At 50.4% G+C, this 121,896-nt stretch overlaps 3 protein-coding genes across 4 annotated transcripts; 1 reads left to right on the top strand and 2 right to left on the bottom strand.

The window, feature by feature from the left end:
• Window positions 1-1,858: 1,858 nt before the first annotated feature.
• Window positions 1,859-9,629, top strand: DPM3 (dolichyl-phosphate mannosyltransferase subunit 3, regulatory). Its single transcript, XM_069950953.1, has 2 exons — window positions 1,859-1,998; window positions 9,233-9,629. Exon 2 carries the CDS (start codon window positions 9,241-9,243, stop codon window positions 9,517-9,519), a length of 279 nt encoding a protein of 92 aa, XP_069807054.1. The 5' UTR covers window positions 1,859-1,998; window positions 9,233-9,240; the 3' UTR covers window positions 9,520-9,629.
• Window positions 9,630-10,017: 388 nt separating this feature from the next.
• SLC50A1 (solute carrier family 50 member 1) lies at window positions 10,018-74,379 on the bottom strand. Its single transcript, XM_069950952.1, has 6 exons — window positions 74,211-74,379; window positions 72,507-72,584; window positions 70,320-70,443; window positions 70,077-70,238; window positions 10,560-10,679; window positions 10,018-10,486 (listed from the first exon to the last, which is right to left on the bottom strand). Exons 1-6 carry the CDS (start codon window positions 74,276-74,278, stop codon window positions 10,388-10,390), a joined length of 651 nt encoding a protein of 216 aa, XP_069807053.1. The 5' UTR covers window positions 74,279-74,379; the 3' UTR covers window positions 10,018-10,387.
• Window positions 74,380-88,620: 14,241 nt separating this feature from the next.
• On the bottom strand, window positions 88,621-105,508 carry EFNA1 (ephrin A1). Of its 2 annotated transcripts, none has more exons than XM_069949485.1 (5): window positions 105,407-105,508; window positions 92,004-92,296; window positions 89,933-89,998; window positions 89,753-89,803; window positions 88,621-89,161 (listed from the first exon to the last, which is right to left on the bottom strand). In XM_069949485.1, exons 1-5 carry the CDS (start codon window positions 105,499-105,501, stop codon window positions 89,040-89,042), a joined length of 627 nt encoding a protein of 208 aa, XP_069805586.1. In that variant the 5' UTR covers window positions 105,502-105,508; the 3' UTR covers window positions 88,621-89,039. The 2 variants fall into 2 exon arrangements, with proteins under 2 accessions (XP_069805586.1, XP_069805587.1); XM_069949486.1 differs by having other exon boundaries at window positions 105,368-105,456.
• Window positions 105,509-121,896: the final 16,388 nt, after the last annotated feature.

Genomic DNA, 121,896 nt, shown 5'->3' with positions numbered 1-121,896 from the left:
AGGGAGGGGGGAGGAGCGGGGCACCACTATAACAACAGGAAGGGGGGAGGAGCGGGGCACCACCATAATAACGGAGGGGGGAGGAGCGGGGCACCACCATGACAACAGGGAGGAGCGGGGCACCACCATAATAACAGGGAGGGGGGAGGAGCGGGGCACCACTATAACAACAGGGAGGAGCGGGGCACCACCATAATAACAGGGAGGGGGGAGGAGCGGGGCACCACTATAACAACAGGGAGGGGGGAGGAGCGGGGCACCACTATAACAACAGGGAGGGGGGAGGAGCGGGGCACCACTATAACAACAGGGAGGGGGGAGGAGCGGGGCACCACTATAACAACAGGGAGGGGGGAGGAGCGGGGCACTACCGTAACAACAGGGAGGTGGAGGAGCGGGGCACCACCATAACAACAGGAAGGTGGAGGAGCGGGGCACCACCATAATAACAAAGAGGGGGGAGGAGCGGGGCACCACCATAACAACAGGGAGGGGGAGGAGCGGGGCACCACCATAATAACAGGGAGGGAGAGGAGCGGGGCACCACCATAATAACAAAGAGGGGGGAGGAGCGGGGCACCACCATAATAACAGGGAGGGAGAGGAGCGGGGCACCACCGTAACAACAGGGAGGGGGGAGGAGCGGGGCACCACCATAACAACAGGGAGGGGGAGGAGCGGGGCACCACCATAATAACAAAGAGGGGGGAGGAGCGGGGCACCACCATAATAACAGGGAGGGAGAGGAGCGGGGCACCACCGTAACAACAGGGAGGGGGGAGGAGCGGGGCACCACCATAACAACAGGGAGGGAGAGGAGCGGGGCACCACCGTAACAACAGGGAGGGGGGAGGAGCGGGGGCACCACTATAACAACAGGGAGGGGGGAGGAGCGGGGCACCACCATAATAACAGGGAGGGGGGAGGAGCGGGGCACCACTATAACAACAGGGAGGGGGGAGGAGCGGGGCACCACCATAACAACAGGAAGGTGGAGGAGCGGGGCACCACCATAATAACAAAGAGGGGGGAGGAGCGGGGCACCACCATAATAACAGGGAGGGAGAGGAGCGGGGCACCACCGTAACAACAGGGAGGGGGGAGGAGCGGGGCACCACCATAACAACAGGGAGGGAGAGGAGCGGGGCACCACCGTAACAACAGGGAGGGGGGAGGAGCGGGGCACCACTATAACAACAGGGAGGGGGGAGGAGCGGGGCACCACCATAACAACAGGGAGGGAGAGGAGCGGGGCACCACCGTAACAACAGGGAGGGGGGAGGAGCGGGGCACCACAATAACAACAGGGAGGGGGGAGGAGCGGGGCACCACCATAATAACAGGGAGGGAGAGGAGCGGGGCACCACCGTAACAACAGGGAGGGGGGAGGAGCGGGGCACCACCATAACAACAGGGAGGGAGAGGAGCGGGGCACCACCATAACAACAGGGAGGGGGAGGAGCGGGGCACTACCATAATAATAGGGAGGGGAGGGGGCGGGGTACCACCATGACAACAGGGAGGGAGCGGGGCACCACCATAACAACAGGGAGGGGGGAGGAGCGGGGCACCACTATAACAACAGGGAGGGGGGAGGAGCGGGGCACCACCATAATAACAGGGAGGGAGAGGAGCGGGGCACCACCGTAACAACAGGGAGGGGGGAGGAGCGGGGCACCACCATAACAACAGGGAGGGAGAGGAGCGGGGCACCACCATAACAACAGGGAGGGGGAGGAGCGGGGCACTACCATAATAATAGGGAGGGGAGGGGGCGGGGTACCACCATGACAACAGGGAGGGAGCGGGGCACCACCATAACAACAGGGAGGGGGCGGGGCACCACCATAACAACAGAGCGAGGAAAGGTCACGTGACAGCCTTTATCTCGGGCGGATCAGTAACTACATCTCCCGGCATTCAAGCACATCCGGCATTTACTGACACGTGACCCGTCAAACCGGAAGTGGTAGGGACGACACCGGGCAACTAACTGGTGTGAGTTATCCTTATATACAGATACAAGGGGGGGGTGTATATATATCTATAGAGAGAGATGTGGGGGAGGGGCCGCTCTTATATACAGATACGGGGGGGTATATATATATAGAGATGTGGGGGAGGGGCCGCTCTTATATACAGGTACGGGGGAGTATATATATAGAGATGTGGGGGAGGGGCCGCTCTTATATACAGATACGGGGGTGGTATATATAGAGATGTGGGGGAGGGGCCGCTCTTATATACAGGTACGGGGGGGGGGGGTATATATATAGAGATGTGGGGGAGGGGCCGCTCTTATATACAGGTACGGGGGGGGGGGTATATATATAGAGATGTGGGGGAGGGGCCGCTCTTATATACAGGTACGGGGGGGTATATATATAGAGATGTGGGGGAGGGGCCGCTCTTATATACAGGTACGGGGGGGGGGTATATATATAGAGATGTGGGGGAGGGGCCGCTCTTATATACAGGTACGGGGGAGTATATAGAGATGTGGGGGAGGGGCCGCTCTTATATACAGATACGGGGGGGGGTATATATATAGAGATGTGGGGGAGGGGCCGCTCTTATATACAGATACGGGGGGGGTGTATATATATATATAGAAATGTGGGGGAGGGGCCGCTCTTATATACAGGTACGGGGGGGTATATATATATAGAGATGTGGGGGAGGGGCCGCTCTTATATACAGGTACGGGGGGTATATATATATAGAGATGTGGGGGAGGGGCCGCTCTTATATACAGGTACGGGGGGTATATATATATAGAGATGTGGGGGAGGGGCCGCTCTTATATACAGGTACGGGGGGGTATATATATATATAGAGATGTGGGGGAGGGGCCGCTCTTATATACAGGTACGGGGGGGTATATAGAAATGTGGGGGAGGGGCCGCTCTTATATACAGGTACGGGGGGGGTATATATATATAGAGATGTGGGGGAGGGGCCGCTCTTATATACAGGTACGGGGAGGTATATAGAGATGTGGGGGAGGGGCCGCTCTTATATACAGATACGGGGGGGGTATATATAGAGATGTGGGGGAGGGGCCGCTCTTATATACAGATACGGGGGGGGTATATATAGAGATGTGGGGGAGGGGCCGCTCTTATATACAGGTACGGGGGGGGTATATATAGAGATGTGGGGGAGGGGCCGCTCTTATATACAGGTACGGGGGGGTATATATATATAGAGATGTGGGGGAGGGGCCGCTCTTATATACAGGTACGGGGGGGTATATATAGAGATGTGGGGGAGGAGCCGCTCTTATATACAGATACGGGGGGGGTATATATATATAGAGATGTGGGGGAGGGGCCGCTCTTATATACAGATACGGGGGGGGTATATATAGAGATGTGGGGGAGGGGCCGCTCTTATATACAGGTACGGGGGGGGTATATATATATATAGAGATGTGGGGGAGGGGCCGCTCTTATATACAGGTACGGGGGGGGTATATATATATAGAGATGTGGGGGAGGGGCCGCTCTTATATACAGGTACGGGGGGGGTATATATATATAGAGATGTGGGGGAGGGGCCGCTCTTATATACAGGTACGGGGGGGTATATAGAAATGTGGGGGAGGGGCCGCTCTTATATACAGGTACGGGGGGGTATATAGAAATGTGGGGGAGGGGCCGCTCTTATATACAGATACGGGGGGGGGTATATATAGAGATGTGGGGGAGGGGCCGCTCTTATATACAGGTACGGGGAGGTATATAGAGATGTGGGGGAGGGGCCGCTCTTATATACAGATACGGGGGGGGGGTATATATATAGAGATGTGGGGGAGGGGCCGCTCTTATATACAGATACGGGGGGGTATATATATAGAGATGTGGGGGAGGGGCCGCTCTTATATACAGGTACGGGGGGGTATATATAGAGATGTGGGGGAGGGGCTGCTCTTATATACAGGTACGGGGGGGGTATATATAGAGATGTGGGGGAGGGGCCGCTCTTATATACAGGTACGGGGGGTATATATAGAGATGTGGGGGAGGGGCCGCTCTTATATACAGGTACGGGGGGGTATATAGAAATGTGGGGGAGGGGCCGCTCTTATATACAGGTACGGGGGGGTATATAGAAATGTGGGGGAGGGGCCGCTCTTATATACAGGTACGGGGGGGTATATATATAGAGAGATGTGGGGGAGGGGCCGCTCTTATATACAGGTACGGGGAGGTATATAGAGATGTGGGGGAGGGGCCGCTCTTATATACAGGTACGGGGGGGGTATATATATATATATATATATAGAGATGTGGGGGAGGGGCCGCTCTTATATACAGGTACGGGGGGGGGTATATATATAGAGATGTGGGGGAGGGGCCGCTCTTATATACAGGTACGGGGGGGGTATATATATATATAGAGATGTGGGGGAGGGGCCGCTCTTATATACAGGTACGGGGGGGTATATATAGAGATGTGGGGGAGGGGCCGCTCTTATATACAGGTACGGGGGGGTATATATATATAGAGATGTGGGGGAGGGGCCGCTCTTATATACAGGTACGGGGGGTATATATAGAGATGTGGGGGAGGGGCCGCTCTTATATACAGGTACGGGGGGGTATATAGAAATGTGGGGGAGGGGCCGCTCTTATATACAGATACGGGGGGGGGGATATATATAGAGATGTGGGGGAGGGGCCGCTCTTATATACAGGTACGGGGAGGTATATAGAGATGTGGGGGAGGGGCCGCTCTTATATACAGATACGGGGGGGGGGTATATATATAGAGATGTGGGGGAGGGGCCGCTCTTATATACAGATACGGGGGGGGGGGTATATATATAGAGATGTGGGGGAGGGGCCGCTCTTATATACAGGTACGGGGAGGTATATAGAGATGTGGGGGAGAGGCCGCTCTTATATACAGATACGGGGGGGGGTATATATATAGAGATGTGGGGGAGGGGCCGCTCTTATATACAGATACGGGGGGGGGGTATATATATAGAGATGTGGGGGAGGGGCCGCTCTTATATACAGGTACGGGGGGTATATAGAGATGTGGGGGAGGGGCCGCTCTTATATACAAGTACGGGGGGGGGTGTATATATATAGAGATGTGGGGGAGGGGCCGCTCTTATATACAGGTACAGGGGGGAGGGGCCGCTCCTATATACAGGTACAGGGGGCGGTATATAGAAATGTGGGGGAGGGGCCACTCTTATATACAGGTACAGGGGGGAGGGGCCGCTCCTATATACAGGTACAGGGGGCGGTATATAGAAATGTGGGGGAGGGGCCACTCTGATGTTGCGGTGGTTTTTCCGAGGTGGAGTCTTGCCTCTTATATCGGGGTACGCTCTGATGTTGGGGTGCGCTCTGATGTTGGGGTGAAGTCTTTTGTTATATTGGGGTACGCTCTGATGTTGGGGTGGAGTCTTGTCTCTTATATCGGGGTATGCTGTGATGGGGTGGAGTCTTGTCGTATATCGGGGTACACTCTGATGTTGGGGTGGAGTCTTGTCTCTTATATCGGGGTATGCTCTGATGGGGTGGAGTCTTGTCTTATATCAGGGTACGCTGTGATGTTGGGGTGGAGTCTTGTCTTATATCGGGGTATGCTCTGATGGGGTGGAGTCTCGTCTTATATTGGGGTATGCTCTGATGTTGGGGTGGAATCTCGTCTTGGGGTGTGCTCTGATATCGGGGTGGAGTCTTGTCATATTGGGGTACTCTCTGATGTCTCATATCGGGGTATGCTCTGATATTGGGGTGGAGTCTCGTCTTATATCGGGGTATGCTCTGATGTTGGGATAGTCTTGTCTCTTATATCGGGGTACGCTCTGATGTTGGGGTGGAGTCTTGTCTCTTATATCGGGGTATGCTCTGATGTTGGGGTGGAGTTGTCTCTTATATCGAGGTACGCTCTGATGTTGGGGAAGTCTTGTCTTATATCGGGGTACGCTCTGTTGGGGTGGAGTCCTGTCTTATATCGGGGTACGCTCTGATGTTGAGGTGGAGCCTCGTCTTATATCGGGGTATGCTCTGATGTTTGGGTGGAGTCTTGTCTTATATCGGGGTACGCTCTGATGTTGGGGTGGAGTCTTGTCTTATATCGGGGTACGCTCTGATGTTGGGGTGGAGTCTTGTCTTATATCGGGGTACGCTCTGATGTTGGGGTGGAGTCTTCTCTTATATCGGGGTATGCTCTGATGGGGTGGAGTCTTCTCTTATATCGGGGTATGCTCTGATGGGGTGGAGTCTCGTCTTATATCGGGGTACGCTCTGATGTTGGGGTGGAGTCTTGTCTCTTATATGGAGGTACACTCTGATGTTGGGGTAGAGTCTTGTCTTATATCGGGGTATGCTCTGATGTTGGGGTGGAGTCTCGTCTTATATCGGGGTATGCTCTGATGTTGGGGTGGAGTCTTGTCTTATATCGGGGTATGCTCTGTTGGGGTGGAGTCTTGTCTTATATCGGGTATGCTCTGATGTTGGGGTGGAGTCTTGTCTTATATCGGGGTATGCGCTGATGTTGGGGTAGAGTCTTGTCTTATATTGGGGTTCTCTCTGATGTTGGGGTGAAGTCTTTTGTTATATCGGGGTACGCTCTGATGTTGGGGTGGAGTCTTGTCTTATATTGGGGTACGCTCTGATGTTGGGGTGGAGTCTTGTCTCTTATATCGGGGTATGCTCTGAAGTTGGGGTGGAGTCTTGTCTTATATCAGGGTACGCTCTGATATCGGGGTGGAGTCTTGTCTTATATCTGGGTATGCTCTGATGTTGGGGTGGAGTATTGTCTTATATCGGGGTACGCTCTGATGTTGGGGTGGAGTCTTGTCTTATATCGGGGTATGCTCTGATGTTGGGGTGGAGTCTTGTCTTATATCGGGGTACGCTCTGATGTTTGGTTGGAGTCTTGTCTTATATCGGGGTACGCTCTGATGTTGGGGTGGAGTCTTGTCTTATATCGGGGTATGCTCTGATGTTGGGGTGGAGTCTTGTCTCTTATATCGAGGTACACTCTGATGTTGGGGTAGAGTCTTCTCTTATATAGGGGTATGCTCTGATGGGGTGGAGTCTTGTCTTATATCGGGGTATGCTCTGATGGGGTGGAGTCTTGTCTTATATCGGGGTACGCTCTGATGTTGAGGTGGAGTCTCGTCTTGTATCTGGGTACGCTCTGATGTTGGGGTGGAGTCTTCTCTTATATCGTGGTATGCTCTGATGTTGGGGTGGAGTCTTGTCTTATATCGTGGTACGCTCTGATGTTGGGGTGGAGTCTTGTCTTATATCGGGGTATGCTCTGATGTTGGGGTGGAGTCTTGTCTTATATCGGGGTATGCGCTGATGTTGGGGTAGAGTCTTGTCTTATATTGGGGTTCTCTCTGATGTTGGGGTGAAGTCTTTTGTTATATCGGGGTACGCTCTGATGTTGGGGTGGAGTCTTGTCTTATATTGGGGTACGCTCTGATGTTGGGGTGGAGTCTTGTCTCTTATATCGGGGTATGCTCTGAAGTTGGGGTGGAGTCTTGTCTTATATCAGGGTACGCTCTGATATCGGGGTGGAGTCTTGTCTTATATCTGGGTATGCTCTGATGTTGGGGTGGAGTATTGTCTTATATCGGGGTACGCTCTGATGTTGGGGTGGAGTCTTGTCTTATATCGGGGTATGCTCTGATGTTGGGGTGGAGTCTTGTCTTATATCGGGGTACGCTCTGATGTTTGGTTGGAGTCTTGTCTTATATCGGGGTACGCTCTGATGTTGGGGTGGAGTCTTGTCTTATATCGGGGTATGCTCTGATGTTGGGGTGGAGTCTTGTCTCTTATATCGAGGTACACTCTGATGTTGGGGTAGAGTCTTCTCTTATATAGGGGTATGCTCTGATGGGGTGGAGTCTTGTCTTATATCGGGGTATTCTCTGATGGGGTGGAGTCTTGTCTTATATCGGGGTACGCTCTGATGTTGAGGTGGAGTCTCGTCTTGTATCTGGGTACGCTCTGATGTTGGGGTGGAGTCTTCTCTTATATCGTGGTATGCTCTGATGTTGGGGTGGAGTCTTGTCTTATATCGTGGTATGCTCTGATGTTGGGGTGGAGTCTTGTCTTATATCGTGGTACGCTCTGATGTTGGGGTGGAGTCTTGTCTTATATCGTGGTACGCTCTGATGTTGGGGTGGAGTCTTGTCTTATATCGGGGTACGCTCTGATGTTGGGGTGGAGTCTTGTCTCTTATATCGAGGTACACTCTGATGTTGGGGTGGAGTCTTGTCTCTTATATCGAGGTACACTCTGATGTTGGGGTAGAGTCTTCTCTTATATCGGGGTATGCTCTGATGGGTGGAGTCTTGTCTTATATCGGGGTACGCTCTGATGTTGGGGTGGAGTCTTGTCTTATATCGGGGTACGCTCTGATGTTGGGGTAGAGTCTTCTCTTATATCGGGGTATGCTCTGATGGGGTGGAGTCTTGTCTTATATCGGGGTACGCTCTGATGTTGGGGTAGAGTCTTCTCTTATATCGGGGTATGCTCTGATGGGGTGGAGTCTTGTCTTATATCGGGGTACGCTCTGATGTTGAGGTGGAGTCTCGTCTTGTATCTGGGTACGCTCTGATGTTGGGGTGGAGTCTTCTCTTATATTGGGGTATGCTCTGATGGGGTGGAGTCTTGTCTTATATCGGGGTACGCTCTGATGTTGAGGTGGAGTCTCGTCTTGTATCTGGGTACGCTCTGATGTTGGGGTGGAGTCTTCTCTTCTATCATGGTATGCTCTGATGTTGGGGTGGAGTCTTGTCTTATATCGGGGTACGCTCTGATATCGGGGTGGAGTCTTGTCTTATATCGGGTATGCTCTGATGTTGGGGTGGAGTCTTGTCTTATATCAGGGTACGCTCTGATGTTGGGATGTAGTCTTGTCTTATATAGGGGTATGCGCTGATGTTGGGGTGGAGTATTGTCTTATATCAGGGTACGCTCTGATATCGGGGTGGAGTCTTGTCTTATATCTGGGTACGCTCTGATGTTGGGTTGGAGTGCCTCTTATATGGGGTATGCTCTGTTTGGGTGGAGTCTCGTCTTATGTTGGGGTATGCTCTGCTGTATGGGTGGAGTCTTGTCTCATATCGGGGTACGCTCTGATGTATGGGTGGAGTCTCCTCTTATATTGGGGTACGCGCTGATATTGGGGTGGAGTCTCGTCTTATACCGGAGTGCACTCTAATGTTGCCCCACATTTTTTTTTCTAGGTCTGGAGATGACTAAGCTGGCGGAGTGGATGCTCGGTCTGATCCTCGTGGGCGGAGTCTGGGTGACCCTGACCTTTGATCTTGTGGGCGTAGCTCTGCCCAGGGCATGCTGGGAGGTGGTGTGGCCGTTCCCCGTCTACCTGCTGGTGGCATTTGGCTGTTACTCTCTGGCGACTGTCGGGTACCGCGTGGCCACCTTCAATGACTGCGAGGAGGCTGCACGCCAGCTGCAGGCTCAGATACACGAGGCCAAGGCAGACCTGAAGAGGCGGGGCCTGCGCTTCTAGCGCCCTGACCACACCCCGAGCAACAGGACACTGACTCCAGGAGAGTGGGAGGGGCATGGAGGCGGGGCTTCATTGTGGATGTAAATACAGATTGATGATGTGCACACTCATCCTGATGGTGGTCATTACCAGCGCAGCTACACTTAACTCCGCCCCTGCCAGCTGGCCCCAGCCAATCAGGGCACTCCAGCAGAATAGTGAGTGCAGCTCTGGAGGATAAGGCAGGATGTAACAGCAGAATAGTGAGTGCAGCTCTGGAGGATGAGACATGATGTAACAGCAGAATAGTGAGTGCAGCTCTGGAGGATGAGACATGATGTAACCGCAGAATAGTGAGTGCAGCACTGGAGGATGAGACCATATGTAACAGCAGAATAGTGAGTGCAGCTCTGGAGGATGAGACCATATGTAACAGCAGAATAGTGAGTGCAGCTCTGGAGGATGAGACAGTATGTAACAGCAGAATAGTGAGTGCAGCTCTGGGGGATGAGACATAAGTTTGTGGAAAATATAATTTATTATAAAAGGTAATGATCAGGCACATTGGAATTATTGATAGACCCCGCCCCCTTATATCATGTGACCCCTGACATGTAAACGTATCCCATGAGGCGGGGGTTGTGCAGCATATTGTATGGTCACAGAGCGGCTGACACCAGCGAGAAGGTAGCATCCCTGTGATCAGTCTGTATCCTTGTATCCCACACCTCATTGTAGCCCAATCGTAGACACCGTGTAGGGGGAGGGGCTGTGTCACATGGTGCGGCCGCCTCCTCTGAGTACACCGCGCTGCCACATGGAGAAGAAAGAAAAGTGCAGAAGTGATCAGGCCCCTCCCCTGGCCTGTGGATGGCTCCTCCCACGAAGCTCAGGCCTGCAGGGGGCGGTACAGAGGCTTCTCCTGCTGGTATCTCCAGAACAGCCAGAGGCGCACCATGCTAGTCACAATCCCGGGGAGGTTGGGGACCTGTGGACACACAAGATGTAAGTGGAGATGAGTGTGGCCCCTGAGGGCGGAGGCAGGGCTGGCACACACTCACCGTGATGTAGAGGTCAGCGCGCTGCAGCCCGTACAGCACCCAAGACGTGGACGTCAGGAGTGTGGTGACTGTCAGCGGGAAGGACAGCCGCTGCGTGGACTTAGTCCTGATGATGACAGCCTGGAGAGAGGAGACACCTGCGTCAGCTCCACCAAGAGTGTATACTCACCGCTACGGTGCCGCCTAATCATCCCTACACAGTATATACTGACTGCTACAGCACCACCTAATCATCCCTGCACAGTATATACCGTATACTGACTGCTACATTGCCCCCTATTCATCCCTGCACAGTATATACCGTACACTGACCGCTAGAGTGCCACCTAATCATCCCTGCTCAGTATATGCTGACTGCTACAGTGGCAACTAATCATCCCTGCACAGTAATACTGACTGCTGAAGTGCCATCTAATCATCCCTGCACAGTATATACTGACTGCTACAGTGCCACCTAATCATCCCTGCACAGTATATATTGACCGCTTCAGTGCCAACTAATCATCCCTGCACAGTATATACTGATCGCTATAGTGCCACCTAATCATCCCTGTACAGTATATACTGATCGCTATAGTGCCACCTAATCATCCCTGCACAGTATATACTGGCTGCTACAGTGCCACCTAATCATCCCTGCACAATATATACTGACTGCTACAGTATTACATAATCGTCCCTGCAAATTATATACTGACTGCTACAGTACCACCTAATCATCCCTGCACAGTATATACCGTACACCGACCGCTAGAGTGCCACCTAATCATCCCTGCACAGTATATACTGACCGCTACAGTGCCACCTGATCATCCCTGCACAGTATATATTGACCACTACAGTGCCAACTATTTATCACTGCACAGTATATACTGTATACTGACTGCTACAGTGCCACCTTATCCCTGCACAGTATATATTGACCGCTACAGTGCCGACTAATTATCCCTGCACAGTATATATTGACCGCTACAGTGCCAACTAATCATCCCTGCACAGTATATACTGACCGCTACAGTGCCACCAAATCATCCCTGCACAGTATATACTGACCGCTACAGTGCCACCAAATCATCCCTGCACAGTATATACTGACCGCTATAGTGCCACCTAATCATTCCTGCACAGTGTATACTGGCCGCTACAGTGCTACCTAATCATCACTGCACATTATATATACTGACCGCTACAGTGCTACCTAATCATCTCTGCACATTATATATACTGACCGCTACAGTGCCACCTAATCATCTCTGCACAGTATATATACTGACCACTACAGTGCCACCTAATCATCTCTGCACAGTATATATAATGACCACTACAGTGCCACCTAATCATCTCTGCACAGTATATACTGACCGCTATAGTGCCACCTAATCATTCCTGCACAGTATATACTGACCGCTATAGTGCCACCTAATCATCCCTGCACAGTATATACTGACCGCTACAGTGCCACCTGATCATCCCTGCACAGTATATATTGACCACTACAGTGCCAACTATTTATCCCTGCACAGTATATACTGTATACTGACTGCTACAGTGCCAACTAATCATCCCTGCACAGTATATACTGTATACTGACAGCTACAGTGCCACCTTATCATCCCTGCACAGTATATATTGACCGCTACAGTGCCAACTAATTATCCCTGCACAGTATATATTGACCGCTACAGTGCCAACTAATCATCCCTGCACAGTATATACTGACCGCTACAGTGCCACCAAATCATCCCTGCACAGTATATACTGACCGCTACAGTGCCACCAAATCATCCCTGCACAGTATATACTGACTGCTATAGTGCCACCTAATCATTCCTGCACAGTGTATACTGGCCTCTACAGTGCTACCTAATCATCTCTGCACATTATATATACTGACCGCTACAGTGCCACCTAATCATCTCTGCACAGTATATATACTGACCACTACAGTGCTACCTAATCATCTCTGCACAGTATATATAATGACCACTACAGTGCCACCTAATCATCTCTGCACAGTATATACTGACCGCTATAGTGCCACCTAATCATTCCTGCACAGTATATACTGACCGCTATAGTGCCACCTAATCATCCCTGCACAGTATATACTGACCGCTATAGTGCCACCTAATCATCCCTGCACAGTATATACTGACTGCTACAGTGCCACCTAATCATCCCTGCACAGTATATACTGACCGCTACAGTGACACCTAATCATCCCTGCACAGTATATACTGACTGCTACAGTGCCAACTAATCCCTGCACAGTATATATCGTATACTGACTGCTACAGTGCCACCTAATTATCCCTGCACAGTATAAACCGTATACTGACCTCTACAGTGCCACCTAATCATCCCTGCACAGCAATACTGACAGCTACAGTGCCAACTTATCATCCCTGCACAGTATGTACCATATACTGACCGCTACACTGCCACCTAATCATCCCTGCACTGTATATACTGACCGCTACAGTGGCAACTAATCATCCCTGCACAGTATATACTGACCGCTATAATGCCACCTAATCATCCCTGCACAGTATATACTGACCACTACAGTGCCACTTAATTATCCCTGCACAGTATATAGTAGCCGCTACAGTGCCACCTAATCATCCCTGCACAATATATACTGACTGCTAGTGCTACCTAATCATCCCTGCAAATTATATATACTGACCGCTACAGTGCCACCTAATCATCTCTGCACAGTATATATACTGACCACTACAGTGCTACCTAATCATCTCTGCACAATATATATACTGACCACTACAGTGCTACCTAATCATCCCTGCATAGTATATACTGACCGCTACAGTGACACCTAATCATCCCTGCACAGTAATACTAACCGCTACAGTCCCACCTAATCATCTCTGCACAGTATATATACTGACCACTACAGTGCTACCTAATCATCTCTGCATAGTATATACTAACCGCTACAGTCCCACCTAATCATCTCTGCACAGTATATACCAACCGCTACAGGGTTACCTAATCATCCCTGCACAGTATATACTGACCACTACAGGGTTACCTAATCATCCCTGTACAGTATATATACTGACCACTACAGTGCCAACTAATCATCTCTGCACAGTATATACCGTATACTGACTGCTACAGTGCCAACTAATCCTCCCTGAACAATACATACTTACAGCTACAGTGCTACCTAATCATACCTGCACAGTATATAGCGTATACTGACTGCTACAATTCCACCTAATCCTCCCTGCACAGTATATACTGTTTCCCTTATGTCCTAAGCATCAGCACGAATGGGGAAGATTCTATCTCCCTGCAATGATAGGACAGATGGTAACGAGCAATTAAAGATTTAATTGAACCCCGCCTATAAGAACCTGGTCTAACCTAGGCTCCTTGTGTTTTTTTCTGTCCTCCTGTGGGACAGGTGGTAGGAGAGGGAAGCAGGCTCAGGCCTATGTGTGTCCTGTGGGACAGGTGGTAGGAGGAGAGCAGGCTCGGGCCTACGTGTGTCCTGTGGGACAGGTGGTAGGAGAGGGAAGCAGGCTCGGGCCTATGTGTGTCCAGTGGGACAGGTGGTAGGAGAGGGAAGCAGGCTCGGGCCTATGTGTGTCCTGTAGGACAGGTGGTAGGAGAGGGAAGCAGGCTCGGGCCTATGTGTGTCCTGTGGGACAGGTGGTAGGAGGAGAGCAGGCTCGGGCCTGTGTGTGTCCTGTAGGACAGGTGGTAGGAGGAGAGCAGGCTCGGGCCTGTGTGTGTCCTGTGGGACAGGTGGTAGGAGGAGAGCAGGCTCGGGCCTGTGTGTGTCCTGTGGGACAGGTGGTAGGAGAGGGAAGCAGGCTCGGGCCTATGTGTGTCCAGTGGGACAGGTGGTAGGAGAGGGAAGCAGGCTCGGGCCTATGTGTGTCCTGTGGGACAGGTGGTAGGAGGAGGGCAGGCTCGGGCCTATGTGTGTCCAGTGGGACAGGTAGGAGGAGGAGAGCAGGCTCGGGCCTGTGTGTGTCCTGTGGGACAGGTGGTAGGATAGGAGCAGGCTCGGGCCTGTGTGTGTCCAGTGGGACAGGTGGTAGGATAGGAGCAGGCTCGGGCCTGTGTGTGTCCAGTGGGACAGGTGGTAGGATAGGAGCAGGCTCGGGCCTGTGTGTGTCCTGTAGGACAGGTGGTAGGAGGAGAGCAGGCTCGGGCCTGTGTGTGTCCTGTGGGACAGGTGGTAGGAGGAGAGCAGGCTCGGGCCTGTGTGTGTCCTGTGGGACAGGTGGTAGGAGAGGGAAGCAGGCTCGGGCCTATGTGTGTCCTGTGGGACAGGTGGTAGGAGGAGGGCAGGCTCGGGCCTATGTGTGTCCAGTGGGACAGGTGGGAGGAGGAGGGCAGGCTCGGGCCTGTGTGTGCCCTGTGGGACAGGTGGTAGGAGGAGGGCAGGCTCGGGCCTGTGTGTGCCCTGTGGGACAGGTGGTAGGAGGAGGGCAGGCTCGGGCCTGTGTGTGTCCTGTGGGACAGGTGGTAGGAGGAGAGCAGGCTCGGGCCTGTGTGTGTCCTGTGGGACAGGTGGTAGGAGGAGGGCAGGCTCGGGCCTGTGTGTGTCCAGTGGGACAGGTAGGAGGAGGAGAGCAGGCTCGGGCCTGTGTGTGTCCTGTGGGACAGGTGGTGGGATAGGAGCAGGCTCGGGCCTGTGTGTGTCCAGTGGGACAGGTGGTGGGATAGGAGCAGGCTCGGGCCTGTGTGTGTCCTGTAGGACAGGTGGTAGGAGAGGGAAGCAGGCTCGGGCCTGTGTGTGCCCTGTGGGACAGGTGGTAGGAGGAGGGCAGGCTCGGGCCTGTGTGTGCCCTGTGGGACAGGTGGTAGGAGGAGGGCAGGCTCGGGCCTGTGTGTCCTGTGGGACAGGTGGTAGGAGGAGGGCAGGCTCGGGCCTGTGTGTGTCCTGTGGGACAGGTGGTAGGAGAGGGAAGCAGGCTCGGGCCTATGTGTGTCCTGTGGGACAGGTGGTAGGATAGGAGCAGACTCGGGCCTATGTTTGTGTCTGGCTTTCCTTTCCAATGATTATTCCTTTCCACATGGTTGTGTGGAGAGGGGGAGTTTATAAATGTTGTTTTTCCTGCTCTGCTGTATCAGAGAGGAGATTATTACTTTTTTAGAAGAGCGTGAGGGAAGCCATGAGGCGGCCGCGTGAGGGAAGCCATGAGGCGGCCGCGTGAGGGAAGCCATGAGGCGGCCGCGTGAGGGAAGCCATGAGGCGGCCGCGTGAGGGAAGCCATGAGGCGGCCGCGTGAGGGAAGCCATGAGGCGGCCGCGTGAGGGAAGCCATGAGGCGGCCGCGTGAGGGAAGCCATGAGGCGGCCGCGTGAGGGAAGCCATGAGGCGGCCGCGTGAGGGAAGCCATGAGGCGGCCGCGTGAGGGAAGCCATGAGGCGGCCGCGTGAGGGAAGCCATGAGGCGGCCGCGTGAGGGAAGCCATGAGGCGGCCGCGTGAGGGAAGCCATGAGGCGGCCGCGTGAGGGAAGCCATGAGGCGGCCGCGTGAGGGAAGCCATGAGGCGGCCGCGTGAGGGAAGCCATGAGGCGGCCGCGTGAGGGAAGCCATGAGGCGGCCGCGTGAGGGAAGCCATGAGGCGGCCGCGTGAGGGAAGCCATGAGGCGGCCGCGTGAGGGAAGCCATGAGGCGGCCGCGTGAGGGAAGCCATGAGGCGGCCGCGTGAGGGAAGCCATGAGGCGGCCGCGTGAGGGAAGCCATGAGGCGGCCGCGTGAGGGAAGCCATGAGGCGGCCGCGTGAGGGAAGCCATGAGGCGGCCGCGTGAGGGAAGCCATGAGGCGGCCGCGTGAGGGAAGCCATGAGGCGGCCGCGTGAGGGAAGCCATGAGGCGGCCGCGTGAGGGAAGCCATGAGGCGGCCGCGTGAGGGAAGCCATGAGGCGGCCGCGTGAGGGAAGCCATGAGGCGGCCGCGTGAGGGAAGCCATGAGGCGGCCGCGTGAGGGAAGCCATGAGGCGGCCGCGTGAGGGAAGCCATGAGGCGGCCGCGTGAGGGAAGCCATGAGGCGGCCGCGTGAGGGAAGCCATGAGGCGGCCGCGTGAGGGAAGCCATGAGGCGGCGCTGCAGTAAGTATCATGGTGCTGCCAGATCTGTGTCCTCACCTGGGCGGCTGCTGCTGATGATGGTTCTTGATACTTCAGCAAGGTAAGATATGCTGTTTTTTCTTTTTGAGCTGGAGGCCTGGCCGGTGTGTCAGGAGGATTATCTAGTCTTATTGGAGATATATACACTCACCGGCCACTTTATTAGGTACACCATGCTGGTAACGGGTGGTCTTCTGCTGCTGTAGCCCATCTGCCTCAGAGTTGGCCGTACTGTGTGTTCAGAGATGCTCTTCGGCCTACCTTGGCTGTAACGGTTGGCTATTTGAGTCACTGTTGCCTTTCTATCAGCTGGAACCAGTCTGCCCATTCTCCTCTGGCCTCTGGCATCAACAAGGCATTTCCGCCCACAGAACGGCCACTCACTGGATGGTTTTTCTTTTTCGGAAAATCCCAGTAGATCAGCAGTTTCTGAAATACTCAGACCAGCCCTTCTGGCACCAACAACCATGCCACGTTCAAAGGCCTCACATCACCTTTCTTCCCCATACTGATGCTCGGTTTGAACTGCAGGAGATTGTCTTGACCATGTCTACATGCCTAAATGCACTGAGTTGCCGCCATGTGATTGGCTGATTAGAAATGAAGTGGTAACGTGCAGTTGGACAGGTGTACCTAATAAAGTGGCCGGTGAGTGTATGTTGTATGAGGCTTTTACGCTTCAAGTGTTTTGTTTCAATATCTTTCACTTTTTCACATTTGTTGTGCTGTTAGTCCTGTTAGACTGATTCACTATATGAGTGACCTATGTAACTATAATGTGTACATGAACACAGCTTTAGAGCTGCTAGTTGTGTATTAGTACACCTGCTGTCTCATTATGTTCTCCAGTACTGCTACAATGAAGCTATGAAACTGTGTGTGTGTGTGTGAACACAGCCCTAGCGCTGCTAGTTGTGCACACCTGTTGCCTCATTACTTTCTATAGTACTGCCATCAGATGATGCAGTAAAGCTATAAAACTGTGTGTGTGTGTGTGTGCACACAACCCTAAAGCTGCTAGTTGTGCATTGTGAACACCTGCTGCCTGATTACTTTCTATAGTACTGCTACCAGATGATGCAGTGAAGCTATGAAACTGTGTGTGTGTGTGTGTGTGTGTGAACACAGCCCTAGCGCTGCTAGTTGTGCACACCTGCTGCCTGATTACTTTCTATAGTACTGCTACCAGATGATGCAGTGAAGCTATGAAACTGTGTGTGTGAACACAGCCTTAGAATTGTAGTTGTGTACTGTGTATACCTGCTGTCTGATTACTTTTCTAGTATTGCTATCAGATGATACAATGAAGCTATAAAACTGTTTGTGAACACAGCCTTAGAGTTATTGTGTAGTAGTAGTAGTAGTAGATACACCTCCTGTCTTATAACTTTCACTAATACTGCCATCAGATGATGCAGTAGACATATAAGACTACTGTGTGTGAGAGCACAAGCTTAGAGCTGCTGGATGTGTACTGGATACACCTGCTGTCTGATTACTTTCCCTAATACCGCCATCAGATGATGCAGTGATTCTATGAAGCCTTTGTGCGCTGCTCCAGTGCTGAGATTTAAGAATGCAGTAAAGCTACTGTGTGTGAATACGGCCTTAGGTTTATAGACGTGTACTGTGTACATCTGTGTACTGTCTGGTTAATTTAGTACTGCTATCAGATGATGCAGTGACCTATGAAACTACATGCTTAGAGCTGCTGTATGTGTACTGTGCACACCTGCTGTCTAGTTACTCTCTGTAATACTGTGCACACCTGCTGTCTAGTTACTCTCTGTAATACTGTGCACACCTGTTGTCTAGTTACTCTCTGTAATACTGTGTATACCTGCTATCTAATTACTCTCTGTAATACGGCTATCAGATGATGCAGTGACCTATGAAACTACATGCTTAGAGCTGCTGTATGTGTACTGTGCACACCTGTTGTCTAGTTACTCTCTGTAATACTGTGCACACCTGTTGTCTAGTTACTCTCTGTAATACTGTGCACACCTGTTGTCTAGTTACTCTCTGTAATACTGTGCACACCTGCTGTCTAGATACTCTCTGTAATACTGTGCACACCTGCTGTCTAGTTACTCTCTGTAATACTGTGCACACCTGCTGTCTAGTTACTCTCTGTAATACTGTGTATACCTGCTGTCTAGTTACTCTCTGTAATACTGTGCACACCTGCTGTCTAGTTACTCTCTGTAATACTGTGCACACCTGTTGTCTAGTTACTCTCTGTAATACTGTGCACACCTGCTGTCTAGTTACTCTCTGTAATACTGTGTATACCTGCTGTCTAGTTACTCTCTGTAATACTGTGCACACCTGCTGTCTAGTTACTCTCTGTAATACTGTGCACACCTGTTGTCTAGTTACTCTCTAATACTGTGCACACCTGCTGTCTAGTTACTCTCTGTAATACTGTGCACACCTGTTGTCTAGTTACTCTCTGTAATACTGTGCACACCTGTTGTCTAGTTACTCTCTGTAATACTGTGTATACCTGCTAATTACTCTCTGTAATACGGCTATCAGATGATGCAGTGACCCTATGAAACTACATGCTTAGAGCTGCTGTATGTGTACTGTGCACACCTGTTGTCTAGTTACTCTCTGTAATACTGTGCACACCTGTTGTCTAGTTACTCTCTGTAATACTGTGCACACCTGCTGTCTAGTTACTCTCTGTAATACTGTGCACACCTGCTGTCTAGTTACTCTCTGTAATACTGTGCACACCTGCTGTCTAGTTACTCTCTGTAATACTGTGTATACCTGCTGTCTAGTTACTCTCTGTAATACTGTGCACACCTGCTGTCTAGTTACTCTCTGTAATACTGTGCACACCTGTTGTCTAGTTACTCTCTGTAATACTGTGCACACCTGCTGTCTAGTTACTCTCTGTAATACTGTGCACACCTGTTGTCTAGTTACTCTCTAATACTGTGCACACCTGCTGTCTAGTTACTCTCTGTAATACTGTGCACACCTGTTGTCTAGTTACTCTCTGTAATACTGTGTATACCTGCTAATTACTCTCTGTAATACGGCTATCAGATGATGCAGTGACCCTATGAAACTACATGCTTAGAGCTGCTGTATGTGTACTGTGCACACCTGCTGTCTAGTTACTCTCTGTAATACTGTGCACACCTGTTGTCTAGTTACTCTCTGTAATACTGTGCACACCTGCTGTCTAGTTACTCTCTGTAATACTGTGTATACCTGCTGTCTAGTTACTCTCTGTAATACTGTGCACACCTGCTGTCTAGTTACTCTCTGTAATACTGTGCACACCTGCTGTCTAGTTACTCTCTGTAATACTGTGCACACCTGCTGTCTAGTTACTCTCTGTAATATTGTGCACACCTGCTGTCTAGTTACTCTCTGTAATACTGTGGACACCTGTTGTCTAGTTACTCTCTGTAATACTGTGCACACCTGCTGTCTAGTTACTCTCTGTAATACTGTGCATACCTGCTGTCTAGTTACTCTCTGTAATACTGTGCACACCTGCTGTCTAGTTACTCTCTGTAATACTGTGCACACCTGCTGTCTAGTTACTCTCTGTAATACTGTGCACACCTGCTGTCTAGTTACTCTCTGTAATATTGTGCACACCTGCTGTCTAGTTACTCTCTGTAATACTGTGGACACCTGCTATCTAATTACTCTCTGTAATACTGTGCACACCTGCTGTCTAGTTACTCTCTGTAATACTGTGCACACCTGCTGTCTAGTTACTCTCTGTAATACTGTGCACACCTGCTGTCTAGTTACTCTCTGTAATACTGTGCACACCTGCTGTCTAGTTACTCTCTGTAATACTGTGCACACCTGCTGTCTAGTTACTCTCTGTAATACTGTGCACACCTGCTGTCTAGTTACTCTGTAATATTGTGCACACCTGCTGTCTAGTTACTCTCTGTAATATTGTGCACACCTGTTGTCTAGTTACTCTCTGTAATACTGTGTATACCTGCTATCTAATTACTCTCTGTAATACGGCTATCAGATGATGCAGTGACCTATGAAACTACATGCTTAGAGCTGCTGTATGTGTACTGTGCACACCTGCTGTCTAGTTACTCTCTGTAATACTGTGCACACCTGCTATCTAATTACTCTCTGTAATACTGTGCACACCCACTGTCTAGTTACTCTCTGTAATACTGTGCACACCTGTTGTCTAGTTACTCTCTGTAATACTGTGCACACCTGCTATCTAGTTACTCTCTGTAATACTGTGCACACCTGCTGTCTAGTTACTCTCTGTAATACTGTGGACACCTGCTATCTAATTACTCTCTGTAATACTGTGCACACCTGTTGTCTAGTTACTCTCTGTAATACTGTGCACACCTGCTATCTAGTTACTCTCTGTAATACTGTGCACACCTGCTGTCTAGTTACTCTCTGTAATACTGTGGACACCTGCTATCTAATTACTCTCTGTAATACTGCTATCAGATGATGCAGTGACCCTATGGAGTCTGTGTGCCACTTCAGTACTGCTACTGAAGGACGCAGTAAAGCTATGAAGCTGCTATGTGTGAACACTGCCTTAGAATTGCTGGCACTCTGCACTAGTCTGTTAGTCAGCCGGTCGGTCTGGCACAATTTCCATCCTTGGATGTAGCAGGATTCTGCTGACAGAACTTCTGGAGGGGAGAAAGCTTTGGTAAAACTCAAGTCACTTGGCGTTACAGATCCTGCAAGATTCCACTTTCACGCGGCAGGGAAGTCATGTGTGGACTGCAACTTGTTCTCAGAAGAGAGAAGGACTGCTTAATATTTTACATCTGAATGATCATCTACAGGCTGAACTGGATGGAGTCAGAGGTCATGGCTCCTTCAGATGAATAAAGATCTTGTTCAAAGTTTTTTCATATGGTGCGTTTACACAGACAGATTTATCTGACAGATCTTTGAAGCCAAAGCCAGGAACAGACTATAAACAGGGATCAGGTCATAAAGGAAAGACTGGGATCTATCCTCTTTTCAAATCCATTCCTGGTTTTGGCTTCAAAAATCTGTCAGATAAATCTCTCTGTGTAAACGCACCATTAGTAAAAAAAAAAAAAGTGTCTATTACTACAGCTGAGCGGTCTAGCGGGCTGCCCGATCCCCGCAGTTTGGAGACTGGTCCTTCACTGACAGGGGGCAGATGTTCACTCCAATATAAAGATAGTTGGATCTGTATTGGACATATGATCAGGTCCATTATCTGCCCCAGTCTAATAAGAAGAGAAGGAAGAATCCTGCACAAGAAGGACCAGACGTCTCGGAGGCCTCGGGGATAAGGACAAGAACTTGTGACTACCTCTTTTCTGACTATTTATTTCCATAATGAGAGAGGTCTGTACCAGTGTTATATGATAGGAAAGGAGAAGGATGTTATCTGACCGTGTATACCTGCATATACCTGTATACAGCCTCCGCTGAGGAAGCTGCTGTATGTGGATCTATAATCTGTAGGTCCCCCCTAGAAGAAGGATGTTATCTGACCGTGTATACACCTGTATATACCTGTATACAGCCTCCTCTGAGGAAGCTGCTGTATGTGGATCTATAATCTGTAGGTCCCTCCTAGAAGGATGTTATCTGACCGTGTATACCTGTATATACCTGTATACAGCCTCCTCTCATTTATAGGGGCACTAGCAGCATTACTACTGGGGGCAGAGGCATTTATAGGGGCACTAGCAGCATTACTACTATAGGCAGAGATATTTATAGGGGCACTAGCAGCATTACTACTGGGGGCAGAGACATTTATAGGGGCACTAGCAGCATTACTACTGGGGGCAGAGACATTTATAGGGGCACTAGCAGCATTACTACTGGGGGCAGAGACATTTATAGGGGCACTAGCAGCATTACTACTATAGGCAGAGACATTTATAGGGGCACTAGCAGCATTACTACTGGGGGCAGAGACATTTATAGGGGCACTAGCAGCATTACTACTGGGGGCAGAGACATTTATAGGGGCACTAGCAGCATTACTACTGGAGGCAGAGACATTTATAGGGGCACTAGCAGCATTACTACTGGGGGCAGAGACATTTATAGGGGCACTAGCAGCATTACTACTGGGGGCAGAGACATTTATAGGGGCACTAGCAGCATTACTACTGGGGGCAGAGACATTTATAGGGGCACTAGCAGCATTACTACTGGGGGCAGAGACATTTATAGGGACACTAGCAGCATTACTACTATAGGCAGAGACATTTATAGGGGCACTAGCAGCATTACTACTATAGGCAGAGACATTTATAGGGGCACTAGCAGCATTACTACTATAGGCAGAGACATTTATAGAGGCACTAGCAGCATTACTACTGGGGGCAGAGACATTTATAGGGGCACTAGCAGCATTACTACTGGGGGCAGAGACATTTATAGGGGCACTAGCAGCATTACTACTGGGGGCAGAGACATTTATAGGGACACTAGCAGCATTACTACTATAGGCAGAGACATTTATAGGGGCACTAGCAGCATTACTACTATAGGCAGAGACATTTATAGGGGCACTAGCAGCATTACTACTATAGGCAGAGACATTTATAGGGGCACTAGCAGCATTACTACTGGGGGCAGAGACATTTATAGGGGCACTAGCAGCATTACTACTGGAGGCAGAGACATTTATAGGGGCACTAGCAGCATTACTACTATAGGCAGAGACATTTATAGGGGCACTAGCAGCATTACTACTGGGGGCAGAGACATTTATAGGGGCACTAGCAGCATTACTACTGGGGGCACAGACATTTATAGGGGCACTAGCAGCATTACTACTATAGGCAGAGACATTTATAGGAACACTAGCAGCATTACTACTGGAGGCAGAGACATTTATAGGGGCACTAGCAGCATTACTACTGGGGGCAGAGACATTTATAGGGGCACTAGCAGCATTACTACTGGAGGCAGAGACATTTATAGGGGCACTAGCAGCATTACTACTGGGGGCAGAGACATTTATAGGGGCACTAGCAGCATTACTACTGGGGGCAGAGACATTTATAGGAACACTAGCAGCATTACTACTATAGGCAGAGACATTTATAGGGGCACTAGCAGCATTACTACTGGGGGCAGAGACATTTATAGGGGCACTAGCAGCATTACTACTATAGGCAGAGACATTTATAGGGGCACTAGCAGCATTACTACTATAGGCAGAGGCATTTATAGGGGCACTAGCAGCATTACTACTATAGGCAGAGACATTTATAGGGGCACTAGCAGCATTACTACTGGGGGCAGAGACATTTATAGGGGCACTAGCAGCATTACTACTGGGGGCAGAGACATTTATAGGGGCACTAGCAGCATTACTACTGGGGGCAGAGGCATTTATAGGGGCACTAGCAGCATTACTACTATAGGCAGAGACATTTATAGGGGCACTAGCAGCATTACTACTATAGGCACAGACATTTATAGGGGCACTAGCAGCATTACTACTGGGGGCAGAGACATTTATAGGGGCACTAGCAGCATTACTACTGGGGGCAGAGGCATTTATAGGGGCACTAGCAGCATTACTACTATAGGCACAGACATTTATAGGGGCACTAGCAGCATTACTACTGGGGGCAGAGACATTTATAGGGGCACTAGCAGCATTACTACTGGGGGCAGAGACATTTATAGGGGCACTAGCAGCATTACTACTATAGGCAGAGACATTTATAGGGGCACTAGCAGCATTACTACTATAGGCAGAGACATTTATAGGGGCACTAGCAGCATTACTACTGGGGGCAGAGACATTTATAGGGGCACTAGCAGCATTACTACTGGGGGCAGAGACATTTATAGGGGCACTAGCAGCATTACTACTGGGGGCACAGACATTTATAGGGGCACTAGCAGCATTACTACTGGGGGCAGAGACATTTATAGGGGCACTAGCAGCATTACTACTGGGGGCAGAGACATTTATAGGGGCACTAGCAGCATTACTACTATAGGCAGAGACATTTATAGGGGCACTAGCAGCATTACTACTGGGGGCAGAGGCATTTATAGGGGCACTAGCAGCATTACTACTGGGGGCAGAGACATTTATAGGGGCACTAGCAGCATTACTACTGGGGGCAGAGACATTTATAGGGGCACTAGCAGCATTACTACTATAGGCAGAGACATTTATAGGGGCACTAGCAGCATTACTACTATAGGCAGAGACATTTATAGGGGCACTAGCAGCATTACTACTATAGGCAGAGACATTTATAGGGGCACTAGCAGCATTACTACTGGGGGCAGGGGCATTTATAGGGGCACTAGCAGCATTACTACTGGGGGCAGAGACATTTATAGGGGCACTAGCAGCATTACTACTGGGGCAGGGGCATTTATAGGGGCACTAGCAGCATTACTACTGGAGGCAGAGACATTTATAGGGGCACTAGCAGCATTACTACTATAGGCAGAGACATTTATAGGGGCACTAGCAGCATTACTACTGGGGGCAGAGACATTTATAGGGGCACTAGCAGCATTACTACTGGGGGCAGAGACATTTATAGGGGCACTAGCAGCATTACTACTGGGGGCAGGGGCATTTATAGGGGCACTAGCAGCATTACTACTGGGGGCAGAGACATTTATAGGGGCACTAGCAGCATTAATACTGGAGGCAGAGACATTTATAGGGGCACTAGCAGCATTACTACTGGAGGCAGAGACATTTATAGGGGCACTAGCAGCATTACTACTGGGGGCAGAGACATTTATAGGGGCACTAGCAGCATTACTACTGGGGGCAGAGACATTTATAGGGGCACTAGCAGCATTACTACTGGAGGCAGAGACATTTATAGGGGCACTACCAGCATTACTACTGGGGGCAGAGACATTTATAGGGGCACTAGCAGCATTACTACTATAGGCAGAGACATTTATAGGGGCACTAGCAGCATTACTACTATAGGCAGAGACATTTATAGGGGCACTAGCAGCATTACTACTGGGGGCAGAGACATTTATAGGGGCACTAGCAGCATTACTACTATAGGCAGAGACATTTATAGGGGCACTAGCAGCATTACTACTGGAGGCAGAGACATTTATAGGGGCCCTAGCAGCATTACTACTATAGGCAGAGACATTTATAGGGGCACTAGCAGCATTACTACTATAGGCAGAGACATTTATAGGGCACTAGCAGCATTACTACTGGGGGCAGAGACATTTATAGGGGCACTAGCAGCATTACTACTGGAGGCAGAGACATTTATAGGGGCCCTAGCAGCATTACTACTGGAGGCAGAGACATTTATAGGGGCCCTAGCAGCATTACTACTATAGGCAGAGACATTTATAGGGGCACTAGCAGCATTACTACTGGAGGCAGAGACATTTATAGGGGCCCTAGCAGCATTACTACTATAGGCAGAGACATTTATAGGGGCACTAGCAGCATTACTACTGGAGGCAGAGACATTTATAGGGGCCCTAGCAGCATTACTACTATAGGCAGAGACATTTATAGGGGCACTAGCAGCATTACTACTGGGGGCAGAGACATTTATAGGGGCACTAGCAGCATTACTACTATAGGCAGAGACATTTATAGGGGCACTAGCAGCATTACTACTGGGGGCAGAGACATTTATAGGGGCACTAGCAGCATTACTACTATAGGCAGAGACATTTATAGGGGCACTAGCAGCATTACTACTGGGGGGCAGAGACATTTATAGGGGCACTAGCAGCATTACTACTATAGGCAGAGACATTTATAGGGGCACTAGCAGCATTACTACTGGGGGCAGAGACATTTATAGGGGCACTAGCAGCATTACTACTGGGGGCAGAGACATTTATAGGGGCACTAGCAGCATTACTACTATAGGCAGAGACATTTATAGGGGCACTAGCAGCATTACTACTATAGGCAGAGACATTTATAGGGGCACTAGCAGCATTACTACTGGGGGCAGAGACATTTATAGGGGCACTAGCAGCATTACTACTATAGGCAGAGACATTTATAGGGGCACTAGCAGCATTACTACTATAGGCAGAGACATTTATAGGGGCACTAGCAGCATTACTACTATAGGCAGAGACATTTATAGGGGCACTAGCAGCATTACTACTATAGGCAGAGACATTTATAGGGGCACTAGCAGCATTACTACTGGAGGCAGAGACATTTATAGGGGCACTAGCAGCATTACTACTGGGGGCAGAGACATTTATAGGGGCACTAGCAGCATTACTACTGGGGGCAGAGGCATTTATAGGGGCACTAGCAGCATTACTACTGGGGGCAGAGACATTTATAGGGGCACTAGCAGCATTACTACTGGGGGCAGAGACATTTATAGGGGCACTAGCAGCATTACTACTGGGGGCAGAGGCATTTATAGGGGCACTAGCAGCATTACTACTGGGGGCAGAGACATTTATAGGGGCACTAGCAGCATTACTACTGGGGGCAGAGACATTTATAGGGGCACTAGCAGCATTACTACTGGGGCAGAGACATTTATAGGGGCACTAGCAGCATTACTACTGGGGGCAGAGACATTTATAGGGGCACTAGCAGCATTACTACTATAGGCAGAGACATTTATAGGGGCACTAGCAGCATTACTACTATAGGCAGAGACATTTATAGGGGCACTAGCAGCATTACTACTGGGGGCAGAGACATTTATAGGGGCACTAGCAGCATTACTACTGGGGGCAGAGACATTTATAGGGGCACTAGCAGCATTACTACTGGAGGCAGAGACATTTATAGGGGCACTAGCAGCATTACTACTATAGGCAGAGACATTTATAGGGGCACTAGCAGCATTACTACTGGAGGCACAGACATTTATAGGGGCACTAGCAGCATTACTACTGGGGGCAGAGACATTTATAGGGGCACTAGCAGCATTACTACTGGGGGCAGAGACATTTATAGGGGCACTAGCAGCATTACTACTTGGGGCAGAGACATTTATAGGGGCACTAGCAGCATTACTACTGGGGGCAGAGACATTTATAGGGGCACTAGCAGCATTACTACTGGGGGCAGAGACATTTATAGGGGCACTAGCAGCATTACTACTATAGGCAGAGACATTTATAGGGGCACTAGCAGCATTACTACTATAGGCAGAGACATTTATAGGGGCACTAGCAGCATTACTACTGGGGGCAGAGACATTTATAGGGGCACTAGCAGCATTACTACTGGGGGCAGGGGCATTTATAGGGGCACTAGCAGCATTACTACTGGAGGCAGAGACATTTATAGGGGCACTAGCAGCATTACTACTATAGGCAGAGACATTTATAGGGGCACTAGCAGCATTACTACTATAGGCAGAGACATTTATAGGGGCACTAGCAGCATTACTACTGGGGGCAGGGGCATTTATAGGGGCACTAGCAGCATTACTACTGCAGGCAGAGACATTTATAGGGGCACTAGCAGCATTACTACTATAGGCAGAGACATTTATAGGGCACTAGCAGCATTACTACTGGGGGCAGAGACATTTATAGGGGCACTAGCAGCATTACTACTATAGGCAGAGACATTTATAGGGGCACTAGCAGCATTACTACTATAGGCAGAGACATTTTATAGGGGCACTAGCAGCATTACTACTGGGGGCAGAGACATTTATAGGGGCACTAGCAGCATTACTACTGGGGCAGAGACATTTATAGGGGCACTAGCAGCATTACTACTGGGGGCAGAGACATTTATAGGGGCACTAGCAGCATTACTACTGGGGGCAGAGACATTTATAGGGGCACTAGCAGCATTACTACTGGGGGCAGAGACATTTATAGGGGCACTAGCAGCATTACTACTATAGGCAGAGACATTTTATAGGGGCACTAGCAGCATTACTACTGGGGGCAGAGACATTTATAGGGGCACTAGCAGCATTACTACTATAGGCAGAGACATTTATAGGGGCACTAGCAGCATTACTACTATAGGCAGAGACATTTATAGGGGCACTAGCAGCATTACTACTGGGGGCAGAGACATTTATAGGGGCACTAGCAGCATTACTACTGGGGGCAGAGGCATTTATAGGGGCACTAGCAGCATTACTACTGGGGGCAGAGACATTTATAGGGGCACTAGCAGCATTACTACTGGGGGCAGAGACATTTATAGGGGCACTAGCAGCATTACTACTATAGGCAGAGACATTTATAGGGGCACTAGCAGCATTACTACTGGGGGCAGAGACATTTATAGGGGCACTAGCAGCATTACTACTATAGGCAGAGACATTTATAGGGGCACTAGCAGCATTACTACTGGGGGCAGAGACATTTATAGGGGCACTAGCAGCATTACTACTATAGGCAGAGACATTTATAGGGGCACTAGCAGCATTACTACTGGGGGCAGAGGCATTTATAGGGGCACTAGCAGCATTACTACTGGGGGCAGAGACATTTATAGGGGCACTAGCAGCATTACTACTGGGGGCAGAGACATTTATAGGGGCACTAGCAGCATTACTACTGGGGGCAGAGACATTTATAGGGGCACTAGCAGCATTACTACTGGGGGCAGAGACATTTATAGGGGCACTAGCAGCATTACTACTATAGGCAGAGACATTTATAGGGGCACTAGCAGCATTACTACTGGGGGCAGAGACATTTATAGGGGCACTAGCAGCATTACTACTGTGGGCAGAGACATTTATAGGGGCACTAGCAGCATTACTACTGGGGGCAGAGACATTTATAGGGGCACTAGCAGCATTACTACTGGGGGCAGAGACATTTATAGGGGCACTAGCAGCATTACTACTATAGGCAGAGACATTTATAGGGGCACTAGCAGCATTACTACTATAGGCAGAGACATTATAGGGGCACTAGCAGCATTACTACTGGGGGCAGAGACATTTATAGGGGCACTAGCAGCATTACTACTGGGGGCAGAGACATTTATAGGGGCACTAGCAGCATTACTACTGGGGGCAGAGACATTTATAGGGGCACTAGCAGCATTACTACTATAGGCAGAGACATTTATAGGGGCACTAGCAGCATTACTACTGGGGGCAGAGACATTTATAGGGGCACTAGCAGCATTACTACTATAGGCAGAGACATTTATAGGGGCACTAGCAGCATTACTACTATAGGCAGAGACATTTATAGGGGCACTAGCAGCATTACTACTGGGGGCAGAGACATTTATAGGGGCACTAGCAGCATTACTACTGGGGGCAGAGGCATTTATAGGGGCACTAGCAGCATTACTACTGGGGGCAGAGACATTTATAGGGGCACTAGCAGCATTACTACTGGGGCAGAGACATTTATAGGGGCACTAGCAGCATTACTACTGGGGGCAGAGACATTTATAGGGGCACTAGCAGCATTACTACTATAGGCAGAGACATTTATAGGGGCACTAGCAGCATTACTACTATAGGCAGAGACATTTATAGGGGCACTAGCAGCATTACTACTGGGGGCAGAGACATTTATAGGGGCACTAGCAGCATTACTACTGGGGGCAGAGACATTTATAGGGCACTAGCAGCATTACTACTGGGGGCAGAGACATTTATAGGGGCACTAGCAGCATTACTACTATAGGCAGAGACATTTATAGGGGCACTAGCAGCATTACTACTGGGGGCAGAGACATTTATAGGGGCACTAGCAGCATTACTACTATAGGCAGAGACATTTATAGGGGCACTAGCAGCATTACTACTGGGGGCAGAGGCATTTATAGGGGCACTAGCAGCATTACTACTGGGGGCAGAGACATTTATAGGGGCACTAGCAGCATTACTACTGGGGGCAGAGACATTTATAGGGCACTAGCAGCATTACTACTGGGGGCAGAGACATTTATAGCGGCACTAGCAGCATTACTACTGGGGGCAGAGGCATTTATAGGGGCACTAGCAGCATTACTACTGGGGGCAGAGACATTTATAGGGGCACTAGCAGCATTACTACTATAGGCAGAGACATTTATAGGGGCACTAGCAGCATTACTACTGGGGGCAGAGACATTTATAGGGGCACTAGCAGCATTACTACTGGGGGCAGAGACATTTATAGGGGCACTAGCAGCATTACTACTATAGGCAGAGACATTTATAGGGGCACTAGCAGCATTACTACTGGGGGCAGAGACATTTATAGGGGCACTAGCAGCATTACTACTATAGGCAGAGACATTTATAGTGGCACTAGCAGCATTACTACTATAGGCAGAGATATTTATAGGGGCACTAGCAGCATTACTACTGGGGGCAGAGACATTTATAGGGGCACTAGCAGCATTACTACAGGGGGCAGAGACATTTATAGGGGCACTAGCAGCATTACTACTATAGGCAGAGATATTTATAGGGGCACTAGCAGCATTACTACTGGGGGCAGAGACATTTATAGGGGCACTAGCAGCATTACTACTGGGGGCAGAGACATTTATAGGGCACTAGCAGCATTACTACTGGGGGCAGAGACATTTATAGGGGCACTAGCAGCATTACTACTGGAGGCAGAGACATTTATAGGGCACTAGCAGCATTACTACTGGGGGCAGAGACATTTATAGGGGCACTAGCAGCATTACTACTATAGGCAGAGACATTTATAGGGGCACTAGCAGCATTACTACTGGGGCAGAGACATTTATAGGGGCACTAGCAGCATTACTACTATAGGCAGAGACATTTATAGGGGCACTAGCAGCATTACTACTGGGGGCAGAGACATTTATAGGGGCACTAGCAGCATTACTACTATAGGCAGAGACATTTATAGGGGCACTAGCAGCATTACTACTATAGGCAGAGACATTTATAGGGGCACTAGCAGCATTACTACTGGGGGGAGAGACATTTATAGGGGCACTAGCAGCATTACTACTATAGGCAGAGACATTTATAGGGGCACTAGCAGCATTACTACTATAGGCAGAGACATTTATAGGGGCACTAGCAGCATTACTACTGGGGGCAGAGACATTTATAGGGGCACTAGCAGCATTACTACTGGGGGCAGAGACATTTATAGGGGCACTAGCAGCATTACTACTGGGGGCAGAGACATTTATAGGGGCACTAGCAGCATTACTACTGGGGGCAGAGACATTTATAGGGGCACTAGCAGCATTACTACTGGGGGCAGAGACATTTATAGGGGCACTAGCAGCATTACTACTGGGGGCAGAGACATTTATAGGGGCACTAGCAGCATTACTACTGGGGGCACAGACATTTATAGGGGCACTAGCAGCATTACTACTGGGGGCAGAGACATTTATAGGGGCACTAGCAGCATTACTACTGGGGGCAGAGACATTTATAGGGGCACTAGCAGCATTACTACTGGGGGCAGAGACATTTATAGGGGCACTAGCAGCATTACTACTGGGGGCAGAGACATTTATAGGGGCACTAGCAGCATTACTACTGGGGGCAGAGACATTTATAGGGGCACTAGCAGCATTACTACTATAGGCAGAGACATTTATAGGGGCACTAGCAGCATTACTACTATAGGCAGAGACATTTATAGGGGCACTAGCAGCATTACTACTGGGGGCAGAGACATTTATAGGGGCACTAGCAGCATTACTACTGGGGGCAGAGACATTTATAGGGGCACTAGCAGCATTACTACTGGGGGCAGAGACATGTATAGGGGCACTAGCAGCATTACTACTGGGGGCAGAGACATTTATAGGGGCACTAGCAGCATTACTACTGGGGGCAGAGACATTTATAGGGGCACTAGCAGCATTACTACTGGGGGCAGAGACATTTATAGGGGCACTAGCAGCATTACTACTGGGGGCAGAGACATTTATAGGGGCACTAGCAGCATTACTACTGGGGGCAGAGACATTTATAGGGGCACTAGCAGCATTACTACTGGGGGCAGAGACATTTATAGGGGCACTAGCAGCATTACTACTATAGGCAGAGACATTTATAGGGGCACTAGCAGCATTACTACTGGGGGCAGGGGCATTTATAGGGGCACTAGCAGCATTACTACTGGAGGCAGAGACATTTATAGGGGCACTAGCAGCATTACTACTATAGGCAGAGACATTTATAGGGGCACTAGCAGCATTACTACTATAGGCAGAGACATTTATAGGGGCACTAGCAGCATTACTACTGGAGGCAGAGACATTTATAGGGGCACTAGCAGCATTACTACTATAGGCAGAGACATTTATAGGGCACTAGCAGCATTACTACTGGGGGCAGAGACATTTATAGGGGCACTAGCAGCATTACTACTATAGGCAGAGACATTTATAGGGCACTAGCAGCATTACTACTGGGGGCAGAGACATTTATAGGGGCACTAGCAGCATTACTACTATAGGCAGAGACATTTATAGGGGCACTAGCAGCATTACTACTGGGGGCAGAGACATTTATAGGGGCACTAGCAGCATTACTACTATAGGCAGAGACATTTATAGGGGCACTAGCAGCATTACTACTGGGGGCAGGGGCATTTATAGGGGCACTAGCAGCATTACTACTATAGGCAGAGACATTTATAGGGGCACTAGCAGCATTACTACTTGGGGCAGAGACATTTATAGGGGCACTAGCAGCATTACTACTGGGGCAGAGACATTTATAGGGGCACTAGCAGCATTACTACTGGGGGCCAGAGACATTTATAGGGGCACTAGCAGCATTACTACTGGGGGCAGAGACATTTATAGGGCACTAGCAGCATTACTACTGGGGGCAGAGACATTTATAGGGCACTAGCAGCATTACTACTGGGGGCAGAGACATTTATAGGGGCACTAGCAGCATTACTACTGGAGGCAGAGACATTTATAGGGGCACTAGCAGCATTACTACTGTGGGCAGAGACATTTATAGGGGCACTAGCAGCATTACTACTGGGGGCAGAGACATTTATAGGGGCACTAGCAGCATTACTACTGGGGGCAGAGACATATATAGGGGCACTAGCAGCATTACTACTGGAGGCAGAGACATTTATAGGGGCACTAGCAGCATTACTACTGGGGGCAGAGACATTTATAGGGGCACTAGCAGCATTACTACTGGGGGCAGAGACATTTATAGGGCACTAGCAGCATTACTACTGGGGGCAGAGACATTTATAGGGGCACTAGCAGCATTACTACTATGGGCAGAGACATTTATAGGGGCACTAGCAGCATTACTACTGGGGGCAGAGACATTTATAGGGGCACTAGCAGCATTACTACTGGGGGCAGAGAGCATTTATAGGGGCACTAGCAGCATTACTACTAGGGGGCAGAGACATTTATAGGGGCACTAGCAGCATTACTACTGGGGCAGAGACATTTATAGGGGCACTAGCAGCATTACTACTGGGGCAGAGACATTTATAGGGGCACTAGCAGCATTACTACTGGGGGCAGAGACATGTATAGGGGCACTAGCAGCATTACTACTGGGGGGCAGAGACATGTATAGGGGCACTAGCAGCATTACTACTGGGGGCAGAGACATGTATAGGGGCAACTAGCAGCATTACTACTGGGGGCAGAGACATTTATAGGGGCACTAGCAGCATTACTACTATAGGGCAGAGACATTTATAGGGAACACTAGCAGCATTACTACTGGGGGCAGAGACATTTATAGGGGCACTAGCAGCATTACTACTGGGGCAGAGACATTTATAGGGGCACTAGCAGCATTACTACTATAGGGGCAGAGACATTTATAGGGGACACTAGCGGCATTACTACTGGGGGCAGAGACATATATAGGGGCACTAGCAGCATTACTACTATAGGCAGAGACATTTATAGGGGCACTAGCAGCATTACTACTGGAGGCAGAGACATTTATAGGGGCACTAGCAGCATTACTACTGGAGGCAGAGACATTTATAGGGGCACTAGCAGCATTACTACTGGGGGCAGAGACATTTATAGGGGCACTAGCAGCATTACTACTGGGGGCAGAGACATTTATAGGGGCACTAGCAGCATTACTACTGGGGGCAGAGACATTTATAGGGGCACTAGCAGCATTACTACTGGGGGCAGAGACATTTATAGGGGCACTAGCAGCATTACTACTGGGGCAGAGACATTTATAGGGGCACTAGCAGCATTACTACTGGGGGCAGAGACATTTATAGGGGCACTAGCAGCATTACTACTGCGGGCAGAGACATTTATAGGGGCACTAGCAGCATTACTACTAGGGGCAGAGACATTTATAGGGGCACTAGCAGCATTACTACTGGGGGCAGAGACATTTATAGGGCACTAGCAGCATTACTACTATAGGGCAGAGACATTTATAGGGGCACTAGCAGCATTACTACTATAGGCAGAGACATTTATAGGGGCACTAGCAGCATTACTACTGGGGGCAGAGACATTTATAGGGGCACTAGCAGCATTACTACCTGGGGCAGAGACATTTATAGGGGCACTAGCAGCATTACTACTGGGGGCAGAGACATTTATAGGGGCACTAGCAGCATTACTACTGGGGCAGAGACATTTATAGGGGCACTAGCAGCATTACTACTGGGGGCAGAGACATTTATAGGGGCACTAGCAGCATTACTACTGAGGCAGAGACATTTATAGGGCACTAGCAGCATTACTACTGGGGGCAGAGACATTTATAGGGCACTAGCAAGCATTACTACTATGGCAGAGAACATTTATAGGGGCACTAGCAGCATTACTACTGGGGGCAGAGACATTTATAGGGGCACTAGCAGCATTACTACTATAGGCAGAGACATTTATAGGGCACTAGCAGCATTACTACTGGGGGCAGAGACATTTATAGGGGCACTAGCAGCATTACTACTATAGGCAGAGACATTTATAGGGCACTAGCAGCATTACTACTGGGGGCAGAGACATTTATAGGGGCACTAGCAGCATTAATACTATAGGCAGAGACATTTATAGGGGCACTAGCAGCATTACTACTATAGGCAGAGACATTTATAGGGGCACTAGCAGCATTACTACTGGGGCAGAGACATTTATAGGGGCACCTAGCAGCATTACTACTGGAGGCAGAGACATTTATAGGGGCACTAGCAGCATTACTACTAGGGGCAGAGACATTTATAGGGGCACTAGCAGCATTACTACTGGGGGCAGAGACATTTATAGGGGCACTAGCAGCATTACTACTAGGGACAGAGACATTTATAGGGGCACTAGCAGCATTACTACTATAGGCAGGGACATTTATAGGGGCACTAGCAGCATTACTACTGGGGGCAGAGACATTTATAGGGGCACTAGCAGCATTACTACTAGGGACAGAGACATTTATAGGGGCACTAGCAGCATTACTACATGGGGCAGAGACATTTATAGGGGCACTAGCAGCATTACTACTGGGGGCAGAGACATTTATAGGGGCACTAGCAGCATTACTACTGGAGGCAGAGACATTTATAGGGGCACTAGCAGCATTACTACTGGGGGCAGAGACATTTATAGGGGCACTAGCAGCATTACTACTATAGGCAGAGACATTTATAGGGGCACTAGCAGCATTACTACTAGGGGCAGAGACATTTATAGGGGCACTAGCAGCATTACTACTTGGGGCAGAGACATTTATAGGGGCACTAGCAGCATTACTACTGGGGGCAGAGACATTTATAGGGGCACTAGCAGCATTACTACTATAGGCAGAGACATTTATAGGGGCACTAGCAGCATTACTACTGGGGGCAGAGACATTTATAGGGGCACTAGCAGCATTACTACTGGGGCAGAGACATTTATAGGGGCACTAGCAGCATTACTACTAGGAGGCAGAGACATTTATAGGGGCACTAGCAGCATTACTACTGGAGGCAGAGACATTTATAGGGGCACTAGCAGCATTACTACTAGTAGGCAGAGACATTTATAGGGGCACTAGCAGCATTACTACAATAGGCAGAGACATTTATAGGGGCACTAGCAGCATTACTACTGAGGGCAGAGACATTTATAGGGGCACTAGCAGCATTACTACTGGGGGCAGAGACATTTATAGGGGCACTAGCAGCATTACTACTATAGGCAGAGACATTTATAGGGGCACTAGCAGCATTACTACTATAGGCAGAGACATTTATAGGGGCACTAGCAGCATTACTACTGGGGGCAGAGACATTTATAGGGGCACTAGCAGCATTACTACTGGGGGGCAGAGACATTTATAGGGGCACTAGCAGCATTACTACTGGAGGCAGAGACATTTATAGGGGCACTAGCAGCATTACTACTGGGAGGCAGAGACATTTATAGGGGCACTAGCAGCATTACTACTAGAGGGCAGAGACATTTATAGGGGCACTAGCAGCATTACTACTGGGGGCAGAGACATTTATAGGGGCACTAGCAGCATTACTACTGGAGGCAGAGACATTTATAGGGGCACTAGCAGCATTACTACTAGAGGGCAGAGACATTTATAGGGCACTAGCAGCATTAACTACTAGTAGGCAGAGACATTTATAGGGGCCTAGCAGCATTACCTACTGGGGCAGAGACATTTATAGGGGCACTAGCAGCATTACTACTATAGGGGCAGAGACATTTATAGGGCACTAGCAGCATTACTACTGGGGGCAGAGACATTATAGGGGCACTAGCAGCATTACTTACTAGAGGGGCAGAGACATTTTATAGGGGCACTAGCAGCATTACTACTAGAGGCAGAGACATTTATAGGGGCACTAGCAGCATTACTACTGAGGGTCAGAGACATTTATAGGGCACTAGCAGCATTACTACATAGGGGCAGAGACATTTATAGGGGCACTAGCAGCATTACTACTGGGGGCAGAGGCATTTATAGGGGCACTAAGCAGCATTACTACTTAGGGCAGAGACATTTATAGGGGCACTAGCAGCATTACTACTGGGGGCAGAGACATTTATAGGGGCACTAGCAGCATTACTACTAGGGGGCAGAGACATTTATAGGGGCACTAGCAGCATTACTACTATAGGCAGAGACATTATAGGGGCACTAGCAGCATTACTACTGGGGGCAGAGAGACATTTATAGGGGCACTAGCAGCATTACTACTAGAGGCAGAGACATTTATAGGGGCACTAGCAGCATTACTACTGGGGGCAGAGACATTTATAGGGCACTAGCAAGCATTACTACTGGAGGCAGAGACATTTATAGGGGCACTAGCAGCATTACTACTATAGGGCAGAGACATTTATAGGGGCACTAGCAGCATTACTACTGGGGGCAGAGACATTTATAGGGGCACTAGCAGCATTACTTACTATGGGCAGAGACATTATAGGGGCACTAGCAGCATTACTACTGGGGGCAGAGACATTTATAGGGGCACTAGCAGCATTACCTACTATAGGCAGAGACATTTATAGGGGCACTAGCAGCATTACTACTGGGGGCAGAGGACATTTATAGGGGCACTAGCAGCATTACTACTGGGGCAGAGACTTTATAGGGGCACTAGCAGCATTACTACTTGGGGCAGAGGACATTTATAGGGGCACTAGCAGCATTACTACTATAGGGCAGAGACATTTATAGGGGCACTAGCAGCATTACTACTATAAGGCAGAGACATTTATAGGGGCACTAGGCAGCATTACTACTGGGGGCAGAGACATTTATAGGGGCACTAGCAGCATTACTACTGGGGGCAGAGACATTTATAGGGGCACTAGCAGCATTACTACTGGGGGCAGAGACATTTATAGGGGCACTAGCAGCATTACTACTAGGGACAGAGACATTTATAGGGGCACTAGCAGCATTACTACTATAGGCAGAGACATTTATAGGGGCACTAGCAGCATTACTACTAGGGACAGAGACATTTATAGGGGCACTAGCAGCATTACTACTATAGGCAGGGACATTTATAGGGGCACTAGCAGCATTACTACTGGGGGCAGAGACATTTATAGGGGCACTAGCAGCATTACTACTGGAGGCAGAGACATTTATAGGGGCACTAGCAGCATTACTACTGGGGGCAGAGACATTTATAGGGGCACTAGCAGCATTACTACTGGGGGCAGAGACATTTATAGGGGCACTAGCAGCATTACTACATGGGGGCAGAGACATTTATAGGGGCACTAGCAGCATTAATACTGGGGGCAGAGACATTTATAGGGGCACTAGCAGCATTACTACTGGGGGCAGAGACATTTATAGGGGCACTAGCAGCATTACTACTGGGGGCAGAGACATTTATAGGGGCACTAGCAGCATTACTACTATAGGCAGAGACATTTATAGGGGCACTAGCAGCATTACTACTGGGGGCAGAGACATTTATAGGGGCACTAGCAGCATTACTACTATAGGCAGAGACATTTATAGGGGCACTAGCAGCATAACTACTGGGGGCAGAGACATTTATAGGGGCACTAGCAGCATTACTACTATAGGCAGAGACATTTATAGGGCACTAGCAGCATTACTACTTGGGGCAGAGACATTTATAGGGGCACTAGCAGCATTACTACTAGGAGGCAGAGACATTTATAGGGGCACTAGCAGCATTACTACTATAGGGCAGAGACATTTATAGGGGCACTAGCAGCATTACTACTGGGGGCAGAGACATTTATAGGGGCACTAGCAGCATTACTACTGGGGGCAGAGACATTTATAGGGGCACTAGCAGCATTACTACTGGGGGCAGAGACATTTATAGGGGCACTAGCAGCATTACTACTGGGGGCAGAGACATTTATAGGGCACTAGCAGCATTACTACTGGGGCAGAGACATTTATAGGGGCACTTAGCAGCATTACTACTGGGGCAGAGACATTTATAGGGGCACTAGCAGCATTACTACTATAGGCAGAGACATTTATAGGGGCACTAGCAGCATTACTACTATAGGGCAGAGACATTTATAGGGGCACTAGCAGCATTACTACTATAGGGCAGAGACATTTATAGGGGCACTAGCAGCATTACTACTGGGGCAGAGACATTGATAGGGGCACTAGCAGCATTACTACTGGGGGCAGAGACATTTATAGGGGCACTAGCAGCATTACTACTGGGGGCAGAGACATTTATAGGGGCACTAGCAGCATTACTACTGGGGGCAGAGACATTTATAGGGGCACTAGCAGCATTACTACTGGGGCAGAGACATTTATAGGGGCACTAGCAGCATTACTACTGGGGGCAGAGACATTTATAGGGGCACTAGCAGCATTACTACTGGGGCAGAGACATTTATAGGGCACTAGCAGCATTACTACTAGGGGCAGAGACATTTATAGGGGCACTAGCAGCATTACTACTGGAGGCAGAGACATTTATAGGGGCACTAGCAGCATTACTACTGATAGGCAGAGACATTTATAGGGGCACTAGCAGCATTACTACTAGGGGCAGAGGACATTTATAGGGGCACTAGCAGCATTACTACTGGGGGCAGAGACATTTATAGGGGCACTAGCAGCATTACTACTATAGGCAGAGGACATTTATAGGGGCCCTAGCAGCATTACTACTGGGGCAGAGACATTTATAGGGCACTAGCAGCATTACTACTATAGGCAGAGACATTTATAGGGGCACTAGCAGCATTACTACTATAGGCAGAGACATTTATAGGGGCACTAGCAGCATTACTACTATAGGGCAGAGACATTTATAGGGGCACTAGCAGCATTACTACTATAGGGCAGAGGACATTTATAGGGGCACTAGCAGCATTACTACTATGAGGCAGAGACATTTATAGGGGCAACTAGCAGCATTACTACTATAGGCAGAGACATTTATAGGGGCACTAGCAGCATTACTACTGTAGGCAGAGACATTTATAGGGGCACTAGCAGCATTACTACTATAGGGCAGAGACATTTATAGGGGCACTAGCAGCATTACTACTGGGGGCAGAGACATTTATAGGGGCACTAGCAGCATTACTACTGGGGGCAGAGACATTTATAGGGGCACTAGCAGCATTACTACTGGGGCAGGGGCATTTATAGGGGCACTAGCAGCATTACTACTGGGGCAGAGACATTTATAGGGGCACTAGCAGCATTACTACTGGGGGCAGAGACATTTATAGGGCACTAGCAGCATTACTACTGGGGGCAGAGACATTTATAGGGGCACTAGCAGCATTACTACTATAGGCAGAGACATTTATAGGGGCACTAGCAGCATTACTACTGGGGGGAGAGACATTTATAGGGGCACTAGCAGCATTACTACTATAGGCAGAGACATTTATAGGGGCACTAGCAGCATTACTACTATAGGCAGAGACATTTATAGGGGCACTAGCAGCATTACTACTGGGGGCAGAGACATTTATAGGGGCACTAGCAGCATTACTACTGGGGGCAGAGACATTTATAGGGGCACTAGCAGCATTACTACTGGGGGCAGAGACATTTATAGGGGCACTAGCAGCATTACTACTGGGGGCAGAGACATTTATAGGGGCACTAGCAGCATTACTACTGGGGGCAGAGACATTTATAGGGGCACTAGCAGCATTACTACTGGGGGCAGAGACATTTATAGGGGCACTAGCCAGCATTACTACTGGGGGCAGAGACATTTATAGGGGCACTAGCAGCATTACTACTGGGGGCAGAGACATATATAGGGGCACTAGCAGCATTACTACTATAGGCAGAGACATTTATAGGGGCACTAGCAGCATTACTACTGGGGGCAGAGACATTTATAGGGGCACTAGCAGCATTACTACTAGGCAGAGACATTTATAGGGGCACTAGCAGCATTACTACTGGGGGCAGAGGCATTTATAGGGGCACTAGCAGCATTACTACTGGGGGCAGAGACATTTATAGGGGCACTAGCAGCATTACTACTGGGGGCAGAGACATGTATAGGGGCACTAGCAGCATTACTACTGGGGGCAGAGACATGTATAGGGGCACTAGCAGCATTACTACTGGGGGCAGAGACATTTATAGGGGCACTAGCAGCATTACTACTATAGGCAGAGACATTTATAGGAACACTAGCAGCATTACTACTGGGGGCAGAGACATTTATAGGGGCACTAGCAGCATTACTACTGGGGGCAGAGACATATATAGGGGCACTAGCAGCATTACTACTATAGGCAGAGACATTTATAGGGGCACTAGCAGCATTACTACTGGGGCAGAGACATTTATAGGGGCACTAGCAGCATTACTACTATAGGCAGAGACATTTATAGGGGCACTAGCAGCATTACTACTATAGGCAGAGACATTTATAGGGGCACTAGCAGCATTACTACTGGGGGCAGAGACATTTATAGGGGCACTAGCAGCATTACTACTGGGGGCAGAGACATTTATAGGGGCACTAGCAGCATTACTACTGGGGGCAGAGACATTTATAGGGGCACTAGCAGCATTACTACTATAGGCAGAGACATTTATAGGGGCACTAGCAGCATTACTACTGGGGGCAGAGACATGTATAGGGGCACTAGCAGCATTACTACTGGGGGCAGAGACATTTATAGGGGCACTAGCAGCATTACTACTATAGGCAGAGACATTTATAGGGGCACTAGCAGCATTACTACTGGAGGCAGAGACATTTATAGGGCACTAGCAGCATTACTACTGGGGGCAGAGACATTTATAGGGGCACTAGCAGCATTACTACTGGGGGCAGAGACATTTATAGGGGCACTAGCAGCATTACTACTGGGGGCAGAGACCATTTATAGGGGCACTAGCAGCATTACTACTGGGGCAGAGACATTTATAGGGGCACTAGCAGCATTACTACTGGGGCAACAGACATTTATAGGGGCACTAGCAGCATTACTACTGGGGGCAGAGACATTTATAGGGCCACTAGCAGCATTACTGCTATAGGCAGAGACATTTATAGGGGCACTAGCAGCATTACTACTGGGGGCAGAGACATTTATAGGGGCACTAGCAGCATTACTACTATAGGCAGAGACATTTATAGGGGCACTAGCAGCATTACTACTATAGGGGGCAGAGACATTTATAGGGGCACTAGCAGCATTACTACTATAGGCAGAGACATTTATAGGGCACTAGCAGCATTACTACTATAGGCAGAGACATTTATAGGGGCACTAGCAGCATTACTACTGGGGGCAGAGACATTTATAGGGGCACTAGCAGCATTACTACTGGGGGCAGAGACATTATAGGGGCACTAGCAGCATTACTACTATAGGCAGAGACATTTATAGGGGCACTAGCAGCATTACTACTATAGGCAGAGACATTTATAGGGGCACTAGCAGCATTACTACTGGGGGCAGAGACATTTATAGGGGCACTAGCAGCATTACTACTATAGGCAGAGACATTTATAGGGGCACTAGCAGCATTACTACTGGAGGCAGAGACATTTATAGGGGCCCTAGCAGCATTACTACTATAGGCAGAGACATTTATAGGGGCACTAGCAGCATTACTACTATAGGCAGAGACATTTATAGGGCACTAGCAGCATTACTACTGGAGGCAGAGACATTTATAGGGGCCCTAGCAGCATTACTACTGGAGGCAGAGACATTTATAGGGGCCCTAGCAGCATTACTACTATAGGCAGAGACATTTATAGGGGCACTAGCAGCATTACTACTGGAGGCAGAGACATTTATAGGGGCCCTAGCAGCATTACTACTGGGGGCAGAGACATTTATAGGGGCACTAGCAGCATTACTACTGGGGGCAGAGACATTTATAGGGGCACTAGCAGCATTACTACTGGGGGCAGAGACATTTATAGGGGCACTAGCAGCATTACTACTATAGGCAGAGACATTTATAGGGGCACTAGCAGCATTACTACTATAGGCAGAGACATTTATAGGGGCACTAGCAGCATTACTACTATAGGCAGAGACATTTATAGGGGCACTAGCAGCATTACTACTATAGGCAGAGACATTTATAGGGCACTAGCAGCATTACTACTGGGGGCAGAGGCATTTATAGGGGCACTAGCAGCATTACTACTATAGGCAGAGACATTTATAGGGGCACTAGCAGCATTACTACTATAGGCAGAGACATTTATAGGGGCACTAGCAGCATTACTACTGGGGGCACAGACATTTATAGGGGCACTAGCAGCATTACTACTATAGGCAGAGACATTTATAGGGGCACTAGCAGCATTACTACTGGGGGCAGAGACATTTATAGGGGCACTAGCAGCATTACTACTGGGGGCAGAGACATTTATAGGGGCACTAGCAGCATTACTACTATAGGCAGAGACATTTATAGGGGCACTAGCAGCATTACTACTATAGGCAGAGACATTTATAGGGGCACTAGCAGCATTACTACTGGGGGCAGAGACATTTATAGGGGCACTAGCAGCATTACTACTATAGGCAGAGACATTTATAGGGGCACTAGCAGCATTACTACTATAGGCAGAGACATTTATAGGGGCACTAGCAGCATTACTACTGGGGGCAGAGACATTTATAGGGGCACTAGCAGCATTACTACTATAGGCAGAGACATTTATAGGGGCACTAGCAGCATTACTACTGGGGGCAGAGACATTTATAGGGGCACTAGCAGCATTACTACTGGGGGCAGAGGCATTTATAGGGGCACTAGCAGCATTACTACTGGGGCAGAGACATTTATAGGGGCACTAGCAGCATTACTACTATAGGCAGAGACATTTATAGGGGCACTAGCAGCATTACTACTGGGGGCAGAGACATTTATAGGGGCACTAGCAGCATTACTACTGGGGGCAGGGGCATTTATAGGGGCACTAGCAGCATTACTACTGGGGGCAGGGGCATTTATAGGGGCACTAGCAGCATTACTACTGGGGGCAGGGGCATTTATAGGGGCACTAGCAGCATTACTACTGGAGGCAGAGACATTTATAGGGGCACTAGCAGCATTACTACTATAGGCAGAGACATTTATAGGGGCACTAGCAGCATTACTACTATAGGCAGAGACATTTATAGGGGCACTAGCAGCATTACTACTGGGGGCAGGGGGCATTTATAGGGGCACTAGCAGCATTACTACTGGAGGCAGAGACATTTATAGGGGCACTAGCAGCATTACTACTATAGGCAGAGACATTTATAGGGGCACTAGCAGCATTACTACTGGGGGCAGAGACATTTATAGGGGCACTAGCAGCATTACTACTATAGGCAGAGACATTTATAGGGGCACTAGCAGCATTACTACTGGGGGCAGGGACATTTATAGGGGCACTAGCAGCATTACTACTTGGGGCAGAGACATTTATAGGGGCACTAGCAGCATTACTACTGGGGGCAGAGACATTTATAGGGGCACTAGCAGCATTACTACTGGGGGCAGAGACATTTATAGGGGCACTAGCAGCATTACTACTGGGGGCAGAGACATTTATAGGGGCACTAGCAGCATTACTACTGGGGCAGAGACATTTATAGGGGCACTAGCAGCATTACTACTGGGGGCAGAGACATTTATAGGGGCACTAGCAGCATTACTACTGGGGGCAGAGACATATATAGGGGCACTAGCAGCATTACTACTATAGGCAGAGACATTTATAGGGGCACTAGCAGCATTACTACTGGGGGCAGAGACATTTATAGGGGCACTAGCAGCATTACTACTGGGGGCAGAGACATTTATAGGGGCACTAGCAGCATTACTACTATAGGCAGAGACATTTATAGGGGCACTAGCAGCATTACTACTATAGGCAGAGACATTTATAGGGGCACTAGCAGCATTACTACTGGGGGCAGAGGCATTTATAGGGGCACTAGCAGCATTACTACTGGGGGCAGAGACATTTATAGGGGCACTAGCAGCATTACTACTGGGGGCAGAGACATGTATAGGGGCACTAGCAGCATTACTACTGGGGGCAGAGACATTTATAGGGGCACTAGCAGCATTACTACTGGGGGCAGAGACATGTATAGGGGCACTAGCAGCATTACTACTGGGGGCAGAGACATGTATAGGGGCACTAGCAGCATTACTACTGGGGGCAGAGACATGTATAGGGGCACTAGCAGCATTACTACTGGGGGCAGAGACATTTATAGGGGCACTAGCAGCATTACTACTATAGGCAGAGACATTTATAGGAACACTAGCAGCATTACTACTGGGGGCAGAGACATTTATAGGGGCACTAGCAGCATTACTACTGGGGGCAGAGACATTTATAGGGGCACTAGCAGCATTACTACTATAGGCAGAGACATTTATAGGGACACTAGCGGCATTACTACTGGGGGCAGAGACATATATAGGGGCACTAGCAGCATTACTACTATAGGCAGAGACATTTATAGGGGCACTAGCAGCATTACTACTGGAGGCAGAGACATTTATAGGGGCACTAGCAGCATTACTACTGGGGGCAGAGACATTTATAGGGGCACTAGCAGCATTACTACTGGGGGCAGAGACATTTATAGGGGCACTAGCAGCATTACTACTGGGGCAGAGACATTTATAGGGGCACTAGCAGCATTACTACTGGGGGCAGAGACATTTATAGGGGCACTAGCAGCATTACTACTGGGGGCAGAGACATTTATAGGGGCACTAGCAGCATTACTACTGCGGGCAGAGACATTTATAGGGGCACTAGCAGCATTACTACTGGGGGCAGAGACATGTATAGGGGCACTAGCAGCATTACTGCTATAGGCAGAGACATTTATAGGGCACTAGCAGCATTACTACTGGGGGCAGAGACATTTATAGGGGCACTAGCAGCATTACTACTATAGGCAGAGACATTTATAGGGGCACTAGCAGCATTACTACTGGGGGCAGAGACATTTATAGGGGCACTAGCAGCATTACTACTGGGGGCAGAGACATTTATAGGGGCACTAGCAGCATTACTACTATAGGCAGAGACATTTATAGGGGCACTAGCAGCATTACTACTGGGGGCAGAGACATTTATAGGGGCACTAGCAGCATTACTACTTGGGGGCAGAGACATTTATAGGGGCACTAGCAGCATTACTACTATAGGTAGAGACATTTATAGGGGCACTAGCAGCATTACTACTATAGGTAGAGACATTTATAGGGGCACTAGCAGCATTACTACTGGGGCAGAGACATTTATAGGGGCACTAGCAGCATTACTACTATAGGCAGAGACATTTATAGGGGCACTAGCAGCATTACTACTGGGGGCAGAGACATTTATAGGGCACTAGCAGCATTACTACTATAGGCAGAGACATTTATAGGGGCACTAGCAGCATTACTACTATAGGCAGAGACATTTATAGGGGCACTAGCAGCATTACTACTGGGGGCAGAGACATTTATAGGGGCACTAGCAGCATTACTACTGGGGCAGAGGCATTTATAGGGGCACTAGCAGCATTACTACTGGGGGCAGAGACATTTATAGGGGCACTAGCAGCATTACTACTGGGGGCAGAGACATTTATAGGGGCACTAGCAGCATTACTACTGGGGGCAGAGACATTTATAGGGGCACTAGCAGCATTACTACTATAGGCAGAGACATTTATAGGGGCACTAGCAGCATTACTACTGGGGGCAGAGACATTTATAGGGGCACTAGCAGCATTACTACTATAGGCAGAGACATTTATAGGGGCACTAGCAGCATTACTACTGGGGGCAGAGACATTTATAGGGGCACTAGCAGCATTACTACTATAGGCAGAGACATTTATAGGGGCACTAGCAGCATTACTACTATAGGCAGAGATATTTATAGGGGCACTAGCAGCATTACTACTATAGGCAGAGATATTTATAGGGGCACTAGCAGCATTACTACTGGGGGCAGAGACATTTATAGGGGCACTAGCAGCATTACTACAGGGGGCAGAGACATTTATAGGGGCACTAGCAGCATTACTACTATAGGCAGAGATATTTATAGGGGCACTAGCAGCATTACTACTGGGGGCAGAGACATTTATAGGGGCACTAGCAGCATTACTACTGGGGGCAGAGACATTTATAGGGGCACTAGCAGCATTACTACTGGGGCAGAGACATTTATAGGGGCACTAGCAGCATTACTACTGGGGGCAGAGACATTTATAGGGGCACTAGCAGCATTACTACTGGGGGCAGAGACATTTATAGGGGCACTAGCAGCATTACTACTATAGGCAGAGACATTTATAGGGGCACTAGCAGCATTACTACTGGGGGCAGAGACATTTATAGGGGCACTAGCAGCATTACTACTATAGGCAGAGACATTTATAGGGGCACTAGCAGCATTACTACTATAGGCAGAGACATTTATAGGGGCACTAGCAGCATTACTACTATAGGCAGAGACATTTATAGGGGCACTAGCAGCATTACTACTATAGGCAGAGACATTTATAGGGGCACTAGCAGCATTACTACTGGAGGCAGAGACATTTATAGGGGCACTAGCAGCATTACTACTATAGGCAGAGACATTTATAGGGGCACTAGCAGCATTACTACTGGGGGCAGAGACATGTATAGGGGCACTAGCAGCATTACTACTGGGGGCAGAGACATTTATAGGGGCACTAGCAGCATTACTACTGGGGGCAGAGACATTTATAGGGGCACTAGCAGCATTACTACTGGGGGCAGAGACATTTATAGGGGCACTAGCAGCATTACTACTGGGGGCAGAGACATTTATAGGGGCACTAGCAGCATTACTACTATAGGCAGAGACATTTATAGGGGCACTAGCAGCATTACTACTATAGGCAGAGACATTTATAGGGGCACTAGCAGCATTACTACTGGGGGGCAGAGACATTTATAGGGGCACTAGCAGCATTACTACTATAGGCAGAGACATTTATAGGGGCACTAGCAGCATTACTACTATAGGCAGAGACATTTATAGGGGCACTAGCAGCATTACTACTGGGAGGCAGAGACATTTATAGGGGCACTAGCAGCATTACTACTATAGGCAGAGCATTTATAGGGGCACTAGCAGCATTACTACTATAGGGCAGAGACATTTATAGGGGCACTAGCAGCATTACTACTGGGGGCAGAGACATTTATAGGGGCACTAGCAGCATTACTACTGGGGGCAGAGACATTTATAGGGGCACTAGCAGCATTACTACTGGGGGCAGAGACATTTATAGGGGCACTAGCAGCATTACTACTGGGGGCAGAGACATTTATAGGGGCACTAGCAGCATTACTACTGGGGGCAGAGACATTTATAGGGGCACTAGCAGCATTACTACTGGGGGCAGAGACATTTATAGGGGCACTAGCAGCATTACTACTAGGGGGCAGAGACATATATAGGGGCACTAGCAGCATTACTACTATAGGGCAGAGACATTTATAGGGGCACTAGCAGCATTACTACTGGGGGCAGAGACATTTATAGGGGCACTAGCAGCATTACTACTATAGGCAGAGACATTTATAGGGGCACTAGCAGCATTACTACTGGGGGCAGAGACATTTATAGGGGCACTAGCAGCATTACTACTATAGGCAGAGACATTTATAGGGGCACTAGCAGCATTACTACTATAGGCAGAGACATTTATAGGGGCACTAGCAGCATTACTACTAGGGGCAGAGACATTTATAGGGGCACTAGCAGCATTACTACTGTGGGCAGAGACATTTATAGGGGCACTAGCAGCATTACTACTGGGGGCAGAGACATTTATAGGGGCACTAGCAGCATTACTACTGGGGGCAGAGACATTTATAGGGGCACTAGCAGCATTACTACTGGGGGGCAGAGACATGTATAGGGGCACTAGCAGCATTACTACTGGGGGCAGAGACATGTATAGGGGCACTAGCAGCATTACTACTGGGGCAGAGACATTTATAGGGGCACTAGCAGCATTACTACTATAGGCAGAGACATTTATAGGAACACTAGCAGCATTACTACTGGGGGCAGAGACATTTATAGGGGCACTAGCAGCATTACTACTGGGGGCAGAGACATATATAGGGGCACTAGCAGCATTACTACTATAGGCAGAGACATTTATAGGGGCACTAGCAGCATTACTACTGGGGGCAGAGACATTTATAGGGGCACTAGCAGCATTACTACTATAGGCAGAGACATTTATAGGGGCACTAGCAGCATTACTACTATAGGCAGAGACATTTATAGGGGCACTAGCAGCATTACTACTGGGGGCAGAGGCATTTATAGGGGCACTAGCAGCATTACTACTGGGGGCAGAGACATTTATAGGGGCACTAGCAGCATTACTACTGGGGGCAGAGACATTTATAGGGGCACTAGCAGCATTACTACTATAGGCAGAGACATTTATAGGGGCACTAGCAGCATTACTACTGGGGGCAGAGACATGTATAGGGGCACTAGCAGCATTACTACTATAGGCAGAGACATTTATAGGGGCACTAGCAGCATTACTACTGGGGGCAGAGACATTTATAGGGGCACTAGCAGCATTACTACTGGGGCAGAGACATTTATAGGGCACTAGCAGCATTACTACTGGGGGCAGAGACATTTATAGGGGCACTAGCAGCATTACTACTGGGGGCAGAGACATTTATAGGGGCACTAGCAGCATTACTACTATAGGCAGAGACATTTATAGGGACACTAGCGGCATTACTACTGGGGGCAGAGACATATATAGGGGCACTAGCAGCATTACTACTATAGGCAGAGACATTTATAGGGGCACTAGCAGCATTACTACTGAGGGCAGAGACATTTATAGGGGCACTAGCAGCATTACTACTGGGGGCAGAGACATTTATAGGGGCACTAGCAGCATTACTACTGGGGGCAGAGACATTTATAGGGGCACTAGCAGCATTACTACTGGGGGCAGAGACATTTATAGGGGCACTAGCAGCATTACTACTGGGGGCAGAGACATTTATAGGGGCACTAGCAGCATTACTACTGGGGGCAGAGACATTTATAGGGGCACTAGCAGCATTACTACTGCGGGCAGAGACATTTATAGGGGCACTAGCAGCATTACTACTGGGGGCAGAGACATTTATAGGGCCACTAGCAGCATTACTGCTATAGGCAGAGACATTTATAGGGGCACTAGCAGCATTACTACTAGGGGGCAGAGACATTTATAGGGGCACTAGCAGCATTACTACTGGGGGCAGAGACATTTATAGGGGCACTAGCAGCATTACTACTATAGGCAGAGACATTTATAGGGGCACTAGCAGCATTACTACTGGGGGGCAGAGACATTTATAGGGGCACTAGCAGCATTACTACTGGGGGCAGAGACATTTATAGGGGCACTAGCAGCATTACTACTGGAGGCAGAGACATTTATAGGGGCACTAGCAGCATTACTACTGGAGGCAGAGACATTTATAGGGGCACTAGCAGCATTACTACTGGGGCAGAGACATTTATAGGGGCACTAGCAGCATTACTACTATAGGCAGAGACATTTATAGGGGCACTAGCAGCATTACTACTATAGGCAGAGACATTTATAGGGCACTAGCAGCATTACTACTGATAGGCAGAGACATTTATAGGGGCACTAGCAGCATTACTACTGGGGGCAGAGACATTTATAGGGGCACTAGCAGCATTACTACTAGGGGGCAGAGACATTTATAGGGGCACTAGCAGCATTACTACTATAGGCAGAGACATTTATAGGGGCACTAGCAGCATTACTACTATAGGCAGAGACATTTATAGGGGCACTAGCAGCATTACTACTGGGGGCAGAGACATTTATAGGGGCACTAGCAGCATTACTACTATAGGCAGAGACATTTATAGGGGCACTAGCAGCATTACTACTGGAGGCAGAGACATTTATAGGGGCCCTAGCAGCATTACTACTATAGGCAGAGACATTTATAGGGGCACTAGCAGCATTACTACTATAGGCAGAGACATTTATAGGGCACTAGCAGCATTACTACTGGAGGCAGAGACATTTATAGGGGCCCTAGCAGCATTACTACTGGAGGCAGAGACATTTATAGGGGCCCTAGCAGCATTACTACTATAGGCAGAGACATTTATAGGGGCACTAGCAGCATTACTACTGGGGGCAGAGACATTTATAGGGGCCCTAGCAGCATTACTACTATAGGCAGAGACATTTATAGGGGCACTAGCAGCATTACTACTGGGGGCAGAGACATTTATAGGGGCACTAGCAGCATTACTACTGGGGGCAGAGACATTATAGGGGCACTAGCAGCATTACTACTGGGGGCAGAGACATTTATAGGGGCACTAGCAGCATTACTATTATAGGCAGAGACATTTATAGGGGCACTAGCAGCATTACTACTGGGGGCAGAGACATTTATAGGGGCACTAGCAGCATTACTACTGGGGGCAGAGACATTTATAGGGGCACTAGCAGCATTACTACTGGGGGCAGAGACATTTATAGGGGCACTAGCAGCATTACTACTATAGGCAGAGACATTTATAGGGGCACTAGCAGCATTACTACTGGGGGCAGAGACATTTATAGGGGCACTAGCAGCATTACTACTGGAGGCAGAGACATTTATAGGGGCCCTAGCAGCATTACTACTGGAGGCAGAGACATTTATAGGGGCACTAGCAGCATTACTACTATAGGCAGAGACATTTATAGGGGCACTAGCAGCATTACTACTATAGGCAGAGACATTTATAGGGGCACTAGCAGCATTACTACTGGGGGCAGAGACATTTATAGGGGCACTAGCAGCATTACTACTGGGGGCAGAGAGCATTTATAGGGGCACTAGCAGCATTACTACTAGAGGGCAGAGACATTTATAGGGGCACTAGCAGCATTACTACTATAGGCAGAGACATTTATAGGGGCACTAGCAGCATTACTACTGGGGGCAGAGACATTTATAGGGGCACTAGCAGCATTACTACTGGGGGCAGAGACATTTATAGGGGCACTAGCAGCATTACTACTGGGGCAGAGACATTTATAGGGGCACTAGCAGCATTACTACTGGGGCAGAGACATTTATAGGGGCACTAGCAGCATTACTACTGGGGGCAGAGACATTTATAGGGGCACTAGCAGCATTACTACTGGGGGCAGAGACATTTATAGGGGCACTAGCAGCATTACTACTGGGGGCAGAGACATTTATAGGGGCACTAGCAGCATTACTACTGGGGGCAGAGACATTTATAGGGGCACTAGCAGCATTACTACTAGAGGCAGAGACATTTATAGGGGCACTAGCAGCATTACTACTGGGGGCAGAGACATTTATAGGGGCACTAGCAGCATTACTACTGGGGGCAGGGGACATTTATAGGGGCACTAGCAGCAGTACTACTGGGGGCAGAGACATTTATAGGGGCACTAGCAGCATTACTACTGGGGGCAGGGGCATTTATAGGGGCACTAGCAGCATTACTACTGGAGGCAGAGACATTTATAGGGGCACTAGCAGCATTACTACTAGAGGCAGAGACATTTATAGGGCACTAGCAGCATTACTACTGGGGGCAGAGACATTTATAGGGGCACTAGCAGCATTACTACTATAGGCAGAGACATTTATAGGGGCACTAGCAGCATTACTACTGGGGGCAGAGACATTTATAGGGGCACTAGCAGCATTACTACTATAGGCAGAGACATTTATAGGGGCACTAGCAGCATTACTACTTGGGGCAGAGACATTTATAGGGGCACTAGCAGCATTACTACTGGGGGCAGAGACATTTATAGGGGCACTAGCAGCATTACTACTGGGGGCAGAGACATTTATAGGGGCACTAGCAGCATTACTACTGGGGGCAGAGACATTTATAGGGGCACTAGCAGCATTACTACTGGGGGCAGAGACATTTATAGGGGCACTAGCAGCATTACTACTGGGGGCAGAGACATTTATAGGGGCACTAGCAGCATTACTACTGGGGCAGAGACATTTATAGGGGCACTAGCAGCATTACTACTGGGGGCAGAGACATTTATAGGGGCACTAGCAGCATTACTACTGGGGGCAGAGACATTTATAGGGGCACTAGCAGCATTACTACTGGGGGCAGAGACATATATAGGGGCACTAGCAGCATTACTACTATAGGCAGAGACATTTATAGGGGCACTAGCAGCATTACTACTGGGGGCAGAGACATTTATAGGGGCACTAGCAGCATTACTACTGGGGGCAGAGACATTTATAGGGGCACTAGCAGCATTACTACTATAGGCAGAGACATTTATAGGGGCACTAGCAGCATTACTACTGGGGGCAGAGACATTTATAGGGGCACTAGCAGCATTACTACTGGGGGCAGAGACATTTATAGGGGCACTAGCAGCATTACTACTGGAGGCAGAGACATTTATAGGGGCACTAGCAGCATTACTACTGGGGGCAGAGACATTTATAGGGGCACTAGCAGCATTACTACTATAGGGCAGAGACATTTATAGGGGCACTAGCAGCATTACTACTGGGGGCAGAGACATTATATAGGGGCACTAGCAGCATTACTACTAGAGGGCAGAGACATTTATAGGGGCACTAGCAGCATTACTAACTGGGGGCAGAGACATTTATAGGGGCACTAGCAGCATTACTACTATAGGCAGAGACATTTATAGGGGCACTAGCAGCATTACTACTATAGGCAGAGACATTTATAGGGGCACTAGCAGCATTACTACTGGAGGCAGAGACATTTATAGGGGCACTAGCAGCATTACTACTATAGGCAGAGACATTTATAGGGGGCACTAGCAGCATTACTACTGGGGGCAGAGACATTTATAGGGGCACTAGCAGCATTACTACTGGGGGCAGAGGACATTTATAGGGGCACTAGCAGCATTACTACTGGGGGCAGAGACATTTATAGGGGCACTAGCAGCATTACTACTGGGGGCAGAGACATGTATAGGGGCACTAGCAGCATTACTACTGGGGGCAGAGACATTTATAGGGGCACTAGCAGCATTACTACTGGGGGCAGAGACATGTATAGGGGCACTAGCAGCATTACTACTGGGGGCAGAGACATGTATAGGGGCACTAGCAGCATTACTACTGGGGGCAGAGACATTTATAGGGGCACTAGCAGCATTACTACTGGGGGCAGAGACATGTATAGGGGCACTAGCAGCATTACTACTGGGGCAGAGACATTTATAGGGGCACTAGCAGCATTACTACTACAGGGCAGAGACATTTATAGGGGACACTAGCAGCATTACTACTGGGGGCAGAGACATTTATAGGGGCACTAGCAGCATTACTACTGGGGGCAGAGACATTTATAGGGGCACTAGCAGCATTACTACTATAGGCAGAGACATTTATAGGGACACTAGCAGGCATTACTACTGGGGCAGAGACATTATATGGGGCACTAGCAGCATTACTACTATAGGCAGAGAGCATTTATAGGGGCACTAGCAGCATTACTACTGGGGGCAGAGACATTTATAGGGGCACTAGCAGCATTACTACTATAGGCAGAGACATTTATAGGGGCACTAGCAGCATTACTACTGGGGGCAGAGACATTTATAGGGGCCCTAGCAGCATTACTACTATAGGCAGAGACATTTATAGGGGCACTAGCAGCATTACTACTGGGGGCAGAGACATTTATAGGGGCACTAGCAGCATTACTACTATAGGCAGAGACATTTATAGGGGCACTAGCAGCATTACTACTGGGGGCAGAGACATTTATAGGGGCACTAGCAGCATTACTACTGGGGGCAGAGACATTTATAGGGGCACTAGCAGCATTACTACTGGGGGCAGAGACATTTATAGGGGCACTAGCAGCATTACTACTGGGGGCAGAGACATTTATAGGGGCACTAGCAGCATTACTACTATAGGCAGAGACATTTATAGTGGCACTAGCAGCATTACTACTATAGGCAGAGATATTTATAGGGGCACTAGCAGCATTACTACTGGGGGCAGAGACATTTATAGGGGCACTAGCAGCATTACTACTGGGGGCAGAGACATTTATAGGGGCACTAGCAGCATTACTACTGGGGGCAGAGACATTTATAGGGGCACTAGCAGCATTACTACAGGGGGCAGAGACATTTATAGGGGCACTAGCAGCATTACTACTATAGGCAGAGACATTTATAGGGGCACTAGCAGCATTACTACTATAGGCAGAGACATTTATAGGGGCACTAGCAGCATTACTACTATAGGCAGAGACATTTATAGGGGCACTAGCAGCATTACTACTGGGGGCAGAGACATTTATAGGGGCACTAGCAGCATTACTACTGGGGGCAGAGACATTTATAGGGGCACTAGCAGCATTACTACTATAGGCAGAGACATTTATAGGGGCACTAGCAGCATTACTACTATAGGCAGAGACATTTATAGGGGCACTAGCAGCATTACTACTGGGGGCAGAGACATTTATAGGGGCACTAGCAGCATTACTACTGGAGGCAGGGGCATTTATAGGGGCACTAGCAGCATTACTACTGGAGGCAGAGACATTTATAGGGGCACTAGCAGCATTACTACTATAGGCAGAGACATTTATAGGGGCACTAGCAGCATTACTACTGGGGGCAGAGACATGTATAGGGGCACTAGCAGCATTACTACTGGGGGCAGAGACATTTATAGGGGCACTAGCAGCATTACTACTGGGGGCAGAGACATTTATAGGGGCACTAGCAGCATTACTACTGGGGGCAGAGACATTTATAGGGGCACTAGCAGCATTACTACTGGGGGCAGAGACATTTATAGGGGCACTAGCAGCATTACTACTATAGGCAGAGACATTTATAGGGGCACTAGCAGCATTACTACTGGGGGGAGAGACATTTATAGGGACACTAGCAGCATTACTACTATAGGCAGAGACATTTATAGGGGCACTAGCAGCATTACTACTGGGGGCAGAGACATTTATAGGGGCACTAGCAGCATTACTACTATAGGCAGAGACATTTATAGGGGCACTAGCAGCATTACTACTGGGGGCAGAGACATTTATAGGGGCACTAGCAGCATTACTACTGGGGGCAGAGACATTTATAGGGGCACTAGCAGCATTACTACTATAGGCAGAGACATTTATAGGGGCACTAGCAGCATTACTACTGGGGGCAGAGACATTTATAGGGGCACTAGCAGCATTACTACTGGGGCAGAGACATTTATAGGGGCACTAGCAGCATTACTACTGGGGGCAGAGACATTTATAGGGGCACTAGCAGCATTACTACTGGGGGCAGAGACATTTATAGGGGCACTAGCAGCATTACTACTGGGGGCAGAGACATTTATAGGGGCACTAGCAGCATTACTACTGGGGGCAGAGACATTTATAGGGGCACTAGCAGCATTACTACTGGGGGCAGAGACATTTATAGGGGCACTAGCAGCATTACTACTATAGGCAGAGACATTTATAGGGGCACTAGCAGCATTACTACTATAGGCAGAGACATTTATAGGGACACTAGCAGCATTACTACTATAGGCAGAGACATTTATAGGGACACTAGCAGCATTACTACTATAGGCAGAGACATTTATAGGGGCACTAGCAGCATTACTACTGGGGGCAGAGACATATATAGGGGCACTAGCAGCATTACTACTATAGGCAGAGACATTTATAGGGGCACTAGCAGCATTACTACTATAGGCAGAGACATTTATAGGGGCACTAGCAGCATTACTACTATAGGCAGAGACATTTATAGGGGCACTAGCAGCATTACTACTATAGGCAGAGACATTTATAGGGGCCCTAGCAGCATTACTACTATAGGCAGAGACATTTATAGGGACACTAGCAGCATTACTACTATAGGCAGAGACATTTATAGGGACACTAGCAGCATTACTACTATAGGCAGAGACATTTATAGGGACACTAGCAGCATTACTACTATAGGCAGAGACATTTATAGGGACACTAGCAGCATTACTACTATAGGCAGAGACATTTATAGGGGCACTAGCAGCATTACTACTATAGGCAGAGACATTTATAGGGGCACTAGCAGCATTACTACTATAGGCAGAGACATTTATAGGGGCACTAGCAGCATTACTACTGGGGGCAGAGACATTTATAGGGGCACTAGCAGCATTACTACTTGGGGCAGAGGCATTTATAGGGGCACTAGCAGCATTACCACTGGGGGCAGAGACATTTATAGGGGCACTAGCAGCATTACTACTATAGGCAGAGACATTTATAGGGGCACTAGCAGCATTACTACTGGGGGGAGAGACATTTATAGGGGCACTAGCAGCATTACTACTATAGGCAGAGACATTTATAGGGGCACTAGCAGCATTACTACTATAGGCAGAGACATTTATAGGGGCACTAGCAGCATTACTACTGGGGGCAGAGACATTTATAGGGGCACTAGCAGCATTACTACTGGGGGCAGAGACATATATAGGGGCACTAGCAGCATTACTACTGGGGGGAGAGACATTTATAGGGGCACTAGCAGCATTACTACTATAGGCAGAGACATTTATAGGGGCACTAGCAGCATTACTACTATAGGCAGAGACATTTATAGGGGCACTAGCAGCATTACTACTATAGGCAGAGACATTTATAGGGGCACTAGCAGCATTACTACTGGGGGCAGAGACATGTATAGGGGCACTAGCAGCATTACTACTGGGGGCAGAGACATTTATAGGGGCACTAGCAGCATTACTACTGGGGGCAGAGACATTTATAGGGGCACTAGCAGCATTACTACTGGGGGCAGAGACATTTATAGGGGCACTAGCAGCATTACTACTGGGGGCAGAGACATTTATAGGGGCACTAGCAGCATTACTACTGGGGGCAGAGACATTTATAGGGGCACTAGCAGCATTACTACTGGGGGCAGAGACATTTATAGGGGCACTAGCAGCATTACTACTGGGGGCAGAGACATATATAGAGGCACTAGCAGCATTACTACTATAGGCAGAGACATTTATAGGGGCACTAGCAGCATTACTACTGGGGGCAGAGACATTTATAGGGGCACTAGCAGCATTACTACTGGGGGCAGAGACATATATAGGGGCACTAGCAGCATTACTACTATAGGCAGAGACATTTATAGGGGCACTAGCAGCATTACTACTGGGGGCAGAGGCATTTATAGGGGCACTAGCAGCATTACTACTGGGGGCAGAGACATTTATAGGGGCACTAGCAGCATTACTACTGGGGGCAGAGACATTTATAGGGGCACTAGCAGCATTACTACTGGGGGCAGAGACATTTATAGGGGCACTAGCAGCATTACTACTGGGGGCAGAGACATTTATAGGGGCACTAGCAGCATTACTACTGGGGGCAGAGACATATATAGAGGCACTAGCAGCATTACTACTATAGGCAGAGACATTTATAGGGGCACTAGCAGCATTACTACTGGGGGCAGAGACATTTATAGGGGCACTAGCAGCATTACTACTTGGGGCAGAGACATTTATAGGGGCACTAGCAGCATTACTACTATAGGCAGAGACATTTATAGGGACACTAGCAGCATTACTACTATAGGCAGAGACATTTATAGGGGCACTAGCAGCATTACTACTATAGGCAGAGACATTTATAGGGGCACTAGCAGCATTACTACTATAGGCAGAGACATTTATAGGGGCACTAGCAGCATTACTACTGGGGGCAGAGACATTTATAGGGGCACTAGCAGCATTACTACTGGGGGCAGAGACATTTATAGGGGCACTAGCAGCATTACTACTGGGGGCAGAGACATTTATAGGGGCACTAGCAGCATTACTACTGGGGGCAGAGACATTTATAGGGGCACTAGCAGCATTACTACTATAGGCAGAGACATTTATAGGGGCACTAGCAGCATTACTACTGGGGGCAGAGGCATTTATAGGGGCACTAGCAGCATTACTACTGGGGGCAGAGACATTTATAGGGGCACTAGCAGCATTACTACTGGGGGCAGAGACATTTATAGGGGCACTAGCAGCATTACTACTGGAGGCAGAGACATTTATAGGGGCACTAGCAGCATTACTACTGGGGGCAGAGACATTTATAGGGGCACTAGCAGCATTACTACTATAGGCAGAGACATTTATAGGAACACTAGCAGCATTACTACTGGGGGCAGAGACATTTATAGGGGCACTAGCAGCATTACTACTGGGGGCAGAGACATTTATAGGGGCACTAGCAGCATTACTACTATAGGCAGAGACATTTATAGGGGCACTAGCAGCATTACTACTATAGGCAGAGACATTTATAGGGGCACTAGCAGCATTACTACTGGGGGCAGGGGCATTTATAGGGGCACTAGCAGCATTACTACTGGAGGCAGAGACATTTATAGGGGCACTAGCAGCATTACTACTATAGGCAGAGACATTTATAGGGCACTAGCAGCATTACTACTGGGGGCAGAGACATTTATAGGGGCACTAGCAGCATTACTACTGGGGGCAGAGACATTTATAGGGGCACTAGCAGCATTACTACTGGGGGCAGAGACATTTATAGGGGCACTAGCAGCATTACTACTATAGGCAGAGACATTTATAGGGGCACTAGCAGCATTACTACTGGGGGCAGAGACATTTATAGGGGCACTAGCAGCATTACTACTGGGGGCAGAGACATTTATAGGGGCACTAGCAGCATTACTACTGGGGGCAGAGACATTTATAGGGGCACTAGCAGCATTACTACTATAGGCAGAGACATTTATAGGGGCACTAGCAGCATTACTACTGGGGGCAGAGACATATATAGGGGCACTAGCAGCATTACTACTATAGGCAGAGACATTTATAGGGGCACTAGCAGCATTACTACTATAGGCAGAGACATTTATAGGGGCACTAGCAGCATTACTACTGGGGGCAGAGACATATATAGGGGCACTAGCAGCATTACTACTATAGGCAGAGACATTTATAGGGGCACTAGCAGCATTACTACTATAGGCAGAGACATTTATAGGGGCACTAGCAGCATTACTACTGGGGGCAGAGACATTTATAGGGGCACTAGCAGCATTACTACTGCGGGCAGAGACATTTATAGGGGCACTAGCAGCATTACTACTGGGGGCAGAGACATTTATAGGGCCACTAGCAGCATTACTGCTATAGGCAGAGACATTTATAGGGCACTAGCAGCATTACTACTGGGGGCAGAGACATTTATAGGGGCACTAGCAGCATTACTACTATAGGCAGAGACATTTATAGGGGCACTAGCAGCATTACTACTGGGGGCAGAGACATTTATAGGGGCACTAGCAGCATTACTACTGGGGGCAGAGACATTTATAGGGGCACTAGCAGCATTACTACTGGAGGCAGAGACATTTATAGGGGCACTAGCAGCATTACTACTATAGGCAGAGACATTTATAGGGGCACTAGCAGCATTACTACTATAGGCAGAGACATTTATAGGGGCACTAGCAGCATTACTACTGGGGGCAGAGGCATTTATAGGGGCACTAGCAGCATTACTACTATAGGCAGAGACATTTATAGGGGCACTAGCAGCATTACTACTGGGGGCAGGGGCATTTATAGGGGCACTAGCAGCATTACTACTGGAGGCAGAGACATTTATAGGGGCACTAGCAGCATTACTACTATAGGCAGAGACATTTATAGGGCACTAGCAGCATTACTACTGGGGGCAGAGACATTTATAGGGGCACTAGCAGCATTACTACTATAGGCAGAGACATTTATAGGGGCACTAGCAGCATTACTACTTGGGGCAGAGACATTTATAGGGGCACTAGCAGCATTACTACTGGGGGCAGAGACATTTATAGGGGCACTAGCAGCATTACTACTGGGGGCAGAGACATTTATAGGGGCACTAGCAGCATTACTACTGGGGGCAGAGACATTTATAGGGGCACTAGCAGCATTACTACTGGGGGCAGAGACATATATAGGGGCACTAGCAGCATTACTACTGGGGGCAGGGGCATTTATAGGGGCACTAGCAGCATTACTACTGGGGGCAGAGACATTTATAGGGGCACTAGCAGCATTACTACTATAGGCAGAGACATTTATAGGGGCACTAGCAGCATTACTACTGGGGGCAGAGACATTTATAGGGGCACTAGCAGCATTACTACTGGGGGCAGAGACATTTATAGGGGCACTAGCAGCATTACTACTGGGGGCAGAGACATTTATAGGGGCACTAGCAGCATTACTACTGGGGGCAGAGACATTTATAGGGGCACTAGCAGCATTACTACTGGGGGCAGAGACATTTATAGGGGCACTAGCAGCATTACTACTGGGGGCAGAGACATTTATAGGGGCACTAGCAGCATTACTACTGGGGGCAGAGACATTTATAGGGGCACTAGCAGCATTACTACTGGGGGCAGAGACATTTATAGGGGCACTAGCAGCATTACTACTGGGGGCAGAGACATATATAGGGGCACTAGCAGCATTACTACTATAGGCAGAGACATTTATAGGGGCACTAGCAGCATTACTACTGGGGGCAGAGACATTTATAGGGGCACTAGCAGCATTACTACTATAGGCAGAGACATTTATAGGGGCACTAGCAGTATTACTACTGGGGGCAGAGACATTTATAGGGGCACTAGCAGCATTACTACTGGGGGCAGAGGCATTTATAGGGGCACTAGCAGCATTACTACTGGGGGCAGAGACATTTATAGGGGCACTAGCAGCATTACTACTGGGGGCAGAGACATGTATAGGGGCACTAGCAGCATTACTACTGGGGGCAGAGACATGTATAGGGGCACTAGCAGCATTACTACTATAGGCAGAGACATTTATAGGGGCACTAGCAGCATTACTACTGGGGGCAGAGACATTTATAGGGGCACTAGCAGCATTACTACTATAGGCAGAGACATTTATAGGAACACTAGCAGCATTACTACTGGGGGCAGAGACATTTATAGGGGCACTAGCAGCATTACTACTGGGGGCAGAGACATTTATAGGGGCACTAGCAGCATTACTACTATAGGCAGAGACATTTATAGGGACACTAGCGGCATTACTACTATAGGCAGAGACATTTATAGGGGCACTAGCAGCATTACTACTGGGGGCAGATACATATATAGGGGCACTAGCAGCATTACTACTATAGGCAGAGACATTTATAGGGGCACTAGCAGCATTACTACTATAGGCAGAGACATTAATAGGGGCACTAGCAGCATTACTACTGGGGGCAGAGACATATATAGGGGCACTAGCAGCATTACTACTATAGGCAGAGACATTTATAGGGGCACTAGCAGCATTACTACTGGAGGCAGAGACATTTATAGGGGCACTAGCAGCATTACTACTGGGGGCAGAGACATATATAGGGGCACTAGCAGCATTACTACTGGGGGCAGAGACATTTATAGGGGCACTAGCAGCATTACTACTGGGGGCAGAGACATTTATAGGGGCACTAGCAGCATTACTACTGGGGGCAGAGACATTTATAGGGGCACTAGCAGCATTACTACTGCGGGCAGAGACATTTATAGGGGCACTAGCAGCATTACTACTGGGGGCAGAGACATTTATAGGGGCACTAGCAGCATTACTACTGGGGGCAGAGACATTTATAGGGCACTAGCAGCATTACTACTGGGGGCAGAGACATATATAGGGGCACTAGCAGCATTACTACTGGGGGCAGAGACATTTATAGGGGCACTAGCAGCATTACTGCTATAGGCAGAGACATTTATAGGGCACTAGCAGCATTACTACTGGGGGCAGAGACATTTATAGGGGCACTAGCAGCATTACTACTATAGGCAGAGACATTTATGGGGGCACTAGCAGCATTACTACTGGGGGCAGAGACATTTATAGGGGCACTAGCAGCATTACTACTGGGGGCAGAGACATTTATAGGGGCACTAGCAGCATTACTACTGGGGGCAGAGACATTTATAGGGGCACTAGCAGCATTACTACTGGGGGCAGAGACATTTATAGGGGCACTAGCAGAATTACTACTATAGGCAGAGACATTTATAGGGGCACTAGCAGCATTACTACTGGGGGCAGAGACATTTATAGGGGCACTAGCAGCATTACTACTATAGGCAGAGACATTTATAGGGGCACTAGCAGCATTACTACTATAGGCAGAGACATTTATAGGGGCACTAGCAGCATTACTACTGGGGGCAGAGACATTTATAGGGGCACTAGCAGCATTACTACTGGGGGCAGAGGCATTTATAGGGGCACTAGCAGCATTACTACTATAGGCAGAGACATTTATAGGGGCACTAGCAGCATTACTACTGGGGGCAGAGACATTTATAGGGGCACTAGCAGCATTACTACTGGGGGCAGAGACATTTATAGGGGCACTAGCAGCATTACTACTGGGGGCAGAGACATTTATAGGGGCCCTAGCAGCATTACTACTATAGGCAGAGACATTTATAGGGGCACTAGCAGCATTACTACTGGGGGCAGAGACATTTATAGGGGCACTAGCAGCATTACTACTATAGGCAGAGACATTTATAGGGGCACTAGCAGCATTACTACTGGGGGCAGAGACATTTATAGGGGCACTAGCAGCATTACTACTGGGGGCAGAGACATTTATAGGGCACTAGCAGCATTACTACTGGGGGCAGAGACATTTATAGGGGCACTAGCAGCATTACTACTGGAGGCAGAGACATTTATAGGGGCACTAGCAGCATTACTACTATAGGCAGAGACATTTATAGGGGCACTAGCAGCATTACTACTGGGGCAGAGACATTTATAGGGGCACTAGCAGCATTACTACTGGGGGCAGAGACATTTATAGGGGCACTAGCAGCATTACTACTATAGGCAGAGACATTTATAGGGGCACTAGCAGCATTACTACTATAGGCAGAGACATTTATAGGGGCACTAGCAGCATTACTACTGGGGGCAGAGACATTTATAGGGGCACTAGCAGCATTACTACTATAGGCAGAGACATTTATAGGGGCACTAGCAGCATTACTACTGGGGGCAGAGACATTTATAGGGGCACTAGCAGCATTACTACTGGGGGCAGAGACATTTATAGGGGCACTAGCAGCATTACTACTATAGGCAGAGACATTTATAGGGGCACTAGCAGCATATTACTACTATAGGCAGAGACATTTATAGGGGCACTAGCAGCATTACTACTGGGGGCAGAGACATTTATAGGGGCACTAGCAGCATTACTACTATAGGCAGAGACATTTATAGGGGCACTAGCAGCATTACTACTGGAGGCAGAGACATTTATAGGGGCACTAGCAGCATTACTACTATAGGCAGAGACATTTATAGGGGCACTAGCAGCATTACTACTGGGGGCAGAGACATGTATAGGGGCACTAGCAGCATTACTACTGGGGGCAGAGACATTTATAGGGGCACTAGCAGCATTACTACTGGGGGCAGAGACATTTATAGGGGCACTAGCAGCATTACTACTGGGGGCAGAGACATTTATAGGGGCACTAGCAGCATTACTACTGGGGGCAGAGACATTTATAGGGGCACTAGCAGCATTACTACTATAGGCAGAGACATTTATAGGGGCACTAGCAGCATTACTACTGGGGGCAGAGACATTTATAGGGGCACTAGCAGCATTACTACTGGGGGCAGAGACATTTATAGGGGCACTAGCAGCATTACTACTATAGGCAGAGACATTTATAGGGGCACTAGCAGCATTACTACTATAGGCAGAGACATTTATAGGGGCACTAGCAGCATTACTACTATAGGCAGAGACATTTATAGGGGCACTAGCAGCATTACTACTATAGGCAGAGACATTTATAGGGGCACTAGCAGCATTACTACTGGAGGCAGAGGCATTTATAGGGGCACTAGCAGCATTACTACTGGGGGGAGAGACATTTATAGGGGCACTAGCAGCATTACTACTATAGGCAGAGACATTTATAGGGGCACTAGCAGCATTACTACTGGGGGCAGAGACATTTATAGGGGCACTAGCAGCATTACTACTGGGGGCAGAGACATTTATAGGGGCACTAGCAGCATTACTACTGGAGGCAGAGGCATTTATAGGGGCACTAGCAGCATTACTACTGGGGGGAGAGACATTTATAGGGGCACTAGCAGCATTACTACTATAGGCAGAGACATTTATAGGGGCACTAGCAGCATTACTACTATAGGCAGAGACATTTATAGGGGCACTAGCAGCATTACTACTGGGGGCAGAGACATTTATAGGGGCACTAGCAGCATTACTACTGGGGGGAGAGACATTTATAGGGGCACTAGCAGCATTACTACTGGGGGCAGAGACATTTATAGGGGCACTAGCAGCATTACTACTATAGGCAGAGACATTTATAGGGGCACTAGCAGCATTACTACTGGGGGCAGAGACATTTATAGGGGCACTAGCAGCATTACTACTGGGGGCAGAGACATTTATAGGGGCACTAGCAGCATTACTACTGGGGGCAGAGACATTTATAGGGGCACTAGCAGCATTACTACTATAGGCAGAGACATTTATAGGGGCACTAGCAGCATATTACTACTATAGGCAGAGACATTTATAGGGGCACTAGCAGCATTACTACTATAGGCAGAGACATTTATAGGGGCACTAGCAGCATTACTACTGGAGGCAGAGACATTTATAGGGGCACTAGCAGCATTACTACTATAGGCAGAGACATTTATAGGGGCACTAGCAGCATTACTACTGGGGGCAGAGACATGTATAGGGGCACTAGCAGCATTACTACTGGGGGCAGAGACATTTATAGGGGCACTAGCAGCATTACTACTGGGGGCAGAGACATTTATAGGGGCACTAGCAGCATTACTACTGGGGGCAGAGACATTTATAGGGGCACTAGCAGCATTACTACTGGGGGCAGAGACATTTATAGGGGCACTAGCAGCATTACTACTATAGGCAGAGACATTTATAGGGGCACTAGCAGCATTACTACTATAGGCAGAGACATTTATAGGGGCACTAGCAGCATTACTACTATAGGCAGAGACATTTATATGGGCACTAGCAGCATTACTACTGGAGGCAGAGGCATTTATAGGGGCACTAGCAGCATTACTACTGGGGGGAGAGACATTTATAGGGGCACTAGCAGCATTACTACTATAGGCAGAGACATTTATAGGGGCACTAGCAGCATTACTACTGGGGGCAGAGACATTTATAGGGGCACTAGCAGCATTACTACTATAGGCAGAGACATTTATAGGGGCACTAGCAGCATTACTACTGGGGCAGAGACATTTATAGGGGCACTAGCAGCATTACTACTGGGGGCAGAGACATTTATAGGGGCACTAGCAGCATTACTACTGGGGGCAGAGACATTTATAGGGGCACTAGCAGCATTACTACTATAGGCAGAGACATTTATAGGGGCACTAGCAGCATTACTACTATAGGCAGAGACATTTATAGGGGCACTAGCAGCATTACTACTATAGGCAGAGACATTTATAGGGGCACTAGCAGCATTACTACTGGGGGGAGAGACATTTATAGGGGCACTAGCAGCATTACTACTGGGGGCAGAGACATTTATAGGGGCACTAGCAGCATTACTACTATAGGCAGAGACATTTATAGGGGCACTAGCAGCATTACTACTGGGGGCAGAGACATTTATAGGGGCACTAGCAGCATTACTACTATAGGCAGAGACATTTATAGGGGCACTAGCAGCATTACTACTGGGGGCAGAGACATTTATAGGGGCACTAGCAGCATTACTACTGGGGGCAGAGACATTTATAGGGGCACTAGCAGCATTACTACTGGGGGCAGAGACATTTATAGGGGCACTAGCAGCATTACTACTATAGGCAGAGACATTTATAGGGGCACTAGCAGCATTACTACTGGGGGCAGAGACATTTATAGGGGCACTAGCAGCATTACTACTATAGGCAGAGACATTTATAGGGGCACTAGCAGCATTACTACTGGGGGGAGAGACATTTATAGGGGCACTAGCAGCATTACTACTATAGGCAGAGACATTTATAGGGGCACTAGCAGCATTACTACTATAGGCAGAGACATTTATAGGGGCACTAGCAGCATTACTACTGGGGGCAGAGACATTTATAGGGGCACTAGCAGCATTACTACTGGAGGCAGAGGCATTTATAGGGGCACTAGCAGCATTACTACTGGGGGCAGAGACATTTATAGGGGCACTAGCAGCATTACTACTGGGGGGAGAGACATTTATAGGGGCACTAGCAGCATTACTACTGGGGGCAGAGACATTTATAGGGGCACTAGCAGCATTACTACTATAGGCAGAGACATTTATAGGGGCACTAGCAGCATTACTACTGGGGGCAGAGACATTTATAGGGGCACTAGCAGCATTACTACTGGGGGCAGAGACATTTATAGGGGCACTAGCAGCATTACTACTGGGGGCAGAGACATTTATAGGGGCACTAGCAGCATTACTACTGGGGGGAGAGACATTTATAGGGGCACTAGCAGCATTACTACTGGGGGCAGAGACATTTATAGGGGCACTAGCAGCATTACTACTGGGGGCAGAGACATTTATAGGAGCACTAGCAGCATTACTACTGGGGGCAGAGACATTTATAGGGGCACTAGCAGCATTACTACTGGGGGCAGAGACATTTATAGGGGCACTAGCAGCATTACTACTATAGGCAGAGACATTTATAGGGGCACTAGCAGCATTACTACTATAGGCAGAGACATTTATAGGGGCACTAGCAGCATTACTACTATAGGCAGAGGCATATATAGGGGCACTAGCAGCATTACTACTGGGGGCAGAGGCATTTATAGGGGCACTAGCAGCATTACTACTGGGGGCAGAGGCGTTTTGTTTGCAGACAAGATATACTGCGATGTAACCCTGTCGGAGGAAGGGTCTCTGTACCAGAAGCTTTCTGGTAAATCGCATGGAGGATAGACGGCCTATTCTTCCTATTGAAGGTTCTAATTGGAAAGCACAATATATACTGATCGCTACAGTGCCACCTAATCATCTCTGCACAGTATATACTGGCCGCTACAGTGCCACCTAATCATCTCTGCACAGTATATACTGGCCGCTACAGTGCCACCTAATCATCTCTGCACAGTATATACTGATCGCTACAATGCCACCTAATCATCTCTGCACATTATATATACTTACCACTACAGTGCCACCTAATCATCTCTGCACAGTATATACTTACCGCTACAGTGCCACCTAATCATCCCTGCACAATATATACTTACCGCTACAGTGCCACCTAATCATCTCTGCACAGTATATACTGACCGCTACAGTGCCAACTAATCATCCCTGCACAGCATATACTGTCCGCTACAGTGCCAACTAATCATCCCTGCACAGTATATACTGACCGCTACAATGCCACCTAATCATCCCTGCACAGTATATACTGACCACTACAATGCCAACTAATCATCTCTGCACAGTATATATACTGACCACTACAGTGCTACCTAATCATCTCTGCACAGTATATACTGACCACTACAGTGCTACCTAATCATCTCTGCACAGTATATACTGACCGCTACACTGCCACCTAATCATCCCTGCACAGTAATATTGACCACTACAGTGCCAACTAATCATCCCTGCACAGTATATACTGACCGCTACAGTGCCAACTAATCATCCCTGCACAGTATATACTGGCCGCTACAGTGCCAACTAATCATCCCTGCACAGTATATACTGACCGCTACAATGCCACCTAATCATCCCTGCACAGTATATACTGACCACTACAATGCCAACTAATCATCTCTGCACAGTATATATACTGACCACTACAGTGCTACCTAATCATCTCTGCACAGTATATACTGACCACTACAGTGCTACCTAATCATCTCTGCACAGTATATACTGACCGCTACACTGCCACCTAATCATCCCTGCACAGTAATATTGACCACTACAGTGCCAACTAATCATCTCTGCACAGTATATATACTGACCGCTACAGTGCCAACTAATCATCCCTGCACAGTATATACTGGCCGCTACAGTGCCACCTAATCATCCCTGCACAGTATATACTGACCGCTACAATGCCACCTAATCATCCCTGCACAATATGTGTCGTATACTGACCGCTACAGTACTACCTAATCCCGTGCTGCCCCTCTGCCTGATGCTCGGGCACCGTGCTGCCCCTCTGCCTGATGCTCGGGCACCGTGCTGCCCCTCTGCCTGATGCTCGGGCACCTTGCTGCCCCTCTGCCTGATGCTCGGGCACTGTGCTGCCCCTCTGCCTGATCCCTCCCCCATGTGATGTCATTACCAGGTCAGTGAGCGGGGACAGGTACATGCTGATGGTGAAGACGCTGCAGAACAGCCCCAACTGGTTGAGCCGCGCGGCCACATCTGGGATCCATAGGTAGAAGTAGATGTACCCCAAAACCAGGACCCCCAGTGACACGAGCACCTGATACACCGGGGGGCGCTGCAACACAAGCACAGCACACATCACACAGTGTCACGGGCGCCCAGAGCAGACATCCCACACTGACACACAGGAACAAACCTTCTCCGCTGAGTAGAGAATGAAGGCCACAATATAGAGAGTCTGCAGGGAGGCACCGATGGAGTTCACTATGATCAGGGTGACATCGCCCTTCAGGAGGCCGTAATACAGCCAGCCCAGGTTACTGCAAGCCAAGAGGAGGGTGAGGGGCTGCACTACTCCACCCTGCAGCCTAGCCGCTACTCCACCCCGCAGCCTAGCCACTACTCCACGCAGCAGCCAAGCCGCTACTCCACGCCTAGCCACTACTCCACCCCGCAGCCTAGCCACTACTCCACGCCTAGCCACTACTCCACCCCGCAGCCTAGCCACTACTCCACGCCTAGCCACTACTCCACCCCGCAGCCTAGCCACTACTCCACGCCTAGCCACTACTCCACCCCGCAGCCTAGCCACTACTCCACCCCGCAGCCTAGCCACTACTCCAAGCCTAGCCACTACTCCACCCCGCAGCCTAGCCACTACTCCAAGCCTAGCCACTACTCCAAGCCTAGCCACTACTCCACCCCGCAGCCTAGCCACTACTCCACCCCGCAGCCTAGCCACTACTCCAAGCCTAGCCACTACTCCACGCAGCAGCCAAGCCGCTATTCCAAGCCTAGCCGCTACTCCAAGCCTAGCCACTACTCCACCCCGCAGCCTAGCCGCTACTCCAAGCCTAGCCACTACTCCACCCCGCAGCCTAGCCACTACTCAACCCCGCAGCCTAGCCATTACTCCAAGCCTAGCCGCTACTCCACCCCGCAGCCTAGCCGCTACTCCAAGCCTAGCCACTACTCCACCCCGCAGCCTAGCCACTACTCAACCCCGCAGCCTAGCCATTACTCCAAGCCTAGCCGCTACTCCACCCCGCAGCCTAGCCGCTACTCCAAGCCTAGCCACTACTCAACCCCGCAGCCTAGCCATTACTCCAAGCCTAGCCGCTACTCCACCCCACAGCCTAGTCGCTAATCTGCCCCATACCCAGACTACTCCAAGCTTAGCCCCTACTCTGCCCCATCCCTAGACTAGTCCAAGCCTAGCCACTACGCCACCCCGCAGCCTAGCCACTACTCCAAGCATAGCCAGTATCCGCCCCATTCCCAGACTGCTCCGAGCCTAGCCAGTACTCCACCCCAGCCATAGAATAGTCCCAGCCTAGCCACTACTCCACCCCATCCCCAGACTACTTTAAGCCTAGCCACTACTCCGCCCCATCCCCAGATTACTCCGAGCCTAGCCACTACTCCGCCCCAACCCCACAATACTCCGAGCCTAGCCACTAGTCCACCCCGCAGCCTAGCCACTATACCACCTCATCCCCAGACTACTACACCTCATCCCTAATCTACTTCAAGACTAGCCACTACTCCACCCCAGCCATAGAATAGTCCCAGCCTAGCCACTACTCCACCCCAGCCAAAGAATAGTACCAGCCTAGCCACTACTCCACCCCAGCCATAGAATAGTCCCAGCCTAGCAACTACTCCACCCCAGCCATAGAATAGTCCCAGCCTAGCCACTACTCCACCCCAGCCAAAGAATAGTACCAGCCTAGCCACTACTCCACCCCAGCCATAGAATAGTCCCAGCCTAGCAACTACTCCACCCCAGCCAAAGAATAGTCCCAGCCTAGCCACTACTCCACCCCAGCCAAAGAATAGTACCAGCCTAGCCACTACTCCACCCCAGCCATAGAATAGTCCCAGCCTAGCTACTACTCCACCCCAGCCATAGAATAGTCCCAGCCTAGCCACTACTCCACCCCAGCCATAGAATAGTCCCAGCCTAGCTACTACTCCACCCCAGCCATAGAATAGTCCCAGCCTAGCTACTACTCCACCCCAGCCATAGAATAGTCCCAGCCTAGCCACTACTCCACCCCAGCCATAGAATAGTCCCAGCCTAGCAACTACTCCACCCCAGCCAAAGAATAGTCCCAGCCTAGCCACTACTCCACCCCAGCCAAAGAATAGTACCAGCCTAGCCACTACTCCACCCCAGCCATAGAATAGTCCCAGCCTAGCCACTACTCCACCCCAGCCATAGAATAGTCCCAGCCTAGCTACTACTCCACCCCAGCCATAGAATAGTCCCAGCCTAGCCACTACTCCACCCATTTACAGAGTGCTTACAATGTTTGGCACTATCTCACAAACTCACCAAAAGCCTGAAGAGCCGCCACCACCACCCAGGACCCAAACCTACTTCAGATCTGTCGTCAGGAACGGCAAGAACTGGACATTATCCACACTGCGCTTGGAGATCATCACACGGAGGTCCGATCTGTAAGGAGAAGCTGCGGTTATATAACACAGCGCAGACATGCAGAGCGCACGATAACACAGCGCAGAGACATGCAGAGCGCACGATAACACAGCGCAGAGACATGCAGAGCGCACGATAACACAGCACAGACATACCGAGCGCACAATCACACAGCGCAGACATGCAGAGCGCACAATCACACAGCACAGACATGCAGAGCGTACGATCACACAGCGCAGACATGCAGAGCGCACAATCACACAGTGCAGAGACATGCAGAGCGCACAATCACACAGCGCAGACATGCAGAGCGCACAATCACATAGCTCAGAGACATGCAGAGCGCACGATCACACAGCACAGACATGCAGAGCGTACGATCACACAGTGCAGACATGCCAAGCGCACAATCACACAGCGCAGAGACATGCAGAGCGCACAATCACACAGCGCAGAGACATGCAGAGCGCACAATCACACAGCGCAGAGACATGCAGAGCGCACGATAACACAGCGCAGACATGCAGAGCGCACGATCACACAGCACAGACATGCAGAGCGCACAATCACACAGCGCAGAGACATGCAGAGCGCACAATCACACAGCGCAGAGACATGCAGAGCGCACAATCACACAGCGCAGAGACATGCAGAGCGCACGATCACACAGCACAGACATGCAGAGCGCACGATCACACAGCACAGACATGCAGAGCGCACAATCACACAGCGCAGAGACATGCAGAGCGCACGATAACACAGCGCAGACATGCAGAGCGCACGATCACACAGCACAGACATGCAGAGCGCACAATCACACAGCGCAGAGACATGCAGAGCGCACAATCACACAGCACAGACATGCAGAGCGCACAATCACACAGCACAGACATGCAGAGCGCACAATCACACAGCGCAGAGACATGCAGAGCGCACGATAACACAGCGCAGACATGCAGAGCGCACGATCACACAGCACAGACATGCAGAGCGCACAATCACACAGCGCAGAGACATGCAGAGCGCACAATCACACAGCGCAGAGACATGCAGAGCGCACGATCACACAGCACAGACATGCAGAGCGCACGATCACACAGCACAGACATGCAGGGCGCACAATCACACAGCGCAGACATGCAGAGCGCACGATAACACAGCGCAGACATGCAGAGCGCACAATCACATAGCTCAGAGACATGCAGAGCGCACAATCACATAGCTCAGAGACATGCAGAGCGCACGATCACACAGTGCAGAGACATGCAGAGCGCACGATCACACAGTGCAGAGACATGCAGAGCGCACAATCACACAGCACAGACATGCAGAGCGCACAATCACACAGCGCAGACATGCAGAGCGCACGATAACACAGCGCAGACATGCAGAGCGCACAATCACATAGCTCAGAGACATGCAGAGCGCACAATCACATAGCTCAGAGACATGCAGAGCGCACAATCACATAGCTCAGAGACATGCAGAGCGCACGATCACACAGTGCAGAGACATGCAGAGCGCACGATCACACAGTGCAGAGACATGCAGAGCGCACAATCACACAGCACAGACATGCAGAGCGCACAATCACACAGCGCAGACATGCAGAGCGCACTCCTCCTCCCCGGTATATATACTTACAGGCCGCTGGAGAACATAGAGAGTGTGAATATGATGCAGGCGCCGGAGAGCAACCACATCCCGTCCATCCTGACAGGAGAGCGGCGGAGAGCGGCGGAGAGCGGCGGAGAGTGGGCCTCACTGTACCGCCCCGCCTACCGCCACATCACCCGGAACTCTGCGCCGGTCACCACACAGCGTACAACACCCGGGTCACCTCACACACCCGACACCACACAGCGTACAACACCCGGGTCACCTCACACACCCGACACCACACAGCGTACAACACCCGGGTCACCTCACACACCCGACACCACACAGCGTACAACACCCGGGTCACCTCACACACCCGACACCACACAGCGTACAACACCCGGGTCACCTCACACACCCGACACCACACAGCGTACAACACCCGGGTCACCTCACACACCCGACACCACACAGCGTACAACACCCGGGTCACCTCACACACCCGACACCACACAGCGTACAACACCCGGGTCACCTCACACACCCGACACCACACAGCGTACAACACCCGGGTCACCTCACACACCCGACACCACACAGCGTACAACACCCGGGTCACCTCACACACCCGACACCACACAGCGTACAACACCCGGGTCACCTCACACACCCGACACCACACAGCGTACAACACCCGGGTCACCTCACACACCCGACACCACACAGCGTACAACACCCGGGTCACCTCACACACCCGACACCACACAGCGTACAACACCCGGGTCACCTCACACACCCGACACCACACAGCGTACAACACCCGGGTCACCTCACACACCCGACACCACACAGCGTACAACACCCGGGTCACCTCACACACCCGACACCACACAGCGTACAACACCCGGGTCACCTCACACACCCGACACCACACAGCGTACAACACCCGGGTCACCTCACACACCCGACACCACACAGCGTACAACACCCGGGTCACCTCACACACCCGACACCACACAGCGTACAACACCCGGGTCACCTCACACACCCGACACCACACAGCGTACAACACCCGGGTCACCTCACACACCCGACACCACACAGCGTACAACACCCGGGTCACCTCACACACCCGACACCACACAGCGTACAACACCCGGGTCACCTCACACACCCGACACCACACAGCCTACAACACCCGGGTCACCTCACACACCCGACACCACACAGCGTACAACACCCGGGTCACCTCACACACCCGACACCACACAGCGTACAACACCCGGATCACCTCACACACCCCACACCACACAGCGTACAACACCCGGATCACCTCACACACCCCACACCACACAGCGTACAACACCCGGATCACCTCACACACCCGACACCACACAGCGTACAACACCCGGATCACCTCACACACCCGACACCACACAGCGTACAACACCCGGGTCACCTCACACACCCGACACCACACAGCGTACAACACCCGGGTCACCTCACACACCCGACACCACACAGCGTACAACACCCGGGTCACCTCACACACCCGACACCACACAGCGTACAACACCCGGGTCACCTCACACACCCGACACCACACAGCGTACAACACCCGGGTCACCTCACACACCTGACACCACACAGCGTACAACACCCGGGTCACCTCACACACCCGACACCACACAGCGTACAACACCCGGGTCACCTCACACACCTGACACCACACAGCGTACAACACCCGGGTCACCTCACACACCTGACACCACACACCCAACACCACACAGTGTACAACACCCGGGTCACCTCACACACCCGACACCACACAGTGTACAACACCCGGGTCACCTCACACACCCGACACCACACAGTGTACAACACCCAGGTAACCGCTGCCTTACACTTGACGGCACACTGTTGAACACCCGGGTCACTGCCACCTCACACCTCACACACCCGACACCACACAGTGTACAACACCTGGGGCACCATACAGTGTACAATACCCAGGTCACCCCTGCCTCACACCCAACGGCACAGTGTACAACACCCTGGATACCACACAGTATAATACACATGAGCACCAGAGAGTATAACCCACTGTGGCTTCACACCCAAAATAACACTCTGTACTACACACAGTATACACGCGGAGATATGTGTTACCCCAATATATACAACACCTGAAGACCCAAGAATACACAGGGATAACCCTGCCATACTACACCTGACGATACGTGTCACCCCTTCGTATACAATATCCTGAGACTTTGGTCACCCTGCGATATACAACATATACCTGGAGATATAGTTGACCCCTAGTATACAACACCCAGAGATATGGGTTACCCCTCAATATACGACACACACCCGGAGACATGGGTCACGCCCACATTATACAACATCAGAAGACACGGGTCACCCAGCAATATACAACACCTGGAGATATGGGTCACATCACAATATACAGCAGCTGGAGATATGGGTCACACCGCAATATACAGCAGCTGGAGATATGGGTCACACCGCAATATACAGCAGCCAGAGATATGGGTCATACCGCAATATACAGCAGCCAGAGATATGGGTCATACCGCAATATACAGCAGCCAGAGATATGGGTCACACCGCAATATACAGCAGCCAGAGATATGGGTCACACCACAATATACAGCAGCCAGAGATATGGGTCACACCGCAATATACAGCAGCCATAGATATGGGTCACACCGCAATATACAGCAGCCAGAGATATGGGTCACACTGCAATATACAGCAGCCAGAGATATGGGTCACACCGCAATATACAGCAGCCATAGATATGGGTCACACCGCAATATACAGCAGCCATAGATATGGGTCACACCGCAATATACAGCAGCCAGAGATATGGGTCACACCGCAATATACAACACCTGGAGATATGGGTCACATCACAATATACAGCAGCCAGAGATATGGATCATACCGCAATATACAGCAGCCAGAGATATGGGTCACACCGCAATATACAACACCTGGAGATATGGGTCACACCGCAATATACAACACCTGGAGATATGGGTCACACCGCAATATACAGCAGCCAGAGATATGGGTCATACCGCAATATACAGCAGCCAGAGATATGGGTCACACCGCAAAATACAGCAGCCGGAGATATGGGTCACACCGCAATATACAAGACACAGGTGACCCTCACAGTACACTACACCCAGAGATATGGGTTACCCCTAGATACATAACACCAGGGGTCGCCCCTCAATACACAACACCCCCCCTGGAGTGAATGCAGTCACACTCCCTCGCTAATGGGGCTGTTCTATGGGCACATTGCATTCCTCTGGGACAGGACGCTGACGCACAGCCTGATAGAGGGATTACACAGTGTGAACGCCGCCTGAGGCCACATCCACGTCTGCACTAGCTCCCTGACTGACATGATACAGTGAGTGTAGCCTTCTCTTCTTTATCTGCGGTCATGTGTCACTTCACGTCTGACTCCCCCGTAGTCTTACATTGGGATAGATCATTTACTAACACTCTTTTACAATGTTTGTGGTGGACATACACCGTGAGCACAAGGCGGGGGTGGGGGTGGTTGTTGTTGTAGCATGGTGGTATATAAGGTGTGATAGTCTGCACACATCCTCTGTAGTGTCATATACTGTATACAGGAGCAGTATGGTGGTATATAAGGTGTGATAGTCTGCACACATCCTCTGTAGTGTCATATACTGTATACATGGGCAGCATGGTGGTATATAAGGTGTGATAGTCTGCACATATATCCTCTGTAGTGTCATATACTGTATACAGGGGCAGCATGGTGGTATATAAGGTGCGATAGTCTGCACACACATCCTCTGTAGTGTCATATACAGTATACAGGGGCAGTATGGTGGTATATAAGGTGTGATAGTCTGCACACATCCTCTGTAGTGTCAAATACTGTATACAGGGGCAGCATGGTGGTATATAAGGTGTGATAGTCTGCACACACATCCTCTGTAGTGTCATATACTGTATACAGAGGCAGTTTGGTGGTATATAAGGTGTGATAGTCTGCACACATCCTCTGTAGTGTCATATACTGTATACAGGGGCAGCATGGTGGTATATAAGGTGTGATAGTCTGCACATATATCCTCTGTAGTGTCATATACTATATACAGAGGCAGTTTGGTGGTATATAAGGTGTGATAGTCTGCACACATCCTCTGTAGTGTCAAATACTGCATATACTGTTTGCAGTCTTATCCTGTATACTAAGGGGCCTATTCCAAGAAGCGATAATCGGCCGAATCATCGGCTGATCGTTCATTTACTGTAGGTTCAAACCTAAAATCATCGGTCCCCACCCGCACATCGCTACGCGGAATAGCAGCAGCAGCTTCGGAGCGGCCTGTCTGACCTGACAGCGCTCAGCCAATCACTGGCCAGGACCGCCGCGGCCAGTGATTGGCTGAGCATTCTGTCCGTTCAGTCAGGCCGCTCCGAAGCTGATGCTGCCGCAGGACCGGGAGAAGACCGCCAGCCTGGACAGGTAATGTATGAAACAAGGGCTGCAAGGATATCGGTAATGATGACCCTGCAGCCCTCGCTAACGAGGCCGTTGTTCGGGCTCCTATCAGCCATTGGAATAGGACCCTAAGCCTGATATGTATACGCCTTGTGTCTGTGGTCTCATCCTGTATACTAAGCATGATATGTATACGCCTTGTGTCTGCTCTCATCCTGTATACTAAGCATGATATGTATACGCCTTGTGTCTGCTCTCATCCTGTATACTAAGCCTGATATGTATACGCCTTGTGTCTGTGGTCTCATCCTGTATAGTAAGCATGATATGTATACGCCTTGTGTCTGCTCTCATCCTGTATACTAAGCCTGATATGTATATGCCTTGTGTCTGCTCTCATCCTGTATACTAAGCCTGATATGTATACGCCTTGTGTCTGTGGTCTCATCCTGTATAGTAAGCATGATATGTATACGCCTTGTGTCTGCTCTCATCCTGTATAGTAAGCATGATATGTATACGCCTTGTGTCTGCTCTCATCCTGTATACTAAGCATGATATGTATACGCCTTGTGTCTGCTCTCATCCTGTATACTAAGCATGATATGTATACGCCTTGTGTCTGTGGTCTCATCCTGTATACTAAGCATGATATGTATACGCCTTGTGTCTGTGCTCTCATCCTGTATACTAAGCATGATATGTATACGCCTTGTGTCTGCTCTCATCCTGTATACTAAGCATGATATGTATACGCCTTGTGTCTGCTCTCATCCTGTATACTAAGCATGATATGTATACGCCTTGTGTCTGTGGTCTCATCCTGTATACTAAGCATGATATGTATACGCCTTGTGTCTGCTCTCATCCTGTATACTAAGCATGATATGTATACGCCTTGTGTCTGCTCTCATCCTGTATACTAAGCATGATATGTATACGCCTTGTGTCTGTGGTCTCATCCTGTATACTAAGCCTGATATGTATACGCCTTGTGTCTGCTCTCATCCTGTATACTATGCCTGATATGTATACGCCTTGTGTCTGCTCTCATCCTGTATACTAAGCATGATATGTATACGCCTTGTGTCTGCTCTCATCCTGTATACTAAGCATGATATGTATACGCCTTGTGTCTGCTCTCATCCTGTATACTAAGCATGATATGTATACGCCTTGTGTCTGCTCTCATCCTGTATACTAAGCATGATATGTATACGCCTTGTGTCTGCTCTCATCCTGTATACTAAGCATGATATGTATATGCCTTGTGTCTGTGGTCTCATCCTGTATAGTAAGCATGATATGTATACGCCTTGTGTCTGCTCTCATCCTGTATAGTAAGCATGATATGTATACGCCTTGTGTCTGCTCTCATCCTGTATACTAAGCATGATATGTATACGCCTTGTGTCTGTGGTCTCATCCTGTATACTAAGCATGATATGTATATGCCTTGTGTCTGCTCTCATCCTGTATACTAAGCATGATATGTATACGCCTTGTGTCTGCACTCATCCTGTATACTAAGCATGAGATGTATACGCCTTGTGTCTGCACTCATCCTGTATACTAAGCATGAGATGTATACGCCTTGTGTCTGCACTCATCCTATATACTAAGCCTGATATGTATACACCTTGTGTCTGCTCTCATCCTGTATACTAAGCATGATATGTATACGCCTTGTGTCTGCTCTCATCCTGTATACTAAGCATGATATGTATACGCCTTGTGTCTGCACTCATCCTGTATACTAAGCATGAGATGTATACGCCTTGTGTCTGCACTCATCCTATATACTAAGCATGATATGTATACGCCTTGTGTCTGCACTCATCCTGTATACTAAGCATGAGATGTATACGCCTTGTGTCTGCACTCATCCTGTATACTAAGCATGAGATGTATACGCCTTGTGTCTGCACTCATCCTATATACTAAGCATGATATGTATACGCCTTGTGTCTGCTCTCATCCTGTATACTAAGCATGATATGTATACGCCTTGTGTCTGCTCTCATCCTGTATACTAAGCATGATATGTATACGCCTTGTGTCTGCTCTCATCCTGTATACTAAGCATGATATGTATACGCCTTGTGTCTGCTCTCATCCTGTATACTAAGCATGATATGTATACGTCTTGTGTCTGTGGTCTCATCCTGTATACTAAGCATGATATGTATACGCCTTGTGTCTGTGCTCTCATCCTGTATACTAAGCATGATATGTATACACCTTGTGTCTGCTCTCATCCTGTATACTAAGCATGATATGTATACGCCTTGTGTCTGCTCTCATCCTGTATACTAAGCATGATACCTGGTTCTGTATACTGTAGTCTCTCTTCTTGTATAGAGTTATGACCTGAGGAGGGTCTGGGAGGGCCGCAGCTTCACCACTCACTGCTTTTTCGTCTGCGTTCACGTTCTCTGTAAGGGTATATGCACACTGAGCAATTCCTGAGGAATTGAAGCAGAAAATTTTCAGGCAGCATTTAAGCCCCCCATTGACTTCTATAGGATTCCTCTAGCAGATCTGCAGCAGAAAATTCTGCTTGGAAATTCTGCATTGTGAACAACAGAGCAGAAAACCCATTGAACACAATGGGAATTTGCTCTGTACATATTTTACGGGAGGAATTTCAAGCTGAAATTCCTCTTCAATTCTTCACCTAATTCCTCGCCTTTTCCTCAGTGTGCACATACCCTAAGGGCGCCTTCACACCTACCGGATCCGCAGCAGATTTGACTAAATGAATAAACACAGCATTAAATCCGCACTGTAAAATCTGCTGCGGATCCGGTGTGTGTGAAAGCACCCTATATGAGAAAAGTTACGGAGCGAGATTCAGCCACCCGGAATCAGATCGCAGTGATACAGCAGGGCGGGAGCTCCGAACCCCTTCAGATCAGTGATACAGCATGGCGGGAGCTCCGAACCCCTTCAGATCACAGTGAGACAGCATGGCGGGAGCTCCGAACCCCTTCAGATCAGTGATACAGCATGGCGGGAGCTCCGAACCCCTTCAGATCACAGTGAGACAGCATGGCGGGAGCTCCGAACCCCTTCAGATCACAGTGAGACAGCATGGCGGGAGCTCCGAACCCCTTCAGATCACAGTGAGACAGCATGGCGGGAGCTCCGAACCCCTTCAGATCACAGTGAGACAGCATGGCGGGAGCTCCGAACCCCTTCAGATCAGTGATACAGCATGGCGGGAGTTCCGAACCCCTTCAGATCAGTGATACAGCATGGCGGGAGCTCCGAACCCCTTCAGATCACAGTGAGACAGCATGGCGGGAGCTCCGAACCCCTTCAGATCAGTGAGACAGCATGGCGGGAGCTCCGAACCCCTTCAGATCAGTGATACAGCATGGCGGGAGCTCCGAACCCCTTCAGATCAGTGATACAGCATGGCGGGAGTTCCGAACCCCTTCAGATCAGTGATACAGCATGGCGGGAGCTCCAAACCCCTTCAGATCAGTGATACAGCATGGCGGGAGCTCCGAACCCCTTCAGATCAGTGATACAGCATGGCGGGAGCTCCGAACCCCTTCAGATCACAGTGAGACAGCATGGCGGGAGCTCCGAACCCCTTCAGATCACAGTGAGACAGCATGGCGGGAGCTCCGAACCCCTTCAGATCAGTGATACAGCATGGCGGGAGCTCCGAACCCCTTCAGATCACAGTGAGACAGCATGGCGGGAGCTCCGAACCCCTTCAGATCAGTGAGACAGCATGGCGGGAGCTCCGAACCCCTTCAGATCAGTGATACAGCATGGCGGGAGCTCCGAACCCCTTCAGATCAGTGATACAGCATGGCGGGAGCTCCAAACCCCTTCAGATCAGTGATACAGCATGGCGGGAGCTCCGAACCCCTTCAGATCACAGTGAGACAGCATGGCTGGAGCTCCGAACCCCTTCAGATCAGTGATACAGCATGGCGGGAGTTCCTTCAGATCTTTCCTGAAGCATCAGTGACGTTGACGGGCAGTGGAGGAGAGCCGGAAGGCATCCGAGTTTATCAGGAACAGTTGGGAGGCGTTCTCCCCAGTATCAGGATGGGGACACTGGGATTAGGTGTTCTACAAGGTCTCCCTGTATATACCGCTACTATAGCAGGTCAGTGACTGGAGAGACAGAGCAAGCCCCATAGTCCTAAAAATCCAGATCCTACTGTATATGGTCCCCGGACGGGGGACGGACCGGATATTACACGGAAAAGCCATATATCAGCGCCATGGTCTCTGTGTGTATATCCAGGACTGATCAGCTCCAGATCCCTGTGACACCGACCACCTCCTTATGGTGTCACTCCGCATCGGTCTAGCTGCTCCTTCTGCTGGATATTGTGGGTGCTCTGGAGATCAGCTGCTGATCACATTGCTGGATGACACTGTGTATTATACAGATTTACAGGAGAGGAGGGGGGCTGATCTTATAGGAGAGGACACAGCAGCACAGAGGATGTCAGGAGGAGGGGGCTGATCTTATAAGAGGTCCCAGCAGCACAGAGGATGTATGTATACGCCTTGTGTCTGCTCTCATCCTGTATACTAAGCCTGATATGTATATGCCTTGTGTCTGCTCTCATCCTGTTACTAAGCCTGATATGTATACGCCTTGTGTCTGTGGTCTCATCCTGTATAGTAAGCATGATATGTATACGCCTTGTGTCTGCTCTCATCCTGTATAGTAAGCATGATATGTATACGCCTTGTGTCTGCTCTCATCCTGTATACTAAGCATGATATGTATACGCCTTGTGTCTGCTCTCATCCTGTATACTAAGCATGATATGTATACGCCTTGTGTCTGTGGTCTCATCCTGTATACTAAGCATGATATGTATACGCCTTGTGTCTGTGCTCTCATCCTGTATACTAAGCATGATATGTATACGCCTTGTGTCTGCTCTCATCCTGTATACTAAGCATGATATGTATACGCCTTGTGTCTGCTCTCATCCTGTATACTAAGCATGATATGTATACGCCTTGTGTCTGTGGTCTCATCCTGTATACTAAGCATGATATGTATACGCCTTGTGTCTGCTCTCAATCCTGTATACTAAGCATGATATGTATACGCCTTGTGTCTGCTCTCATCCTGTATACTAAGCATGATATGTATACGCCTTGTGTCTGTGGTCTCATCCTGTATACTAAGCCTGATATGTATACGCCTTGTGTCTGCTCTCATCCTGTATACTATGCCTGATATGTATACGCCTTGTGTCTGCTCTCATCCTGTATACTAAGCATGATATGTATACGCCTTGTGTCTGCTCTCATCCTGTATACTAAGCATGATATGTATACGCCTTGTGTCTGCTCTCATCCTGTATACTAAGCATGATATGTATAACGCCTTGTGTCTGCTCTCATCCTGTATACTAAGCATGATATGTATACGCCTTGTGTCTGCTCTCATCCTGTATACTAAGCATGATATGTATATGCCTTGTGTCTGTGGTCTCATCCTGTATAGTAAGCATGATATGTATACGCCTTGTGTCTGCTCTCATCCTGTATAGTAAGCATGATATGTATACGCCTTGTGTCTGCTCTCATCCTGTATACTAAGCATGATATGTATACGCCTTGTGTCTGTGGTCTCATCCTGTATACTAAGCATGATATGTATATGCCTTGTGTCTGCTCTCATCCTGTATACTAAGCATGATATGTATACGCCTTGTGTCTGCACTCATCCTGTATACTAAGCATGAGATGTATACGCCTTGTGTCTGCACTCATCCTGTATACTAAGCATGAGATGTATACGCCTTGTGTCTGCACTCATCCTATATACTAAGCCTGATTATGTATACACCTTGTGTCTGCTCTCATCCTGTATACTAAGCATGATATGTATACGCCTTGTGTCTGCTCTCATCCTGTATACTAAGCATGATATGTATACGCCTTGTGTCTGCACTCATCCTGTATACTAAGCATGATATGTATACGCCTTGTGTCTGCACTCATCCTGTATACTAAGCATGATATGTATACGCCTTGTGTCTGCACTCATCCTGTATACTAAGCATGAGATGTATACGCCTTGTGTCTGCACTCATCCTGTATACTAAGCATGAGATGTATACGCCTTGTGTCTGCACTCATCCTATATACTAAGCATGATATGTATACGCCTTGTGTCTGCTCTCATCCTGTATACTAAGCATGATATGTATACGCCTTGTGTCTGCTCTCATCCTGTATACTAGCATGATATGTATACGCCTTGTGTCTGCTCTCATCCTGTATACTAAGCATGATATGTATACGCCTTGTGTCTGCTCTCATCCTGTATACTAAGCATGATATGTATACGTCTTGTGTCTGTGGTCTCATCCTGTATACTAAGCATGATATGTATACGCCTTGTGTCTGTGCTCTCATCTGTATACTAAGCATGATATGTATACACCTTGTGTCTGCTCTCATCCTGTATACTAAGCATGATATGTATACGCCTTGTGTCTGCTCTCATCCTGTATACTAAGCATGATACCTGGTTCTGTATACTGTAGTCTCTCTTCTTGTATAGAGTTATGACCTGAGGAGGGTCTGGGAGGGCCGCAGCTTCACCACTCACTGCTTTTTCGTCTGCGTTCACGTTCTCTGTAAGGGTATATGCACACTGAGCAATTCCTGAGGAATTGAAGCAGAAAATTTTCAGGCAGCATTTAAGCCCCCCATTGACTTCTATAGGATTCCTCTAGCAGATCTGCAGCAGAAAATTCTGCTTGGAAATTCTGCATTGTGAACAACAGAGCAGAAAACCCATTGAACACAATGGGAATTTGCTCTGTACATATTTACGGGAGGAATTTCAAGCTGAAATTCCTCTTCAATTCTTCACCTAATTCCTCGCCTTTTCCTCAGTGTGCACATACCCTAAGGGCGCCTTCACACCTACCGGATCCGCAGCAGATTTGACTAAATGAATAAACACAGCATTAAATCCGCACTGTAAAATCTGCTGCGGATCCGGTGTGTGTGAAAGCACCCTATATGAGAAAAGTTACGGAGCGAGATTCAGCCACCCGGAATCAGATCGCAGTGATACAGCAGGGCGGGAGCTCCGAACCCCTTCAGATCAGTGATACAGCATGGCGGGAGCTCCGAACCCCTTCAGATCACAGTGAGACAGCATGGCGGGAGCTCCGAACCCCTTCAGATCAGTGATACAGCATGGCGGGAGCTCCGAACCCCTTCAGATCACAGTGAGACAGCATGGCGGGAGCTCCGAACCCCTTCAGATCACAGTGAGACAGCATGGCGGGAGCTCCGAACCCCTTCAGATCACAGTGAGACAGCATGGCGGGAGCTCCGAACCCCTTCAGATCACAGTGAGACAGCATGGCGGGAGCTCCGAACCCCTTCAGATCAGTGATACAGCATGGCGGGAGTTCCGAACCCCTTCAGATCAGTGATACAGCATGGCGGGAGCTCCAAACCCCTTCAGATCACAGTGAGACAGCATGGCGGGAGCTCCGAACCCCTTCAGATCAGTGAGACAGCATGGCGGGGAGCTCCGAACCCCTTCAGATCAGTGATACAGCATGGCGGGAGCTCCGAACCCCTTCAGATCAGTGATACAGCATGGCGGGAGTTCCGAACCCCTTCAGATCAGTGATACAGCATGGCGGGAGCTCCAAAACCCCTTCAGATCAGTGATACAGCATGGCGGGAGCTCCGAACCCCTTCAGATCAGTGATACAGCATGGCGGGAGCTCCGAACCCCTTCAGATCACAGTGAGACAGCATGGCGGGAGCTCCGAACCCCTTCAGATCACAGTGAGACAGCATGGCGGGAGCTCCGAACCCCTTCAGATCAGTGATACAGCATGGCGGGAGCTCCGAACCCCTTCAGATCACAGTGAGACAGCATGGCGGGAGCTCCGAACCCCTTCAGATCAGTGAGACAGCATGGCGGGAGCTCCGAACCCCTTCAGATCAGTGATACAGCATGGCGGGAGCTCCGAACCCCTTCAGATCAGTGATACAGCATGGCGGGAGCTCCAAACCCCTTCAGATCAGTGATACAGCATGGCGGGAGCTCCGAACCCCTTCAGATCACAGTGAGACAGCATGGCTGGAGCTCCGAACCCCTTCAGATCAGTGATACAGCATGGCGGGAGTTCCTTCAGATCTTTCCTGAAGCATCAGTGACGTTGACGGGCAGGTGGAGGAGAGCCGGAAGGCATCCGAGTTTATCAGGAACAGTTGGGAGGCGTTCTCCCCAGTATCAGGATGGGGACACTGGGATTAGGTGTTCTACAAGGTCTCCCTGTATATACCGCTACTATAGCAGGTCAGTGACTGGAGAGACAGAGCAAGCCCCATAGTCCTAAAAATCCAGATCCTACTGTATATGGTCCCCGGACGGGGGACGGACCGGATATTACACGGAAAAGCCATATATCAGCGCCATGGTCTCTGTGTGTATATCCAGGACTGATCAGCTCCAGATCCCTGTGACACCGACCACCTCCTTATGGTGTCACTCCGCATCGGTCTAGCTGCTCCTTCTGCTGGATATTGTGGGTGCTCTGGAGATCAGCTGCTGATCACATTGCTGGATGACACTGTGTATTATACAGATTTACAGGAGAGGAGGGGGGCTGATCTTATAGGAGAGGACACAGCAGCACAGAGGATGTCAGGAGGAGGGGGCTGATCTTATAAGAGGTCCCAGCAGCACAGAGGATGTCAGGAGGAGGGGGCTGATCTTATAGGGGAGGTCACAGCAGCACAGAGGATGTCAGGAGAGGAGGGGGCTGATCTTATAGGAGAGGACACAGCAGCACAGAGGATGTCAGGAGAGGGCTGATCTATAGGAGAGGACACAGCAGCACAGAGAATGTCAGGAGAGGAGGGGGCTGATCTATAGGGGAGGTAACAGCAGCACAGAGGATGTCAGGAGAGGAGGGGGCTGATCTATAGGGGAGGTCACAGCAGCGCAGAGGATGTCAGGAGAGGAGGCTGATCTTATAGGGGAGGTCACAGCACCACAGAGGATGTCAGGAGAGGAGGGGGCTGATCTATAGGGGAGGTCACAGCAGCGCAGAGGATGTCAGGAGAGGAGGCTGATCTTATAGGGGAGGACACAGCAGCACAGAGGATGTCAGGAGCGGAGGGTGCTGATCCTATAGGAGAGGACACAGCAGCGCAGAGGATGTCAGGAGAGGAGGGGGCTGCTCTTATAGGGGAGGTCACAGCAGCACAAAGGATGTCAGGAGAGGAGGGGGCTGACCTTTATAGTGGAGGTCACAGCAGCCCAGAGGATGTCAGGAGAGGGCTAATCTTATAGGGGAGGTCTCAGCAGCACAGAGGATGTCAGGAGAGGAGGGGGGGGGGCGATCTTATAGGAGAGGTCCCAGCAGCACAGAGGATGTCAGGAGAGGAGGGGCTGATCTTATAGGAGAGGACACAGCAGCACAGAGGATGTCAGGAGAGGAGGGGCTGATCTTATAGGGGAGGACACAGCAGCACAGAGGATGTCAGGAGAGGAGGGGCTGATCTTATAGGAGAGGACACAGCAGCACAGAGGATGTGTATAACAGCTGGGTACAGTGCAGAGGGTCAGTGCCCTTTAACCCCTTGGTGCCTGGGCCGCTCTGGGCTCCCGTGACTGCAGGGCTTCGTGTTTCCTGACCCTTGGTGAAGACTTCTTGGAATCTGGGTGGGATTGGTGGATTAGTCGCGGTGTCGGCCCTCGTGGTCTCTGCTGAGTGATGCTTTGTGTGCTGCCGCCCCCTCCCCCGCTCTGGGACATTGCTGTGACTTGGTTTGTTGGTCTCACATTTCACGCTTGTTTGTAGACAGGGGGCGCCGTTGTGTGATTAGACTGAAGCTGGTTATGTGCCCCGCAGCGGCTCAAGAATAGTCTCCACATCATCCACACACAACAACAGGGTTGTAGATTTTATTAACAAACATAAAAAATCTTCCAGTTCTATAAAAGTTTATAGGGTCCGGTCCGGTATACAGTGGTGATTTCAGAGTCCTCTATAAATATACTCTATCATTTACATATATACACACACTACAGGGAGGGGCCCTCAGGGGCCAATACTGTCACAGGGAGCTGCCGCCAGCCCACCTTACCGCCATCTCATAGAGATCCAGGGGGCACGGTGCAGATCCCTTCCGGCGAGATCCTACTATCGCCCTCATGTGTCCGGGCGTGGCAGCTAGGCAGAAGGTGCGTGGTCACGTGTTCTTTGGCTACACATACGCGTTGTGCGTCTCTTTGGTCACATGACTCATGAGCCGGTGCTACATTTCCAGTCTTGTGGTCTATATGGGCGACATTCAGGATTCTTCCATCATAGTCCCAGAGAGAGAAGTAACGGCAGCAGAAGTCCGAGGAGCGCCAGCCGCACCGACGACTCTGCAGAGTTATGGGCCACACTTTTCTGGACTTCCGGAAGGGCCACGGCCGGATCATCTGGAGGAGAGAGGAGAGGGTCAGGACTATAGGGGGCTACAGTGCCTGAAGGCTATGGGGGAAGGGGGGGTCCGGAGGCTACAGTGCCTGGAGGCTATATGGGGGGGAAGGGGGGGTGGAGGCAACAGTACTTGAAGGCTATTTGAGGGGGGCCTGGAGGCTACAGTGGCTGACGGCTATAGGGGGAAGGGGGGAGTCCGGAGGCTACAGTGGCTGAAGGCTCTAGGGAGGGTCCGGAGGCTACAGTGCCTGAAGGCTCTAGGGAGGGTCCGGAGGCTACAGTGCCTGGAGGCTATATGTGGGGGGGGGTGGAGGCAACAGTACTTGAAGGCTATTTGAGGGGGGCCTGGAGGCTACAGTGCCTGAAGGCTATAGGGGAGGGGGTGTCCGGAGACTACAGTGCCTGAATGGGGGGGGGGGGGGGGGGGGGGGGGGAAGTTTACAGTGCCTGAAGGCTATAGGGGGGGGGGTCCGGAGGCTACAGTGCCTGAAACCTATAGGAGGGGGGGTCCGGAGGCTACAGGGCTGGAAGGCTATAGGGGGCAGGGGGCTACAGTGCCTGAAGGCTATAGGGGCGCTCAGGGCTCTTACCTGCTACAGCTCGGGCCCCTGGAGTGTGCACATTGGTCATCGGCTGCTGAGCTGTAAAGACAAGGAGGTCATGCTGAATGATTGTGATGTTGAGGCCACAGATCACCAGCCCCGTACTTGCCCACCATGGTGGCGCACATCCCCCTCCCCATTACTCCCCAGCTTTCACCAGACACTTACTGGCTTTACCGATGACTTGAACTTTCAGCTTCAGGCAGGAGTCCCCATGATGGTGGATGGGCTTAGCTGCAAGAAGAAGAAGCCCGTGTTATAGAGGAGACCCCCGGTCCTAGCACACACAGCATTATACAGAGGAGACCCCCGGTCCCAGCATTATACAGAGGAGACCCCCAGTCCCAGCATTATACAGAGGAGACCCCCGGTCCCAGCATTATACAGAGGAGACCCCCAGTCCCAGCATTATACAGAGGAGACCCCCGGTCCCAGCACACACTGCATTATACAGAGGAGACCCCCGGTCCTAGCACACACAGCATTATACAGAGGAGACCCCCGGTCCTAGCACACACAGCATTATACAGAGGAGACCCCCGGTCCTAGCACACACAGCATTATACAGAGGAGACCCCCGGTCCTAGCACACACAGCATTATACAGAGGAGACCCCCGGTCCCAGCATTATACAGAGGAGACCCCCGGTCCTAGCACACACAGCATTATACAGAGGAGACCCCCGGTCCCAGCATTATACAGAGGAGACCCCCGGTCCTAGCACACACAGCATTATACAGAGGAGACCCCCGGTCCCAGCATTATACAGAGGAGACCCCCGGTCCTAGCACACACAGCATTATACAGAGGAGACCCCCGGTCCTAGCACACACAGCATTATACAGAGGAGACCCCCGGCCCCAGCATTATACAGAGGAGACCCCCGGTCCCAGCATTATACAGAGGAGACCCCCGGTCCTAGCACACACTGCATTATACAGAGGAGACCCCCGGTCCTAGCACACACAGCATTATACAGAGGAGACCCCCGGTCCCAGCATTATACAGAGGAGACCCCCGGTCCCAGCATTATACAGAGGAGACCCCCGGTCCCAGCATTATACAGAGGAGACCCCCGGTCCTAGCACACACAGCATTATACAGAGGAGACCCCCGGTCCCAGCACTATACAGAGGAGACCCCCGGTCCCAGCATTATACAGAGGAGACCCCCGGTCCCTTCCTGAAGATGTTTTTGGGAAGTGCAGAGATGGTCCTCCTCCAGCATCCTGGATGGCAGAGACACACCCGGAGCGCGTGTACAGACAGAACCCTCCTCGCCTGCTGCGTCCTGCCCGTACATGTGCCAGCCCAGAGATAGCACCCATGGGAAAGAGACCGGGATTACCACCCCATCCCCCCAACACAGCTGTACCCCTCCCCCTGCATGGTGTGTGGCATCAAGATGGGTGGGGCACATCCTGCTCACTGTGCCCCCCCAGGGTAGACCCCACTTTTACATGTAGTAGTAGCTGCCACCCCCCCCCCCCACTTACAGATGTAGTAGTAGCTGCCCCCCCACTTACAGATGTAGTAGTAGCTGTGCCCCTCCCCCCCCACTTACAGATGTAGTAGTAGCTGCCCCCCCCCCACTTATACATGTAGTAGTAGCTGCGCCCCCCCCCCCCCCACTTACAGATGTAGTAGTAGCTGCCCCCCCCACTTTTACATGTAGTAGTAGCTGTGCCCCTCCCCCCCACTTACAGATGTAGTAGCTGTTCCCCCTCCCCCCCCCCCCCCACTACAGATGTAGTAGTAGCTGTGCCCCTCCCCCCCACTTAGATGTAGTAGTAGCTGTGCCCCTCCCCCCCACTTAGATGTAGTAGTAGCTGTGCCCCTCCCCCCCCCCCACTTACACATGTAGTAGTAGCTGTGCCCCTCCCCCCCTACAGATGTAGTAGTAGCTGTGCCCCTCCCCCCCCACTTACAGATGTAGTAGTAGCTGTGCCCCTCCCCCCACCACTTACAGATGTAGTAGTTAGCTGTGCCCCTCCCCCCCCACTTACAGATGTAGTAGCTGTGCCCCTCCCCCCCCCACTTACAGATGTAGTAGTAGCTGTGCCCCCCTCCCCCCCCCCCCACTTACAGATGTAGTAGTAGCTGTGCCCCTCCCCCCCCACTTACAGATGTAGTAGTAGCTGTGCCCCTCCCCCCCCCCCCCCCCCCCCCCCCCCCCCCCCCCCCCCCCCCCCACTTACAGATGGAGTAGTAGCTGTGCCCCTCCCCCCCCCACCACTTACAGATGTAGTAGTAGCTGTGCCCCTCCTTGAACTCTTTGCCAGGGCTGAAGGCCGTGAACTTCTGGAACTTTTCCCGGAACTTCTCGGGGCCGTTGAGGTTGAAGGGATTGTTACACTCCCAGCGCACTTGGCTTTTGGAGACGGGTTTGCAGGCGACATATTCCTCATGGTTGACCAGGAAGAGGGTGTATCTCTCCACGGTGGTGCCCGCCAGCCGCTCGTCCTCATAGTGCGGGCACATGATGTCCAGGTAGTCGTTGAGTTGGACTTGGATAGTGTAGTCATTCCAGAAGCTGTGGAGTAGAGAGATGGTCAGTGGGGGGCGACACCTGGGGGTGAGGGGCATTATCTGCTCTATCGTACAGTGCACATTAACACCGCCCTGTGATGTGTAGTGGAGACAGTGACCGGCTGATGACGCAGGAGGTAACCAGTCACCTGGAATGAGAGAAATTTCTATGTTGATAAACAGGACTCTCTGCAGAGTGAACTGTGACCCCGGGCGATGAAAAGGGAGCGTGAGTAATTGTGAGTCAGCGTGAGCCAGGTGTGCAAGATCCCGACAACAGGAAGATGGCTGCCCGAGACACTACTCTATCTGGGGGGCCTACACACCAAGCGGGAGGACGGCTGCCCCCCTGGGGGTCTACACACCAAGCGGGAGGACGGCTGCCCCCCCCCCCGGGGGTCTACACACCAAGTGGGAGGACACCTGCCCCTCTGGGGGTCTACACACCAAGTGGGAGGACACCTGCCCCTCTGGGGGTCTACACACCAAGTGGGAGGACGGCTGCCCCCCCCCGGGGGTCTACACGCCAAGCTGGAGGACGGCTGCCCCCCTGGGGGTCTACACGCCAAGCGGGAGGACACCTGCCCCTCTGGGGGTCTACACACCAAGCGGGAGGACACCTGCCCCTCTGGGGGTCTACACACCAAGCGGGAGGACACCTGCCCCTCTGGGGGTCTACACACCAAGCGGGAGGACACCTGCCCCTCTGGGGGTCTACACACCAAGCGGGAGGACACCTGCCCCTCTGGGGGTCTACACACCAAGCGGGAGGACACCTGCCCCTCTGGAGGTCTACACACCAAGCGGGAGGACACCTGCCCCTCTGGGGGTCTACACACCAAGCGGGAGGACACCTGCCCCTCTGGGGGTCTCCACACCAAGCGGGAGGACACCTGCCCCTCTGGGGGTCTACACACCAAGCGGGAGGACACCTGCCCCTCTGGGGGTCTACACACCAAGCGGGAGGACACCTGCCCCTCTGGGGGTCTCCACACCAAGCGGGAGGACACCTGCCCCTCTGGGGGTCTACACACCAAGCGGGAGGACACCTGCCCCTCTGGGGGTCTACACACCAAGCGGGAGGACACCTGCCCCTCTGGGGGTCTCCACACCAAGCGGGAGGACACCTGCCCCTCTGGGGGTCTACACACCAAGCGGGAGGACACCTGCCCCTCTGGGGGTCTACACACCAAGCGGGAGGACACCTGCCCCTCTGGGGGTCTACACACCAAGCGGGAGGACACCTGCCCCTCTGGGGGTCTCCACACCAAGCGGGAGGACACCTGCCCCTCTGGGGGTCTACACACCAAGCGGGAGGACACCTGCCCCTCTGGGGGTCTACACACCAAGTGGGAGGACGGCTGCCCCCGGGGGGTTACACACCATCACCTGCCCCCCTTAGACATGTGGGAGCACTCTTAGTGTTGCGTACATGGTTCGCGGGGTTAAAGATGTTTACGAGAAGAGCGGAGTCAGGTGGGAATATCCCGGCAGCAGCAGCTCTTGTGTAACGTCCTCTCACACTCCAGGGAGAACGGCCTCCACCTCCTCTTCCCGAAAACAGTGGCTGACACCCAGCTTTCCCACCCCCCTGTAGGTACACGTACACACACACAGGAGTGTCAGCTCTTCTGCCCCCCTACACCAGGAGCCACTCTCCCTGTGTCAGGCAGTATACACACTGCCCCCTGAGCCCCCCCCCCAGTCACACCCAGCCCAGGGTCACACCTCCCCCCCCCCCCCCCCCCCCCCGGAGACAGCCGGCCCGGCACCACGCTGCTCCCTCACATGAGAAGACCACCGAAATCCCCTCATTACCCAGCCCTGAAATTGGAAACATTTGGCGGCTTGAGCGGGGGTCCGCCATGTCACTATATACTGGTTATAGGGGGGTGGCTGCAGTGTGAGCGGGGGTCCGCCGTGTCACTATATACTGGGTATAGGGAGGAGACTGCAGTGTGAGCGGGGGTCCGCCCTGTCACTATATACTGGTTATAGGGGGGTGACTGCAGTGTGAGCGGGGGTCCAGCTGTGTCACTATATACTGGTTATAGGGGGGTGGCTGCAGTGTGAGCGGGGGTCCGCCCTGTCACTATATACTGGTTATAGGGGGGTGACTGCAGTGTGAGCGGGGGTCCGCCCTGTCACTATATACTGGTTATAGGGGGGTGACTGCAGTGTGAGCGGGGGTCCGCCATGTCACTATATACTGGTTATAGGGGGGAGACTGCAGTGTGAGCGGGGGTCCGCCATGTCACTATATACTGGTTATAGGGGGGTGACTGCAGTGTGAGCGGGGGTCCGCCGTGTCACTATATACTGGTTATAGGGGGGTGACTGCAGTGTGAGCGGGGGTCCGCCCTGTCACTATATACTGGTTATAGGGGGGTGACTGCAGTGTGAGCGGGGGTCCGCCGTGTCACTATATACTGGTTATAGGGGGGTGACTGCAGTGTGAGCGGGGGTCCGCCGTGTCACTATATACTGGTTATAGGGGGGTGACTGCAGTGTGAGCGGGGGGCCGCCCTGTCACTATATACTGGTTATAGGGGGGGTGGCTGCAGTGTGAGCGGGGGTCCGCCGTGTCACTATATACTGGTTATAGGGGGGTGGCTGCAGTGTGAGCGGGGGTCCACCCTGTCACTATATACTGGTTATAGGGGGGTGACTGCAGTGTGAGCGGGGGTCCGCCGTGTCACTATATACTGGTTATAGGGGGGGTGGCTGCAGTGTGAGCGGGGGTCCGCCGTGTCAGTATATACTGGTTATAGGGGGGTGACTGCAGTGTGAGCGGGGGTCCGCCGTGTCACTATATACTGGTTATAGGGGGGTGGCTGCAGTGTGAGCGGGGGTCCGCCGTGTCACTATATACTGGTTATAGGGGGGTGACTGCAGTGTGAGCGGGGGTCCGCCGTGTCACTATATACTGGTTATAGGGGGGTGACTGCAGTGTGAGCGGGGGTCCGCCGTGTCACTATATACTGGTTATAGGGGGGTGGCTGCAGTGTGAGCGGAGGTCCGCCCTGTCACTATATACTGGTTATAGGAGGGTGGCTGCAGTGTGAGCGGGGGTCCGCCGTGTCACTATATACTGGTTATAGGGGGGTGGCTGCAGTGTGAGCGGGGGTCCGCCATGTCACTATATACTGGTTATAGGGGGGTGGCTGCAGTGTGAGCGGGGGTCCGCCATGTCACTATATACTGGTTATAGGGGGGTGGCTGCAGTGTGCTATACACAGGCCGAGTGACAGGACACACACACACACACAGCTCTGCTATACACAGGCCGAGCGACAGGACACACACACACACACACACACACACACAGCTCTGCTATACACAGGCCGAGCGACAGGACACACACACAGCTCTGCTATACACGGGCTGAATGACTGGGTCAGCAGTGCTGTGTGAATCCTCAGGGGTCTCGGGACCCCCGGATGGATAAAGTCTTATGGAATACGGCCGTGGCTGCAGAGGACAGAGTGTCCAGAAGACAAGAGGCTCTTTGGTTAGCAGAGAACAATTGGCGCGGTGCCATCCGAGGAGGGGGTGCGCGGTGCGGGGTGTTGTGTTCGGCACGTAACGCTGAGTTAATCATTTACTGGCCCTGATCACCGGGTGGACCGGTCGGGACGTGTGATTTTAGGCTGCGCTCCCAGGGCACAGATGAGAGGAGCATTGTGTACAGCCCAGAGCATTGTCTGCGGACGGGGGAGGGGCGGCCATAAGGACGGGACGCCTCGTAAAAAGCGCAAGTGACGAAGAAAGCAAAGAAAATACTCAGCCCCGCGCCACCTTCTCTTCTTATCTCTGGACCAACATCTGACAACCGAGAAAGTCCTGCGCGACGCTCGTCCCCGACAACCGAGAAAAAGTCCTGCGCGACGCTCGTCCCCGACAACCGAGAAAGTCCTGCGCGACGCTCGTCCCCGACAACCGAGAAAGTCCTGCGCGACGCTCGTCCCCGACAACCGAGAAAGTCCTGCGCGACGCTCGTCCCCGACAACCGAGAAAGTCCTGCGCGACGCTCGTCCCCGACAACCGAGAAAGTCCTGCGCGACGCTCGTCCCCGACAACCGAGAAAGTCCTGCGCGACGCTCGTCCCCGACAACCGAGAAAGTCCTGCGCGACGCTCGTCCCCGACAACCGAGAAAGTCCTGCGCGACGCTCGTCCCCGACAAACCGAGAAAGTCCTGCGCGACGCTCGTCCCCGACAAACCGAGAAAGTCCTGCGCGACGCTCGTCCCCGACAACCGAGAAAGTCCTGCGCGACGCTCGTCCCCGACAACCGAGAAAGTCCTGCGCGACGCTCGTCCCCGACAACCGAGAAAGTCCTGCGCGACGCTCGTCCCCGACAACCAAGGTGGGACTCCCCTACCTCCCCCTAATTCCATGTTGGGGCTCACCTTTCCAGGACCCCCATGCTCAGTATAAGATATCACAGCCCCCTTTCTCTGGGAGATTAGGTCTATGTGGGGTCCAGGTTTCAAATCTCTTTCGGGCACAGGGGATGGCCCCCCACTTTATTAAATAGAGTCCAACGGGCCCCTGATCTGCGGTGTGAGGTAGGTAGCGTTGTCAGGACTTTAAGGTTATAAAACTGGAAAATCGACTTTTCACCCCGTACGGTCATGTGGTAACCTGAGCTAGCTGCGGAGATAAGCCCCCCACATGGCTGCTTCCCAGTGTGCACAGAGCAGCCCCCCACATGGCTGCCCCCAGTGTGCACAGAGCAGCTGCAGAGATAAGCCCCCCCCACATGGCTGCCCCCAGTGTGCACAGAGCAGCCAGGGCGGCTGCAGAGATAAGCCCCCCCCCCCCATATGGCTGCCCCCAGTGTGCACAGAGCAGCCAGGGCGGCTGCAGAGATAAGCCCCCCCCCCCCATATGGCTGCACCCCAGTGTGCACAGAGCAGCCAGGGCGGCTGGCAGAGATAAGCCCCCCCCCCCCATATGGCTGCCCCCAGTGTGCACAGAGCAGCCAGGGCGGCTGCAGAGATAAGCCCCCCCCCCCCATATGGCTGCCCCCAGTGGTGCACAGAGCAGCCAGGGCGGCTGCAGAGATAAGCCCCCCCCACATGGCTGCCCCCAGTGTGCACAGAGCAGCCAGGGCGGCTGCAGAGATAAGCCCCCCCCCCCCCCATATGGCTGCCCCCAGTGTGCACAGAGCAGCCAGGGCGGCTGCAGAGATAAGCCCCCCCCCCATATGGCTGCCCCCAGTGTGCACAGAGCAGCCAGGGCGGCTGCAGAGATAAGCCCCCCCCCCCCATATGGCTGCCCCCAGTGTGCACAGAGCAGCCAGGGCGGCTGCAGAGTTAAGCCCCCCCCACATGGCTGCCCCCAGTGTGCACAGAGCAGCCAGGGCGGCTGCAGAGTGCAAGCTCCTGGGAGTTGCTGGGAATGTGCGGGCTGAGCGGCTGGGGACGGGGCGAGGCTGGGAGGATGGCTCTGCCTGCAGGGCTTGGAGATAAGCAGCAGCAGACTCTACCAGTTCTTCTACCGGGCCCCAGAGCTGACAGCTAGGGGCCCCGGGTCAGGAGAGTGGACTGCCACCTCCCCCTCCCTGCCTGGCACTGCGCCTGGAAATGGCCAGAGAGGAGGGGGACGCAGACTCTGAGAAAGGAAAGAGCCCATGGGGGAAGCTTCCTGAGCCGCCTTCCTGCAAGGAAAAAAACAAGGACTGATGGCTCCCCCACCCCCCAAGTGCACCCCCTCCCCTATACTAGGAGTACTATACTACTGCCATCAGGGGTACTACTACTACTACAGGCCCCCCCCCCCCCTATACTACTGCCATCAGGGTACTCCTACAGCCCCCCCCCCCCCCCTATACTACTGCCATCAGGGGTACTCCTACAGCCCCCCCCCCCCCTATACTACTGCCATCAGGGGTACTTCTACTACTACAAGCCCCCCCCCTATACTACTGACATTCAGGGGTACTTCTACTACTACTACTAACAGCCCCCCCCCCTATACTACTGCCATCAGGGGTACTCCTACAGCCCCCCCCCCCCTATACTACTGACATCAGGGGTACTCCTACAGCCCCCCCCCCCCTATACTACTGCCATCAGGGGTACTTCTACTACTACAGCCCCCCCCTATACTACTGACATCAGGGGTACTTCTACTACTACTACTACAGGCCCCCCCTATACTACTGCCATCAGGGGTACTACTACTACAGGCCCCCCCCCCCCTATATACTGCCATCAGGGGTACTACTACTACTACAGGCCCCCCCCTATACTACTGCCATCAGGGGTACTCCTACTACTACAGGCCCCCCCCTATACTACTGCCATCAGGGTTACTCCTACTACTACAGGCCCCCCCTATACTACTGCCATCAGGGGTACTCCTACTACTACAGGCCCCCCCCTATACTACTGCCATCAGGGGTACTACTACTACAGGCCCCCCCCCCTATACTACTGCCATCAGGGGTACTACTACTACAGGCCCCCCCCTATACTACTGCCATCAGGGGTACTCCTACTACTACAGCCCCCCCCCTATACTACTGCCATCAGGGGTACTACTACTACTACTACTACTACTACTACAGCCCCCCCCTATACTACTGCCATCAGGGGTAATACTACTACTACTACAGGCCCCCCCTATACTACTGCCATCAGGGGTACTACTACTACTACTACAGGCCCCCCCCTATACTACTGCCATCTGGGGTACTACTACTACTACTACAGGCCCCCCCCCTATACTACTGCCATCAGGGGTACTACTACTACTACTACAGCCCCCCCCCCCCCTATACTACTGCCATCAGGGGTACTACTACTACTACTACAGGCCCCCCCCTATACTACTGCCATCAGGGGTACTTCTACTACTTCTACTACAGGCCCCCCCCCTATACTACTGCCATCAGGGGTACTACTACTACTACTACTACTACTACTACTACTACTACAGGCCCCCCCCTATACTACTGACATCAGGGGTACTACTACTACTACAGGCCCCCCCTATACTACTGACATCAGGGGTACTACTACTACTACAGGCCCACCCCCCTATACTACTGCCATCAGGGGTACTACTACTACAGGCCCCCCCTATACTACTGCCATCAGGGGTACTTCTACTACTTCTACTACAGGCCCCCCCCCCTATACTACTGCCATCAGGGGTACTACTACTACTACTACAGGCCCCCCCTATACTACTGACATCAGGGGTACTACTACTACTACTACTACAGGCCTCCCCCCCCCCTATACTACTGCCATCAGGGGTACTACTACTATTACTACAGGCCCCCCCTATACTACTGCCATCAGGGGTACTACTACTACTACTACAGGCCCCCCTATACTACTGCCATCAGGGGTACTACTACTACAGCCCCCCCCCTATACTACTGCCATCAGGGGTACTACTACTACTACTACAGGCCTCCCCCCCCTATACTACTGCCATCAGGGGTACTACTACTATTACTACAGGCCCCCCCTATACTACTGCCATCAGGGGTACTTCTACTACTACTACAGCCCCCCCCCTATACTACTGACATCAGGGGTACTACTACTACTACTACTAATGGCCCCCCTATATTACTACCATCAGGGGTACTACTACTACTACAGGCCCCCCCCCCCTATACTACTGCCATCAGGGGTACTTCTACTACTACTACAGCCCCCCCCCCCATACTACTGCATCAGGGGTACTACTACTACTACAGGCCCCCCCCTATACTACTGCCATCAGGGGTACTTCTACTACTACTACAGCCCCCCCCCCCCTATACTACTGACATCAGGGGTACTACAACTACTACTACAGCCCCCCCCCCCTATACTACTGCCATCAGGGGTACTTCTACTACTACTACTACAGGCCCCCCCTATACTACTGCCATCAGGGGTACTACTACTACTACAGGCCCCCCCCCCCTATACTACTGCCATCAGGGGTACTACTACTACTACAGGCCCCCCCCCCCCCTATACTACTGCCATCAGGGGTACTTCTACTACTACTACAGCCCCCCCCCTATACTACTGCCATCAGGGGTACTTCTACTACTACTACAGCCCCCCCCCCCCATACTACTGACATCAGGGGTACTACTACTACAGGCCCCCCCCTATACTACTGCCATCAGGGGTACTTCTACTACTACTACAGCCCCCCCCCCCTATACCTACTGACATCAGGGGTACTACAACTACTACTACAGCCCCCCCCCCCTATACTACTGCCATCAGGGGGTACTTCTACTACTACTACTACTACTACTACAGCCCCCCCCCCCCTATACTACTGCCATCAGGGGTACTACTACTACTACAGGCCCCCCCCCCCCTATACTACTGCCATCAGGGGTACTTCTACTACTACTACAGCCCCCCCCCCCTATACTACTGCCATCAGGGGTACTTCTACTACTACTACTACAGCCCCCCCCCCCCTATACTACTGACATCAGGGGTACTACTACAACTACTACTACTACTACAGCCCCCCCCCCATACTACTGCCATCAGGGGTACTACTACTACAGGCCCCCCCCTATACTACTGCCATCAGGGGTACTACTACTACTACTACTACTACTACTACTACAGCCCCCCCCCCCCCCCCTATACTACTGCCATCAGGGGTACTTGTACTACTACTACTACTACTACTACTACAGGCCCCCCCTATACTACTGCCATCAGGGGTACTACTACTACAGGCCCCCCCCCTATACTACTGCCATCAGGGGTACTACTACTACTGCCCCCCTATACTACTGCCATAAGGGGTACTACTACTACAGGGCTCCTCTATACTGACATCAGGGGTACTACTACAGGGCTCCCCCTTAATACTACTGACATCAGGGGTACTACTACAGGGCTCCCCCTTAATACTACTGACATCAGGGGTACTACTACAGCCCCCCCCCTCCTATACTACTGACATCAGGGCTACTATTACTACTTACCACCACCACTACCCTCCCGCTCCCTATACTATTACAGTATACACAGAGCCCCCCCCCCCACTATTACAGTATACACAGAGCCCCCCCCCCTACTATTACAGTATACACAGAGCCCCCCCCCCTACTATTACAGTATACACAGAGCCCCCCCCCTACTATTACAGTATACACAGAGCCCCCCCCCCCCTACTATTACAGTATACACAGAGCCCCCCCCCACTATTACAGTATACACAGAGCCCCCCCCCCTACTATTACAGTATACACAGAGCCCCCCCCCCTACTATTACAGTATACACAGAGCCCCCCCCCCACTATTACAGTATACACAGAGGGCCCCCCCTACTATTACAGTATACACAGAGCCCCCCCCCCTACTATTACAGTATACACAGAGCCCCCCCCCCCTACTATTACAGTATACACAGAGCCCCCCCCACTATTACAGTATACACAGAGCCCCCCCCCCTACTATTACAGTATACACAGAGCCCCCCCCCCCCTACTATTACAGTATACACAGAGGGCCCCCCCCTACTATTACAGTATACACAGAGCCCCCCCCCTACTATTACAGTATACACAGAGCACCCCCCCCACTATTACAGTATACACAGAGCCCCCCCCCCTACTATTACACTATACACAGAGCCCCCCCCCCCCTACTATTACAGTATACACAGAGCCCCCCCCCCACTATTACAGTATACACAGAGCCCCCCCAGCTCTCCCCTCTGATAGTAGTACTGGCGGAGGAGCATGCTGTATCCCCTGGGCCTCCACCAGTGAGGAGCACTACAATGCCCAGCAGGCTGCAGAGAGTGGTGTGATGGAGGAGTTGTTGTTCTGTCCTGGCCTCTCACCCTGCCAACCTCCCTGTCCAAACACACTGACTGGACAATGCCCCCTCCCCCGCACAGCTGGCCTCAACCCCCCCCTCAGTAGTGTGACTGTACCCCTCCCCCATACACTCTGCACTACCCTGGACATGACCCCGCTCAGCACACACTCAGCTCCGCTCCATCTCTGGAGGTCTCATATCTGTATACACAGTATTAGAGGAGGTGTACACACTGGATACATGGTAAACACTGCGGATGACATCACACACAGGAGGGTGACATCACACACACACAGTACACAGAGAGGAGGGTGACATCACACACACACAGTACACAGAGAGGAGGGTGACATCACACACACACAGTACACAGAGGGGAGGGTGACATCACACACACACAGTACACAGAGGGGAGGGTGACATCACACACACACACAGTACACAGAGAGGAGGGTGACATCACACACACACACAGTACACAGAGAGGAGGGTGACATCACACACACAGTACACAGAGAGGAGGGTGACATCACACACACAGTACACAGAGGGGAGGGTGACATCACACACACACACACACACAGTACACAGAGAGGAGGGTGACATCACACACACACACACACAGTACACAGAGAGGAGGGTGACATCACACACACACACACAGTACACAGAGAGGAGGGTGACATCACACACACACACACAGTACACAGAGAGGAGGGTGACATCACACACACAGTACACAGAGAGGAGGGTGACATCACACACAGTACACAGAGAGGAGGGTGACATCACACACACACACACACACACACAGTACACAGAGGGGAGGGTGACATCACACACACAGTACACAGAGAGGAGGGTGACATCACACACAGTACACAGAGAGGAGGGTGACATCACACACACACACAGTACACAGAGAGGAGGGTGACATCACACACACACACAGTACACAGAGAGGAGGGTGACATCACACACAGTACACAGAGAGGAGGGTGACATCACACACAGTACACAGAGAGGAGGGTGACATCACACACACACACAGTACACAGAGGGGAGGGTGACATCACACACACAGTACACAGAGGGGAGGGTGACATCACACACACAGTACACAAAGAGGAGGGTGACATCACACACACACAGTACACAGAGAGGAGGGTGACATCACACACACACAGTACACAGAGAGGAGGGTGACATCACACACACACAGTACACAGAGAGGAGGGTGACATCACACACACACACAGTACACAGAGAGGAGGGTGACATCACACACACAGTACACAGAGAGGAGGGTGACATCACACACACAGTACACAGAGAGGAGGGTGACATCACACACACACAGTACACAGAGAGGAGGGTGACATCACACACACACACACACACACACAGTACACAGAGGGGAGGGTGACATCACACACACAGTACACAGAGAGGAGGGTGACATCACACACAGTACACAGAGAGGAGGGTGACATCACACACACACACAGTACACAGAGAGGAGGGTGACATCACACACACACACAGTACACAGAGAGGAGGGTGACATCACACACACACACAGTACACAGAGAGGAGGGTGACATCACACACAGTACACAGAGAGGAGGGTGACATCACACAGAGAGGAGGGTGACATCACACACACACACACACACAGTACACAGAGGGGAGGGTGACATCACACACACACAGTACACAGAGAGGAGGGTGACATCACACACACACACACACAGTACACAGAGGGGAGGGTGACATCACACAGAGAGGAGGGTGACATCACACACACACACACAGTACACAGAGAGGAGGGTGACATCACACACACACAGTACACAGAGGGGAGGGTGACATCACACACACACACACACACAGTACACAGAGAGGAGGGTGACATCACACACACACACACACACAGTACACACAGAGGAGGGTGACATCACACACACAGTACACAGAGAGGAGGGTGACATCACACACACTAAGGAGGGTGACATCACACACAGTACACAGATGAGGGTGACATCACTCTGCACTGTGTGTTATGTAATGATGCTGATGACATCACACATGGCAGCATGGTGGGAGCCAATATGGGGGGGGGGGGGGGCATGCCAGCACCTGGATATTTATTGAGCAAGTGTGACTCACACCGAGCAGGGCAGGACCCTCACTGGCCCAGGACTCTGCAGAGCATTACACCGAGCAGGGCAGGACCCTCACTGGTCCAGGACTCTGCAGAGCATTACACCGAGCAGGGCAGGACCCTCACTGGTCCAGGACTCTGCAGAGCATTACACCGAGCAGGGCAGGACCCTCACTGGCCCAGGACTCTGCAGAGCATTACACCAACCAGGGCAGGACCCTCACTGGCCCAGGACTCTGCAGAGCATTACACCGAGCAGGGCAGGACCCTCACTGGTCCAGGACTCTGCAGAGCATTACACCAACCAGGGCAGGACCCTCACTGGTCCAGGACTCTGCAGAGCATTACACCGAGCAGGGCAGGACCCTCACTGGCCCAGGACTCTGCAGAGCATTACACCAACCAGGGCAGGACCCTCACTGGCCCAGGACTCTGCAGAGCATTACACCGAGCAGGGCAGGACCCTCACTGGTCCAGGACTCTGCAGAGCATTACACCAACCAGAGCAGGACCCTCACTAGTCCAGGCCTCTGCAGAGCATTACACCGAGCAGGGCAGGACCCTCACTGGTCCAGGCCTCTGCAGAGCATTACACCGAGCAGGGCAGGACCCTCACTGGTCCAGGCCTCTGCAGAGCATTACACCGAGCAGGGCAGGACCCTCACTGGTCCAGGACTCTGCAGTTTTCTCCTCATAGTCTGGGACGCTGCCATAAACCCTGTACAACATAACGCTGCAGACTATCACTCTAACAAGTACAGCAAACTTCCATGAAGTGCAGAACATTGCACAGATGACCAGAACAAAACAATCACAAAGCCACACTACAAGTAAGAGAGTAGCCAGGGTCTCTGCAGAGCATTACATCGAGAGGACAGAGCAGCCAGGGTCTCTGCAGAGCATTACATCGAGAACAGCCAGAATCTCTGCAGAGCATTACACCCAGAGCAGCCAGAATCTTTGCAGAGCATTACATCCAGAGCAGCCAGAATCTTTGCAGAGCATTACATCCAGGGCACCCAGGGTCTGTGCAGAGTATTACACCCAGAGGACAGGGCATTACATCCAGAGAAGCCAGGATCTCTGCAGAGCATCATACCCAAAGCAGCCGGGGTCTGTGCAGAGCATCGCAGCTCACCTCCTGTTGGTGCTGTTCCAATAGACGGTGTGGATCTCGGCAGCGGCTTCCCGGGCGACGTATAGGAGCAGTGCACACCATGCGATCAGCTCCATGTCTCTCTACTATGTGCGGAGGAAAAGAGGGCGCCGCCTTATATACAGAGCCCGCCCACTGGGTGACGCTAGGGGAGGAGCCAAGGCGGAGACACCGCCCACAACCTGAGTGCAACTACACGAGATCTGACTGACACTGGTGTTATAGGAGATCTGACTGACACAGGTGTTATAGGGGGATCTGACTGACACTGGTGTTATAGGGGATCTGACTGACACTGGTGTTATAGGGGATCTGACTGACACCGGTGTTATAGGGGATCTGACTGACACCGGTGTTATAGGGGATCTGACACTGGTGTTATAAGGGATCTGACTGACACTGGTGTTATAGGGGGATCTGACTGACACTGGTGTTATAGGGGATCTGACTGACACTGGTGTTATAGGGGGATCTGACTGACACTGGTGTTATAGGGGATCTGACTGACACTGGTGTTATAGGGGATCTGACTGACACTGGTGTTATAGGGGATCTGACTGACACTGGTGTTATAGGGGGATCTGACTGACACTGGTGTTATAGGAGATCTGACTGACACTGGTGTTATAGGGGATCTGACTGACACCGCTGTTATAGGGAGATCTGACTGACACCGGTGTTATAGGGGATCTGACTGACACTGGTGTTATAGGGGATCTGACACTGGTGTTATAGGAGATCTGACTGACACCGGTGTTATAGGGGATCTGACTGACACTGGTGTTATAAGGGATCTGACACTGGTGTTATAGGAGATCTGACTGACACTGGTGTTATAGGGGATCTGACTGACACTGGTGTTATAGGGGGATCTGACTGACACTGGTGTTATAGGGGATCTGACTGACACTGGTGTTATAGGGGGATCTGACTGACACTGGTGTTATAGGGGATCTGACTGACACTGGTGTTATAGGAGATCTAACTGACACTGGTGTTATAGGGGGATCTGACTGACACTGGTGTTATAGGGGGATCTGACTGACACTGGTGTTATAGGGGATCTGACTGACACTGGTGTTATAGGGGATCTGACTGACACTGGTGTTATAGGGGGATCTGACTGACACTGGTGTTATAGGAGATCTGACTGACACTGGTGTTATAGGGGGATCTGACTGACACTGGTGTTATAGGGGATCTGACAGACACTGGTGTTATAGGGGATCTGACTGACACTGGTGTTATAGGGGGATCTGACTGACACTGGTGTTATAGGGGATCTGACTGACACTGGTGTTATAGGAGGATCTGACTGACACTGGTGTTATAGGGGATCTGACTGACACTGGTGTTATAGGGGGATCTGACTGACACCGGTGTTATAGGAGATCTGACTGACACCGGTGTTATAGGGAGATCTGACTGACACTGGTGTTATAGGGAGATCTGACTGACACTGGTGTTATAGGGAGATCTGACTGACACTGGTGTTATAGGGGGATCTGACTGACACCGGTGTTATAGGGGGATCTGACTGACACCGGTGTTATAGGGGATCTGACTGACACTGGTGTTATAGGGGATCTGACTGACACCGGTGTTATAGGAGATCTGACTGACACTGGTGTTATAGGGGGATCTGACTGACACCGGTGTTATAGGGGATCTGACAGACACTGGTGTTATAGGGGATCTGACTGACACTGGTGTTATAGGGGGATCTGACTGACACTGGTGTTATAGGGGATCTGACTGACACCGGTGTTATAGGGGGATCTGACTGACACTGGTGTTATAGGGGGATCTGACTGACACTGGTGTTATAGGGGGATTTGACTGACACTGGTGTTATAGGGGATCTGACTGACAACTGTGTTATAGGAGATCTGACTGACACTGGTGTTATAGGGGATCTGACTGACACTGGTGTTATAGGAGGATCTGACTGACACTGGTGTTATAGGGGATCTGACTGACACTGGTGTTATAGGGAGATCTGACTGACACTGGTGTTATAGGGGGATCTGACTGACACTGGTGTTATAGGAGATCTGACTGACACTGGTGTTATAGGGGATCTGACTGACACTGGTGTTATAGGAGATTTGACTGACACTGGTGTTATAGGGGATCTGACTGACACTGGTGTTATAAGGGATCTGACACCGGTGTTATAGGAGATCTGACTGACACCGGTGTTATAGGGGATCTGACTGACACTGGTGTTATAGGGGATCTGACTGACACCGGTGTTATAGGGGATCTGACTGACACCGGTGTTATAGGGGATCTGACTGACACCGGTGTTATAGGGGGATCTGACTGACACTGGTGTTATAGGGGATCTGACTGACACTGGTGTTATAGGAGATCTGACTGACACCGGTGTTATAGGGGGATCTGACTGACACCGGTGTTATAGGGGGATCTGACTGACACTGGTGTTATAGGAGATCTGACTGACACTGGTGTTATAGGGGGATCTGACTGACACTGGTGTTATAGGGGATCTGACTGACACCGGTGTTATAGGAGATCTGACTGACACTGGTGTTATAGGGGATCTGACTGACACTGGTGTTATAGGGGATCTGACTGACACCGGTGTTATAGGAGATCTGACTGACACTGGTGTTATAGGGGGATCTGACTGACACCGGTGTTATAGGGGATCTGACAGACACTGGTGTTATAGGGGATCTGACTGACACTGGTGTTATAGGGGGATCTGACTGACACTGGTGTTATAGGGGATCTGACTGACACCGGTGTTATAGGGGATCTGACTGACATCTGTGTTATAGGAGATCTGACTGACACTGGTGTTATAGGGGATCTGACTGACACTGGTGTTATAGGAGGATCTGACTGACACTGGTGTTATAGGGGGATCTGACTGACACTGGTGTTATAGGGGGATCTGACTGACACTGGTGTTATAGGGAGATCTGACTGACACTGGTGTTATAGGGGGATCTGACTGACACTGGTGTTATAGGAGATCTGACTGACACTGGTGTTATAGGGGATCTGACTGACACTGGTGTTATAGGAGATCTGACTGACACTGGTGTTATAGGGGATCTGACTGACACTGGTGTTATAAGGGATCTGACACCGGTGTTATAGGAGATATGACTGACACCGGTGTTATAGGGGATCTGACTGACACTGGTGTTATAGGGGATCTGACTGACACCGGTGTTATAGGGGATCTGACTGACACCGGTGTTATAGGGGATCTGACTGACACCGGTGTTATAGGGGGATCTGACTGACACTGGTGTTATAGGGGATCTGACTGACACTGGTGTTATAGGAGATCTGACTGACACCGGTGTTATAGGGGGATCTGACTGACACCGGTGTTATAGGGGGATCTGACTGACACTGGTGTTATAGGAGATCTGACTGACACTGGTGTTATAGGGGATCTGACTGACACTGGTGTTATAGGGGATCTGACTGACACTGGTGTTATAGGGGATCTGACTGACACCGGTGTTATAGGGGATCTGACTGACACTGGTGTTATAGGAGATCTGACTGACACTGGTGTTATAGGAGATCTGACTGACACTGGTGTTATAGGGGATCTGACTGACACTGGTGTTATAGGGGGATCTGACTGACACTGGTGTTATAGGAGATCTGACTGACACTGGTGTTATAGGGGATCTGACTGACACTGGTGTTATAGGGGATCTGACTGACACCGGTGTTATAGGAGATCTGACTGACACTGGTGTTATAGGGGGATCTGACTGACACTGGTGTTATAGGGGATCTGACTGACACCGGTGTTATAGGGGATCTGACTGACACTGGTGTTATAGGGGATCTGACTGACACTGGTGTTATAGGGGATCTGACTGACACTGGTGTTATAGGGGATCTGACTGACACTGGTGTTATAGGGGATCTGACTGACACTGGTGTTATAGGGGATCTGACTGACACTGGTGTTATAAGGGATCTGACACTGGTGTTATAGGGGATCTGACTGACACTGGTGTTATAGGGGATCTGACTGACACCGCTGTTATAGGGGATCTGACTGACACTGGTGTTATAAGGGATCTGACACTGGTGTTATAGGGGATCTGACTGACATCTGTGTTATAGGAGATCTGACTGACACTGGTGTTATAGGAGATCTGACTGACACCGGTGTTATAGGGGATCTGACTGACACTGGTGTTATAGGAGATCTGACTGACACTGGTGTTATAGGGGATCTGACTGACACCGGTGTTATAGGGGATCTGACTGACACTGGTGTTATAGGAGATCTGACTGACACTGGTGTTATAGGGGATCTGACTGACACTGGTGTTATAGGGGATCTGAACTGACACTGGTGTATAGGGGATCTGACTGACACTGGTGTTATAGGGGATCTGACTGACACTGGTGTTATAGGGGATCTGACTGACACTGGTGTTATAAGGGATCTGACACTGGTGTTATAGGGGATCTGACTGACACTGGTGTTATAGGGGATCTGACTGACACCGCTGTTATAGGGGATCTGACTGACACTGGTGTTATAAGGGATCTGACACTGGTGTTATAGGGGATCTGACTGACACTGGTGTTATAGGGGATCTGACTGACACTGGTGTTATAGGGGATCTGACTGACACTGGTGTTATAGGGGATCTGACTGACACTGATGTTATAGGGGATCTGACTGACACTGGTGTTATAGGGGGATCTGACTGACACTGGTGTTATAGGGAGATCTGACTGACACTGGTGTTATAGGGGGATCTGACTGACACCGCTGTTATAGGGAGATCTGACTGACACTGGTGTTATAGGGGATCTGACTGACATCTGTGTTATAGGGGATCTGACTGACACTGGTGTTATAGGGGGATCTGACTGACACTGGTGTTATAGGAGGATCTGACTGACACTGGTGTTATAGGGGATCTGACTGACACTGGTGTTATAGGGGATCTGACTGACACTGGTGTTATAGTGTGATCTGACTGACACTGGTGTTATAGTGTGATCTGACTGACACTGGTGTTATAGGGGGATCTGACTGACACCGGTGTTATAGGGGATCTGACTGACACTGGTGTTATAGGGGATCTGACTGACACCGGTGTTATAGGGGGATCTGACTGACACTGGTGTTATAGGGGATCTGACTGACACAGGTGTTATAGGGGATCTGACTGACACCGCTGTTATAGGGGATCTGACTGACACTGGTGTTATAAGGGATCTGACACTGGTGTTATAGGGGATCTGACTGACACTGGTGTTATAGGGGATCTGACTGACACTGGTGTTATAGGGGATCTGACTGACACTGGTGTTATAGGGGATCTGACTGACACTGGTGTTATAGGGGATCTGACTGACACTGGTGTTATAGGGGGATCTGACTGACACTGGTGTTATAGGGAGATCTGACTGACACTGGTGTTATAGGGGGATCTGACTGACACCGCTGTTATAGGGGATCTGACTGACACTGGTGTTATAGGGGATCTGACTGACATCTGTGTTATAGGGGATCTGACTGACACTGGTGTTATAGGAGGATCTGACTGACACTGGTGTTATAGGGGGATCTGACTGACACTGGTGTTATAGGGGATCTGACTGACACTGGTGTTATAGGGGATCTGACTGACACTGGTGTTATAGGGGATCTGACTGACACTGGTGTTATAAGGGATCTGACTGACACTGGTGTTATAGTGTGATCTGACTGACACTGGTGTTATAGGGGGATCTGACTGACACCGGTGTTATAGGGGATCTGACTGACACTGGTGTTATAGCGGATCTGACTGACACTGGTGTTATAGGAGATCTGACTGACACTGGTGTTATAGGGGGATCTGACTGACACTGGTGTTATAGGGGATCTGACTGACACTGGTGTTATAGGGGGATCTGACTGACACTGGTGTTATAGGGGGATCTGACTGACACCGGTATTATAGGGGATCTGACTGACACTGGTGTTATAGGGGGATCTGACTGACACTGGTGTTATAGGGGATCTGACTGACACTGGTGTTATAGGAGATCTGACTGACACTGGTGATATAGGGGGATCTGACTGACACTGGTGTTATAGGGGATCTGACTGACACTGGTGTTATAGGAGATCTGACTGACACTGGTGTTATAGGGGGATCTGACTGACACCGGTGTTATAGGGGATCTGACTGACACTGGTGTTATAGGGGGATCTGACTGACACTGGTGTTATAGGGGATCTGACTGACACTGGTGTTATAGGGGATCTGACTGACACTGGTGGTATAGGGATCTGACTGACACTGGTGTTATAGGGCTCTGACTGACACTGGTGTATAGGGGATCTGACTGACACTGGTGTTATAGGAGATCTGACTGACACTGGTGTTATAGGGGATCTGACTGACACTGGTGTTATAGGGGATCTGACTGACCACTGGTGTTATAGGGGATCTGCCTGACACTGGTGTTATAGGGGATCTGACTGACACTGGTGTTATAGGGGATCTGACTGACACTGGTGTTATAGGGGGATCTGACTGACACTGGTGTTATAGGGGGATCTGACCGACACTGGTGTTATAGGGGGATCTGACTGACACTGGTGTTATAGGAGATTCTGACTGACACCGGGTGTTATAGGGGGGATCTGACTGACACCGGTGTTATAGGGGATCTGACTGACACTGGTGTTATAGGGGATCTGACTGACACTGGATGTTATAGGGGATCTGACTGACACTGGTGTTATAGGGGGATCTGACTGACACTGGTGTTATAGGAGATCTGACTGACACGGTGTTATAGGGGATCTGACTGACACTGGTGTTAGAGGGGATCTGACTGACACCGGTGTTATAGGGATCTGACTGACACCTGGTGTTAATAAGGGGGATCGGGAACGGTGTTAGGGATCTGACTGACAACTGGTGTTATAGGGGATCTGACTGACACTGGTGTTATAGGGGATCTGACTGACACCGGTGTTATAGGGGATCTGACTGACACTGGTGTTATAGGGGGATATCTGACTGACACTGGTGTTATAGGGAGATCTGACTGACACTGGTGTTATAGGGGGATCTGACTGACACTGGTGTTATAGGGAGATCTGACTGACACCGGTGTTATAGGGGATCTGACTGACACTGGTGTATAGGGGGAATCTGACTGACACTGGTGTTATAGGGGATCTGACTGACACTGGTGTTATAGGAGATCTGACTGACACTGGTGTTATAGGGGGATCTGACTGACACTGGTGTTATAGGAGGATCTGACTGACACTGGTGTTATAGGGGATCTGACTGACACTGGTGTTATAGGGGATCTGACTGACACTGGTGTTATAGGGGATCTGACTGACACTGGTGTTATAGGAGATCTGACTGACACTGGTGTTATAGGGGATCTGACTGACACTGGTGTTATAAGGGATCTGACACTGGTGTTATAGGGGATCTGACTGACACTGGTGTTATAGGGGATCTGACTGACACTGGTGTTATAGGGGATCTGACTGACACTGGTGTTATAGGGGATCTGACTGACACTGGTGTTATAGGGGGATCTGACTGACACTGGTGTTATAGGGGGATCTGACCGACACTGGTGTTATAGGGGGATCTGACTGACACTGGTGTTATAGGAGATCTGACTGACACCGGTGTTATAGGGGGATCTGACTGACACCGGTGTTATAGGGGATCTGACTGACACTGGTGTTATAGGGGATCTGACTGACACTGATGTTATAGGGGATCTGACTGACACTGGTGTTATAGGGGGATCTGACTGACACTGGTGTTATAGGAGATCTGACTGACACCGGTGTTATAGGGGATCTGACTGACACTGGTGTTAGAGGGGGATCTGACTGACACCGGTGTTATAGGGGATCTGACTGACACTGGTGTTATAGGGGATCTGACTGACACCGGTGTTATAGGGGATCTGACTGACACTGGTGTTATAGGGGGATCTGACTGACACTGGTGTTATAGGGAGATCTGACTGACACTGGTGTTATAGGGGGATCTGACTGACACTGGTGTTATAGGGAGATCTGACTGACACCGCTGTTATAGGGAGATCTGACTGACACTGGTGTTATAGGGGATCTGACTGACATCTGTGTTATAGGGGATCTGACTGACACTGGTGTTATAGGAGATCTGACTGACACTGGTGTTATAGGGGGATCTGACTGACACTGGTGTTATAGGAGGATCTGACTGACACTGGTGTTATAGGGGATCTGACTGGACACGGTGTTATAGGGGATGCTGACTGAGCAGCTGGTGTTATAGGGGGTTATCTGACTGGACACTGGTGTTATAGGGAGATCTGACTGACACCTTGGTGTTATAGGGGGATCCTGACTGACACCGTTGTTATAGTGGAGATCTGGACTGACACTGGTGTTATAAGGGGATGCTGAGCTGAGCACTCGTGGTGTTATAGGGGGTATCTGGAGCTGAGGCACTGGTGTTATAGGAGATCTGACTGACACTGGTGTTTTATTAGGGGGGATTCTGACTGACAGACAGCTGCGGTGTTATAGGGGAGATCTGACTTGACTACACCTGGTGTTGATAGGGATCTGACTGAGCACTGGTGTTATATGGGGGATTCTGACTGACACTAGTGTTATGAGGGGATCTGACTGGAGCACCTGGGTGTGTTATAGGAGATGACTGACACTGGTAGGGGGATCTGACTGACACCGGTGTTATTAGGGGATCTGAGCTGACACTGGTGTTATAGGGGATCTGACTGACACTGGTGTATAGAGATCTGACTGACCACTGGGGTTCTAGGGGGAGCTGTGACTGCATCTAGGTGGTATAGGGGATTCTGACTGACACTGGTGTTATAGGAGGGGATCTGACTGACACTGGTGTATAGGGGATCTGACTGACACTGGTGTTATTAGGGGGATCTGACTGACACTGGTGTTATAGGGGGATCTGACTGACACTGGTGTTATAGGGGATCTGACTGACACTGGTGTTATAGGGGGATCTGACTGACACTGGTGTTATAGGGGATCTGACTGACACTGGTGTTATAGGGATCTGACTGACACTGGTGTATAGGGGGATCTGACTGACACTGGTGTTATAGGGGATCTGACTGACACTGGTGTTATAGGGGGATCTGACTGACACTGGTGTTATAGGGGATCTGACTGACACTGGTGTTATAGGAGATCTGACTGACACTGGTGTTATAGGGGGATCTGACTGACACTGGTGTTATAGGGGATCTGACTGACACTGGTGTTATAGGGGATCTGACTGACACGGGTGTTATAGGGAGATCTGACTGACCCTGTTGTTATCGGGGATCTGACTGACACTGGTGTTATAGGGGATCTGACTGACACTGGTGTTATAGGGGATCTGACTGACACTGGTGTTATAGGGGATCTGACTGACACTGGTGTTATAAGGGATCTGACACTGGTGTTATAGGGGATCTGACTGACACTGGTGTTATAGGGGATCTGACTGACACTGGTGTTATAGGGGATCTGACTGACACTGGTGTTATAGGGGATCTGACTGACACTGGTGTTATAGGGGGATCTGACTGACACTGGTGTTATAGGGGGATCTGACTGACACTGGTGTTATAGGGGGATCTGACTGACACTGGTGTTATAGGGGGATCTGACTGACACTGGTGTTATAGGAGATCTGACTGACACTGGTGTTATAGGGGATCTGACTGACACTGGTGTTATAGGGGATCTGACTGACACTGGTGTTATAGGGGGGATCTGACTGACACTGGTGTTATAGGAGATCTGACTGACACCGGTGTTATAGGGATCTGACTGACACTGGTGTTAGAGGGGATCTGACTGACACCGGTGTTATAGGGGATCTGACTGACACTGGTGTTATAGGGGATCTGACTGACACCGGTGTATAGGGGATCTGACTGACACTGGTGTTATAGGGGGATCTGACTGACACTGGTGTTATAGGGAGATCTGACTGACACTGTGTTATAGGGGGATCTGACTGACACCGCTGTTATAGGGAGATCTGACTGACACTGGTGTTATAGGGGATCTGACTGACATCTGTGTTATAGGGGATCTGACTGACACTGGTGTTATAGGAGATCTGACTGACACTGGTGTTATAGGGGGATCTGACTGACACTGGTTGTTATAGGAGGATCTGACCTGACACTGGTGTTATAGGGGATCTGACTGACACTGGTGTATAGGGGATCCTGACTGACACTGTGTTATAGGGGGATCTGACTGACACCGCTGTTATAGGGGATCTGACTGACACCGGTGGTTATAGGGGATCTGACTGACACTGGTGTTATAGGGGGATCTGACTGACACTGGTGTATAGGGAGATCTGACTGACACTGGTGTTTATAGGGGATCTGACTGACACCGCTGTTATAGGAGATCTGACTGACACTTGTGTTATAGGGGGATCTGACTGACACCGCTGTTATAGGGAGATCTGACTGACACTGGTGGTTATAGGGGATCTGACTGACATCTGTGTTATAGGGGATCTGACTGACACTGGTGTTATAGGAGATCTGACTGACACTGTGTTATAGGGGGATCTGACTGACACTGGTGTTATAGGCGGATCTGACTGACACTGGTGTTATAGGGGATCTGACTGACACTGGTGTATAGGGGATCTGACTGACACTGGTGTTATAGGGGATCTGACTGACACTGGTGTTATAGGAGATCTGACTGACACTGGTGTTATAGGGGGATCTGACTGACACCGGTGTTATAGGGGATCTGACTGACACTGGTGTTATAGGGGATCTGACTGACACTGGTGTTATAGGAGATCTGACTGACACTGGTGTTATAGGGGGATCTGACTGACACTGGTGTTATAGGGGATCTGACTGACACTGGTGTTATAGGGGGATCTGACTGACACTGGTGTTATAGGGGGATCTGACTGACACCGGTGTTATAGGGGATCTGACTGACACTGGTGTTATAGGGGGATCTGACTGACACTGGTGTTATAGGGGATCTGACTGACACTGGTGTTATAGGAGATCTGACTGACACTGGTGTTATAGGGGATCTGACTGACACTGGTGTTATAGGGGATCTGACTGACACTGGTGTTATAGGAGATCTGACTGACACTGGTGTTATAGGGGGATCTGACTGACACCGGTGTTATAGGGGATCTGACTGACACTGGTGTTATAGGGGGATCTGACTGACACTGGTGTTATAGGGGATCTGACTGACACTGGTGTTATAGGAGATCTGACTGACACTGATGTTATAGGGGGATCTGACTGACACTGGTGTTATAGGGGATCTGACTGACACTGGTGGTATAGGGGATCTGACAGACACTGGTGTTATAGGGGATCTGACAGACACTGGTGTTATAGGGGGATCTGACTGACACTGGTGTTATAGGGGGATCTGACTGACACCGGTGTTATAGGGGATCTGACTGACACTGGTGTTATAAGGGATCTGACACTGGTGTTATAGGGGATCTGACTGACACTGGTGTTATAGGGGATCTGACTGACACTGGTGTTATAGGAGATCTGACTGACACTGGTGTTATAGGGGATCTGACTGACACTGGTGTTATAAGGGATCTGACACTGGTGTTATAGGGGATCTGACTGACACTGGTGTTATAGGGGATCTGACTGACACTGGTGTTATAGGGGATCTGACTGACACTGGTGTTATAGGGGATCTGACTGACACTGGTGTTATAGGGGGATCTGACTGACACTGGTGTTATAGGGGGATCTGACTGACACTGGTGTTATAGGGGGATCTGACTGACACTGGTGTTATAGGGGGATCTGACTGACACTGGTGTTATAGGAGATCTGACTGACAACGGTGTTATAGGGGGATCTGACTGACACCGGTGTTATAGGGGATCTGACTGACACTGGTGTTATAGGGGATCTGACTGACACTGGTGTTATAGGGGATCTGACTGACACTGGTGTTATAGGGGGATCTGACTGACACCGGTGTTATAGGAGATCTGACTGACACCGGTGTTATAGGGGATCTGACTGACACTGGTGTTAGAGGGGGATCTGACTGACACCGGTGTTATAGGGGATCTGACTGACACTGGTGTTATAGGGGATCTGACTGACACCGGTGTTATAGGGGATCTGACTGACACTGGTGTTATAGGGGGATCTGACTGACACTGGTGTTATAGGGAGATCTGACTGACACCGGTGTTATAGGGGGATCTGACTGACACCGCTGTTATAGGGAGATCTGACTGACACTGGTGTTATAGGGGATCTGACTGACATCTGTGTTATAGGGGATCTGACTGACACTGGTGTTATAGGAGATCTGACTGACACTGGTGTTATAGGGGGATCTGACTGACACTGGTGTTATAGGAGGATCTGACTGACACTGGTGTTATAGGGGATCTGACTGACACTGGTGTTATAGGGGATCTGACTGACACTGGTGTTATAGGGGGATCTGACTGACACTGGTGTTATAGGAGATCTGACTGACACTGGTGTTATAGGGGGATCTGACTGACACCGGTGTTATAGGGGATCTGACTGACACTGGTGTTATAGGGGATCTGACTGACACTGGTGTTATAGGAGATCTGACTGACACTGGTGTTATAGGGGGATCTGACTGACACTGGTGTTATAGGGGATCTGACTGACACTGGTGTTATAGGGGGATCTGACTGACACTGGTGTTATAGGGGATCTGACTGACACTGGTGTTATAGGGGGATCTGACTGACACTGGTGTTATAGGGGGATCTGACTGACACCGGTGTTATAGGGGATCTGACTGACACTGGTGTTATAGGGGGATCTGACTGACACTGGTGTTATAGGGGATCTGACTGACACTGGTGTTATAGGAGATCTGACTGACACTGGTGTTATAGGGGGATCTGACTGACACTGGTGTTATAGGGGGATCTGACTGACACTGGTGTTATAGGAGATCTGACTGACACTGGTGTTATAGGGGATCTGACTGACACTGGTGTTATAGGAGATCTGACTGACACTGGTGTTATAGGGGGATCTGACTGACACTGGTGTTATAGGGGATCTGACTGACACTGGTGTTATAGGGGATCTGACTGACACTGGTGTTATAGGAGATCTGACTGACACTGGTGTTATAGGGGGATCTGACTGACACCGGTGTTATAGGGGATCTGACTGACACTGGTGTTATAGGGGGATCTGACTGACACTGGTGTTATAGGGGATCTGACTGACACTGGTGTTATAGGAGATCTGACTGACACTGATGTTATAGGGGGATCTGACTGACACTGGTGTTATAGGGGATCTGACAGACACTGGTGTTATAGGGGATCTGACAGACACTGGTGTTATAGGGGGATCTGACTGACACTGGTGTTATAGGGGGATCTGACTGACACCGGTGTTATAGGGGATCTGACTGACACTGGTGTTATAGGGGATCTGACTGACACTGGTGTTATAGGAGATCTAACTGACACTGGTGTTATAGGGGATCTGACTGACACTGGTGTTATAGAGGATCTGACTGACACTGGTGTTATAGGGAGATCTGACTGACACTGGTGTTATAGGGGATCTGACTGACACCGGTGTTATAGGGGATCTGACTGACACCGGTGTTATAGGGGATCTGACTGACACTGGTGTTATAGGGGGATCTGACTGACACTGGTGTTATAGGGGGATCTGACTGACACTGGTGTTATAGGGGGATCTGACTGACACCGGTGTTATAGGGGATCTGACTGACACCAGTGTTATAGGGGATCTGACTGACACCGGTGTTATAGGGGCATCTGTCTGACACTGGTGTTATAGGGGATCTGACTGACTCTGGTGTTATAGGGGATCTGACTGACACTGGTGTTATAGGGGATGTGACTGACACTGGTGTTATAGGGGGATCTGACTGACACTGGTGTTATAGGGGATCTGACTGACACTGGTGTTATAGGGGGATCTGACTGACACTGGTGTTATAGGGGATCTGACTGACACTGGTGTTATAGGAGATCTGACTGACATCGCTGTTTTAGGGGATCTGACTGACACTGGTGTTATAGGGGATCTGACTGACACTGGTGTTATAGGGGATCTGACAGACACTGGTGTAATAGGGGATCTGACTGACACTGGTGTTATAGGGGATCTGACTGACACTGGTGTTATAGGGGGATCTGACTGACACTGGTGTTATAGGGAGATCTGACTGACACTGGTGTTATAGGGAGATCTGACTGACACTGGTGTTATAGGGGATCTGACTGACACCGGTGTTATAGGGGGATCTGACTGACACCGGTGTTATAGGGGGATCTGACTGACACTGGTGTTATAGGGGGATCTGACTGACACTGGTGTTATAGGGGGATTTGACTGACACCGGTGTTATAGGGGATCTGACTGACACTGGTGTTATAGGGGGATCTGACTGACACTGGTGTTATAGGGGGATCTGACTGACACTGGTGTTATAGGGGGATCTGACTGACACTGGTGTTATAGGGGGATTTGACTGACACTGGTGTTATAGGGGGATCTGACTGACACCGATGTTATAGGGGATCTGACTGACACCAGTGTTATAGGGGATCTGACTGACACTGGTGTTATAGGGGATCTGACTGACACCGGTGTTATAGGGGGATCTGACTGACACCGGTGTTATAGGGGGATTTGACTGACACCGGTGTTATAGGGGGATTTGACTGACACTGGTGTTATAGGGGGATTTGACTGACACCGGTGTTATAGGGGATCTGACTGACACCGGTGTTATAGGGGGATCTGACTGACACTGGTGTTATAGGGGATCTGACTGACACTGGTGTTATAGGGGATCTGACTGACACCGGTGTTATAGGGGATCTGACTGACACTGGTGTTATAGGAGATCTGACTGACACCGGTGTTATAGGAGATCTGACAGACACTGGTGTAATAGGGGATCTGACTGACGCTGGTGTTATAGGGGATCTGACAGACACTGGTGTAATAGGGGATCTGACTGACGCTGGTGTTATAGGGGATCTGACTGACACTGGTGTTATAGGGGGATCTGACTGACACTGGTGTTATAGGGGGATCTGACTGACACTGGTGTTATAGGAGATCTGACTGACACTGGTGTTATAGGAGATCTGACTGACACTGGTGTCAGTCAGATCCCCTATAACACCAGTGTCAGTCAGATCCCCTATAACACCGGTGTCAGTCAGATCCAATATAACACCAGTGTCAGTTAGATCTCCTATAACACCAGTGTCAGTCAGATCCCCTATAACACCAGTGTCTGTGATCAGGGTCATACATGGGGTGAGATCCCTATCATAGTCACCCCATGTATGGATGCTGTGGGTGGTGAGGAGATCCCTATCATAGTCACCCCATGTATGGATGCTGTGGGTGGTGAGGAGATCCCTATCATAGTCACCCCATGTATGGATGTTGTGGGTGGTGAGGAGATCCCTATCATAGTCCCCCCATGTATGAATGCTGTGGGTGGTGAGGGGATCCCTATCATAGTCCCCCCATGTATGGATGTTGTGGGTGGTGAGGAGATCCCTATCATAGTCCCCCCATGTATGAATGCTGTGGGTGGTGAGGGGATCCCTATCATAGTCACCCCATGTATGGATGCTGTGGGTGGTGAGGGGATCCCTATCATAGTCACCCCATGTATGGATGCTGTGGGTGGTGAGGAGATCCCTATCATAGTCACCCCATGTATGGACGCCGTGGGTGGTGAGGAGATCCCTATCATAGTCACCCCATGTATGGATGTTGTGGGTGGTGAGGAGATCCCTATCATAGTCACCCCATGTATGGATGCTGTGCGTGGTGAGGAGATCCCTATCATAGTCACCCCATGTATGGACGCCGTGGGTGGTGAGGAGATCCCTATCATAGTCCCCCCATGTATGGATGTTGTGGGTGGTGAGGAGATCCCTATCATAGTCCCCCCATGTATGAATGCTGTGGGTGGTGAGGGGATCCCTATCATAGTCACCCCATGTATGGACGCTGTGGGTGGTGAGGAGATCCCTATCATAGTCACCGTATGTATGGACGCTGTAAGAGAGGAGATCCCTATCATAGTCACCCCATGTATGGACGCTGTGGGTGGTGAGGGGATCCCTATCATACTTCCCCCATGTATGGATGTTGTGGGTGGTGAGGAGATCCCTATCATAGTCACCCCATGTATGGACGCTGTGGGTGGTGAGGAGATCCCTATCATAGTCACCATATGTATGGATGCTGTGGGTGGTGAGGAGATCCCTATCATAGTCACCCCATGTATGGATGCTGTGGGTGGTGAGGGGATCCCTATCATAGTCACCCCATGTATGAATGCTGTAAGAGAGGAGATCCCTATCATAGTCACCCCATGTATGGATGTT

This window comes from Dendropsophus ebraccatus, chromosome 13 (assembly GCF_027789765.1).
Source record: "Dendropsophus ebraccatus isolate aDenEbr1 chromosome 13, aDenEbr1.pat, whole genome shotgun sequence".
Classification (NCBI taxonomy): domain Eukaryota; kingdom Metazoa; phylum Chordata; class Amphibia; order Anura; family Hylidae; genus Dendropsophus; species Dendropsophus ebraccatus.
Note: the sequence above shows the minus strand (reverse complement) of the source record. Positions and strands in the feature narration are given on the sequence as shown.

What these genes read in the sequence shown, in the direction of transcription:
- DPM3 (XM_069950953.1), top strand. Translation starts at nt 9,241, where the DNA reads ATGACTAAGCTGGCGGAGTGGATGCTCGGTCTGATCCTCGTGGGCGGA.
- SLC50A1 (XM_069950952.1), bottom strand. Translation starts at nt 74,278, where the DNA reads ATGGACGGGATGTGGTTGCTCTCCGGCGCCTGCATCATATTCACACTC. An exon ending in TTCCTGACGACAGATCTGAA is followed by an intron (nt 70,444 to 72,506) that starts GTAGGTTTGGGT and finishes CTTGGCTTGCAG; the next exon opens with TAACCTGGGCTGGCTGTATT. An exon ending in GCGCTGACCTCTACATCACG is followed by an intron (nt 10,487 to 10,559) that starts GTGAGTGTGTGC and finishes GTGTGTCCACAG; the next exon opens with GTCCCCAACCTCCCCGGGAT.
- EFNA1 (XM_069949485.1), bottom strand. Translation starts at nt 105,501, where the DNA reads ATGGAGCTGATCGCATGGTGTGCACTGCTCCTATACGTCGCCCGGGAA. An exon ending in GCACAGCTACTACTACATCT is followed by an intron (nt 89,999 to 92,003) that starts GTAAGTGGTGGG and finishes TTCTTCTTGCAG; the next exon opens with CTAAGCCCATCCACCATCAT. An exon ending in AGGGGCCCGAGCTGTAGCAG is followed by an intron (nt 89,162 to 89,752) that starts GTAAGAGCCCTG and finishes TCTCTCCTCCAG; the next exon opens with ATGATCCGGCCGTGGCCCTT.